The sequence below is a fragment of the Eucyclogobius newberryi genome, unplaced genomic scaffold, assembly GCF_026437365.1.
Source record: "Eucyclogobius newberryi isolate DKJ021-1_F unplaced genomic scaffold, fEucNew1.0.hap1 SCAF_4, whole genome shotgun sequence".
Lineage (NCBI taxonomy): Eukaryota > Metazoa > Chordata > Actinopteri > Gobiiformes > Gobiidae > Eucyclogobius > Eucyclogobius newberryi.
The window spans coordinates 32,512,308-32,654,577 of record NW_027316056.1 but is presented as its reverse complement, the minus strand read 5'-3'; the positions used below and the strand labels follow the sequence as shown (position 1 = coordinate 32,654,577).

At 43.6% G+C, this 142,270-nt stretch overlaps 7 protein-coding genes across 11 annotated transcripts in view; 6 read left to right on the top strand and 1 right to left on the bottom strand.

Annotated features, from left to right (window-relative positions):
* Positions 1-53,075: 53,075 nt before the first annotated feature.
* Positions 53,076-66,251, top strand: frg1 (FSHD region gene 1). The gene is made up of 9 exons (XM_072462707.1): positions 53,076-53,207; positions 53,532-53,599; positions 53,804-53,926; positions 57,118-57,175; positions 57,377-57,491; positions 59,134-59,238; positions 59,330-59,421; positions 65,844-65,954; positions 66,052-66,251. The coding sequence occupies exons 1-9, from the start codon at positions 53,149-53,151 to the stop codon at positions 66,086-66,088; spliced, it is 768 nt and encodes a 255-aa protein (XP_072318808.1). The 5' UTR covers positions 53,076-53,148; the 3' UTR covers positions 66,089-66,251.
* Positions 66,252-66,973: 722 nt separating this feature from the next.
* On the top strand, positions 66,974-77,896 carry asah1b (N-acylsphingosine amidohydrolase (acid ceramidase) 1b). The gene is made up of 14 exons (XM_072462577.1): positions 66,974-67,096; positions 67,207-67,253; positions 68,611-68,701; positions 68,791-68,877; positions 68,956-69,034; positions 69,122-69,196; positions 70,012-70,057; positions 70,131-70,275; positions 71,404-71,458; positions 71,990-72,071; positions 74,539-74,670; positions 75,915-76,038; positions 77,333-77,389; positions 77,474-77,896. Exons 1-14 carry the CDS (start codon positions 67,028-67,030, stop codon positions 77,561-77,563), a joined length of 1,179 nt encoding a protein of 392 aa, XP_072318678.1. The 5' UTR covers positions 66,974-67,027; the 3' UTR covers positions 77,564-77,896.
* A 1,054-nt stretch (positions 77,897-78,950) lies between these two features.
* On the bottom strand, positions 78,951-106,639 carry pcm1 (pericentriolar material 1). 3 transcript variants are annotated; one of them, XM_072462528.1, is made up of 40 exons: positions 106,476-106,639; positions 105,267-105,376; positions 104,790-105,038; positions 101,690-102,013; positions 100,763-100,933; positions 100,502-100,621; positions 99,943-100,129; positions 99,704-99,813; positions 99,360-99,621; positions 99,008-99,167; positions 98,662-98,853; positions 98,379-98,539; positions 98,008-98,213; positions 97,702-97,829; positions 97,487-97,616; positions 97,227-97,391; positions 96,963-97,153; positions 96,711-96,890; positions 96,342-96,606; positions 95,703-95,848; positions 95,437-95,630; positions 94,721-94,901; positions 93,890-94,212; positions 92,618-92,776; positions 91,937-91,993; positions 91,649-91,821; positions 91,178-91,294; positions 90,296-90,419; positions 88,527-88,691; positions 87,350-87,447; positions 85,886-86,020; positions 85,302-85,496; positions 84,798-84,857; positions 82,660-82,831; positions 82,433-82,581; positions 82,006-82,072; positions 81,703-81,923; positions 80,408-80,500; positions 80,176-80,308; positions 78,951-79,048 (listed from the first exon to the last, which is right to left on the bottom strand). In XM_072462528.1, the coding sequence occupies exons 2-40, from the start codon at positions 105,354-105,356 to the stop codon at positions 79,023-79,025; spliced, it is 6,279 nt and encodes a 2,092-aa protein (XP_072318629.1). In that variant the 5' UTR covers positions 105,357-105,376; positions 106,476-106,639; the 3' UTR covers positions 78,951-79,022. The 3 variants fall into 3 exon arrangements, with proteins under 3 accessions (XP_072318629.1, XP_072318628.1, XP_072318630.1); XM_072462527.1 differs by having other exon boundaries at positions 78,952-79,048; positions 101,690-102,016; XM_072462529.1 differs by lacking the exon at positions 88,527-88,691 and having other exon boundaries at positions 78,952-79,048; positions 101,690-102,016.
* An 85-nt stretch (positions 106,640-106,724) lies between these two features.
* On the top strand, positions 106,725-109,445 carry sart1 (spliceosome associated factor 1, recruiter of U4/U6.U5 tri-snRNP). Its single transcript, XM_072462531.1, has one exon. It carries the CDS (start codon positions 107,009-107,011, stop codon positions 109,316-109,318), a length of 2,310 nt encoding a protein of 769 aa, XP_072318632.1. The 5' UTR covers positions 106,725-107,008; the 3' UTR covers positions 109,319-109,445.
* A 747-nt stretch (positions 109,446-110,192) lies between these two features.
* LOC140377201 (oxysterol-binding protein 1-like) lies at positions 110,193-119,644 on the top strand. 3 transcript variants are annotated; one of them, XM_072462534.1, is made up of 17 exons: positions 110,193-110,306; positions 111,865-112,028; positions 112,116-112,324; positions 112,396-112,558; positions 112,628-112,739; positions 113,480-113,678; positions 113,759-113,864; positions 113,949-114,012; positions 114,102-114,269; positions 114,343-114,588; positions 114,662-114,782; positions 114,919-115,022; positions 115,091-115,186; positions 115,262-115,446; positions 115,701-115,930; positions 117,346-117,508; positions 118,216-119,644. In XM_072462534.1, exons 2-16 carry the CDS (start codon positions 111,895-111,897, stop codon positions 117,486-117,488), a joined length of 2,280 nt encoding a protein of 759 aa, XP_072318635.1. In that variant the 5' UTR covers positions 110,193-110,306; positions 111,865-111,894; the 3' UTR covers positions 117,489-117,508; positions 118,216-119,644. The 3 variants fall into 3 exon arrangements, with proteins under 3 accessions (XP_072318635.1, XP_072318634.1, XP_072318633.1); XM_072462533.1 differs by lacking the exons at positions 117,346-117,508; positions 118,216-119,644 and adding an exon at positions 116,462-116,622; XM_072462532.1 differs by lacking the exons at positions 117,346-117,508; positions 118,216-119,644 and adding an exon at positions 116,462-116,622 and having other exon boundaries at positions 115,701-115,939.
* A 124-nt stretch (positions 119,645-119,768) lies between these two features.
* Positions 119,769-132,934, top strand: casp3a (caspase 3, apoptosis-related cysteine peptidase a). The gene is made up of 6 exons (XM_072463279.1): positions 119,769-119,948; positions 120,117-120,262; positions 128,562-128,690; positions 129,419-129,594; positions 129,681-129,792; positions 132,634-132,934. The coding sequence occupies exons 1-6, from the start codon at positions 119,890-119,892 to the stop codon at positions 132,861-132,863; spliced, it is 852 nt and encodes a 283-aa protein (XP_072319380.1). The 5' UTR covers positions 119,769-119,889; the 3' UTR covers positions 132,864-132,934.
* A 1,883-nt stretch (positions 132,935-134,817) lies between these two features.
* stox2a (storkhead box 2a) overlaps positions 134,818-142,270 on the top strand; it is a 22,154-nt gene continuing 14,701 nt past the window's right edge. Inside the window, exon 1 of the mRNA XM_072462286.1 lies at positions 134,818-135,157. Within this exon, the coding sequence (XP_072318387.1) occupies positions 134,818-135,157 (340 nt within the window). The remainder of the gene's footprint in view (positions 135,158-142,270) is intronic.

Sequence of the window (142,270 nt, the reverse complement as noted above, 5' to 3'; positions counted from 1 at the left end):
TATTCCTTTGATTTTAGAGTACTTGGTCTGGAGTACAGTCAATCTAAATGAGTATTCTGAATACACATTCAGATGGGATTTTAGTGTCTTGCACATGGACATAAAAACATTATACACTCTCATGACATAAGAACCAGTTACCCTCCAGTTGGTGGGTAAACAATATTCCACTTAACCTCTGTACGCAAGTGATATATTGTCCATGTACTCCACATAAAAAAACAACTAGCAAACACTTCTGACGTTTAAACATACATTGCTTGTGTTCAGACTTGCACAGGTACATTTCATTTATTTAATCAACATTTTCCAATGCAATGGAAGTTTTATTTTAGTTTGATAGAGCCTGACATAAAGTCAGAGAACAGAGAATGGGTGGATGAGTTCATATTTTGCACAAGATCCTATACCAGACGCCTTGACCATGAGAGAGGGACGTGGCTCGGATCGATTTGGAGTGTTTGTCCCACTCACTCTCTCTGATTTTGAAATAGAGGAACAACTCTACAGACTTCTAAACAAATCACTGGCAAGGACCAGGACCCCAGCTACGATGCAAAGTGTTTATTGGCGTACAAGAAACATGAATAACACAAATGTACAGAAATGGATGCCGTTTTGGGGCTTCTGGCGATGAGGGGGCCTTGATACCCCCATCTAGGACATGAATTAGAAGAATTAGAATGATTAGAATGAGGGTCGGATGGAGGGGCACGAAGTCACAAACGCTGGTGTGTGTGACCTGGATGCTTGAATATTGAAGCTGCAGGAAAGGCCGTAAAAGGGGTATAGTCCTGCTCCCGAACTTTATATAACAAACTTATCTTCATATAGATGTTTTAGAGTTTCTTGGTTGTTTGTCCGTTGTTGCAGGTGCCAGTGGTAGAGCTAACTTACATTTTACTCATATTATTAATTCAACATTTAAACCGTTGCAACAAAGCCACCCTATTGCCACCCTCCACATACACAAGTTTGATCAGGCGTTAAAGCATTGGACGGACAACAAAAATACAAAACATATCCGTAGTTGCTGCAGATGGCGCAGAAATATGTTTCCACACTGTCCATGGCACGTTCTACGCACAGCGGTGACATGAAGAACGAGTCATCATCAGCCATCATCCCAGACGGACGAGAAGCTTAGGTACATTGGTAATCCTACGCTGGTTTACTGAACATAGCTATACTCAAGGAAACTAAACTCAAAAAATTAAAGGTATCAAATTAAAGGCGCGATCGAGTTTGAGGACCGAAAACGTGCGCAAAAGATCACGTCATGTCAAGAGAGCTGTAAAATGATAAGGAGGTTACGAATAAACCTACAGTAGTAACGCGTCGTCCTGCCTGCGTCTCCATCTGCGTGGAAACAAATGCTCTGCGAGAAACTGGGCAATTCCCTCGTGGATCTATTCAAATGTGTGTCTTTGGGCTCCTTTGCCTCTCTCAGCCCGACCTCACGTGATCGTATGATTAATGCATGAAGAGTAAAGCCCCACTTCTCTCCAACGACACTCTGATCAATAGTTTACATTCAGAGGGAATCAAAAGTGCGTGTCACTGGTAGCACAGTCGGAACACGGGGGATGTTTTAGAAGTCAAAGACATTTTGTGAAGGCAACACATTCGGCACGTCGGCTCCTCAAGTTGAGCTCCCGCGGTTCTTTTGATGTGACGCGTCATTTGTCGCACTTTACCAACTGCAGTGGCCCGGTTTGGATCATTTACTGTGTGCTTAAAGCTACTGTATGAAATGGTTTTGTTTTTTTTTGCTTGCAGCCGCGTTTGAATGTCGTGATGACCGCGAGGCGTCAGCTTACGATGCGTGATTGTTAGAACCGTTCTCATCTTCTGGTGCGAGGCTCGTTTTCGATGACTGGCGTGCCAAGATTTCGCGCTGTTCAAAGGTGCGTTGTCTCCCGGGAGTGTAGATTGACAGGCGGGTTAATACATGGTCAGCCTGTATCAAAATAAACGTGTCTACCTTTGATAGAGCTGAGAAACATTGCAGACTTTTGCAAAGACCAGAACTGAACTCTGTCAGTCAGATGGAAGGCAGCCTAAACGAATATTGTCAAAATTCAGATTTTTTTTGTTGTTGACAGTTGAAGAAATGATCAGATTGAACATTTACCTTTTTAATATTTCATAGCAAAGTGCAACGTGATCATTAGGTTGTTTTCACGCTCTAGAACTTGAAAGAGATGGTGGACAAGGGCCTGTGTAACTCTGTGGGAGATTGACTGTTTTTGAAGGAAATACCCTAAATAGAAATCCACAAATGTTGAACTTTTGTCTCCACAAACCTGCAATGTCAATATGCGAAGTTTAATATTGGCACCACTTTTTGAGGCGAGTGGGAAAAACATATTTGAACAGAGAAGACGTTGAGCCCGTTTTTGTTTTGTATGAATAGGCCCGGTGATCACAGAGATATGAACCATAAACCAGGTCAACAAATCTGACGGTTAAATACCTAATCATACTTAAAACATTCTTAACTGTCACGTGACTTACTTGTCGTCAGCGCCATGTTGAAGACGTCACACGTGCTGTTGCCTCTCCGCTGTGAGATCATCAGGAACAACGGCACATACAGTTGAAAATGAAAAGGGTTGATACTTTAAGAAGACAGAACTTATGGATTTTGATACTTATGTACAGCGGCGAGTCACAGACACTTAAAAGCAGACATTTCCATTTGCTCCTCCTCTTCCTCGTCCACAAGCCTCTGCTCTGGACACGCCCCCAAAGCTTCAAAGAGCACGGACTTGATCTGATCTTAAAATATAACACCCGGACAGTTGGAAATTAGGCTTTTTAAAACTGTCTGCAAGTAGCCTAACATTTATTAGCATAACCACACAATAATCCTACATCAATGGCGGCACCCCATAGGCCCGACCCACCACCCCATAGGCCCTGCCCACCACACCATAGGCCCTGCCCACCACACCATAGGCCCTGCCCACCACACCATAGGCCCGACTCACCACCCCATAGGCCCTGCCCACCACACCATAGGCCCGGCCCATCACCCCATAGGCCCGGCCCATCACCCCATAGGCCTGGCCCACTACCAGGACCACTACCCTGATGTCCTGCGCTGTAGCTCCGGACACATCTGATGCTTAATTTACAGAGCTGGCCTTCACAATAAACTGAATATCTCCAACACACATAAGGTCTTAAAAATATATGCTTCAAATTTAAGACCAAAGCTTCAAATCTCGATTTCCAATATCAAGACTTTTCAGGTTATCAGGTCTTTGGGGATGTTACAGAAGAGGAATCCTTTGTTTTGGGACTTTTTGCAGCTTTCGTCCTCCAGATAAGCAGTAGCAACGTGTGACGTCACTTCAGACCCATGTATAGGTGTTCTAGAATGAACACCACCAGCATTTGGGATTATGACATCATTATGTTGTAGAATTCCCTTGCCGAGAAGGAGGGGCTTAGGACCGAGGATGCTCTGGGACATTGATCCATTTACTAGTTCCTGTGACTGTAGGTTGAACAGCTCTCTATTATTGACCAATGACTGTTTCATAGTTTTAGGTTTTCTAACTTTCTGCTTGTAAAATCAACTATTTCCAACACGACTGCTGTTGTGATTTTGGGCTTTACACAAATTAATTGAACTGAATTGAAACAGAATCTGAAAACCACCTATGAACTCCTTAATTTCCCATGCGTCACTGGGTGCTTTCACTTCGCCGGTAACACAATAGTAAGAGCTGATCTTTGGCACTTGTTTACACGCACAAAATAAACCTCATAATAACCTCTGGCAACATGCTCCAATTAATAAATAGATTTTTAAAAGTAACTAACTGTATTTGCAAGACAAAGTACAAGGAATTTGAAAAGAATTGTTTATTTTTTTAACCTTTTGCCCTTTTTTTGTTACGTTTTTACAGATTTTTCCTTGTCAAAAACAAAGTGTTAAAAAAAGAAATAAATTTAAATACATCGGATCACTCCCATCGGATGCAATCATTCACGTGGCATGTCGATAATCTGATAACTCTATAAATCATCAGTATGGACTGCAAAAAATGTGTTCTGATCGCTGTTGTCGGGAGAGTTCGAAAGATGACCTTTTTCACTGTTACGGATTGAAAAACGTAACAACAAAGACGTGTGAATGCACTCGAAGATGTTCTAATTCCACAAATATGACGTCTTTATTGGATCAAATTGTCACTAAATTCCACATATTGTCTGGGCAATGTTTGACTAGATGTCGGGTAAATTCCGTCCTGACCGAATAAACTACGACCATGTAAAATGACAAATACAAGACAGTGATCATCGTATAAATCATTGTGCGAGTTCCACGTAGACACACTGCCTGTTTGTTTCTCCCAGTGCTTTTACATCCAGTCGTATCTCAGCCGCGACATCCCCAGTGCCGCTCCGCTCCCGGCTAATATAGTCCTACACCGCGGTAATGACGATCGGGCCGCTCTTGTCCGTGTTACTTTCACTTGCATCAGATCAAATGTCACTCCGAGTTTTCCGACCAATACATCAGCGAGTAGCCCACTTGTTTTTCGGGTTTCTTTTTCGTTAACAAGCCCCGCTGCAAGCTAATTGTTACGTTGCGGTATTGTTACACGTCGTACACGAGTTTTCTGTGGACGTTGTACAGTCAAATTTCGTCAGTAATGTCAAATTTTATGGATGTGTTTGTTACTTTAACTATTACCAGGTATCTATCAAGTACCTACATTGAAGTTCCTGCAGAGCTCCTGCATCCACTTGACTGAATGCCTAGTCACTTGGGAAGAAACTGCGCTAACGAACGACAGCGACAGACCTGAGATGTTGGCTTTTTGAGTTTCTATTTGCGACGAATGAAGCCGTGAATAACAATTCATCTTAAAATTGGTTGGGATTAAACGTTGGCAACATTTCCCCCGATCCGAGTGTGCGTTTAAAGAGTTTAGATAGCGTGGATTGGTGCGGATGCAGCACAGAGATCTCGACTTTGCAAGTCTCAGAAATTCGGAAACATAGTTAGTTAGTTAGTTAGTTAGAAGGTTTAGTTAGTTTAGTCTTTATTTGTACATAAATCATTAATCTTCAAGAGAAAAGATGATCTGCACCAGATTCAGCTACTGCTACTTTCAATCTGCAGTCCCTGGTACAGGTGAATACACATCAACGGTAATAAAAGTACATATTTCATCACAATCACAACACGTTAAATTTCATTATTAACAATGTTAGCTAAAATACACTATAAAACAAATCCATTTCAGTATTTATGTGTTGATCATGCGTGAGAGAACTTAACCTAAACAGGATTCGTCCAACAGGTGTAAACGAAGCATTTCGACTCTCGTCCAAGAGTCAATGTAGCACAATATTAACCTCAATCGATCAATCTTTATTTATAGAGCCCTTTACAACACTCAGTGACCAAAGTGCTTCACAATAAAATCAAGGCAATACAAAGATAAAACTAAGTAAAAACAAACTGTACAAAATAAAGTGGCATTACATTACAGAGCGTTAAAAGCCAGTCTGAATAAATAAGTTTTAAGCCACAATTTAAAAACGTTTGTTCCAGAGTCTGCGAGCCAATATGTGTCCTTGAAAATGTCCATGAAAAAGACAAACCATTATGACACCAGTAGTAGTAGTAGTAGAACAAAGCAGACTTTGCGTTTACTTGGATTCATTAGACGCTGCCTGTTCTGAGCCCAGTCATAAAAAGGCATTTGTGTTTGGGTGTCACGGGGGGCCCTCACGACGACACGCCCACGCTCCCCCCCACACGCCTCCGATCCAAATGAATGCATCTGATCTGGTGTTTGAGCGCAGGCAGAGCCAATGCTGAGGTTCATAATTAAAAAATGGAACATCTGGGTCTGCTTCCAAACACAGCGCAGATGAAATGATGCAACTTGGCATGAGACGACGAGAGGAGACGACGAGACGGCGAGAGGAGACGGCGAGAGGAGACGGCGAGAGGAGACGGCGAGAGGAGACGACGAGAGGAGACGGCGAGAGGAGACGACGAGGCGGCGCGAGGAGACGCGAGAGGAGACGACGAGACGGCGAGAGGAGACGGCGAGAGGAGACAGCGAGACGAGACGGCGAGAGGAGACGGCGAGAGGAGACGGCGAGAGGAGACGACGAGACGGCGAGAGGAGACGACGAGAGGAGACGGCGAGAAGAGACAACGAGAGGAGACGACGAGAGGAGACGGCGAGAGGAGACGACGAGACGGCGAGAGGAGACGCGAGAGGAGACGGCGAGACGAGACGGCGAGAGGAGACGGCGAGAGGAGACGACGAGAGGAGACGACGAGACGGCGAGAGGAGACGACGAGACGGCGAGAGGAGACGACGAGAGGAGACGGCGAGAAGAGACAACGAGAGGAGACGACGAGAGGAGACGACGAGAGGAGACGGCAAGAGGAGACGGCAAGAGGAGACGGCGAGAGGAGACGCCGAGACGGCGAGAGGAGACGACGAGACGGCGAGAGGAGACAACGAGAGGAGACAACGAGAGGAGACGGCGAGAGGAGACGGCGAGAGGAGACGCGAGAGGAGACGGCGAGAGGAGATGACGAGAGGAGACGGCGAGAGGAGACGGCGAGAGGAGACGACGAGAGGAGACGGCGAGAGGATACGGCGAGAGGAGACGGCGAGAGGAGACGGCGAGAGGAGACGACGTGTGGATACTCGTGTGTGGGGCCCGGTTGTATTACGGGGTCTGCTAATCCCACAAACGGAAATGAGCCTCTAAGTTGTGCTGTTTAGTCTCATCCAAACAAGAGTTGTACTGGACAAGGACTTTGAAAGAACAACAGAGCAATATCCGTTACTTACAGAAATCTAATCAAATATACTAGATGTTGAGCTAGGTTTTGGGTCATTGCAACATCATTTGGACAGTTTTGGATGATTGAGGACATGACACAAAGCACTGGTCCTTTCTTTTTTATTATTGACTAAAAACAGAAAGAATTTAACTATAATTGTCAGATAAAACCAAGAAAAACACCAAATGCAGAGACACTTATTTCATCAAGTACATAGTAGAAAAAGCTTCAGTTGTAGTCATCTGGACTCAGTTTGAAAAAATAGACGTTTCGACTCTCATCCAAGAGTCATTGTCAATAAAAGAATTTAGATCGAGAACTCCGATATTAATACTGTTCTGTGGTAAGACCCACCCATTGGGCGGAGCCTTCCTGAAGTAGAAAGAGTTGTTTGTTTCAACAGAAACTCCCCCCTTGTATCTACCGAGCTAGCCTATTCAGAATTTTAATGGGCTGTTAAAACCTCTTTGTCTTAGTGAGACCCTGGCTCAACCACCCTGAGTACCTGATTAGCATCTAAATGTCCTGGTCCTGGTCCTCTACCTTTCCAGGGGTTCAGTAACCCATTATAAATAACAGGAAGATTAAACCTTAGCCCTCCATTTCTGTTTAAAGAAGGTCTTTCTTTTTTAACAAAAATAGCTTCCTTGACTCCTCTTTCAAACCATCTTTTCTCCCTGCTTAAAACCTTCACATCACCGTCTTCAAACGAGTGATTAGAGGCTTCAAGATGGAGATGCACAGCACTCTGAGGTCCTGAACTTGTATTTCTTCTGTGCTGATAAAGCCTCTTGTGTAAAGGCTGTTTTGTCTCACCTATGTAACGTTCTTTACAACTTTCTTCACTGCATTGGATCGAATAAACTACATTGCTCTGTTTTTGAGTCGGCAACTTGTCCTTAGGGTGAACCAGTTTTTGTCTTAAAGTGTTTCCTGGTTTAAAATAAACAGGGACTTCGTGTTGTCTAAAAATTCTCTGCAGTTTTTCCGACAGGCCAGACACATAAGGAATAGAAACACCCTTCCTTCTCTGTTCAGTTTACCTTTTGTCCTGCTTTTTTGGTTCTCTTCACTCTGTTGAGGGCCCAAGCGGGGTAACCACAGGCTGAGAGGGCATTTCGGACATGTTTTTCCTCTTTCTTCTTGCCCTCTGAGCTGGTGGGCACACCTTGAGCTCTGTGTTGTAAGGTTCTGATCACACCCAGCTTGTGCTGTAGTGGGTGGTTGGAACCAAAGAGCAGATACTGGTCCGTCTGTGTAGGTTTCCTGTATACCTCTATTTGGAGTTTCCCGTCCTCTCCTCTGATCGTGGAACAATCAAGAAAGGCCAAGCGATTCTCCTTAGCGTCTTCTCTTGTAAACCTGATATGTGGGTCCACAGCATTGATGTGATCAGAGAAGGTTTCCAGCTCTTGTTTCTTAATTGTTACAAAAGTATCATCGACATAGCGGAGCCACAGTTTTGGGGCTATGCCTGAGAATGAGGACAGTGCCTTCTTCTCAAAGTGCTCCATGTACAGGTTGGCCACTATGGGAGAGACGGGCGAGCCCATGGCACAGCCATGAATCTGTCTGTAAAATTGTCCCCGGAATTGAAAGTAAGTGGTGTTCAGACAGATGTCCAACAGTTTACATATGTGTTCAGGTGTCAGTTTGGTCCTTTCCTGTAGGGTGGTGTCTTCCTGCAGTCTGATCCTCACTGCTGCTACTGCATCAGAGGTCGGGATGCAGGTGAACAGGGACACAACATCATATGAAACCATGAGGTCATCTGGGTCCAGTTGGAGATGTTTCACTTTATCCACAAAGTTGTGCGTGTTATCCACATGATGTACCGAATTCCCCACAAGCGGAGCCAATATAGTTGTTAAATGCTTGGCCACATTGTAAGTGATGGAATCTGTGCTGCACACTATGGGTCTGAGTGGAACCTCCTTTTTGTGTATTTTTGGAAGGCCATAAATGCAAGGCATGGCTTCACCAGGATACAGTCTGTAATACAGAGGCCGGTCTATCGCTTCCTCTTTTTCCAGCCTTTGTAAACAGTCTATCACTTTCTTCTTGTAGCCACTGGTCGGAGCGCTTGAAAAGAGATCCGACCAGTGGCTACAAGAAGAAAGTGATAGACTGTTCTTGAAGCCTCTAATCACTCGTTTGAAGACGGTGAGGTGAAGGTTTTAAGCAGGGAGAAAAGATGGTTTGAAAGAGGAGTCAAGGAAGCTATTTTTGTTAAAAAAGAAAGACCTTCTTTAAACAGAAATGGAGGGCTAAGGTTTAATCTTCCTGTTATTTATAATGGGTTACTGAACCCCTGGAAAGGTAGAGGACCAGGACAAGGACATTCAGATGCTAATCAGGTACTCAGGGTGGTTGAGCCAGGGTCTCACAAAGACAAAGAGGATTCTAATAGCCCATTAAGATTCTGAATAGGCTAGCTCGGTAGATACAAGGGGGGAGTTTCTGTTGAAACAAACAACTCTTTCTACTTCAGGAAGGCTCCTCCCAATGGGCGGGTCTTACCACAGAACAGTATTAATATCGGAGTTCTCGATCTAAATTCTTTTATTGACAATGACTCTTGGATGAGAGTCGAAACGTCAATTTTTTCAAACTGAGTCCAGATGACTACAACTGAAGCTTTTTCTACTATGGAACACGCCTGGACGAATGAGGGATTACACCGACATCAAGTACATGGACAAATACTTCACCAAGTACATGGACAAATACTTCACCAAGTACATGGACAAATACTTCACCAAGTACATGGACAAATACTTCACCAAGTACATGAACAAATACTTCACCAAGTACATGGACAAATACTTCAACAAGTACATGAACAAATACTTCACCAAGTACATGGACAAATACTTCAACAAGTACATGGACAAATACTTCACCAAGTACATGGACAATTACTTCACCAAGTACATGGACAATTACTTCACCAAGTACATGGACAATTACTTCACCAAGTACATGGACAATTACTTCACCAAGTACATGGACAATTACTTCACCAAGTACATGGACAATTACTTCACCAAGTACATGGACAATTACTTCACCAAGTACATGGACAATTACTTCACCAAGTACATGGACAATTACTTCACCAAGTACATGGACAATTACTTCACCAAGTACATGGACAATTACTTCACCAAGTACATGGACAAATACTTCACCAAGTACATGGACAATTACTTCACCAAGTACATGGACAATTACTTCACCAAGTACATGGACTGGTTGTTACAAGAACATTAGGAAAAGCTGATATTTTAAAAACTAAATAACGGAGTATTCAAATGAAGTACCGCCCACACAGGCTCGTTGGTTGATGACTAAATGTTTTGCAAATTGTGCTGCAAATTTTACACAGCAGATTTTGCCCAGGTCAATCTTGAAAAAGAGGTCTCGAATTCAATGGTTTCTTACCTGGTTTTTGGTAATAAATAAGTAATAAACATATAATCCTATGTTATACATATAATCCAGTCTGAGTGTGCCTTACATGTTGAACACAAAAATAAACTCCCAGCTATGTATTTCTCTACAAATTTTAGTGTCGAGTGGATTTTTTGAGCATAAGAAAACTGCTCTAAAACCTCAAACTCGAATGCACATTATTTTGGCAGAACCTCTTTTGGTGGGAACAAAGTATTTAAATTTGGTAAACTGTGACTAAATCTTTCCTGATTTCCCCCCTGAGTGTGAGCTCAGTTTGATTGCCACTGATTTCCATGACCTGCTCCTGTCAATACTTCCATCACCCTAAACATGCAACAGTCGGTATCGGACAATCAACGTTACAAACTAATGGACAAGATGATAGTGTTCTCTGTTTAAAGGTAAATAGTACTCCGAGCAGAGGTCTACCGTGCAGTATTTATACAGTATATCTGGTATCTCTCTCAAAACAATCAGCAAAAGGCGTTCCACATTTCACTGGAATACTTCAAGCTTCGAGGTAAAAGCGTAACAGCAGCAAGAAACTTTGGACGGCTCTCTAAGTCTTGCGTGAAGTCGTCTAATTTTTAAGTTGAAAGCAAAAATGGCTGATTATAAATGGTTTATTATGGTGAATTCTTGTGTAGCCCGATATCAGAACGGCGTTGATGGTTGAAGTGACACTGGTTTAACTCGATGCTTTCGTACCTTCTGGAGTTTAAACTTTGCCTGAGAGCCGATGGGGCCCCGAAGTGACCTTTGGGTCCCTCCGCATAAGGGGACTCTCCCAACTGAATGGCGTACGTCCTAAAACAGACTGCGGTGGCGTGTTCCGCGGATCGCCGCCGGCTCCGCACTCACTACAGCGCTACTGCCCCAGGACAGGCCCGGAGCAGGCGCCAACCATCAGGAGTAGCTCTCTCTACGCGACTGATCAACGCTGATAGTGATGTTGAAGGTAATCGCGAGTATGCTTTGTTTTGGTTTTTGGTGCGTATAACTCTTCAGGCCTATAGTTGTGCTTAAAGCGCTGAGGACACGTTTTTAGCCCGATTTTCCTCTGATTTTCGGTCGTGCCTGGTCAGTCCCAGTCATCTCTAGTTGAAAACAGTCGTAGCTGGTTCAGTCTCTTGGCGTGTTTCAAATGGACTTGCATCTTAATCATAAAGTGCCCAATAGCAGAGATTTAAACATGTGAAAAAGCCGATTTTGGCTGTGTTTCGGTACAGCAGACTGTTCACTGACACTTCCACAAACACGGAGCACAGCGACCAAAGAAAATGAAATGACACATGAAACAGCATCAGAGCTAAAACTTTCTATTTTCATCTTTTCATAAGGATACAATGCTCAAACTTAGGACACATTGTGATATTTCTGTCTAAACACCAAATATATAACGTAATATCAGTCGTCTTCCACTTTTCCTTCTGCTTGTGACTCCAAATGACAGTTTTTCTTCTAATTATTCCATGGGTCAAACTTTTTTACCTCCGTCGCCACTTTCAAGGCCCATTCAAGAGGCTCCCGCGTGAGTTAGCATCACAGCTAGCATAGCGCCGTGGCTGCCTCCTTTCGGGTCGCAAAGAGACCGCATGGCGCTGTTTAACCAACGAAAGGTCAGGAAACGCCGCCTCGCCTGTTTGCCCTCGTCTGTCAACAGTCGCACTTCACCAGATGAAGTTTCGGGGGGAATAAGTGACCTTTAGCAGCCGAGCGGACGCGGCTGTAGCTGTAGCGCTTTTGCCATGCGCGAAAGGTACTTAAGTGCACGTCACGGAATCAGTGAAAAGGGATGAAAACGATGAAGAATACTTACAATAACTTCCCTTGTAGATCTATCACGTTTGTCTCATTGAAACGACCTTAAATTTGCTCCTGGTCTGAATTATGTCACTTGGTTTTGGTGATTTGCGACCGGGGCTGTATCGCGGTGCGTCATGGCAAAGCCTGTTAATGTAAATGTGTTTTCGGGGGAGCTTTATTGCTACGTGCTAAAACAGGGAAGAGAGATTTGATGGCACCCGGACTTAAAGTAGTATAAAGTATAAAAACTGCAGCATCGTAGCATCATTAACACGAAAGCACCTGAAATTAAATCGTTCACATTTCAAGAACGATTTATTGCGTGTTTTTCTAATGTACATACTTGTCATTCTGCAGTTAGCGCTGACTTTGTATCACAGTAATAATGATCAGGCATTTTTGTAACACACTTTAAATTTCAACAATGCTGCGATACACGTTAAAAAGAGCTAAAATTAATAACACAATTTAATCAACGAGCAATGTTACGTAAAGCAATGACCTAAATTAAGTCAAATGAATAAACGTAACTTTCTCAAATGCTCAGAATTGAACGTAAACTTGATCCATCTCCATGGAGACGAGCAGGTAACGCCAGCCTCTCTGCATCACATCGGACTTGCTTTCGTCTTCCCGCTCAGAGAAATGAACTTCAACCTGCTGTGGAGGAAATGACTGTTTGCTAAACTGACTCCCTAATGTGCACGCGCTGAAACATTCAAGTCGTACATTCCAATCTCTCTGCATTATGAATATAAGTTTAAAAATACACAAGAACGTGAATAATTCACGCCCGAGCTCCTCCTCTTCAGCGCCGGGTTAGTTTGCAGGAGAAAACTGGGTCCATCACTGATACGAGGACACCATATTGGAAATTAAATATTTCATGCGCAAACTGTGAACAAGGGAGAGAACGCGAGGTAATTAAAAAGAGGCATGATTAAAGTTGGGATAGTGCCAAAGCTGCTCAGAGGTTCTGTGGAGACAAGCAGGTGGTGGGCCCTTCACCGGAAAATTTACACGGTGCACCTTTAAATGAGTTGTCTTGGGTTATAAAAGATTCTGTTGCTTCTAACTACCATTTCTGAGACAAAATCCATGCAAAAAATGCCGCTGCCATCCCACTGTTGGTAAAATCTTGTGCCTCACCAAAACTGAGCGCGTTCGGGCCAAAAACAAGCTACAGTCGGCTTTTCTCATCAATTATTTGCATAGATTGAGAAACTTAAAGTCAGAAAATAGTTTGAATTTGGTGGGAAAGCCAGACGAGGGAAGTCGACTGGACATTAGTGTTATATGCCCAAATTATGTTTACCAAGTATACCATGTTTAAATATTAAAAGAGAATTAAGTTTCATTTTTACCTCACTAAACATCTTTGTCCCTGTAATGGTTAAATATGTATTTGTGGGGCCTGAGCAATGATCCATAGCAGTAAATAACATAAAAATGCATGTTAGAGATTCTTTGACCCAAGTTGTTGATGCATGAAATAAATAGGAGCGGCCCCAAAACTGAGCCCTGTGTCACTCCCTTGTGGGCAACAACAAAATCAGAACAAAAACCCTCATATTTAACGCATTGAGTTCTGTCATTCAGACAATTTGAGTACAATGCGACTGCACGCTCTGACAATCCTGAGCAAAGAAGTCTGTTTTTTAAGTCTATAAAAAGTGATTCACAGTACTGTTTCTTAACTCCATAGTAGCAGTGTTAGTACGGTGCTTTTTTCATGTAAGGAGTGATGGGTAAACAAGAAGATTTGAAACAACTGCAGCAGAATAAAGATTCCTCTAACACACATGACTCTTTTTCAACACAATTTTGCGTGTGTAAAGGCAAAACAAATGTAACCTGGTTAAAAGCCCTTCAAAGCCATCATAGTGCATCACCATTAAATTGCAATCTCTGTAATTATTTAATCACACGTTTAGAACCTCCCGTGCCTCCGGGTGTTCAGATACTCCGGCGTCAGGCTCACAGCGGTATGACCGTGGTGTAACTACTCTGTGAGCAATGTAATCATAAAAGGGAGGAGAAAACCACCCACGGAGAGTGTAAACCGGCCTATTTATTTAGCACATGCTGACTGGCCTCCCCGCGTGTCTCTGCGCGGCGATATCAGCGTGCGGCACTGGCAGCTTATGCAAATGTTTAATAACAATCATTAGGAAGGCTTTTCTAACAAGCAGACGGGAGGAGAGGGTCGAGGAGTCGAGGGCTGCTCCATGGGCTGTTTCAATCTTGTTTTTAATACGGTTTATTTTTGAATGATGCTCCAGTCATAGTTTGATCAGAAACACAATAATAAGGAGTATATGCTATAAGAGCTGCTTTGAGGGTCAAAAGGAGACTGCTGAGTGTGTTCTGCGTATAATTGTAGAGCGTCTTATTCGCCGAAAACCATGAAGTGCGCCGTTAGCATGCTAGTTGTGGTTAGCTGTTTGTTTGTTTGTTTGTTTACCAGGACGCCAAAAACTCGCTCTGGTCTCTGAAAGTTGCGACGTCCACTTACAAACACGTCACAGTGAGAAATTAAGATCCTTCGAACGGTTTTGGAAACGTTTGGCCGAGACCCAACGCCTGAAACGTTCACACTTCGTACACAGTGCAGCTTTAATGCGTATTCTTAAATTACGTAATTTTAATGATGGAGGATATGCCACCTTTGTCCTCATCTGTGCATACACCACGGCCATGCGCACTGTCGGGGAGGTGAAGTGTCTTGCCCGAGGACACAACAGCTTGATTTGGTCATATTAGTTCGTTCAGGCTACTTAACCTTGACACACCTGAGCACGTGCAAAACCGCTCACATGGGCCTCTTCGTGCGGACACAATCCCATTATTGTCGCAGATTGTGGGATGCTTTCTAGTGTTATTCTGGCACTCAAAGTCCCATACACTAGAGGTCCCCAACCACCGGGCCGCGGACCATCTGCTACCGGCCCCCAGAGGCAAATGTAACCTATGTATTATCATTTTTGTTTTATATTCTGCTGCTATGTCCCAATATTCTATACGGGTTTTACCATGAAAAGATAGAGACATTTAGTCTAATTAACAGCAAACATAAGGAATAAGCTATTTTAGAAGTTATAGTAGCGCTTGCATGTGCTGCTCGGTGGTGGAGCGGTTAAGTTGGCGCACGTATGCCAGCTTCCAAGTGCTACCAGCCGCAGCGTCGTGAGTTTGATTCCTGACAATTTACTGTATGTCCTCCCTTCTCTCGCATCCCACATTTCACTCTGTACTTTCCTGTCGATGAAGCCTACAAGCCACAAAATCATGAAAAAAAAGAAGGGTTTGTACACATTTTACGCTTTTGTTATTGGCTCCGCCCCCTTCAACCAGGCCCTGAAAAAAAAAGAACATCTTGTGACGCGAGGAAAAGGGTTGATGATCGCTGCTGTACACCATCGAAGCATCAAAACTCATTAAAAAAGTCAGTTCAGGTGCCTTGCCAAAGAACACAACAGCAGTACGCACTGATGCACCCGCTGTACCTTCTTCTCTCACAAAAACTGAACTCTATTAATGGAAAAAAGTCTTCCAGAATCGTCCCTTAAAGCTGTTTGCGTTGAAAACTTTTTGAATCGTCCCACGGATCAATTTGAATTCAGACTTATCTATCCAGACATCTCGTGCGTAGATACCCTTAAGAATCTACTCGATTTATAATAGAACGTTACCAGAAAGTCTCCCGGAGTGTGGAGAGCTGTGATTGGACTGGCTTGGTCGTGTGTGTCCACTGCCCTCTACTGGCGCCGTGTGTCACTGCAGCCTGGTATGAGTCACGCGAGGATGTATTAGCCTCTTTTAACATTCAAGCCGTGATGGACAGAAGTCACAGCAGCGGTGACGAGATGGGAGAAGGAACCAGGAAGAAAAAATACTTTCTCATTGCAGAGATTGTGATTATGTTTGACTAACGTTGCACATTTTACACATGTTCAGTAGCGTTCATAATTAATACAGAGGGAAGTCTGAAATACTGACTGCTTAACAAATCAAAGAATTACATGCATTTTTGAACATATTTACAGAGGTCGGAACTAAACTAACTGACGTGAGTGGATATTATGAGTCATTTTAACTGTTTAATTGTATATTTTGTGATGTTATTGGAATGTTCCACAGTGTGACATTAATGTGTGATGTCTGTCAATGTATTTTTGTGCAGTAAAAACACCCGTAATTATATAAGCCCGCAGTAACTCAAGGTCAGTCAGTCAGTTTACAAGTTGGATAAACTTGTAAAATCGTCACATATTCATCTATATTTAATAATGCTTTTCTACTTTGCAATATAACAGGATGTATTATATGTTTATTTAGTTTTTTTAGTTGATAATACGTGCTTAAAAAATCAAACACAATTCAATTCTTAAACTATGTGTAGTTTATAGAGGACATTTTTGTGCACGTTTTTTTTTGGAAGAAGAAAAACATTAATCAGAAAACCATTTAAATTAGACCCAAAAAAGTTGCCAACAGGATTCAAATATGATTCAAATAAGCAAATCATACTTTAGAACTGCTGCAACACAATATCTAAATCTGACACACTGAAGATCTGTGTGAGGAACAATGACACACTGAAGATCTGTGTGAGGAACAATGACACACTGAAGATCTGTGTGAGGAACAATGACACACTGAAGATCTGTGTGAGGAACAATGACACACTGAAGATCTGTGTGAGGAACAATGACACACTGAATATATGTGTGAGGAACAATGACACACTGAAGATCTGTGTCAGGAACAATGACACGCTGAAGATCTGTGTGAGGAATAATGACACACTGAAGATCTGTGTGAGGAACAATGACACACTGAAGATCTGTGTGAGGAATAATGACACACTGAAGATCTGTGTGAGGAACAATGACACACTGAAGATCTGTGTGAGGAACAATGACACGCTGAAGATATGTGTGAGGAATAATGACACACTGAAGATCTGTGTGAGGAACAATGACACACTGAAGATCTGTGTGAGGAACAATGACACACTGAAGATCTGTGTGAGGAACAATGACACACTGAAGATCTGTGTGAGGAACAATGACACACTGAAGATCTGTGTGAGGAACAATGACACACTGAATATATGTGTGAGGAACAATGACACACTGAAGATCTGTGTGAGGAACAATGACACACTGAATATATGTGTGAGGAACAATGACACACTGAAGATCTGTGTCAGGAACAATGACACGCTGAAGATCTGTGTGAGGAATAATGACACACTGAAGATCTGTGTGAGGAACAATGACACACTGAAGATCTGTGTGAGGAATAATGACACACTGAAGATCTGTGTGAGGAACAATGACACACTGAAGATCTGTGTGAGGAACAATGACACGCTGAAGATATGTGTGAGGAATAATGACACACTGAAGATCTGTGTGAGGAACAATGACACACTGAAGATCTGTGTGAGGAACAATGACACACTGAAGATCTGTGTGAGGAACAATGACACACTGAAGATCTGTGTGAGGAACAATGACACACTGAAGATCTGTGTGAGGAACAATGACACACTGAAGATCTGTGTGAGAAACAATGACACACTGAAGATATGTGTGAGGAACAATGACACACTAAAGATCTGTGTGAGGAACAATGACACACTGAAGATCTGTGTGAGGAACAATGACACGCTGAAGATCTGTGTGAGGAATAATGACACACTGAAGATCTGTGTGAGGAACAATGACACACTGAAGGTCTGTGTGAGGAACAATGACACACTGAAGATCTGTGTGAGGAACAATGACACACTGAATATATGTGTGAGGAACAATGACACACTGAAGATCTGTGTGAGGAACAATGACACAGTGAAGATCTGTGTGAGGAACAATGACACGCTGAAGATCTGTGTGAGGAACAATGACACACTGAAGATCTGTGTGAGGAATAATGACACACTGAAGATCTGTGTGAGGAACAATGACACGCTGAAGATCTGTGTGACGAATAATGACACACTGAAGATCTGTGTGAGGAACAATGACACGCTGAAGATATGTGTGAGGAACAATGACACACTGTAGATCTGTGTGAGGAACAATGACACACTGAAGATCTGTGTGAGGAACAATGACACACTGAAGATCTGTTTGAGGAACAATGACACACTGAAGATCTGTGTGAGGAACAATGACACACTGAAGATCTGTGTGAGGAATAATGACACACTGAAGATCTGTGTGAGGAACAATGACACACTGAAGGTCTGTGTGAGGAACAATGACACACTGAAGATCTGTGTGAGGAACAATGACACACTGAATATATGTGTGAGGAACAATGACACACTGAAGATCTGTGTGAGGAACAATGACACAGTGAAGATCTGTGTGAGGAACAATGACACACTGAAGATCTGTGTGAGGAATAATGACACACTGAAGATCTGTGTGAGGAACAATGACACACTGAAGATCTGTGTGAGGAACAATGACACGCTGAATATATGTGTGAGGAACAATGACGCACTGTAGATCTGTGTGAGGAACAATGACACACTGAAGATCTGTGTGAGGAACAATGACACACTGAAGATCTGTGTGAGGAACAATGACACACTGAAGATCTGTGTGAGGAACAATGACACACTGAAGATCTGTGTGAGGAACAATGGCTGGATATAAACCTTTTAATATTGCAGAAAATGCTTATTAGCTCAATTGACAAAATATTAGCGCATGTCGGTGAGGCAAGCTTAGTATAATGTCTACTTTAACCGTCCAAAGCGCTTCTTACTTCCGTAAACGCACACTTCGCCGTCTGACATTTACGTTCTTGTATTGGGAGGTCCGAGCGGGCGAAAGCGGCAGACGGGTCCACAAACGCCAGAGGAAGCGAGGCGACTGCTCCGAAAACCAAATGTCAGCTCTGTTTTTCCACACACTCCTCTCCGTCCCCCAACGCAAAGACTCCGGACGGCAGGCAATTTCCCGAGCCACAGCTCCATGACCGGCGCCACAACAGTCCGGTACAAACGCGCCCTCCACAGAAACTTTTCGTTTAATCAAAGGTTTATCGTGAGGAGCATTTTGGTTCGGGTTTAAAGAAGACAAAGTAGGAGCTGAAACAAACCGTCCCACCACCGTGTCGATTGCGGCTCAGAGAAACTACTTACAGTTTCGATACATTGACAAATACACGTCTACCGCCATCTGCTGGTGCGTTTTCATAACTACATTTCACAATTGACTGAGGCTGGCCGTTTGAGTTTTCTTTTTAAACAGAAATGTTGTTGCTTATTCGCTAATCTCAAATTAAATTGAACATTTTCTGTGTTTTGGCAAGTATTACACAGAAGAAAAGAAAGAAAACAATTGAAAAAAAAACTTTAAATGATCCTGTTTGCTGGAGTGTCTCTATCAATTGGAAAGAGAATATTCCGAACACATTTCCCACTAGTTATTCAAAGTTCTAAACACGAAATGAACATCTCTGAAGAACCAGAACGAAACATGAAACACGTGACGACGGTAATAAGACAGGTAACGCGCGTCCCTCTCCGCGCAGCTGTTTCCTCACTGATTACTCTGTTTTCAATCAGAAGTCCGCGCCGGGTGTTCCATCATGTAATTACAGTGTGACAGGTGGGATTAGTCCTGTCGAGGGTGAATGCATTGCCCCAATACGCTCGATATTATTAAGCCTTCAATCTGCGATGATAAACAACGCGTAATAACCGGTGGCGTGGGTCACGTAAACACAAAGTTCTATAAGAAGTTGATGATAGTTGCAAGTTGTTGTGGTTTTTTTGGAAAGTTATTCTGTCACGTGTAAAGAGTTGTAAACTAAATACTAAATATGCACTGTATCTTTAAGAATGATACACTAATGACAAGGAATGTCACAAATATGATCGTATAGTTGTGTATATTATTTATTGTAACACAATATCTTTATATCTTTCAATCTTGTAAAAGTCAAGTGACATTTTCCTGACTGTCAGCGCTTGGTTCACATCAAAACTGGTGCTAAACCGGGACTAAACCTAAAACTAGGTCAGAACTAAACTTTGACTAGAACAGGATCAAACCAAGTCCAGATAAGGATTAAAATGGGCTCAATTTAGGACCAAATACATGTGAACGTAATAAAAATAAAAGGTTGATTTTATGTTTAAAACTGTCCTTTTTTTATTTATTTATATATCTTTTATATTTTTATTATCCCTTTTGTGTGGAACGTGCTCAGTTCGTTAGGAAAAACTAAATTTGCTTTTGTTTTTAGTTCAAAAGACTTCAATCAACCGTTTTGTGCTGCTTTAAGAGTTTGTAGATTTGTGGCAACTCATTTATGTTAAAATGTACCGTAATAAATACATTATACACGTCCAGTCGAGTTTTGAAGTGATTCATAATTTGAATAATTCCCCGTTGAGTCCGTTTATCCCTGTTTATCCCCTCTGCACGTTGCATTGGGTTTTACAGCACGTGCTACATTTGTTCAGCTACATTTACTTTTTAAAGAAATTGTAGTTGCAGTTTTCTGACACCATACTTTTACTACTTCAATTGGTGTAATAGTCCAGAAGCCATTCCCCTCCTACGTAATTATTTAGTTTTTCTACCTTTTTTCTTATTATTTTTCGAGTCTTTTGTCTCAACTCGACTCCTGTTTCTGGACCAAGCCTCAGATGGAATTGTGTGACAAAGTATGAAGTGGTGCTACTGTCAATACTGCACTATAGGGCTTTATGCATATATAGCTTTCCAATTATTAGACTATTTATTTAAAGATTATAAATTAAATGGCATTCACAGAGACAAATCAGTGACATTGTGGCTGTATCTCATTCAAATATTGTGTAGATTGCTATATTTTCCGCAGTATAAGTCGCACCGGAGTATAAGTCGCACCAGCCCAAAAATGCATAATAGAGACGAAAAAAACATATATAAGTTGCACTGGAGTATGAACAAAGGTTGAAGGCAAGTGTGAAAATAACAAATAATATCACATATAAGTAGCTCCGGAGTAGAAGTAGAAGTATATAAGTATAAATATAAGTCAAACCCTGGCCAAAACTATGAAAAAAGGTGCAACTTATAGTCCGGAAAATACGGTATATCTTTTTTGGGGGGAAATATCTGTTTGAATGCATTACCTCAGAAATCATACCGGATATATACATCAGATATTTATATTTTTACATCATAATTCCTTGAGTAATTATGAAGGTCACTCATTTTCACTTGTATTTGAGTATTACAGACTCTTACAGCAGTCTATACGTTTTGGCTATTCTACCCAGCTCTTGATAGTATTAAAGACGCACTATGCAACTTTTCTGGAGGAACCTACACAGACCAGACCCCGTTACCAGTTAGATCTGTGGAGAGGTGACCCTACTTACGGTGAGAATTTTTGTTTTTTGCTGTATTTCCGGTGAAGGGAGAGAGTTACGAGGTATTTGAAATGTCCACGTCTGAGTTTAAGTGGCTCAGGTTTAGGCGGATATCATCTTTTGGCTGAAGTTACATGTAAACATGGATTTAAATAGAAGTCATTATCGCATCCTCATCGCTGCAGTCAAAGTGTCAGGATAAATCCAGTATGCTCACGCGCTCAAACATGTGTCGAAACCAGCTCAACCTCTGGGGGATTACTGTCTTTAACAAAAAATAACACGAAGATTTGACTAAAGGATTTGCATAATTTACTTTAATATCAAACTTCAGCAGAACCAGACCGGTGAAACGAGAAGGCGCTTCAGGTTAAATGTGTAAACTATAGACATTCAGAGGAAATCTCCACAGACTTTTTCCACAGGCTAGAAATATTTTAAAATTGGAAACACACTGAATTAAAATGTAAATGCAGCACTTTTGTTTTGCATGAGGTGAATACATCTTCTAATGTGCGCAAAAGATCCAATTCTCTCAAATATTGGTCACAAATCTGTCCAAATCCGTGTTATTCAGCACTTCTCGTCATGTGTGAAGAAAACGCCTCTCCGACGTGCCGGACGCCATGGATTGCGAGCATTTGCGCGCTCAAGTCGGAGATGAACGCGCTGGAATGTGGAGGTCCTGTGTGGTTACCCGTGGTCTGTGTTTGTGATTAGATTATTAGTCTCTGAAACGCCTTTGGAGACGGCTCACGGCAGAGGAATGGACACTCAATGCACGGTTACCCCCCACGAGTCCGAAGGTTCACTAGTCCGAAGGTTCACTAGTCCGAAAGTTCCTCATAGGCTTAAGTGAAGGTGCATAGACGGCATCGGGACGTAGTCAGTCTGTAAAATGCGCACGAAGCACGAAGACACGCACTGGGGCTCGTCACAACATTTAGTGCACCAGCTGCTCACAGGTGGCACCCCAAGTTGTGCTGTGTAAATGAAAATAACAAGGGAACATCTCGAATCCTCCGCTTTATGCCTTCATTTGATCATAAGAAATATGCGTGATCAGAATATTCCACTCTATGCCTTCATTTGATCATAAGTATAGAAACGCGTGATCCGATCACCGTAGGATTGGTAGTCAAAAAGGAAATTCATCTAGCCAAGACGGGAGTGTCTACAGAGCCGCGGTGCGCGGCCGAAACTGCTGTTATTTTGTGCCGCGGCTCCTGAAACTGTGGGGCTATTTGACCGCGCCGCGGCTACTGGAAAATAGTTTAATCCCGGAGTTAATTAATTCATTAATAATACCATAAGGAGCAGGCTATGCACAGAAACAAGTCGGTTATGGAAAATACGTGAGTTTAATCATAAAAAATGCATCATCACTAGAAAAGTCTTAAAAGCCAGTGTGTAGGGCAAAGGGAGGCGAGGAGAGCCTGCTGCGCGGACTCACATCTTCGGATTTGTGAACCTTAAAATTTCTGAATTTTCGGACTAGTGAACCTTCGAAACAGTGAACCTTCGGACTCGTGGGCAGCCACCCAATGGACGGGCAACGGCTGAACACTATCTGCCTTTACTGTGGGTGCTACAGTTTCCCCCGTCAGCCAAAAACGTCAACAGTATCAGTATCCTCCGGCTAGTTTCTCCGGACCATAAAATGTATTATTTAACCCTTTGACTCTTTCAGTTATGTTTGGTATGTCTTTAGGCTGCTTTTTGCTTTTCCAGCCCTTTTTGCTGTGAAAAGTTCTCTGACCCTAAAGGACAAACTGCAAAACTTCAAAGACTCCACGGGCCAAAGAGAGTTCATCTGTCAACATTATGCTAACAACTGTGGATGCTTTTTTTACGTTGGGCTGACAAAAAGGAGGTCAAAGGACATGTTCTCAGAGCACAGATTTGCCATCAGGACGCAACATCCAAACACTTGCAGTCATTGTAATATCAACCAACTAAAAGTTATGGTCATTGAGGTCAGAGGTGATCCCTAAAACTATCAGAGGGGTAACAGAGCTCGGACACTAGCGCAGAGATAATCGTACTGGATACAGACCCTCAAAGCCCTGATCCCGGACCTAATGAGGATGTAGACTTCTCTGTTTTTCTACAATATTTTACTGTGTTTCTGATTATTGTGCTCCCACGTCTCTTTTAATGTTGTCTATAGAAGTGGTCCGGATTTCCAGGTTGTTAATTTTCTATTTCTTAAATTATTTTTAAATGTGAATAACCTTCCAAGTTTGTTAATCTTGTTCAATGACATTATTATTATTATTCTAGTTTATTTATTTACTGGTCATATCTAAACTGCTGTTTCCCCTCCACCCTGGTTCTGAGTCTCTCCTATGGACGCCCTGGTTCTGAGTCTCTCCTGTAGACGTCCTGGTTCTGCGTCTTTCCTGTGGATGTCCTGGTTCTGCGTCTTTCCTGTTGACTCCCTGGTTCTGAGTCTCTCCTGTGGACGCCCTGGTTCTGCGTCCCTCCGGTGGACATCCTGGTTCTGAGTCTCTCCTGTGGACATCCTGGTTCTGAGTCTCTCCTGTGGACGCCCTGGTTCTGAGTCTCTACTGTGGACGCCCTGGTTCTGAGTCTCTCCTGTGGACGTCCTGGTTCTGCGTCTTTCCTGTGGACTTCCTGGTTCTGCGTCTTTCCTGTGGACGCCCTGGTTCTGAGTCTCTCCTATGGACGCCCTGGTTCTGAGTTTCTCCTGTAGACGTCCTGGTTCTGCTTCTTTCCTGTGGACGCCCTGGTTCTGAGTCTCTCCTGTGGACGCCCTGGTTCTGAGTCTCTCCTGTGGACGCACTGGTTCTGAGTCTCTCCTGTGGACGCCCTGGTTCTGAGTCTCTCCTGTGGACGCCCTGGTTCTGAGTCTCTACTGTGGACGCCCTGGTTCTGAGTCTCTCCTGTAGACGTCCTGGTTCTGCGTCTTTCCTGTGGACGTCCTGGTTCTGCGTCTTTCCTGTGGACGCCCTGGTTCTGAGTCTCTCCTGTAGACGTCCTGGTTCCTGTTGACTCCCTGGTTCTGAGTCTCTCCTGTGGACGCCCTGGTTCTGAGTCTCTCCTGTAGACGTCCTGGTTCCTGTTGACTCCCTGGTTCTGAGTCTATCCTGTGGACGCCCTGGTTCTGAGTCTCTCCTGTAGACGTCCTGGTTCCTGTTGACTCCCTGGTTCTGAGTCTCTCCTGTGGATGCCCTGGCTTTAGAGTTGCTTACAGGAACACTACTATCGGCTTTGAGCTTGAGGAGAACTAAACGACCTGATTTTGTCACAAAGTGCTGCTTGAACAATCTACTTTGGTGGAAAACAAAAACATGACTCAATTACAAAAACAAAATTCCCGTAGCTTACAAGTTTCATCTTCACTTTCCTGTTTTCTTGTTTAATAACAACATTTTTAACAGACTGTAATTATGTGTTTATTATGAGATCTGATCTCAAAGGTTTTGGTACTTGGTTTGTACTAAATGTGGTCGCTTCAGCATTTGCACAACTGGTGCAGTTCATCTTTTCTCTTGAAGATGCATGATTTACATGGTCCCAGATATATTCAGGGTCAGGGTTAAAATGGCAAATGTGTCTCTTTAAAATCCTGAATACACTTCTACAATTGCAAAACCGGTTAGGATCAAACTAAGATTACTCACCTTTAACTGCCTTTTTATGGACCAGCAGCTTTAGTTCTTGAAGGATTTTCTATTTCTTGGGTTACTTCCTTGTCAGTTCCCTCACTTGCAGCGTATCTAAAGGATGATGAATGTGCATTTTCACAGTCTGAAAGCAGCTAATGGAGCAGCGAAAGTTCCCTGACAAAAGCCACTTGAACTAGGACAGACAAAGAGGACAGTGGAGAGTGAATGAACTCATCCATCACAAGATGACACAAAAGCATGGTACGCATTTGTGGCATGTTATTGTAGTTACTATGCACATTGCTTCATGTTGAATACTATGTGAATATGAAGGGCTGGTGTGTTGCTTTTGGAGTGAGAGATTTTATTGTAGATAATGTTGTGCATCTGCTCCGCTAACATGACAGATGACCCACAACACGCATAAGTGTGTACGTAACACATGAACATTGAAACTTTGTTATAATGTTGTGGTCTAAATAAATTTTAAACTGGTTAGGCCTGGACCGCGAAAAATAAGCATGCAACTGACTCAGGACCCTTTAAGTAAAGATACAAACCTTCATGGAGATCAGCAGATGACGCTCCAACTACAACGCTAGAGTCCCTGGTTCATGGAGCAGCTTCACGACAGGGTTCTGTTAAACTACTAATAAGACCTTCAGAAACCAAATGAAAGAGTGAAATGGAGGCTGGACGTTTTCATTCTGCCGTGGGACAAAATTACATTTAGAAAGTAAAACCTAAACTCACTTCACCAGTTCTGAAAGTGCATTTACAGAGAGAATGTAAAGAAATGCACACATTTTTATTTTTTTATTTTCTGTTTCACCTAACCCTCATCTGCAACATTCTTCAAGATTAACTGAAATGATTTGCAGAAGAATTATCTCCCGACAAGCAACACAATTTAGTTTTTAATACACAATTATCTGTTTAGGCCGAATGGGTCAAGATGAACTAATTATCTGTTTTGTGGAAAAAAATAAGAAAAAACATGTGATTACCAAACAAGACAAATAGATATATTTGTACATATTCATTCTACATACAGTTGAATCAGAGTATATTGACAAATGTTTGGTTTTAGTTTTGGCTGTAGTGAAAAATGCAGCTTCATCTTCAAACAAAATGAATAGAAACATGTTCAAAGTGAACAGTGCATTATTAATCAGGCGTCGCCAGGTGTTATTTGATACCTGGTATAAAACCCAGGTATCAAATACCTGGTTTTTATATGATCAACTTCTTAAGACTTGTTGGTGATACTGATTATTAATGCACTCTTAACTTTGAACATTTTTCTAACCATTTTGTTTGAAAATGAATCATCTAAAGGGAATCTGTATCTTTGACTCAGCAGAACAAAGCACTGACTTGTATCTGTTGTTTAGAACACTCAGATTCTACTGTAAATATGTAGAAGTCTGTTTGTCTTGTTGTTAGTCATGTGATTCTCATCCGGTCACATGACTCCTTTAAATAGAGCCACACTGTGATCACCAGCGCTGATGAAGACTCGTTAGTCGTCCAAACGTGTTGAGATAGATACAGTGTTGTCCATGAAGGTCTGGAGTTAGATTTATGACTCAGAGGACAAGAAGGTCCTGAGGGGCCCAGGAGGGATTCTATTCTTCTTGAACATCTTAAAGAGTCCTGAAAAGAAGCATCCTCTTCTTATCTTGCCAGGATGTCTCCTGAACACGTGGAGCTGGTTGTTCAGATGTTTGATTATGGTCTCCAGGAACTCTTGGTCGCGCAGTGTGAAGACTATGGAGATGGAGCCATACTCTTGCAGCAGGCTTTCAGCGGCCGCTTTCCCCAGTGCTTTGAGCTCTTTGTCTGTCAGCTTAGGGAGCTCCGGTGACCACCACTGTCTCTCCACATTGTGGAGTCTGGCCACCAGAAACATCTGATGGAGACTATCCAGGGGATTGTGGTAATTTTGGAGCAGTTTTTTTACCATAGCTGAGAGCATGCGGTGTGCGGCTCTGGTGCTGTTCACATTCTGCTGTTTATGGCTGAGGGCTGCTGCTGTGAGTTTCTCATTTGCTGTCAGGGTCTCAGCTGCTGTGAGGGTCTCTGCTGCGTTGAGGGACTCTGCTGTGAGGGACTCAGCTGCTGTGAGGTTCTCAGCTGCTGTGAGGTTCTCATTTGCTGTCAGGGTCTCAGCTGCTGTGAGGGTCTCAGCTGCTGTGAGGGTCTCTGCTGCGTTGAGGGACTCTGCTGTGAGGGACTCAGCTGCTGTGAGGTTCTCAGCTGCTGTGAGGTTCTCATTTGCTGTCAGGGTCTCAGCTGCTGTGAGGGTCTCAGCTGCTGTGAGGGTCTCTGCTGCGTTGAGGGACTCTGCTGTGAGGGACTCAGCTGCTGTGAGGTTCTCAGCTGCTGTGAGGTTCTCATTTGCTGTCAGGGTCTCAGCTGCTGTGAGGGTCTCTGCTGCGTTGAGGGACTCAGCTGTGAGGGACTCAGCTGCTGTGAGGGTCTCTGCTGCTGTGAGGGTCTCTGCTGCATTGAGGGTCTCTGCTGCGTTGAGGGGCTCAGCTGTGAGGGACTCAGCTGCTGTGAGGGTCTCTGCTGCGTTGAGGGACTCAGCTGTGAGGGACTCAGCTGCTGTGAGGGTCTCAGCTGCTGTGAGGGTCTCTGCTGCGTTGAGGGACTCTGCTGCTGTGAGGGACTCAGCTGCTGTGAGGTTCTCAGCTGCTGTGAGGTTCTCATTTGCTGTCAGGGTCTCAGCTGCTGTGAGGGTCTCTGCTGCGTTGAGGGACTCAGCTGTGAGGGACTCAGCTGCTGTGAGGGTCTCTGCTGCTGTGAGGGTCTCTGCTGCGTTGAGGGTCTCTGCTGCGTTGAGGGGCTCAGCTGTGAGGGACTCAGCTGCTGTGAGGGTCTCTGCTGCGTTGAGGGACTCAGCTGTGAGGGACTCAGCTGCTGTGAGGGTCTCAGCTGCTGTGAGGTTCTCATTTGCTGTCAGGGTCTCAGCTGCTGTGAGGGTCTCTGCTGCGTTGAGGGACTCAGCTGTGAGGGACTCAGCTGCTGTGAGGGTCTCTGCTGCTGTGAGGGTCTCTGCTGCGTTGAGGGTCTCTGCTGCGTTGAGGGGCTTAGCTGTGAGGGACTCAGCTGCTGTGAGGGTCTCTGCTGCGTTGAGGGACTCAGCTGTGAGGGACTCAGCTGCTGTGAGGGTCTCAGCTGCTGTGAGGGTCTCTGCTGCGTTGAGGGGCTCAGCTGTGAGGGACTCAGCTGCTGTGAGGGTCTCTGCTGCGTTGAGGGACTCAGCTGTGAGGGACTCAGCTGCTGTGAGGGTCTCAGCTGCTGTGAGGGACTCAGCTGCTGTGAGGGTCTCTGCTGCGTTGAGGGACTCAGCTGTGAGGGACTCAGCTGCTGTGAGGGTCTCTGCTGCTGTGAGGGTCTCTGCTGCGTTGAGGGGCTCTGCTGCGTTGAGGGGCTCAGCTGTGAGGGGCTCAGCTGCTGTGAGGGACTCTGCTGCGTTGAGGGTCTCTGCTGCTGTGAGGGTCTCTGCTGCTGTGAGGGTCTCCGCTGTTGTGAGGGTCTCCGCTGCTGTGAGGGTCTCCGCTGTTGTGAGGGTCTCTGCTGCTGTGAGGGTCTCTGCTGTTGCGAGGGTCTCCTCTGGTGCGGGGGTCTCATATGGTGTGGGGGTCTCATGTGGTGTGGGGTTCTCATGTGGTGCGGGGGTCTCATGTGGTGCGGGGGTCTCATGTGGTGTGGGGGTCTCCTCTGGTGCGGGGGTCTCATGTGGTGCGGGGGTCTCATGTCTTGTGGGGGTTTCCTCTGGTGCGGGGGTCTCATGTGGTGTGGGGGTCTCCTCTGGTGCGGGGGTCTCCTCTGGTGCGGGGGTCTCCTCTAGTGCGGGGGTCTCCTCTGGTGTGGGGGTCTCCTCTGGTGCGGGGGTCTCCTCTAGTGCGGGGGTCTCCTCTGGTGCGGGGGTCTCCTCTGGTGTGGGGGTCTCCTCTGGTGTGGGGGTCTCCTCTAGTGCGGGGGTCTCCTCTGGTGCGGGGGTCTCCTCTAGTGTGGGGGTCTCCTCTGGTGTGGGGGTCTCCTCTGGTGCGTGGGTCTCCTCTGGTGCCGGGGTCTTCTGTGGAGCTGCAGCTTGTTCTGCAGTGAGGGTATGTGCTTCTGTGATGTCTGCTGGACCAGAGGCCTCAATAGGACTGCTGACTATGTCCTGTTCAGGGCTGAGGACCACTGCTGGACAAACAGATTCAGAACGACTGCAGACTATGTCTTTGTAAGACACAGGGAGTTTGGCGGTGGGGACCAGTGGTTCTATGAACTCTTGTAGAGTAAGATTGAAGTCCTCTATTGGACTAATCAGGTCGTGTATAGGGCTGGGGACCTCTCGTTGGATGATCTCTGGTCGTATAGGATCTTGTGATTGACTGACAGGCTCAGAAGAACTGCTGACGTCAGGCCGTGGGTTTGAGGCCCGTTCATGTCTAGAGGCCGTTAGTTCCTCTGGGTGGATGGAGTATTCTGCTGGAGCCACAGGCTCAGGACTGCTTTGAGCAGGTAAAGGCTCTGCTGGATTCAGCACCTGTGGAACTTCTGCTGACTTCATGGAGCAGCTTATGGTCTCACATGGGTTTGTCTGGACATCTTGTGTCATGTTCTCTGGCCTGGATTCCCCGTCTGATCTCAAAGTAGCTTTAAATGCCTGTTGGCGTCTGAGCTTGTGCATTTCCTGCTCCTGGAACACCTTCTGCTGGAACTGCTGCTCCTCAAAAGGCCGCAATGGCGGGTTGTGCAAATCCATTAGCTCTTTAAATCCCATCATATGCAACATTCTCTCCGCTGCCATGGTCTTAGCCTCCTGCTTTTTGGGAGCTTTAGCTTGGCAGTTCATCTGGCCCACTCTTACCTCCACACTGAAATTCTTGTGTTCAACCCGGACCACCCTAAACTCAGCTGCTCTTTGCCTTCTTGTTTTCAGGATCTCTGTAAGGGCAGTGATTGGGTTTTTCTTGTAGAAATAGTATGGACGCTCTGTTGGGTCCACGAGCTCCTTGTGGGCCTTGGACCAGTATGGAGTCGCGCCCTTTGGCACTGGAAGCTTTTTCAGCTCCTCTACTACTTTCGTAGCTGCAGCTATCTTGGCCTTTTGTTTGGAGGAACCACTGCCAAAGCGAACCAAGTCCCCCACTTGCAGCTCCATTGTGAAGTTTGGTGCATGTTGTGGGCCCTCCTGTCCCAGGAACACAAACTTGACATGTAGATTGTGTAATTCGGCCAGTTCATGCAAAACTGTCAAGTCTGTCTTGTAAATGTCATCGGGGATTTGACTGTCCATTGTCAAATCCACATTTAAAGGCACTTGGCTCATTGTATTTGCTGTTGTATTGAACATATATATTATGTTGAACCTGTGTTGTTGTTGTGTTACTTTTAATAGCGTTTGGTCCGCCAACTGAAAAGGTGCATTTACCGCCACCAACTGTAGTTGTACGTCTTCAAAGTATGTGTTTTAAGCTCTACCGTTTAAAAAAATTTAAATAAAAGTAGAGGGAGAAAGAGAAAGAGAAAGAGAGAGAAAAAGAAGGAACAAGAGAGACGTTGTTGTCTTTAATAAATTTGATGACATCATACAGACAGCTGGGCTGATGACGTAGAAGAAGTGTCAAGTGGTTTCCATGACAACAATATTCCCACACGTGCGGTGGGCTATCCTCCTAGTTTGAATGTACTGTCAAATTGTATTTTTTTTAATTAAAACAAAATCGTCTCATCTCACAATCAAGATATTTATTTATTTATTATATTTATCCAGAAATATATACATTTACAGACAGATCATTCCTCTTTTGGACAACATAGTCTGCAAACAGCAGAGATGAGATTCTGTGGTACTGTTGCTCAGCCCTGAGCAAAGGGCCCCAGACACCGTACTCACGGAGCACCCTTCAAAGGACACCCCGAGGGACACGGTCAAAAGCCTTCTCCAGATCCACAAAGCACATGTGGACTGGTTGGGCAAACTCCCATGAACCCTCGAGCACCCGATGGAGGGTATAGAGCTGGTCCAGTGTTCCACGACCGGGACGAAAACCACTCTGCTCCTCCTGAATCCGAGGTTCGACTATCGGTCGGATTCTCCTCTCCAGCACCTTGGAATAGACCTTACCCGGGAGGCTGAGGAGTGTGATCCCTCTGTAGTTGGAACACACCCTCCCGTTCCTCTTCTTGAAAAGAGTGGAGTGGAGCTGGACCCACTCAGGAGGAGAACCAGTTCTTTAGGAGGAGAACCAGCTCTTGAGGAGGAGAACCAGATCTTCCAGGCAGATGAAGGACCATCCATACGGGGTAGAGACCGCTTCACCAGGAGAGGAGCATCTGGGTCCACAGGTCCTCGGGAGTGAGGAAAAGAAAAGCCAATGAACAGTTTGTAAGTGGAAATAAATATTAAATATTGTTTGATAGGATAAGTAGTCAGAAGCAGAGGATAGAGCTCAAGCTGCCATACTTCCCCCAGCATAGTTGCTCCTAGGGCAGCGTAGCTGAAACTGTAGCTTTATATTTCAGTTCCTAACTGGCCTGACCATAAGCCATTTCAAAGAGGAACGTTGAAAACCGGGTGAACCTTAAATGAAGAGACTGTTTCGGCCTCTTTAACATGGACAGGAGCTGATTCCATAACACAGGCGTTTGGTGGCTAAACGCTCTACCTCCTACTGTGCTTTTAGAGACTCTTGGGACCACCAGAAGGCTCTACCTCCTACTGTGCTTTTAGAGACTCTTGGGACCACCAGAAGGCCAGCATTCTGAGAGCGAAGAGCTCTGTTTGGATGATATCGTCAGTGTTGGGAAAGTTCACTTTCTACATGAATTAGTTCAGTTCATAGATCATAATTCAACATTTTGAACTAAGTTTACAGTTCACAACTAGTTCAGTTCTTTTTTTTCAATATTATGCTATTTTTCAAAATTATTTCCACAGCCCATAAACAACCACAGGCAGCAATCATTTTATTAGTTTAATGCTGAAAATGTGTCAGATTTCATCTTCACACTAGCAGCAGTTGCAGTAGCAGTAGTAGTAGTAGCAGTAGTAGCAGTAGTAGCAGTAGTAGCAGTAGTAGCAGTAGTAGCAGTAGTAGCAGTAGTAGCAGTAGTAGCAGCAGTAGTAGTAGCAGTAGTAGTAGCAGTAGCAGTAGCAGTAGCAGTAGCAGTAGTAGTAGTAGTAGTAGTAGTAGTAGTAGTAGTAGTAGTAGTAGTAGTAGTAGTAGTAGTAGTAGTAGTAGTAGTAGTAGTAGTAGTAGTAGTACTAGCAGCAGTTGCAGCTTCCAACCCCACAGTATATTCTCAAAAACATGAGGGAAAACTTGCTGGGTAAAATTTGCACAGAAAGTTAGATTGTTCCCTTCCTCACCGACCTTATCATAAAACTCACGTAACTTGCTGCTCCGTTGCTGTCGCGTCCATGCTGCTTTTTGTTTTGACGCACATGCGCAGTGTGGTGTGACACTTGAAATCTCTGTCCATCTGTAATAGGGCTATCGGCCTCTACAACTTCGGAGCTCTCACACTTGCCAGGCATAGGCTCTGGTTGGGCAACTGTGGCGAGGGTCCGCCAACAAAAACAGGCTGAGTCGGCGATAAAGGGTTTCCAGTGTTTTAATCGTGCTCTCCAGTGGTGAAATCCAAGTGCAAAACAGTGCTCTAACAATATTCCCAGTGATCAAAAAACGTTGAGGCAAAAACCACATGAATATATATAACTTTTCAGACTTCTTCGTTAAGTCTCAGAGTCTCACAGACGTTACCTCCACTGTAACTTTCCACAGACTGAGGCAGAGCTGAGGAGCTCTGCCTTTAAACCCCCATTAGCCCCTCCCACATTATAAACAGACATATGAAAAATAATATTTACCCCACTTCTACAAATAAATGGCTATATTTTCCTAGTCTAACAAACACAAAACTATAATCTTTATCTTACAAAAATATCAAACTAAACAACAACCTTGCAATATGGACAAAACAAAGATAATTGTGTGTGTTAAGTGTTTGTGGCTCACATGACCACCTAAACCCGCGTGACTGACGCATTTAAACCCAAACGCGGATGTGCCCGGGTTGGCCAGAACGCACAATGGGAGGAGAGTGAGGAGACGCAGCGCGCAGCTACGTGTGTGAGTGATTTGGCGTGTTTTGCATTCGTAAACTGACGCGGCTAAGTGTGCACTCTTAGACGTGGCAAACGCGCTGCAGGAAGTGTAGAAAACAGGTTCATAAATGTGTATTTGTGATGATTTGGCGTGGCGCGCATAACAGGGAAACGGGCGCGCGCATCTTCACATGCTCTCCTCCGGGACCACGCAGTTAGGGACGAAGTCGCTCCGTCACAGCAACATAACGGTGTGTTTTTCGCCTGGAAGTCTCTAGAAATCTGACACCTTATTGAACGAAATTAAAAAGAAGGAACGTGCCGTTCACAGACACCAGAAAGAACGCGTTCAGTTTCGTTCGTCTGCAGTGATACAGTACGTTCAATGAACACGTTCAGGCACAATACTGGATATGGTACTATAGCATCTTTGAGGTAGGATGCGGCCATGTCATTTATGGCTTTGTAGGTCAGGAGTAGAATTTTAATTAATTTTTAGTCCAGAGGCACTGTCTCCGGCCGCCACGCAATGTTGCAGATAAATGTCAGGCAAGACAGTCCTACAACATCAGGTGAATGAGCTCTGCCCTGATAGGTACTCAGGACAGAGCTCATTCACCCCCGGAGCCCTGCCACTGAGGAGTTTGCCAACAACCTCAGTAACTTCAGGTTGGGTGATGGACGAGTCAGCATCCGAGTCCCCAGTCTCTGCTTCCTCTTCAGAAGACGTGACAGTGGGAATAAGGAGGTCCCTAAGTATTCCTTCAGCAGGTCTCCACCCGCACCGTAAACAATGTTGGTGAAGCACTGCTTCCCCCTCCTGAGGCACTGGACGTTTTGCCAGAATTTCTTTGGGGCTGACCGATATTCCTTCTCCATGGTCTCCCCAAACTGCTCCCAGCCCCGTTTTTTTTTTCTCTGCGACAGCACAAGCGGTCTCAGGAGTCCTACAAGCCAAAGAGGTCTGATAGGCCTCCTTCTTCAACCTGATGACATCACTTACTTCTGGTGTCCACCACCGAGTTCGGGGGGTTGCCGCCACGACAGGCACCGGAGACTTTGCGACCACAGCTCCGAGCAGCCCTATTGACAATGGAGGTTGAGAACATGGTCCTCGGACTCAATGTCCCCAGCCTCCCCGGAGGTGTGAGTTGAAGACACTACTGACAGAGGTCTCTGCAAGATGTTTCCAACAGACCCTCACTTTGGCTTGGGTCTGCCAAGTCTGTACGGCTTCCTCCTCCGCCAGCGACTCCAACTCTCCACCAGGTGGTGATCGGTTGACAGCTCTGCCCCTTTCTTCACCCAAGGGTCCAAGACACGCGGCCGGAGATCAGATGACACGACAACAAACACCCTTGTGCTTGAACATGGTGTTCGTTATGGAGAATCCTTGGTTAGCACAGAAGTCCAATAACTGAACACCGCTCGGGTTCAGATTGGGGGAAGCCATCACTGTCATTGTTGTCATTGTCATTGATACGCTGCACTGCTGTTCAGCCCGTAGACCGACATAACAGTGAGAGACTTGTCCCCAACCCGAAGGCGTAGGGATGCGACAATCTCGTTCACTGGGGTGAACTCCAACACTGAGCTGAGGGGCTTTAAGCAAGCCCACATCAGCCTGCTGCCTCTCCCCGCGGGCAACACCAGAGAAGTGGAGTGTCCAGCCCCTCTCGAGGAGATGGGTTCCAAAGACCAAACTGCGTGGAGGTGAGGCCGACTATAGCTAATCAATACCGCTCAACCTCCCGCACAAGCTCAGGTTCTTTCCCCCCCAGCGAGGTGACATTCCATGTCCCCAGAGTTAGTTTCTGTGTCCGGAGATCTGGTCGTCGAGGCCCCTGCCGTCGATTGCCGCCCAGATCTCTCTGCAGCCGCCCCTTACAGATCCTTCTGTAGGTGGTGGGTCCACAGGAGGACAGCCCCACGACACTCATTCGGGCTGTGCCCGGCCAGGCCCCATGGGGAAAGACGCCACCAGACACTCGCCGTTGAGCACCCACCCCAGGCCTGGCTCCAGGATCGGGCCCCGGTAACGCCAATCCTGGCGACGTAACTGGCGTTGATATTGAGCCCATCATAAAGGGCTTCTGAACCTTTCTTGGTCTGAACCGTCACCTAGGACCTGTATGCCTTGGGGGACCCTACCAGGGGCTTAAATCCCCCGACAACATAGCTCCTGGGATCATTCGGGCGCTCAAACCCCTCCACCACGTTAAGGTGTCGGTTCAAGGTTTATGGAGTATTAAATATTAAGCGATTAAATTAAAGTTTAAAAATGTACATGAAGTTAAAAATGTACATAAGCTGCTGGCAAACAACTACCTTTAGTAACTCAATCAATCACCTCTCAAGCCCGTCATATAAATGCACTCTCTCTCCTCAGTCCATGGGTTCCATGGGTTTCAAAATGAGAAATGAGACTCTTACCAGCGGCGGCTGGTCCATTAAGGGCGATGAAGCCATCATTGAGTCCATCCTCACCTCCTCCATCACCGTGTGGTACATTGGAGCCACAGCCAGGGACAAACAGAGACTACAGCTCAGCTGAAAAGGTGATCTGCAGACTTCCATCTCTGCAGGACCTGTATGTCTCCAGGGCTCTGGGATGAGCAGGTCGGATCACAGCCGACCCTTCTCACCCTGGACATGGACTATTTGAGCCACTCCCCTAAGGCAGGAGGCCACTCCCCTCAGACAGGAGACCAGAACCTCCTGCCACAAGAAGTTTCTTTCCCTCTGCCGTTGGACTCATGAACACTTGTTAAACACTGTCACTTTAACTATTAACTTAATCACTCACTGCACTGTTCACTTTCTGCACTACATATGTAAATTCAACTGTAAATTTGTGCACATATTAAGCCTATTTTTTATTTGTATTGTTTTTTTATCCATTGCAGATTTAAATTCTTTCTCTTTTTGACTTATTCATTGTTTTATGTTGCACCGAATCACCAAGACAAGTTCCTATATTTGTGAATTCTGTTCATGCACAATGGCAATAAAACCTTTCTGATTCTGATTCTGATTCTGATTCTTCTTCTAAACAGGAAGCTGCTTTCCATCCCACTGCAGTAACAAAACCTTCATCCAGTTCAGACTCTCCATCTCCTCTTCATCACCAGATTTTCTCCATTTAATAAACTAATAATCCCAATTCACTTATTATTGTCCATCTAAATAATAATCTTTGCAGCATCAAATGTTGAACATGGGCAATAACATTACTTTTCAAGAAACTACAAGTCAATTTGTAAGATTGTATCTATATGTAATAAATTTGCTCTGCCTGAAGTGGATGTTATTACTTTAGCTGAAAATTTCACATGTTTCACAGTAAAGCATTAAGCCAGGTACACATTGTGGCGCTTTGGACGCGCATCCGAGGCGTCGTGAGCGTCCAAAGCGTCCGACGCCGAGATTTTCAGCTTTGTCCAACTTTCTGTGGCAGATGCGCTTGCAGCAGCTGTCGAAGTTTAGTCTATTCAGACTGCAAGAGGCGAGGATCGTTCTCAATGTCTTTATTTGATGAAAACAGGGAAAAACAGGCAAAACAGTAGCATGTTGTTCGTCTTGCAACTGAGATCCAACTCTCCACAAGATTTAGCTGTGTTTTATATTGCTGTTGCTTAGGTCTGATAAAATGGCCTGACGTTCGCTTTAAGATTGTTTAGACTAGTCCACAGATAATCAGAAAATACACAGAAAGTTCATTGTGACCCATATGCAGTAAGATCGTCGTGACGCATGATAAATAAGACACAGACATGACAATAATTTGATCAATATCCACACAGCCAATCAGAGATGACGCTCCAGTGACGTGCTACACACGACCCAGAAGAAAACCCAAAACAAACCCCTCAAGATAAAAAAAAAATCCTTAAGACGCAGTTCTTGGATCAAATAATGATATTGACTAAACTCTGCTCAGCTCTGAAGTATCTGCGGGTCCCAGACGGGCCCCGGAGCCCTTCGCCTCCGCTTTTGGACTTTGTAAAGTTAATAGACCAAAGCCATGGTCCAACATTAAACTCTATTTACACCACGAGAAAAGCGACACAGCACAACTCCTCCACTGAGCATGTGCAGGACGACTCGGACGTCGAGAACGCGCGTCCGAGGCGTCTGTCTTCAAAAGTACAGGCGTCCAACTTCTGCGTCGGGTGCGAATTTGACGCCGCGGTGTGTACCTGGCTTTAAACCATATCCATCTGGAGACAAGTAGGTGGCGCAGGAACAGGTCAGATTTGTGGAAAGGTGACCCTACTCACATGCATGTTCAAAGTATACTTTTGAACAATAACATCTACTGTAATTGAATTAATGCAAAATATACAAGTTTGTGGAACATTTCTTTTTCTTTCTTTATTTTAGAACATAAAACGACTAAAACAGAACCGGGCAGGACCAGAATGGACACACGCAAATTAAAGGATACAGGAGTGGCATCTACAGCATGGCTAAAGCATATTAAGTTCAAAACATAATAACGTCCATTGTTTATTGAATTTGTCCATATTCAAATTGAGTCCAGGTGTAATTTTTTCCATTGTGCATATGTCGGTTATGATGTGAGTACTTAATCATTGCAGCAGTTTGTGTCGTCAATTGTTTTGTGACGGCCTTCTTCCCAGCTGCCAGGAGTATGTTGCAAATATATCTGATCGCTGTGTCCATGGCAGGAGCTTTGAGGGCCAAATACATTCTTCCAAAACGGGTGGTATCGAAAATAGTCTGCAGTGCCTTGTTCATTTTTGTCCAGTATTCTTGTGCAACAGGACAGTCCCAAAACGCATGGTAGTGGTTCACCTCCTGGCAACTACAGTTTCTCCAACATTCAGCCCCTCCCTGTGTAAATGAGCACTTAACGGGTCACATTCTGCCTACAAAATCCCCTCCTGTGATGTACATATGTGACTGGCCACTGTAAAAACCGCCACAAGTCGGCCAAACTGAGATACAGTGATCCCTCGCTATAACGCGGTCTCGCTGCTTCGCGGATTTGCATCATGCATTGTGTTCTGCATTCTGATTGGCTAAACAGTCTCTCCGCGTCTTCTCTACCTGTGTGTCAATAACGTTATGGATTAATATGTACACGTACGTAAAACAGCTTGCCAAATTGAAGTTTGCGAGGCCGGTGAGAGCGCGCGTGTGAGAGGCCGGTGAGAGTGGCGCGTGTGAGCTGCGGGAGACGCCGGTGAGAGCGGCGCGTGTGAGCTGCGGGAGATGCCGGTGAGAGCGGCGCGCGTGAGCTTCAATGTTTTATGGAGTATTTCATTGTATAATAACTGTAAAAAAATAAAGGTTTCTACTTCACGGATTTCGCCTATCGCGGGTTTTTTTTGGAACGTAACCCCCGCGATAAACAAGGGTTCACTGTAAAGCCAAAATAAGATCTTCTTTTTTTCAGATGTGTGATTTTAGTTTTTTTGCAGAATCTGCAAGTTGAAGTTATGAATGAGCCCCTCTGTGCTTCTTAGACATATACATTAAGCTGTTAAAAATGTGTAGTTTTCCAGCGCTCCTCGGGGGCGTCACCTTTTTCTAGCCAACGCATTGTTGATATTTTTCGGCCAATCAACTGCTAGCCACATGGCTACTTAAAACATCGTCATACTCCGTGGTGTTACGGAGTAAAAAGACGAAAAAGAAAAAAGATCCACAAAAAGAAAGTGCATGGCGTAAGTGCTTACACGATCCCTGCATGCATGCATGCATACATGCTGAAATTATATGCACATCGAAAACTAGCTCAGAAGGTGTTGTTTGTTCCTGTGTTAGCTGCGGGCTAAGTTGGAAGCTAAGCTATCACCATGTTATTGGCTTATTTTTCAGCGTTGTTCTGTATAAATGATATAATTATGTAGTATTTATTGACCCGTGGGTTGTGTAGGTTGTGCTTTATGTGTGTTTTATGGTGCTTTGTGTTAGTTTTCGTGGCTAAACCAACTTTTGTCTGCGGGCTCCGGAGCTCCGGGCCGTGGGCTCAGTTAGAAGCTAAGCTAGGCTAGCGCCATATTATCGGCTTATTTTTCAGCGTTGTTCTGTACAAATGATATAATTATGTAGTATTTCTTGACCCGTGGGTTGTGTGGGTCGTGCTTTATGTGTGTTTTATGGTGCTTTGCGGAGCTTGGAGCTTTGCCGTTAGTTTTCGTGGCTAAATCGGCTTTTGTTTAGCCGGTTTAGTGTTGTTGTTTAGTTTTCGTGAAATCAAAAGTTGGCTAATCCCCCCGGTGCTGAATCAAAAGTAAATATTTAAATTCAACTTCTGGATGGTAGAGATGTGATTTGTTAATGTGAAAATAACTTTCACATTCTTGGATTAATACATTTTTATTATGCACTGAATCACCTGTGAATTCTGTTTATTGACAAATGGCAATAAATCCTATTCTGATTCTGATTCTTTGATGCTATTCAGGGCCTTTTATAATCCAAGTATTTCCATTTTGATATGGTAACTTCTAATTCTGATTCAGGTCCAGTTCAAGTCCTGATGAAAATAACACTACACCAATAACAACACAGCTGTAGGGGGAGGTGGTGTCAGTGTGACAGGGGGGAGGGCTTATTTCAATGAGATACAAATGAGCCCCCCTGTGACTCTGGGCTCACTCGGGTGAAAAACTTTGAGCCCTGTTTTCTCAGTGAAAGGTTTTGAGAGTTTTATACATTCAAATGACCACATGACCTGCATGCCAGAGGGCCGACAGTATTTGACTTCGTCTTTGTGATTACATGAAACAGAAATCACATTTTAGGAGTAGAATTGTTTTTTTGGTTTAAGACTTAAGAATTCATGGCACTCTTCTTGGCACTAGCAGCTCACATATTTACTGCTGTTTTAACAATGCCAGGTCCAAAATACTTTCCATTCTAAAATTTAATGAGTCTGTTTTTATGTAGATTCATATCAAATTGTTAGAGTATTATTAACCAACAGGGTTATTTAATCTAATGTCAACTATAACAGTGATTCTGGTTAATCTGTTGAACAAACACACATTTGAATAAAATGTAATGAATATAGGCCTATTATTTTTGACCCTCAACCAGAATGTTATGTTGTCAAGTCTGATGTGTTGATTTGTTGTTGCAATCCCTTCCTTTCTCGCACGCTGTGGGTTGATCTTCACATCCGCTGCTGCTGAAGGACAAGCTGGGCCGGTCCAGAGCAATGATGAGTCACAACAATGACATTTTAAGACTGCCTCTCTTGATGGACATGAAATCATAAAATAATAACCCTTTCTAATCCAATGGATGTATGTGTTGCACTAAACAAGACTGCAGCACAACAAAGGGAGTAAGGTAATACCTTATGACTGATATTATCAATGTTGATGAATATTTTACATTTATTAATTTACAGGAACACACTGCAAATATCACCAAGGAGACTTCTGTGCTCTGGCTGTGAAGAAGAAGGATCTGTCCAAGTGAAGTGTCTCTGCTGCTGTGACCTTTACATGTGCACCATTGAGTGTGCCCCAGACAAACAATACAGTGTTAAAAATGCCACTATTTAGAAGGACTGAGCTTGTAAGTTGTTACTTCTACATGTATGAGACAAGTTGTATTTGTAATGGAGTCATTTTGTTTAGGTTGTTTGTGACTGCCATTATGCTTACTCTAATACGTACTGTGATAAGATAAGATATGCCTTTATTGTCCACACATGGGGACATTTCGTTGTTGCAACGCAGGTAGATACAGAGGAAAAGGACAGATAACTTCACTCTTAATAGAAGAACTCTTATAAACAAAAACTCTTACAAACAAAAACTCCTATAGACAGAACCTCTCATTCCTTAATAAGGAATGGAGGGGGAAAATAAAGATAAAATAATAATAATAATAATGGTAAAATAAACACTCTATTTACATCAGTTATATGCACATGAACATGACAGTCCATTTCAGATGTATTATGTTTATGTTATGTTATTCAGGCTGAGAAATAGATTTTCAAAGTTAGGAGCCAGGGGGACCCCCTATCTAAAAAAGTTAGGGGCCCCCCAGCAATTTCAGGGGCCCACAAGCGCGTGCGGCATCGCGGCGTCATAAGAACAAGATAAATTTCTTGTTTTAAACCTCGTTATTGGCATGCAAAACAATTTAAAGTACTTTTATCTTTTATTTGATATGAAGGAAGAGCACAAATACTGAATTCCTATAAACCAGAGATCTTTCAATACTGTTTACTTCAATATAATAATGTTTCTTGGATACAAAATAAATACTGTGTACAGCATTTGACACAAGGAGATCTTATATGTTCTGCAGCAGGAATAGATACAATCACAGTCTACTAAATAACCTGAGTACAGACACAGCGAGGAGATCTTATATGTTTTATAATGAATATTCTGAATCATAATCTTCTTGTCAGGGAACAAATCAAGTATCAATATTGTTAAAATAGTAGCTTGTAAGAGTTCTGTGAAATACCAAAGCTTGTCAGATAAATACCTGTGGCTTGTATCCCTGACAAACACACGGTGCAGTACAATAATCCTGCTCCTGTCAGACTGATGCAGGGGAAAGGTGTGTCCCAAGACTCCATATACTGCCTGTCCCTATCATTCTTCTCATCATCTATTTGTTTTTATTTTTTCTTTTCATTGGTCACTTTTAGTTTTTTTATGGTGGGGCTTTTCCCCCTTCCAGATACTTCCGCATTGACATTGTCCCTAATGTGCAAAACTACAGCTTTTGTTGCAAAAAACTTTAAAAAGACTGAATAGTTGAGGACTGAGTAGATTGCCGCCCGCCAACCTAGATTTCACTTTTGGCGCAAAATTAGACCGGGCATTTCCGAGTACCAGTGTTGAGAAAGTTCCCTTTCTACATGAACTAGTTCAGTTCATAGTTCATAATTCAAATTTTTTAACTAAGTTCACAGCTCCAAAAAATGAACTAGTTCAGTTATTTTTTTTCAATATTATGCTATAATGTTTCTAAATTATTTCCACAACCCAAATACAACCACAGGCAGCAATTATTGTATTAGTTTAATGCTGAAACTATGTGTCAGATTTCATCTTCATATGCAATTTTGAATCCTTACCCAGGAATTACATTCACATGGAAGAGACAGCTTTCCCCAGAGGCAAAGTTTGCACAATGTAGATTGTTTCCATCCTCACGACCTTATCATAAAACTCACGTAACTGCTCGTAGAGCGACTCTTGCTGTTCTGTTGCTGTCGCGTCCGTGCTGCTTTTTGTTTTGATGCGCAGCACTTGAAATCTCTATCTGTTTGCAATAGCGCTATCGGCCTCTACAACTTCGGAGCTCTCACACTTGCCAGACACAGGCTCTTTTTGGGCAACATAACGGTGTGTTTTTCGCCTGGAAGTCTCTAAAAATCTCACACCTTATTGAACGAAATTAAAAAGAATGAACGTGCCGTTCACAGACACCAGAAAGAACGCGTTCACAGTTTAGTTCGTCTGCAGTTCAAGTTCACCAAAATTATGAACGCGTTCATGAACTTTCGTTCAATGAACATGTTCAGGCACAACGCTGCCACGGCCACTGCTCGGCCAATGAGAAGTGAGAATACTGCGAAATAGCATGTCTGTCAAACTGAAATGTAAACGATGAAAATGCCCCAAATTTGGCCAAATTACTAGTTAAATCTTGATTTTTTTCGAGGAATTTCGATACAGGGGCACAAGTGGCCCCCTCCAAATTTAAACACCGTGCCTGCCGGCGATTTGAGGGGCCACCGGCCCCGGGCCCCCATCTATTTCGCACCCTGTTATTATGTTATGTTTATTTCATGATACTTTGCTCTTTTAACCCTCACATACTTCTCGTGTCTCGCTGAAGTCCATGTTTAGTCCTGACTCTGGCACCAGCAGGAGGCCACTCCCCTCAGGCAGGAGGCCACTCCCCTCAGGCAGGAGGCCACTCCCCTCAAGCAGGAGGCCACTCCCCTCAGGCAGGAGGCCACTTCCTTCACTTCCTGCACTATATATATATATATATATATATATATATATATATATATGTACAACTGTAAATTTGTGTACATATCAAGCCTATTTTAACTTTATTTTTTTATCCGATAGCTTATTGTTGTGACCTATTTATTGTTCATTGTTTTATTGTCATGTTCATGTGCAATTACTGTCGTGATTCATGTGCAATTACTGTGCAATTCATGTGCAATTACTGTCGTGACACATTCATTTGCAATTACTGTCGTGATCACATGTAATGGTATTTATTTATTTTTATCTTTAATATTTTTCCCCTCCATCCCTTGTTGGGAAATGGGAGGTTTTGTCTATAGGAGTTTTTGTTTATAGGAGATCTTCTACTGAGAGTGTTTTTCAAACTTCCTATAAGTGATCTGTTCTTTTCCTCTGTATCTACCTCTGTATCTACCTGCGTTGCAACAATGAAATTTCCCCAATAAAAGATTATCTTATCTTATCTTATTGTTATGTGTTGCATTGAATCACCAAGACAAGTTCCTATGTTTGTGAATTTTGTTCATTGACAATGGCAATATACCTTTTTTTGATTCTGATTCTGGAGTGTGTACTTGTGTACTTGTGTACTTGTGTGGGTGTCGTCATTGGAGCAGTAAATGGGCATCTGTGGCTAACGGGGCTAAAGTGGGCCACCGTCACCAGCTATGCCCACCTCTGTCCGGGACGTCCACTCCTGTCTCACCTTTGTGATTATTGTGCAGTATTTAGTGCAGTATTTTAAGTATTTAAAGCACGGAGTTCCCCAACTCTTCAACTTTCCCAAAATAACCCTGAAATGGAATAGATGTCAACAATGTAATTTAATTTGGCTTTTGTTGTAATGTATTTATTTTAGTATTTTATTGTTTTCGGACCCAATTTCACAGAAACTGAAAACATCTCGCGACCCCCACTTTGGGAACCACAACCCTTTATTTAGGATTTAACAAAAACGTAATTATTTTTCCACGTTTCACAATTTTGTTGAAGTTTATAACGTTACTTCCTGGTTGGACATGAACACACAGCTGTTACCTAGCAACTACACTGTAAACAAGGATCAAAACCATACAAATCACACAACAGTTATGATTTGACTAAAAAACGTAAAAACCCCTTTGTTTTGTTGGTCAGAATAACGTGTCAGTCGTGAGTCGTCTCTGCGACTGTCGCTCACTGATGACATCACAGAGGGATTCTGCTTTACAACTCAGTGCAGGTTTTGTACTTTTATTTTCCCATTCTGCTTAGCAAACTGTAAATCCGTGATCACCATTTCGCACGGATTCAGTTCCACCGAAACAAAGTCGTCATTAGAAAAACACCAGACCCATACGCAATTTAAAATCTGAAAACAAACAAACAAACAAATAACGAAGGCGGAGTTGAATTCAGTTTTTGATGTTTTTATTAAATTGATTAAAAAACATGAAACAAACACACAATAACTTGAAGACGGCAAACCACGATGTTAGAATGTCATCTCACTCCCAAAGCGTACGACGACGCCTCAGGAGCGATAGAGCCTTAAGCCCTTCCACTACCTCCACCACCTGCACCACCTCCTCTTCTTCCTGCTCTTTTTCTCCATCAGCTTTTGGACTTCGGCTCGCTCGTCTTTCAGCTTCTTCTCCAGCTCCTGAGCGTTGTTCTGTGCCTCTGAAAGCATCTGCTTCTGAACGCTGAGGGAGTCTTCAAGGGCGGAGAGCTCTTTCTGGGGGGCCCGTTTGTCTTCCTCTGCATTTTGAAGCTTGGTGGTGGTGGAGGTCAGAAGTCTTTCCCTCCCTGCAGCTTTCTCAAGGGCCTCGTGAAGCCGAATGTTCAGGGCCATGTTCTCCTCCTCGTACGTTTCCATTGTCCTTGTCACGTATTCCAAAGGAGTCTCGTGCTCTTCTTTTCTTCTGCTTTGAGACACCTTGTGGATGTATTGAAGACAAAGTTCTAGAGTCCTTCCCTCTTCTTCTAACATTTCTATGATCTTGCTCCTTTCATCCCGAGCAATCTGCTCTTCAGCGGTTCGGACGGCCAAATCCAACTCTTCAGTCAAAGGCTCGTGTTCGCGTTGGTTGACTTCAGAGAGATGGTCTACCAGATATTCCATGTTCTTCACATCCTCCTCTTTTAGGGGAGGTCTGCCACTTTTTGTTGATATATTTCTCGAAATCTGGATTGATCTTTCAAAGCTCTCCAACGTAATCATCAATCCTTTGTTGTCCCTCTTGTATATGTTTAGGGAAGATATATTTCTCCTCATCCTGTTTCTCTTGGAGTTCCTTGCCAAACTTGTTCAGCTTGTTCTTGTCCTTCTTGTTCAGCTCTTTCTTTAAGTCCTGCTTCTCCAGCTGCACTTCCTGAAGAACGGAGGTTGCTTTGGTCAAAAACTTCTCCGGGGTGTTTCGAAGCCAAACGTTTAGAGCATTTTTCTCCTCCAACATCTGCACATGCATTTGCTGCATGACATGGTGCATCTGCTCCACCTTCGCCTGTTGGTTGTGGTAGGTGGCCTTCTTCTGTACCTGGTCTCCCTGAGATTTAAACTTGATCCATAAAACTTGATGCAGGTCTTTGTTTCCGTGGATCTGCTCTTGGTGCTCTCTCAGGATTTCCTGGTACTTCTGCACCTGAGGATTCTCTTTCATCCATGCATGAACAGGTGTTTGGGCGGTGGTCCCTGCTGCTCGAGTCTTCATGTTGCTCCTGGTATATTCTTTTCTCCGTGCTAGTTGAAGGATCTCAAAGTTTTCGTCTCTCCAAAGGTTTGCACGTAGTGTAGATAGTTTAGTCTCTCTCCAAACAATCTCTCAAAGCGTATGGCCCTTATATACCCTGGCTTTGTGATGTCATAAAGCCAATTGGCGGGCTTTGTGATGTCATAAAGCCAATGGGCGAGATAGAGCATCGGGCAACGTAGCACTATATTGTAGTACTTCTAGTAATCCTAGGACTTGCAGTATATTCAGTAATTTTAGTACTATGTTGTAGTAGTACTACTACATTTTAGTACTTTGTAATACTTTTTGAATTCTAGTAATTGTAAGTTTCCAGGGTTTTTTCAGCTTTTCTTTCAGGTTAGTTGTTTTGTAGATATTTTTCCGTACTTTTAGAGTTCCAGTAGTTCTAGTACTTTTAGCCTAAGCAGTATTTTGTAGTACAAGCAGTATTTCCGATATTGTAGTACTATGTTGCAGTACTACGTTGTAGTATATTTTTGTACTTTTAGAATTCTAGTAATCCTAGTACTTGCAGTGTGTTCAGTATTTTCAATACTATGTTGTAGTACCATGTTGTAGTACTATGCTGCAGTACTACATTGTGAGTTTCCGGGTGGTGTTTTTTTTAGGTTTTCTTTCTCAGGTTTGTTGTTTTGTAGATTTGTTTTTGTACTTTTAGAATTTTAGTAATCCTAGTACTTGCAGTGTATTCAGTACTTTTAGTGCTATATCGTAATTTGTAGTACAACGTTGTAGTACTTATTGTAGTACTAGTACTATGTATGTTCTAGTAATCCTAGTACCAAGTCCAAAAGTAGTCTAGACCAGAGACCCTGGTCTCAGGACATAAGTAATGCAGTAGAAGTACACCAAGTACTAAAGTAATAAAAGCATTGTAAAACAATTAATGTGGGGTTTACACAATAAAAGCACTGTAAATCTAGGTTTTTGGGTTCCAGTGATTCTCATTGCTACTGTTGGCTATTGCAGTAATGAAGAAGAACTGCATCGAGTACTACCTTCAAAATAAAAGCACTCTAAAGCAACATATTTAGTTTTTTACAAAATAAAAGCATAGAAAAACAACAGTTTGGAGATTTGTACAATTAAAGCTTTGTGAAACAATGCTTTGGGTATTTTCCACAATAAAAGGATTGTAAAACTATGTTCTGGGATGTTCACAATAAAAGCGCTGTAAATCTAGTTTTGGGAATTTTCACAATAAAAGTACTGTAAATCACAGTTTTGAGGATTTTCACAATAAAAACACTGCAAAACTATGTTTGGGGATTTTCAAAATTAAAGCACAGAAACTCAACAGTGGGGATTTTTACAATTAAAGTACTGTAAAACAATGTTTCGGGTATTTTCACAATAAAAGTGCTGTAAATCTTATTTTTGGGATTTTCACAATAAAAGCGCTTTAAAACCATGTTTGGGGGAATTTTCACAATAAAAGATTAGATAAGATATTCCTTTATTGTCCACACATGGGGAAATTTCATTGTTGCAACGCAGGTAGATACAGAGGAAAAGGACAGATAACTTATAGGAAGTTTCAAAAACACTCAAACAAAACTCTTGTAAAAACACTCTTAATAGAAGAACTCTCATAAACAAAAACTCCTATAGACAAAACCTCTCATTTCTTTAAAAGGAAAATAAAAATAAATATAAAATAAAATAAAAACAGCTAGCGTAAAACAAGATAATACTAATAATAATAATAAATATAGCCGCAAGCGGCAATGATCGGCCCTCGCCACGCCGCCGCCACACCGCCGCCACGCCGCAAGAGGAGGGGGCGCTAACGCGCCCCAATTGTCCTTTTATTACGCCTACTGCTGAATCTGTGACGCTGTCACATCTTCTCCCCTTTGTTTTACCATCAAAAAGCTATTTTATTTTGAATTCTTGGCAAAATGTGCAGCTTTGCCGCACAGACACCGTGACTCTTTGAATGAAAATGTGGATAACTTTTGATGGTCCTGAAGATGAGTCTCACCAAATTTCAGGTTAATAGGGCTGACGCCCTGGGAGGAGTTTGTGAAAGTCTAAAGTGTAAACATGTTCTGGCGATTTCCCCATTGGAATAACATGAAAGGTTTCGGTCATCGTTACGGCAACGCCATAACAATTATGACATGGGTCTCATTGACTTTTTTGATGGGGATGCTAAAATTGAGTTGTGTGTCAAATTTCATATAATTTCGCAAAACTAAACATTTAACCTCCATATAAAATCTGTAGGGGGCGCTGTGGCGCCAAATGAATTTATTTCACTTCAAGTAGGTTTAGGGCAAAGAGTTTAACAACTGATTCTAATTTGACGCAATTCGGACTTTATCTGCGCAAACGGCAGAAATTTTAAATATGGGAGATTTCTGAAATTCTAGCTACAGTTTGCGGCTTCGCCGCACCGAGACCGTGAGAGGTATCAATGTAATTTGGATAACTTTTGATGTCCCACTCCTCAGTAGCATTTTCACCAAATTTCAGCTTTTTAGGGCCAACGCCCTGGGAGGAGTTCGTAAAAGTACGACGTTTGGAAAAACTCCGAAGTCATGTTTAGCCATTTTTGAAGCAATATGGCCGACATTTGGTTGGGCGGACGGCGTTGCCGTAATAATATTTTTTACTTCTCTTGTCACCATCTACCTCTGCGCCAAATTTCATGATTCTACGATCAGATTTTTTTTGGGTCATTTCCCATCTCTCAATGCATTTTTGGTACATTTGGGGGCGCTGACGCGCCAATTTTTTTTATTTTAGAAAAGGGAAATAGCCAGAATGTAGAGAGGCACGATTTTTAGAGGTGTGCAAATTTTTGTGACTTTTCGTCAGTGTTCACTGGGTGAAAAATAGGGGGGTTGGTCCCGAGAAGAAAGAAAGAAAGAATAATATTCCGATGCGAAAACAATGTTTCCCATTTTTCAAATGTCATAAACTATACATTTTCGGAAAGCGCTCGCGCTTTCCTACCTCATGGTGTGGGTCCCTGGTCACTGACGGGTACTTTCGTTAATTTTGAGTGGGCTCCGCCCACTTTGTGTTTTTGGCCCTCTATACAGTAATAATGTTCAATTTTTGCATTACATGCTTATATGCACGGAACATGCAAGAGATGGGGAACGTATTCGTGAGCTACTTAGCGCAAATGAGTGCTTTATATGGGGATGACGACCGCTTCGCGGTCGTCATCTCAATGTAAAGTGCTCGTTTAGTGCGCACTTTTGCACGGGCTTCGCCCGTTTACAACGGTAATGTTCCATTTTCCTACTACTAATTAGTATGCACGGGGCGTGCATGAGTGAAGGAGTGCGTTAGTGAGTGTTTGGAAGTGGGCGAGCGCTTCGCGCTCGATTTCGTGCGCACTACGTGCGCACTTTCGCAGCCGTGCTTCGCACGGCCTTACGAGATTAATAGGCCTCTCGCCAGCTTGTGGCGCTCGGGCCTAATAATGGTAAAAATATAGCCGCAAGCGGCAATGATCGGCCCTCGCTACGCCGCCGCCACGCCGCAAGAGGAGGGGGCGCTAACGCGCCCCAATTGTCCTTTTATTACGCCTACTGCTGAATCTGTGACGCTGTCACATCTTCTCCCCTTTGTTTTACCATCAAAAAGCAATTTTATTTTGAATTCTTGGCAAAATGTGCGGCTTTGCCGCACAGACACCGTGACTCTTTGAATAAAAATGTGGATAACTTTTGATGGTCCACCCCTGAAGATGAGTCTCACCAAATTTCAGGTTAATAGGGCTGACGCCCTAAGAGGAGTTTGTGAAAGTCTAAAGTGTACACATGTTCTGGCGATTTCCCCATTGGAATAACATGGAAGGTTTCGGTCATCGTTACGGCAACGCCATAACAATTATGACATGGGTCTCATTGACTTTTTTGATGGGGATTCTAAAATTGAGTTGTGTGTCAAATTTCATATAATTTCGCAAAACTAAACATTTAACCTCCATATAAAATCTGTAGGGGGCGCTGTGGCTCCAAATTAATTTATTTCACTTCAAGTAGGTTTAGGGCAAAGAGTTTAACAACTGATTCTAATTTGACGCAATTCGGACTTTATCTGCGCAAACGGCAGAAATGTAAAATTTGGGAGATTTCTGAAATTCTTGCTACAGTTTGCGGCTTCGCCGCACAGAGACCGTGACAGGTATCAATGTAATTTGGATAACTTTTGATGTCCCACTCCTCAGTAGCATTTTCACCAAATTTCAGCTTTTTAGGGCCAACGCCCTGGGAGGAGTTCGTAAAAGTACGACGTTTGGAAAAACTCCGAAGTCATGTTTAGCCATTTTTGAAGCAATATGGCCGACATTTGGTTTGGCGGACGGCGTTGCCGTAATAATACTTCTCTTTTCACCATTTACCTCTGCGCCAAATTTCATGATTCTACGATCAGATTTTTTTTGGGTCATTTCCCATCTCTCAATGCATTTTTGGTACATTTGGGGGCGCTGACGTGCCAATTTTTTTTTATTTTAGAAAAGGGAAATAGCCAGAATGTAGAGAGGCATGATTTTTAGAGGTGTGCAAATTTTTGTGACTTTTCGTCAATGTTCACTGGGTGAAAAATAGGGGGGTTGGTCCCGAGAAGAAAGAAAGAAAGAAAGAATAATATTCCGATGCGAAAACAATGTTTCCCATTTTTCAAATATCATAAACTATACATTTTCGGAAAGCGCTCGCGCTTTCCTACCTCATGGTGTGGGTCCCTGGTCACTGACGGGTACTTTCGTTAATTTTGAGTGGGCTCCGCCCACTTTGTGTTTTTGGCCCTCTATACAGTAATAATGTTCAATTTTTGCATTACATGCTTATATGCACGGAACATGCAAGAGATGGGGAACGTATTCGTGAGGTACTTAGCGCAAATGAGTGCTTTATATGGGGATCGGTCGTCATCTCAATGTGAAGTGCTCGTTTAGTGCGCACTTTTGCACGGGCTTTGCCCGTTTACAACGGTAATGTTCCATTTTCCTACTACTAATTAGTATGCACGGGGCGTGCATGAGTGAAGGAGTGCGTTAGTGAGTGTTTGGAAGTGGGCGAGCGCTTCGCGCTCGATTTCGTGCGCACTACGTGCGCACTTTCGCAGCCGTGCTTCGCACGGCCTTACAAGATTAATAGGCCTCTCGCCAGCTTGTGGCGCTCGGGCCTAATAAACACTCTATTTACATCAGTTATATAAAAGCACTGTACTTGCGAGCTTGTGGTTTGTATTTTCACTTTTCTTTACTTTTTTAGATTTTTTTTATTATTTCTGTGTTCTCTTTACAGTTAAACAGTATTTCTAAAAATGTTTTGGTACTTTTTTGCAGTGTTTGTATTTGTTTTTCTAGTTGTACTATGCTGTAGTACATTTTTGTCCTTATAGAATTCTAGTAATCCTAGGACTTGCAGTCAATTCAGTATTTTCATTACTATGTTGTAGTACTTGTTGTAGTACTATGTTGCAGTACTACTTTGTAATACTATATTGTAATACTTGTTTGTACTTTAACAATTCTAGTATTCCCATTCCTCATCCGTCAAAGCAAAATTATCCTTTTTTTCCCCATTTAATTTTAATATATTTAGTATACTGGCTGTTCAGGTCTCCAGGTCATAATAACCCCTTTCCGTAAATACCTATTAAAGTCCTGTTTCTCCAAGCCAAAGGACTCAGCTTCATCTGATATGTTTTACAACCTGGTAAAAAAAACTCTTATGCCTTTTATCATCCAAACCTTAATATGGGACATTTCCAGTGGACTAGTCGACGGCTGTGTCTTAGTAACGAAAACTTGTACCCAGCTCCTCCGGACATGTTTTTGATGATAAATAGTCTACAGTAAAGACCTCTTACATAAGTCAACATGTCCTCGTCCGTGCAGCTTCATTAGAAAGTTGCATTAGATCATAAAACCCTGGGGTCTATGTGACGCCTGCCTCCACAGAGAACCTCCGCCGCACAGGTACTTGTCACATTATTTCTTTGCACTTCTTTATACCGACTTAACGGCTTAGCCACTCCGCTCTCTCAGAAACAACTTATGACTTGCCTAATCCCATCAACACTCTGGCTTGCTGTCGGAGTTCCGCTAGCTCTGACAAACGACAGGAAGCACAAGTGGGGACTCGCGTGAAATGTTGATTCACGACTTGTGCTTAAGTTTGCCGCCGAACTTTGCAAACTAAATGACTCTGCTCGCACATAAATCACCCCTCCACGGGGACTTCCGCAGAAGGACCAGCGAACAAGTGTTTCCCGGTTTGAATTCAGGCAGTTATTAGTCGTCGTCCTGTCGGCACGGTGCGCTTTGAGTGCGGTGTCGGTGATAATGTAGGCTACATGTGTAATTTATGGCACTCCTTGACACCGGCCGTAAATGATTTATACAATGCTGTCAGGGGCCTGTGATAGGACCGCTGGAATTTAATGAGGAGACATTATTAGTTAAACAGTGAAATGAGGACACGGCGCAGTCGAGTGGTTTCTTGCAGCTTCAAATGTTTTCTTCAAATGGCATTAAACCACCAAGCCAGGTTATAAGTCATATCTGTGGGGAGGCAAGCCCAGTCGCAGTAAAAAGGCATATTTTGAATGTTTATAATTAATAAAACACCTGTATGGCTTTAATGTTTTTATTCTTTATAAATCTATTTAGGAGTTTTATTTTTGAATGACATAATTTTAATTAAAAGAAGTGAAATGCAGTTGAATACAATTATGTAACAATAGAAATGATTTTAGATGTCATTTTAGCGGATTTTGATATGGATTATGGTAATGATTAATTACACTATAGCGATTCCAATAGTGTTACATTACATACTGCTATGGTAAGACGCCATGATTAGTAGATTTCCCGGATTGCATTGTCAAGTAAAGAAATAAAGAAAAAAGGAATATACAAATAGACAAAAAATAAAATAAAATAACATCAGTTATCATGGCTGTTGTATCTGTTTAGTAGTTGGATTTTTAATGGCATAACATAAATTTAGTCAAAAGTAAAATGCCATCAATTTCTTTACTTTGAGATGCCGTCAAACATTAAAAACATTAAAACGGAAAATTTCCAGCTGTGAAAAAGTTTATCCGGAACGCGCAATGTTGTTATTGGTTGCCTTTTGTCCCCTTGCGGCTTCCGTAGTCTTCGGAGCAGTTAGCATAGCCACGTTCGACTAGCAGGTCTCAAACATGGATGAATATTCTCGTGTCAAATCTACAAAGCTTGTTTTAAAAGGACAAGGCAAGGGGTGAGTTGTGGTGCAGTTCTGCTTGTTTGACCTTTTTTCAACGTGAAATCTGGCGCTTATTTGACTTTGTGGACGTAATGCTAACCCAAGCCGCTAACTAGCATGTAGCATATCATACGCGGTAGGAGTTTTATTCCGTTTTAGCTCTCTATCAAAACATTGTGTGACGTTACTTCATCGTGAAATTGTAATTAATGCATGTTTAAAATACGTCTGGAAGGAATGATTATTAAGTTCTTGGGTTTTTTCTTTGCTAATTTATGGAGACAATGAGTTAAATTATGTCTCATTCACAATACCATTTTGTGTATTTATTTTTTTCAGAAAGAAGAAAAAGGACAAAGATAGGAAGAGAAAAGCAGACGACGGTGCAGACAAACCGGACATTGTTGGTATGTATGTTTGGAGTGGAAAAAAACTGTAAATCGAGCTGTAGCACTTGTTTTTAGGGGTATTTAGTCTGAATAATACTAAATTAACTTTTTCCTCTGTAAATCCAATGGTGTTAATCTACATACTCAATTTAATTAAGATGCTACGATTAGTGCAATTCTGTGGTCCAGACTGACTTTAAACACATTATTTTCACTCTGTAGATGGCTGGTGGACGGTCAAGAGATTTGGAGAAATCACAGGCACGGTTGCCATAGAGATGGAGAATAATGCTTATGTTCACGCACTGGACACTGGACTCTTCACACTCGGAGCTCCACATCCAGGTAAAAAAAAAAATCATAAATGTCTTAATCTTGTGGATATAGAAAGATGAAACCAACGAGACAGAAAGTCAGCATGAGATTTCTGGAAATTGCACTTTCAATCTGGGGTAAATGAGTAAATTATGTGTTTTCCTATCAAAACAATACTGTGTGACAAAAAAGAGGCCGTTGCACACTGTCTTCATCCAATTATAGGTGCTTTATTTCCTGTCAACCTAGAGGTAAGAGCCAAACGCAGCACTCTGATTGGTCATGCTTGGAGCAGTGTGTCCGAGTTTCACTTTGCTGTTTGAAAGAAGCTGTTCCAAACCCATGTATGAGCCCAAAATGCTCATGCGTGTGGATATTTACGGTGCACCAAAGGGTTTGTGCGAGCTATAGGAGAGTTTTAGTTTTCTACTTCCACTTTTGTGATGAGAAAAGATAAGATACCCCAGCTTTAATCCTTAAATACACATTATATTATTGGCGGTTGAGGGCTTTTCTGTGCTGTTCTGTGCATGTTGTCCTCGCCCCTGCGCAGGTTTCTCATGGTGCTTTGCTTTCCCCCACTACTCTGGAGACAGAACTCCTCTGAAAATTAGATTAAATAGGTTTTTGCTTGTTTACTACATGTAAATAAAAGGTATTTAAGTTTTTAAAATGGCACATTGTATTTGTCTGATGTCTCAATATTAGTAAGTCTTCTTCTTTGGTGTTTCATGGTGTTTGGTATCCAAGTGTTACATTACCGCCACCTACTGTACTTGTACGTCTTAAAAGTATGTGTTTTATGCTAAACTGGGGTGTGAAGAGAGAAAGAAAGAAAGAGCAGTATTTGTAAGTCATACACTCTGCCGGAGGCTCTAGGAAACCAATCTATTGCTTTATTATAACATGATTGTAAACGTATGTGCAAAACTGTTGTCGCTTATTAGTCTTTTAATCTATTAGTCTGTTCAGCATTTGAAGAGCGCTGTAAAATAACATATGTATCACGTCTAAACCTTGAAGAATCCATTCCAGTGGACAAACATGCGCTAAACGTGTCCAGAGCGTTAAATACACAAATGGTCAGAATCCTCCAGGCAGAAGCTTTTAATCAATAATATATATAAAAGAGAGATATAATCCTGTTGCTCCACACGTACATGTTGTCAAATGACTGTGAGTAACAACATTGAGCAGATGGCGGCTGCAGTAGCTCAAAATCTGATTATTATATTATCAGATATTTTGGGAGTTAAAGCTTGTTATTGTAAACGGCAGGATCTGATTACGCGCCGTAGATTTTGACCTTTACGTGTCATTTAAATAACTTTTACGCACATTAGATTTTGACCTTTGTGTGTCATTTTAATAACTTTAAAGGTCCAGAAATCGGTTTGTTGTTGTTGATTATGTTTTATTTGGTTTAACGTTTATACATAGGGCACTGATCTGGCACATTGATATACTGACCATTTCTTCCATAAACTGTATTGCTGTGTCTAGTATTAAATGTCTTTTATTAAGTATTTTTCAGTATTTATTGTAGTCTTATGTTCTGAGAAAATCCCTTGCTCTGACTTCAAGAAAATTGCTGAAAACGGCCCTCTTAACTAAGGAAACAAACGGCGGATTAAAACACTATTTGTGTTGTAGAAATGAATGCGCACAGCCGTTTTCAAATCCTTTGTCAAGTCGATCCGTTTAGAATGCGTGCAGTTGAGGAAAAGGACAAGTGAGCGTGATTTAATTCAGTCGGCGTCCGGTCGGAGGCGGCTGAAACGTCTGGGAGTTTTAAACGTCCCAATTCCCCGCTCAAGTGCCCGTCTCGAACACACGAAAGCGCAGCGAGTTCGCCGTGTAGCGAGGAGGCGATTAGGGATTCCATACGCTTTTCTGAAATTAAGTTAGTTGAGCAACCTTTTCCCGGTCACCTGCAGGTCAGAGGGAACATGATTTTAGGCTTTTCGCAGGAACACTGTCTGACACAGATCGTCAGGCTTTCAAACGCGAAAAGAAATCCTGCTCGGAATGCTCGGACGTGAAGTGGTTTTTGAAGGAAAATGTACAGTCGGCGCACCAGCCAAAAAATGCATAATAGAGAAGAAAAAACATATAAGTTGCACTGGAGTATGAAATGCGGTTGCAAGTGTGAAAATAACAAATAATATCACATATAAGTCGCTCTGTTTATAAGTATAAATATAAGTATTTGTCGCACCCCGGCTAAAACTATGAAAAAAGGTGCGACCGAAAAATATGGTACTCGCTTAAAGTTAGACATAAGATTTATACAACTATCCCTAATAATAAACGTGCAGTCACTGACTTCCTCTCCAAATACTGCATACTTGTACTCGAACATTTACACTTTTTAGACCAAGCATGAGGATAGGCTTTTAGATAGGATTTTGAAAATTTAGTCTGAAAAAAGTACTTTAGAAATTTGCGTGCACGCCGAATATGGAAAGCCAAAATTATGATCACACTCCGCCACTTGGGAGCGGCGTATTGTGCCGTGTTTTCCGACGCTTTTACTAAATAGCGTCTGACGTTACGCCGTGCACTCGGTACCGTGCGAGCGCCGCGGTGGCCGTCCCTGCACTCAAATGCCCCCAAAATACGGGAAGACGGGTCTCTATCTAAAAGCCTGCTGGGGTTATCCTGCTTTTGGGAAATTGAAGAATGGGTTAATGGTTTCGATATTGTGTTGTTGTTTTTTTTATTGAATTTCTTGTCTAACGTTCAATTACACTTTGAAATGAGTTATCTTCTTCTTCTTTGGTGTTTTATGGCGGTTCTCACGGCGCCTCTTTAGTTGTATGTCTTCAACACACATCGTCAAAAAATGTAATAAATAAATATAATAAATAAAGAGAAGGAGAGAGGTCCTGACAGGCCCATTGGGAACACAATTATAACATGGTTAAAAGCTCATAAAAGGTTATTTTTGTGACGTATATCCCCTTTAATGTTGATAAATTATAAGGCCTATATTATGCATTTCTTTGTTTCTTCAAATGTACTTAGTCCTGGTGTTTCCTGTTGTTTTTTACTTACGATAATGTAAAGTATTAACGGAGAAATACGTTAAACTGTTGTGTTTGTGAAGCACTTTGCGTGTCACCAAAGAAATGTGTGCTATAAAGACATTTTATATACAAAAATATATAAAACCCCGGACGGCTTGAATATAAATGACTCATGACGTTTGGATGTTTCAGATGACGAAGGGCCCGATCCTCCTGAGCAGTTCACCGCCATTAAACTCTCCGACACAAGGTGAGTTTCAGAGCCGCTCCCACAAATCAACGCTCTCCATTTCGCCATCGCAACATCGTTTGTATTGTTCAGCAGACGCCTCGACATAATGTAGATTCCGCCCCGACTCTTCATCACGTCGCACATTATCTGTCCCGGAGACAAATACGTTGCCTTCAGCCTGGCGCGTCGTGAGTAATCGTGTCTTTTCTGGGTTTCCAGGATCGCGCTGAAGTCTGGATACGGGAAGTATTTGGGGATCAACTCAGAGGGTTTGGTGGTGGGACGCTCGGACGCCATCGGAGCGCGAGAGCAGTGGGAGCCGGTGTTTCAGGACGTGAGTCGCACTCTTCAGAACAAATCATTTATGTTCTCATTGTGTGTTTTATTGATCACTGTGTAAGAGCTGTTTATCTGGGTTAGTCCTGGTTCAGGCCTGGTTTGGTTCTAGGTTAGTCCTGGTTCAGGCCTGGTTTGGTTCTGGGTTTGTCCTGGTTCAGACCTGGTTTGGTTCTGGGTTTGTCCTGGTTCAGACCTGGTTTTGTTCTGGGTTAGTCCTGGTTTGGTTCTGGGATAGTCCTGGTTCAGACCTGGTTTGGTTCTGGGTTAGTCCTGGTTCAGACCTGGTTTGGTTCTGGGTTAGTCCTGGTTCAGACCTGGTTCAGACCTGGTTTAGTCCTGGTTTAGTCCTGGTTTAGTCCTGGTTTGGACCTGGTTCAGACCTGGTTCAGACCTGGTTTAGTCCTGGTTTAGTCCTGGTTTAGTCCTGGTTTGGACCTGGTTTAGACCTGGTTTGGTCCTGGTTTAGTTCTGGTTTAGTCCTGGTTTGGACCTGGGTTAGTCCTGGTTTGGTTCTGGGTTAGTCCTGGTTTGGTTCTGGGTTAGTTCTGGTTTAGTCCTGGTTTAGTCCTGGTTTAGTCCTGGTTTGGTCCTGGTTTGGTCCTGGTTTAGTCCTGGTTTAGTCCTGGTTTAGACCTGGTTTGATTCTGGGTTAGTCCTGGTTTGGTTCTGGGTTAGTCCTGGGTTAGTCCTGGTTCAGACCTGGATGGGCAATGTTGGTGAAGCATTTTGTATATTACTTAACATTTATTAGTAGTTATTTTATTGTATGAACTACTTTTATTGAAACGGTGTGGATGACCTAATATGCTGTTACAGTAGCGTAAATAAATAAATAAAATGAAGAAATTAAATTTGAATAGCCCTGTTGTAAGCTAACACTGGCCACAAGGGGTCAGTAAAGGAACAACATTTCACTGAACCCAATTTTATTTAATGTAATATCCTCTAAATATTGTTAGATTCCAATTTAAATACTGTTTAAACTGTATATTTACAAATAAGACGATCAGCTATAAACTCACAGGCACAACAGGTGAAAATGAAAACTTCACACTATTAATGCTAAAACTTTCTCTAAAGTTTTTTTTTTAGCTCATTTAATAGTAAATGTCCTCTTACTTCATTGAAATGCCTCCAATCCTTTGTGTTTCTAAAAGGGAAACTCCTACTTTAGGAATAAAACTGATTACACGACATTGAAAGGTATTTAACTTATATCTAGGCTTGTTTGGAGTAGAAATCTTCTTTTCATCTTAAAATAACCCAATAAATGTGAATTGCATCATACGTATATTTCTAAATGATTCAACTCTTTACAGCTCATGTTCTGATGTGACTGAAAAAATATTGCTTAGTAATAATAAAACAATATACTAATAATGTTAAATAAAATAATATATAATCTTCAAAAAGTGGTGCCGTTATTCAACTCCAAAGATGTGATTGTTGTCAGTTTAAAGACTTTAAGATCATAATGAGATCTTTGTGGACCTGATCTCTACAAATAATGACAAAGTTCAACATTTGAGGATCATAACTTTGGATATTTCTGTAAAAAAAAAAACGTGAATTTCCCTCACTCTGAAACGCGACCTGGTTCTGTGTAATCTACCGTCTCCTCTTTGATTTCCCTTCAGGGTAAAATGGCGTTGCTGGGCTCCAATAGCTGCTTCATCTCCTACAGCGACGGCGGGGACATCGCGGCCAAGAACAAAACGGCGTCAGACAGCGAGATGGTGAAGGTGACGTGCGCGCGCCGTTTCACCGTGAGCTTCGGTGTTCAGTCCTCTTTTGTTTTCAAGTGAAGAACGTGTGTTTTTGACCCGTGAATAGATCCGGTCCAACACGGACAGAGACGTGAAGCAGAAGGACGACCTGCTGGAGGAAGACCGCGGGAACGTCAAGAACTGCGAGGTCAACTACGTGTACGTATCCCGCGCACTCAACCACGGTTTAGTGTCACGCAGGAGGGAACGTCTACTTCTGATGTTTGGAATACGACAGTATCTCTCTTTCCTCATTACAATACCTCAATGATAAGAAAAGCGCTCTTTGTTTTAGATAACTGACTGACATTTTCAGATAATTTCTTTATTTAACACCGTGGTCTCGTCGTAGTTCTGTTAAAGCTCAAATGGGGTTGTCAAAAGTATCGAAAATCGGATACAAATCGATACTGAACGGGACAAAACGTGACCTTCTCTGAACAGTTTTCATCAGAACTAGTGTCAGAGCACAAAGTATAAACTAATATTATGTTTTTTGTTTTGTCGTAAAACATCATCACGCTATCGAAATGGGGTTTGAAATGTTATCGTGACGACACAAGCTCAAGATCAATTAAATGGGTTACAAAAGGTCAAATTTAGTCTTGTTAATGTGTTTTGTTTTAAGATACTTACTCCAGTATGTAGTTTCAGTATCAATTAGTATCTCTTTTTCAATACTTTTCACAACCCTCGTCTTAATGCAAGACACGTGAATGAAGAATGCATAAAGTGTCTTAATATCTGGAAGAAAATTCCCTATAAAAGACAAATTATTATACATTTTATATATTGTAAATATTTTGTTCCATTATTTATTTGATTTGATTCAAGGTGATACATGTATTTTTTTCTTCAGTCATAACTCAAACAGGACTAATTACAGGACATTTTCTGTGCTGTAATGACAGCCTATTCTTTCAAATTTCATATGACTGTTATTATAAAATCTCAGAAATTGTGTAATAAAATCATGATTATTAAAGGTGGAATGGACGATTTTTTTCAGCAATTTTTTTTATCATATTTCCTCGTGGCGTGGATAAATCATTTGTCCTGCCACGTATCAATCATAAAACGCACCTATCGCTCACCTGCAGCAGCTTGCGGTTCTTCCCCACGTTTCCGCGTGTCTAAGCGCATTGATCTATCATAATATAGTTCCCTCAGTGTACGGGGCAAAATGAAAACGGAGAAAGACAGTTCGAGCTGACGCAGAAGTGGACAGAAATCTACGCGAGACGAGAGATGCGATGCGCTCCGTCGCGCTAATAAACAAACGCACGTGTGTGTTGTATCAGACCGCACGGGGGAGTGGCATGCGCACTTCCGCCTGCGTTCTCAAATCGCCGAAAAATCGTCCATTGCGCCTTTAAATATACATATTCTTTCAGCTGCTCCAAAATGTCTCCAAAACTTTGATTAAAAAAAATAGAAAATGTCATCTGAACATATAGTGAATATTGGCGTACTAGAATTATTTGTACAGCTTCAAAAATGGCCAAATATATAAAAATTAAACTTAAACCAGGGGTCCCCAACCTCTTTTGCACCACGGACCGGAATAATGTAGGTTTTATTTTCACGGACCGGTGTGCCAGTTTATGTGCGAAAGTGGGCGGGGCTTGGGCTTCCATTCGATTCAGCTCGGAAGGCGAAATGTTCTCAAAAGACGCGTTTGTACATTATTAAGTGTTCTATTCCAAAATATACGAATTGGAGTAACATAATGTACAGTTACACGTGTCCTCACTGTTCTTCTGACTGGTGGAAGCTCATCAGATAAATATGGCAGTCAGCAGAGTTGTTCCCTCAAATATACGTTTAAGATCACCGTCATTTTCAAACAGCTGATCCTCTTGTTGCACATGCTCGATTCGCCCGGTTTAATGGGTCGTGGATCCGTTCACGTGCAGTTCATGGATCTTTTGCGCACGGGAAGTAGCGCTCAAACTCTTGTAAAAGTAAAAACAGGTGATCGCGTAGCAGTGGCAAAATTCTGGCCCAGGTGACGTGTCCAAAATCCTCGCTGGCTCCTCGTCTGCTCCTCACTTGGCCTTTTCCCCTTTGCAAAAATGTTCTCCAAAGACTTTTTTACTCATTTTCGCAGCTTGTGGATCTACTTTTGGGCAGCGTGTTTGATGTGACGCGTCCACGATGACGCATCACGTATAATGCACATATCAGTTATGTCCTCACGCAGGACAAGAGCAGAGACATAATATACTTTCCATTATATTTAATGGATTTCATTGGCAATTTCCTATCAGGCTTTTCATTATACATCCACAGACGAGCTTATTAGTGTCATGAGGAACAGGCCAAAGTTACGTTGGAGAAGATGCGTCATCAGAGATTATTTCCAAACGCTTTGCTGACCGGTACCGGTCCCCGGCCCGGTGTTTGGGGACCCCTGACTTAAACTGTATATGTACGATGCATTATGTTAAATGTCACGACTTTCATTTCACCCGCGCTTAGAACAAAATTCTACAAAGCGATATCTCCATTATTAAAGGGGACGTATTATACAAAATCATCATTGACGAGCTTTTAACCATGTGACAGCGGCGTTTCCTCGTCAGTAATGTGCTCACCGTTGTGTTGCGATTGATTCATTTGTGTTTGAGTTAATCCTGTATTGTCCTTCCACTTTTCAAAAAATAACGGAAATGACAAATGCTTAATACAGTGAAATGTCATTTGTCAGTTCTGCAGATTTGAACCCGTTTCTATGACAAAGCCTTTTTAAAATGTTAAAAGTATCATTTTTAAGCGGAACTAAGTCACTTTGGCGATAGAGCTCCCCCTGCAGCTCCCTTGTGAAAATACATTGTCCTTTTTATTTCTTTCTTTACCATAATAAGTCAGTATAATCACATACAAAAATATTTTACATGACCAAATATTAGAGGAAAAAAAAGAAAAAGAGCCAGGGTTTCTCAGGAGAGTTATCTTCTGGTTTTCCACTCGCAGACAGCAGGGGGCGACGACGGATGCTTCAAACACCCCAAAAATACATATTTAACCGTCACGGCGACTCCCAAAGACGTTCAGTGAGGTGAAAATGTGACTTAGTTCAGCTTTAAGCCCTCATTCCATACCAAAAGCATAATGTCTCCTGTAAAACCTTGAAAATAGAGTATATTATGAATAGTGCTGCACCATAACACCTTGCACCTTTCTCAGATGTAATCACGCTTTATTATTCACACAAAAAGCCCCGTTCCAAAGTGAGAGGTGACTTTGACTCGTCCCGTCTCCCCGCGTCCTCGTCCTGTCATTAATCAGAGCTGCTCGCGCGACGGGCCCGAGCCGCGCGCCTCTTTAACCTTGCCTCTAATACGCACTTTAAACACTTTATTTGTAGAAAAACGACAACCCGCGCGATCATTTCCCCCCCATTACATCCGTCCTGCGCTGACAGCATTCTGACAGCCAAATCGCCTCGTTCGAGCTCATCGATCTCTCGCCCGTGAAGTCGAGATTGATGCGAGCGCGTGGCGACCGCACCGCGCGCTCCAGTCGTCCGCCGCCACCGCTGCTAGTGTTTTATACAGAGCATCTGCAGCCCATTAAGAGCGAGGCAATACGTCTGTCCTGGCGTTTGTTTTGCCACGAACTGCGGGGAAATGGACTCGTCGCGGCGACACGTTGATAATGGCTGCCCTTGAGCGGCCGCCGTGATGTAGAGTTAAGTGTCCCGAGCGCCTCTCGCGACGCAGCGCGGCCGGAGCGTCGTAAAACACTCGGGAGAGAGCGGGGAAAATGTTCAAATCTGTGTGGAAATGTTTTAGTTTTCATCAGGTTAATTATGTGTGTGTGCAGGGCGTGTTTTTGTGACGTTTGTTTTAGTTTCCAAAGACTCCATCAGTCGACTTAAGCTGAACCGTTTTGGAAAAGTGGTTAATTGAGGTTTTTTACCGTTTAACATGGAAGATTTTTCAATAGAACATAAATCTGTTTTCAGTACAAAGGTCTAAACTACAAGGACGGGTGATGTTTGATCTGCAGAGGAGATTCATCATCGTTTGACCTTTTGTGATTCAAACTGTTAAATAGTTAATAATTAGTAATAGTAAGAGTTGTTACTTCAAAATAATGAGTAGAAATGCAAAGTATTAAGATAAGATTAAAGATAAGGAAATTTCGGTGTTGAAATTCAAGTAGTTACAGAAGAAAATAACATAACTTATCGAAAGTTTAAAAAAAAAACACTCTTAATAGAAAAACTCTAACAAGTGCAGTGAAAAGAATTTGAGAGCGTTAAGAGTACTTAAGTAAGAGAAACTGTTGATGCAGTTTGTCCACATCAAGCGTTTGTCACTTGTAGACTTACTGTGGACAGAGTAACCAAACCTATTAGTAAAAGTGTACAGTATTAGTAAAAGTATCTGTGTACTTGAGTGCGACACCTCTTCACCTTGTACAGACACAGGGCTATTTTACATTTGGGAGTGTCTACAGAGCCGCGGCGCGCGACCGAAACTGCATGGGTTTTTTGTGCCGCGGCTCCTGAAACTGCTGGGCTATTTGACCGCTCCGGGTTAGGGTTAAGGTTAGGGTTAAGGTTAGGGTTAGGGTTAAGGCTGGGGTAAAGGTTAGGGTTAAGGTTAAGGTTAGGGTTAAGGTTAAGGCTGGGGTTAAGGTTGGGGTAAAGGTTAAGGTTAAGGTTAGGGTTAAGGTTGGGGTAAAGGTTAAGGTTAAGGTTAGGGTTAAGGTTGGGGTAAAGGTTAAGGTTAAGGCTGGGGTTAAGGTTGGGGTAAAGGTTAAGGTTAAGGTTAGGGTTAAGGTTGGGGTAAAGGTTGGGGTTAAGGTTAGGGTTAAGGCTGGGGTTAAGGTTAAGGTTAGGGTTAGGGTTAGGGTTAAGGTTAGGGTTAGGGTTAAGGTTAAGGTTAAGGTTGGGGTTAAGGTTGGGGTTAAGGTTGGGGTTAAGGTTGGGGTTAAGGTTGGGGTAAAGGTTGGGGTTAAGTTTAGGGTTAAGGTTAGGGTTAGGGTTAGGGTTAAGGCTGGGGTTAAGGTTAAGGTTAGGGTTAGGGTTAAGGCTGGGGTAAAGGTTAGGGTTAAGGTTAGGGTTAAGGTTAAGGCTGGGGTTAAGGTTGGGGTAAAGGTTAAGGTTAAGGTTAGGGTTAAGGCTGGGGTTAAGGTTAAGGTTAGGGTTAGGGTTAAGGTTGGGGTTAAGGTTGGGGTTAAGGTTGGGGTTAAGGTTGGGGTTACGGTTAAGGTTAGGGTTAAGGCTGGGGTAAAGGTTGGGGTTAAGTTTAGGGTTAAGGTTAGGGTTAGGGTTAAGGTTAAGGTTAGGGTTAAGGCTGGGGTTAAGGTTAAGGTTAGGGTTAGGGTTAAGGCTGGGGTAAAGGTTAGGGTTAAGGTTAGGGTTAAGGTTAAGGCTGGGGTTAAGGTTGGGGTAAAGGTTAAGGTTAAGGTTAGGGTTAAGGTTGGGGTTAAGGTTGGGGTTAAGGTTAGGGTTAAGGCTGGGGTTAAGGTTAAGGTTAGGGTTAAGGTTAGGGTTAAGGTTAGGGTTAAGGCTGGGGTAAAGGTTAGGGTTAAGGTTAGGGTTAAAGTTAAGGCTGGGGTTAAGGTTGGGGTTAAGGTTGGGGTTAAGGTTGGGGTTAAGGTTGGGGTTAAGGTTGGGGTTAAGGTTGGGGTTAAGGTTAGGGTTAAGGTTAGGGTTAAGGTTGGGGTTAAGGTTGGGGTTAAGGTTGGGGTTAAGGTTGGGGTTAAGGTTGGGGTTAAGGTTGGGGTTAAGGTTGGGGTTAAGGTTAGGGTTAGGGTTAAGGTTGGGGTTACGGTTAGGGTTAAGGTTGGGGTTAAGGTTAGGGTTAAGGTTATGGTTAGGGTTATGGTTAGGGTTAAGGTTGGGGTTAAGGTTAGGGTTAAGGTTGGGGTTAAGGTTAGGGTTAAGGTTGGGGTTAAGGTTAGGGTTAAGGTTGGGGTTAAGGTTAGGGTTAGGGTTAAGGTTAGGGTTAAGGTTGGGGTTAAGGTTAGGGTTAAGGTTGGGGTTAAGGTTAGGGTTAAGGTTGGGGTTAAGGTTAGGGTTAGGGTTAAGGTTGGGGTTAAGGTTAGGGTTAAGGTTATGGTTAGGGTTATGGTTAGGGTTAAGGTTGGGGTTAAGGTTAGGGTTAAGGTTGGGGTTAAGGTTAGGGTTAGGGTTAAGGTTGGGGTTAAGGTTAGGGTTAAGGTTATGGTTAGGGTTATGGTTAGGGTTAAGGTTGGGGTTAAGGTTAGGGTTAGCCATGAGGCTATATGGCCGTGCCGCGGCTCCTGAAACAGCTGGGTTATTTGACCACGCCGCGTCTGCAGCCACGGCCTTTACAATTACTGTAATTCAGTTTCATCACAACGAAGTAAATGTTAGAAAATATCCGTACTGTACAATGCTAAGCCACATGAAATCTGCCTTTGAAACAACACTAATTGTTCAGTTGTAATTAATTTGTCTTGGTTCCTAAATATCCGTAAATGCTTATCTTTTTAATGGTAGAAAAAATTCAGTTGTATCGTCTGGACTCTTTTAGAAAAACTCTCATCCAATGAATGAGGGATTACACCCACTTATGTTTCTGATATTTGTGCATTTACAGGAAGAAGTTCCAGAGTTTCCAGGATCGTCGACTCAGAGTCAACGAGGAAGACTCCACTAAATTAAAGAAAGCCAGAGGAGACGGGAAGTTCCACGAGGCTCTGCTGGACAGGTATGAAGATGATGAGGAGGATGAGGATGATGAGAGGAGGGTCATAAGCATAACAAAACCATACATATTATAAACTTACTTGTGTTGTGTTTTCCAGGAGAAGTAAAATGAAAGCAGACCGGTACTGCAAGTGAAGAAGACGTTTTAATATTTTTTGTTTTTATTTGTGGAACTTATGGTTTTAATAAACAACACATTGTCAAAGTTATTTTGTATTTTTATGTTGACTATTTTTATAGCTGTGGATGAAAATGGCTTGAGCTGACCTGTATAAAGTTATTACTGTACATTTTAAAATATGGTACTGTTGTATTTATTTATTTTCAAACAACATTTAGAACATTCATCTAAATTTCCTGCAAACTTTAACATCAGAAGTGAAGCCTGGAGTATTTATATAACTATTTAGTCTATATACATGACATAATCCATAATGAAGTGTTCTTTTAACTTAACACTATTAAACCAAGGTGTGGTTTTAATGTCTCTGTTAAAGAATAACAAGACCTGGAATAAGGAAACAATTTCACCTTTTTTCACAAAAGTCTGAAATATACTACTTTAAAACGATTGATGCTGTTGAGAAATCACATGAAATCAGATTTTAAAAAAATGTAATCTTCAATATGATTAACTGTTGATTTGAACACCTGTGTCTTCCCTGTATAAAAAGTTAATAAATACAATAAATTGAGCCTGTTTCATTAATAAACAGCAGATTCACGAGAGCCATCTGTTTGTTTTACTTCCGCGTGGAACAAACCAATGCGTTGCTCTTTTAGGGGTGGTTTCCAGAAATATTCTAATCTTTCTCCCATTTCTTCAACATTACAGACCGCAAACATGTACTTACGTCGGTATTTACTGACTAAAACAATTAGATATCTTTTGAAAAGCAAAATATATAGTGTAGAAATACGTTTTGTATCGAATGTGCCGCTACGCGCACACCTCTGTGGTAAAGGTGAGCGCGCCCTCACGAGGTAAACACGGACACTTCCGCAACAACACACCGAGGACACCGAGGACACCGAGCCCCGGAGCAGCCGCGTTTGGGGACGTTTTACCTCGAAATGTCTCGCTTCAATGTACTGCTTTTCACCGCGTTCGTGTCGGCGACGTGCGCGCAGTTCATCCCGCCGGTACGTGAGGCTCCGGCGCGCGGGTTTAACGCTCGGGCGGCGGTCCGAACATCGCGATCCCGTCGTGAAAACCGTGCGTAAATGATGATTATGTGTGTGTTTGTCCGCAGTTCACGGAGGAGTGCCGCACGGACATGTACCCGCCGAACGGACCCACGTAAGTTTGGACGTTTAGAACCGTCAGAAGTGAACCGAGGCGGGCCGAGTCACCGGTGTGATGCCCCGGGTTGTCATCTGTCAAGAACCGGTTGTGTTTTGTATGACAACATGTGGGAAATGCGATTAAATGGTTAAATTAAAGCAAGTAAAGTCAAATGAACAGCACTCACAATGTCCATGTGGTTTAAGTTTCATAAACCAACCACCATGCAATTAAAAAAGGCCAGTTAAAGTCGATGTAAAACGATAAACTGCTAATTAAAATCAATGTTGAGATAAAAAGTTGTTAGTTTGCAGATGTTTGACTCGGTCTATGGTTCACGTCGAACAACAACAGGCACAAAGTTCAACGTCTTCTCTGTCAAATCAACAAAAGTGAAATTGTTATTTTTTTCATCCCACAATGGAAAGAAATTTGTGTTGTTATTATACTCCAATAAAGGCGAGTTTAGCAGCCAAATACCAAATTAATAATTATGTTTAATGTTTGTGGATTTCTGTTACGTAGAGTTCTTTCAAAAGCTGAAAATATCCCAGAGTTACACGTGTTTTTAAAGTTTTAATCTCTTAATAATTGGTTAAAGTGCCAATTCTGACTTTATTTGCTGTATTTATCCCTGTTGTACGTATAAATGATAGTTTTACACCAATTGAGCAGGTATTTGTGGAGAAAACTTTGAAAAATCTGTAGACAACGGCAGGAGACAATCAAAGTTAATGCTAATGAAGACAAATAAACCACTTTTTTGAGTCTCTAAACATTAATTCAACAAAATAAAGTCAATCACATATATTTTTACTTGTCAAATAAAGAATTGTAATGTTAGATAAAGAACATAACACATAAAGAATTGTGACATGAGTTTCCCCCGTGTTTGCTGTGTAATTTCCTAGTGCCATGTCATCAATTACAAACAGGAAGTGAAATTATAAACCTTAAAAAATGTGCTATTCTGTGACAAAATTGTTATATATTGACTGCGTTTTAGTTCAACGAGTCATCCCACCCGTAGGGGGCGCTTTAATGTTAATGCGACAGGTGAACTACATTATTTAATTCATCATTTTCACGCCAAAGAGTTAAAATAATTAAAAACATGATTCATTCAGCGGGGGAAAGAGTCGAGACTAAAAATTGTACACTTAAATATTTGCAAGGTTCACTGCCCGCGTTCTTTGTTGAAATAAAACAAAAACTTTAATCAATTTTCAACATAAAAGCAGCAACGCGCCGCTCTCACACTGCTATATGTATCTATAACATCGCAAATAAATACTACAAATCAAAGTACGGCTTCGTTTAGCGAACATTTGGCCGTGTAAAAGAGTATTTCCTCTAACGATGCGGTTCTCAGGTTCAAAGGCGGCGTCGGCTGGTACACGGTGGACCTGGACCTGCCGCCTCACCGCAGATGGACGCCCCTGATCACCGACAAGAAGAACGATGTGAGAGCGTCGATTTCTGCTTTCCACACTCCGCCATTTTGTCCGCTTCCTGTATATGTACATTTTGATTGTTACGTTTGTTCTTTCAGTTGGTCAGCATGATTCAGGTCATCCGAGACCTGGCCACAGCGTTTGTGCCCAGCGGGAGACTTATCGAGCTGGTGGACCTGACCCTGGTGATCGTCTTTTCAAAATAAAAGCAGAATAACTGACGGTAATTGACGGCGTTTTGACCTCTGCTTGTTATTGGCCAGCCGTTGATGGTGGACACGCTGCCCGACCCGTTCAAGGACGAGATCAAGGGAATCGCTTTGGACTCTGGGATTCCGCTCGGTAAGAGAAGCGGGCGTTAAAGTGTCCGCTCTGTTCGGGAGGAGCGTTTGATAAACCGAGCGTTCTTTTGTTCCTCGTGTCTCGCAGGGGAGATCGCTCTGTTCAACATCTTCTACGAGGTCTTCACCGTGTGCACCTCGGTCGTGGCAGAAGATGCTGCAGGTGAGTGAACGGTCGGGTTGTTGTTGTTGTTGTCTTTTTGGACTCTCAAAGTTTGTGGTAAATGAGAATCTGTTCGAACCAGCTTAAAGCTCCTGAGCTGCAGTGTGTGTGATTGGCCAGTAGGGGGACAAATACTGAAAAATTGATATCGGAATTGTTTTGGAGCGATGCAAACATAGTAAGTATATTGTCTATATTTGTAAAAAGTTGCAGACCAGTTGCATAACCAGTTTAAGAATAAATATATAACAAATTTGCGGTGTAATCTTGAATAATGTGTTATTTCTTATTTTTTTAATTAATTTCCCAGTCTTGTGAACCCTAAAGCTATATTTATGGCACTTTTTAGCACATTGCTGATGGATTTTTACAAGGAAAATATCATCATTGAGATAATCCCAAATAAATCACTGTAGTTTTTTGAGGAAATTAAAGGCTTTTTGGTGCGGAAAAATACGGTAACTAAAAACTAGAACACAGCGCCGAAAATCCGCCGTTTTGAACAGGAAGTTAATGGACCCGGTTCTATTTTAAGCCGTTTTAGATCAATATTGCAATTTACGGCGAACAACATGTCAAATAATGAGCTACGTATGTTATAGTTTAATACTAATACGTCTCCTTTTAAACGATAAAACGTATAAGAGAATTTTGCACCACTTTTGAAAAGTTTTGAAGCAGGATTTGTCTTCTCTTCCTGTCAGAGAAAAAGCAAAAAGCCACAGATCTATTTCCCCCAGAAGCTCCGTTAGTGATTAAAGACTCGTGGACGGATTTGTCAGGTTACGTAACGTCTCGCACTCTGTCTTCTCCAGGGAATCTCCTTCACGGCAGGAATCTGGATTTTGGATTATTCATGGGGTAAGAACATCCCGTCATAAAGTGTCCGCTTGAAAATAAGCCGCCGTGTAAAAGCCCCGACGTTTCTCCTCAGCTGGGACACCAAGAACAAGTCCTGGATCGTCAGCGAGAAGCTCAAGCCGCTGGTGGTCAACCTGGACTTCAGGAGGAACAACAAAACGGTCTTCAAGTCCACCAACTTCGTCGGATACGTGGGCATGCTCACGGGCATCAGGCCGGTAGGGGGCGCTGCAGAGCAACGGGGCAGTTTGTAGATGTGGAGCTGGTGGAGAAGAAGGTCAAAGAGTAAAAGAAACATTTGTAGGAGTTATTATGGTTAAAGAGCTCACATAAATGTCACAGAAGGAAAAATGATAAAAATGGTGAATAAATAGTGACTGTTTAATGCATTACACAGTCACTCAAGTCACTACGATCTAAAAGGAAGAGACGTTTTCAAAAAGTCCAGCTTCAGATCCAAAGTAAAGGAACAAAGTGTTTCTGTGAAAGGAGTGAATTTATGGAACGATGTTGACAAAGAAATGAAAGAATCAGGAACAATAACTGCATTTAAGAAAGTCATGAAACTTATAAGTAGGAAAAAGAAAATTCAGTTAAGAGAAAGATAAGATATTCCTTTATTGTCCCACATGGGAAATTTCATTGTTGCAACGCAGGTAGATACAGAGGAAGATACAGAGGAAAAGAACAGATCACTTATAGGAAGTTTGAAAAACACTCTCAGTAGAAGATCTCTTATAAAAATCTTAGGATGTCCGCCGGGATAACGTGACGATCTCCGGGTAAGACGACTGTTCTCCGCAGTTTCATGAGTTCCTCCTTTGTGTAAACGCGGTACGGCGCCAGCTGGGGGGGCGCGGGGGGGCCGGGGGGGCTCGGAGCCAGGGCACATCGCGACGACACAACGAAAACACTCAATAATCCAGCCGAACAAAGTCAAGTCAAGTTCCTCTTTTATATAAACGTGTACCGGCGGCATACTGTACGTCAGCGGAGGCCGGAGGGCGCGGGGGGGACCGGAAATCATTTTGCAATGTTTTTTTGTGTGTTATTTTATAGCAATATTTATTGTAATGTGTTTTAAAATAGAACAAGTTGAAAAAGGGGCAGAAAGCACAGCTCGTCTTCGTGCTCTTTTTATTCATTCTTTGTGTAACTGTCACTGATAATGTGTTTTATATGATATGAATAAAATAAAATAAATAGAATACAAATAAATAAATAAAATTAATTAAGATGAATAAATACATAAATGAAAATTAAAAATAGAATTATGAATACAATTTTAAATTAATTTAAAAATACAATTAAAATGATTATAAAATGTTGACACTTCTTGTCCTCAGCACTTGTTCAGCCTGACCATGAATGAGCGCTTCAGTCTGGACGGAGGATATATTGGTGAGTACGAATAACAGTGTAGAAAACAACATAACTCCATTACCTGCAGAAAGACGATCAACATTTTTAGAGGATTTTTCAATAGTTCATAAACCTTTTCTATCCGTCTGTATAATATATTCACGATCAGAAACTTGATTCATCCTCCAGGGGGCAATTCATTTGAGCAGCGTCAGACGATAAAAAAAAAACAGTTTTAGCAAAGCAATCGCACAACAAACACCGTGGAACCCGTTCATAAATACACACGGTACAATAAAAAGCCTCGTAACACTTATACAGATTACTGAGCGGGCGCTGCAAAGAGCTTAGCAGCGGAACATCGGTTGGAGTAAAGGATTTTTAAGCGGTGGTTAGTTTTTACACAGAGATAAAACGTAATGTCCTCCAGATGGCGGCAAGGAAAACTCATCTCTCAGGTCTGTGGTGCTGTTGTGACTCGTCGTTTAATTGCATTGTGATCTTAATCTAGCATGTCCTATGTAGAGGATGCATTAGCCCCATATACGGTACTTGTGCTCTCGTTTGCAGGCATCCTGGAGTGGATTCTGGGTCAGAGAGACGGCATGTGGATGAGCTTCCTCACGCGATCCGTGCTGGAAAACGCCACCAGGTTTTTTGTCCATATTAGCCTTTTGTATTGTGTAAAAGGGGCTTCGTATCATGTAAAAGGGGCTTCGTATCGTGTAAAAGGGGCTTTGTATCATGTAAAAGGGGCTTCGTATCGTGTAAAAGGGGCTTCGTATCGTGTAAAAGGGGCTTCGTATCGTGTAAAAGGGGCTTCGTATTGCGTAAAACTGGCTTCGTATTGTGTAAAACGGGCTTTGTGTCGCATAAAACGGGCTTTGTGTCGTGTAAAACAGGCTTTGTGTAGTGTAAAACGGGCTTTGTGTCGTGTAAAACTGGCTTTGTGTCGTGTAAAACGGGCTTCGTGTTGTGTAAAACGGGCTTCGTGTCGCGTAAAACGGGCTTCGTGTCGCGTAAAACGGGCTCCGTGCCGTGTAAAACGGGCTCCGTGTCGTGTAAAACGGGCTCCGTGTTGTGTAAAACTGGCTCCGTGTCGTGTAAAACGGGCTTTGTGTCGTGTAAAACGGGCTCCGTGCCGTGTAAAACGGGCTCCGTGTCGTGTAAAACGGGCTCCGTGTTGTGTAAAACGGGCTCCGTGTCGTGTAAAACGGGCTTTGTGTCGTGTAAAACGGGCTTTGTGTCGTATAAAACGGGCTTCGTGTTGTGTAAAACGGGCTTTGTGTCGTGTAAAACGGGCTTTGTGTCGTGTAAAACGGGCTTTGTGTCGTGTAAAACGGGCTTCGTGTTGTGTAAAACGGGCTTCGTGTCGCGTAAAACGGGCTCCGTGTCGCGTAAAACGGGCTCCGTGCCGTGTAAAACGGGCTCCGTGTCGTGTAAAACGGGCTCCGTGTCGTGTAAAACGGGCTCCGTGTCGTGTAAAACTGGCTCCGTGTCGTGTAAAACGGGCTTTGTGTCGTGTAAAACGGGCTCCGTGTCGTGTAAAACGGGCTCCGTGTCGTGTAAAACGGGCTCCGTGTTGTGTAAAACGGGCTCCGTGTCGTGTAAAACGGGCTCCGTGTCGTGTAAAACGGGCTCCGTGTCGTGTAAAACGGGCTTTGTGTCGTGTAAAACGGGCTCCGTGCCGTGTGAAACGGGCTCCGTGTCGTGTAAAACGGGCTCCGTGTCGTGTAAAACGGGCTCTGTGTCGTGTAAAACGGGCTTTGTGTCGTGTAAAACGGGCTTTGTGTCGTGTAAAACGGGCTTCGTGTCGTGTAAAACGGGCTCCGTGCCGTGTAAAACGGGCTCCGTGCCGTGTAAAACGGGCTCCGTGTCGTGTAAAACGGGCTCCGTGTCGTGTAAAACGGGCTCCGTGTCGTGTAAAACGGGCTCCGTGTCGTGTAAAACTGGCTCCGTGTCGTGTAAAACGGGCTTTGTGTCGTGTAAAACGGGCTCCGTGTCGTGTAAAACGGGCTCCGTGTCGTGTAAAACGGGCTCCGTGTCGTGTAAAACGGGCTCCGTGTCGTGTAAAACGGGCTCCGTGTTGTGTAAAACGGGCTCCGTGTTGTGTAAAACTGGCTCCGTGTCGTGTAAAACGGGCTCCGTGTCGTGTAAAACGGGCTCCGTGTCGTGTAAAACGGGCTCCGTGTCGTGTAAAACGGGCTCCGTGTCGTGTAAAACGGGCTCCGTGTCGTGTAAAACGGGCTTTGTGTTGTGTAAAACGGGCTTTGTGTCGTGTAAAACGGGCTCCGTGTTGTGTAAAACTGGCTCCGTGTCGTTTAAAACTGGCTCCGTGTCGTGTAAAACGGGCTCCGTGTCGTGTAAAACGGGCTCCGTGTTGTGTAAAACGGGCTCCGTGTCGTGTAAAACGGGCTCCGTGTCGTGTAAAACGGGCTCCGTGTCGTGTAAAACGGGCTTTGTGTCGTGTAAAACGGGCTTTGTGTCGTGTAAAACGGGCTTTGTGTCGTGTAAAACGGGCTTTGTGTCGTGTAAAACGGGCTTCGTGTCGTGTAAAACGGGCTTCGTGTCGCGTAAAACGGGCTTCGTGTCGCGTAAAACGGGCTCCGTGCCGTGTAAAACGGGCTCCGTGCCGTGTAAAACGGGCTCCGTGCCGTGTAAAACGGGCTCCGTGTCGTGTAAAACGGGCTCCGTGTCGTGTAAAACTGGCTCCGTGTCGTGTAAAACGGGCTTTGTGTCGTGTAAAACGGGCTTTGTGTCGTGTAAAACGGGCTTTGTGTCGTGTAAAACGGGCTTTGTGTCGTGTAAAACGGGCTTCGTGTTGTGTAAAACGGGCTTCGTGTCGTGTAAAACGGGCTTCGTGTCGCTTAAAACGGGCTCCGTGTCGCGTAAAACGGGCTCCGTGTCGTGTAAAACGGGCTCCGTGTCGCTTAAAACGGGCTTCGTGTCGCTTAAAACGGGCTCCGTGTCGTGTAAAACGGGCTCCGTGTCGTGTAAAACGGGCTCCGTGTCGTGTAAAACGGGCTCCGTGTCGTGTAAAACGGGCTCCGTGTCGTGTAAAACGGGCTCCGTGTCGTGTAAAACGTGACTGGTGCTAACGTGCCGTGCGTCTGCCGCAGCTACGACGATGCCAGAAAGCTCCTGGCTCAGACCAAGCTGCTGGCCCCTGCTTACTTCATCCTGGGCGGGCAGCAGAGCGGTCAGGGATGCATCATCACCCGCTCCAGAGAGCTCAGCCTGGACCTGCTGGAGTGAGTATCTGCACTGGACACAATCGAGCGTGAGCGAGCGAGCGTGCTTAATTAGTCCCAGGAAAGTCCCATTGAGTTCTGAGATCTTGAATATTTTTCTACGTCTAGAGAAAAACATCAACTTGTGTTTTTTTTTGCATTAAGAGAACATTAAAATTCAAAAAGCTGTGGCAAACGCTTCAAAGCATTAAAAAATTGTCTGTGGCAAAAGAATTCATGTAAATCATGTCATCAGCATAAAAAAATACCACATGCACTTTTACATTCTGTCCCACATCATTTATATTAATAGTGAAAAGAAGTGGGCCTAGTTTTGACCCTTGTGGCACGCCTCGAGTAATAGAGGATCTGAACACACATTTAACCCTTTGTTGTACTTCAAATCATCTTTGTGACAGAAACGGTTTGTTCTGAACGTCCAAAGTATTAGTCTTTGCTTTAACGTCTGATTTACTGAATCAACAGATCAATGACAATAACATACTTTTGTTTTTTTATCAAGAGCCAAACAGATATTGAAATCGGGATAGAATTGTGCAAGTCTCCAAATAAGTTTTAGAATGCTTTGAGTTAAACTTATACCGTATATATACCATATTTTCCGGACTATAAGTCACACCTTTTTCATAGTTTTGGCCGGGGTGCGACTCATACTTATATTTATACTCCGGAGCGACTTATATGTGATATTATTTGTTTTTTTCTCACTTGCAACTGCATTTCATACTCCAGTGCGACTTGTATATGTTTTTTTCCTCTCTATTATGCATTTTTTGGCTGCTGCGACTTATACTCCGGTGCGACTTATAGTCCAGAAAATACGGTATATGGGATATAATTTTTTTAATTTTTTTTTTAAACATTTGCCAAATAGTGAACCCTCTTATCACTGATGCCGTCCTTCATTTGACCTGTAAATGTTTGGTTTTACCCCTGGACCATTGTGGACCGCCCTGGAAGCAGAACATGTAACAAACAGGCCGTCTCGGTTAGTTTCTCCTTGAAAAGAACTCTTAATACTTTTCATAATCGTGGGGACAGAAGTACAATATTGAAATACAGAGATTACGTTACTATCAGTGCCGTGTAAATAACCATTACAACAATATTTGGGTTTTGAGCTTGTGGTTTTGAGCTCGTGGTTTGACTGCTGCTTATCACGCGCTCGTCTTGTGCAACCGCTCGCTCGAACAGAACGTGTCGCTCCAGCCGCACGTCTAAAGATGTTTTACCGGTTTCTGCAGCTTGAACGTGAAGCTCGGGCGCTGGTACGTCCTGCAGACCAACTACGACCACTGGGAGGAGCCCTTCTTCCTGGACGACAGAAGAACTCCCGGCATGACGTGCATGAACAAGACCACGCAGAACGTAAGCACCGTTTGTATTTTCATTCGTTCATACAAAGTACTGCGGTTTGTTTTGGCGCTGGGTCGTACTCGCCGTCGTCATGGTTCTGGAATCAAATACCACAGTCTCCTTTTTGCAGTTTCAGTGTTTTAATCGTACAAATAATTAGGCGATTTATGTTGTTTTCCCCCAGTATCAGCTTTATCTAGTTTCTCAATGTTTACCGTATTTTCCGGACTATAAGTTGCACCTTTTTTCATAGTTTTGGCCGGAGTGCGACTTATACTTATATCTATACTTATATACTTAGACTCCGGAGCGACTTATATGTGATATTATTTGTTATTTTCACACTTGCAACTGCATTTCATACTCCAGTGCGACTTAAATATGTTTTTTTCCTTCTGTTATGCATTTTTTTGGCTGGTGCAACTTATACTAGTGACTTATAGTCCGGAAAATACGGTATATCGAACACAAAACGGAAACATTTATTCATCCCAGCTGTGCCAATTTTCAAATTAAGTGGACCATTCTTCAAAGGGTGTATATAACAGGTTTTTACAATGTTCTAATTTTGACTTTATTTGGTGTATTTATACCTGTCGTACATATAAAGAATAATTTTAGACAAATCGAGCAAGTATTAGTGGAGAAAATGTTGAAAAACTTGTAGAAAATGACAGGAAGTGACATCACACCAGGAACATGACTCATTCCTGTCAAAGTTTGTGCGTAAATTACACAAGGAAACAACTTTTTTGACTCTTTAAACATTAATTCAATAAAATAAAGTTGCTCTGATATATTTCTATTCGTCGAAATAAAAATAATTGCGACTTTAGATGGCTGCTGAGTCATTTCATAGTGTGACGTCATCAATTACAAAGAGGAAGTGAAATAGAAAACATAACAAAATGGCTTTTCTGGGATGATTTAAAATGGCAGCTCTAGTTTGACGCTTCCCAGATATGATATAAAGTAATGCTGATCAACGACCTCTAGATGGCGTATTCTTGCAGACAAAATCGTGTTTTTTCCTTCAGAAACACGAATTGTACACGTGATTCTGAAGTTTTTCTTGCTTTGTCTGCGCCATAAAACGTTTAACAGCGCATTTGACATTTGTGCGTAAACCAGGTAGCGATTATTTGATGACTAAATTAGCATGTTTTAGCTATGTTTAGTGAATTAACTGTTTATAGACCTGGTGTGGAGCTCAGAAAGTCAAACGTTTTGTATTTTTTAGGCGGAACTTTATGTAAAAAACTTGAATCATTGAATTGAGACACACTTTTTTGATTTCTTTTTGCAGAATATCTCAATAAAAACACTGTACAACGTGCTCTCGACAAAGCCCGTTCTAAACAAGGTGAGTTTTTGGTCTTTTAGTGTGATAATCCAGTTCGTAAAAAGAGTAAAATGGTTCATGTGAAATATTTGCGGTGTTTTTCAGTTGACCACGTACACGACACTGATGCGAGTGTCAGACGGCACGCTGGAGTCCTACATCCGCGACTGTCCAAACCCGTGCATGCCGTGGTAACACCTTCACCGCATGAATCGCAATCCTAAATACGCACTTTTTACAGCCTGTCGTCGCCTAAACCAAACTATGGTCCAGTCGTCGTAATTGTGACTTTTCCGCGTTTGTATCAGTTCAGGGATTACGATGATTTTTGTTTTGCTTTCTAAACAATCCTTTCGACTAGTGCAATTTGCTAAAACGAATCCAGATGTAAATGTGTTTTTCTAATGATGCGATGTAGTGGAAATTGTGAGTACTTTAAACCAAACTGTAAAGACGCCGCGTTGTGCCTGTGAACTGTGACCGGATCCCACAGACTGTGCCATAATAAAACTGGAGATTTTGAGTAAATTTGTTAAGTGTTATTTCTTTTTTACTCATGTCAGAAATGTTTCAACACTTGGATTAGATTCAAGCTGCAGTGGCAGTGATGGAATATTCAGATGCACGTTTGAAGTTTGCAGTGCGACACGGACACATTCATACTTTGGCAAACAAAACTGTAGAGCAGGAACTATTTTGGTAGTCGACTTATTTCTAATGTACAATAGGACGTCACGTTTTAAATACATTATCAAACAAGTACAGGTCAAAATATGGCGAGTGAAAGCTTCAAGACAGAATATTTACAAATCAAGTGTATTATTGGAGCGGTTATTGTACTGTATTTTCTGGACTATGTTTTCCATAGTTTTGACCGGGGTACGACTTATACTTATATATATACTTATACTCCGGAGCGACTTGTGATATTTGTTATTTTCACACTGGCAACCGCATTTTATATTCCAGTGCAACTTATATATTTTTTGGCTGGTGCGACTTATAATTCGGAAAATACGTTACTTATTTGGTGATTTTGTCCTGGTATAGTCCCAATTTTAACATTGTTGTATAGCCCAGATAACGATTACAATAATTAACACATGTCCTATAAAACTGGACTTAAGACTAATTTATTACTTTTATCATGGCAAACAAAGTTTAATGGCTAAAACGGTAAATACATGACTCCAAAAATTGTTATTCCACTTCCAGAACAATAAAAAACAGATTTTAAAGATTTGACAGTTTATTTAAAATGCATTAGAGTTTAATTACATTGAACCTAAACAGAACTCAGTGTTTGAACTCAGGCTTAAGGGGATCAAATGTCAACTATAAAAGAACATGTCAATCAACCACGACCTCATGTTTGTCTAGTGTCTCTTCTACAGTATTTTCTAGTTTAGGAATGACGTGCAGAGACGTCCCGAGCAGCAGCAGCGGCGAAAACATCCAAACACATCAACTGAACAGTGATCCCAGCACCCGGGACGAGACCGAGGCTAAAGAGAAACAAAGAAACAAAAATGGACCCGATGAGCAGCAGAAAATACATTCAGGAATGAACCAAACTAAAAAGGTTGCGCTAAACGAACTACAATCAACAAGAATACAATGAAGTGTATCGTGGGCCGTAGTGTGGATAAAAGCCTCAGACGTCCGGGGCCTTGGCTGCTTCTGGAAAACACAGAAAACACTTTAAATATACACGTATACCTTTATTTACTACTGCAGACAGATGTACAGCGGTTGTATACAGTCGTAGTCAACTTTGATCGATGAAATAACTAATATATTACTAATCAAATACAGGTAATAGTTTTCTGGATTTTAATCTCGATTGGATTTGTAAATAAATGAATTAAATGACAGAAGGAATGTGCACAGTGGATAAAATAAACCTGTTTTAAATATAAAGTTGTCCTCAAACAACACTTATCATGGGTCTAATTTTGCAACATTCATGGATCTTTTGCAATCTAAACTAATTGATTAGTCCTTCAATTACCGTATTTTCACCAGCCAAAAAATGCATAATAGAGAAGAAAAAAACGTGTGTAAAGTCGCACTGGAGTATGAAATGCGGTTGAAAGTGTGGTAAAAAACAAATAATATCACATAAGTCGCTCTGGAGTAGAAGTATATAAGTACAAGTCGCACCCCGGCCAAAACTATGAAAAAATGTGCAGCTTATAGTCCGGAAAATACGGTAATCGTTTCCCATCATTAGTCGCAGCCCTACAATGTCCACATAGCAACACGGAAAAAAGAGAAGTAAAAAGAATGAGGATAAAAGCACAGACTGTATTTGTCAGTGGACACGGAGACGCTATAACTGTTAGCGGATCGCGGCTAGCAGTCATAGCGGCTACTACAGAGCCAATCAGGAGCGCGGTTGTAGACACCCCTTCCCAGCGCTTGGCAATGAGCCGCGCTAGCTGTCAATCGAGCCTCTTGCTAACGCGAGCTGAACAGGGCGTGGGAGGAGGGTGCACCACCTGCTTGTGTCCATAGAGATGTCATGCCAAAGTACTGGTCAGATCTGTGGACAGGTGACCCTGCAGACATTTTTCAAGGGATTTTGAAGCAATAACAACTGTAAATGAATAAATGCAAGATATAAAAGTTGAATTCATGCTAAAGCAATAAGATCTCTATGGAGACAAGCAGGTTTTGTAAAGTTCCATAGTGCACCTTTAAAATGACAGAACATACGACAGTCCGGCCCCTAAAATAACAGATTAGAATGGTTTTAACAAGTGACGCCCCCTACAGGAAGTGCGAAAACATACATGAGAGCTTACCAGGTTCTTTGAGCGCGTGATCGTTGCCCACCAGCCCGCTCAGCCCGTTCAGCCCCTCTGCGTTCCCGTTCAGAATCTCTGCAGACAGGTTGTTGTTCTGCTGCTCCTCCACGATCCTCTTCTGAAGCTCCTCCTGCGCCAAAGGGTCGCTCGTATCAAAACCTCCATGTGTCATTGGGTCGGGACAGGAAGCGAGATGGGTCGGGACAGGAAGGGATGAAAGGGTCCGTACCTCGCACATGACGGTGAGCTGCAGGGGCAGGTCGTCCACCTTCACAAAGTCATCTTCATCGGACTTCTGACTGGTGCTGCCGCTGCCCACCTCCTGCCACCAGAAAACACACACTATCTGCCACAAATGTACTGTATATGTCACTTATTCTTATGTGTCAGTGTGTAAGAGCCAGTTTCTTCCTCACGGACAGACTAATTACACAGATATTACAACTCCGTTAAATGTGCCGTACTTATTTGAGTAAAGGTTTATTACATTTCCCGCTGTGTGCAAGTCTATAGTGACAAAACATTAAATTATTTGAAAATTGTGTTTTTTTGTTTCCTTTTAAATTTATTTAATCATCAAGGGGAATTTTAAGCGAGCAGTTAAAATACACAAATTAAACTGAATCAAGGCCTCACCTCCACTCACTTTTACTTTAAAATGATACTGGCATACTAAAATAAATTATTTATGTATTTAATTTACATTTCATTCTATTTGTAATTATATTTTATCCATCCATCCATTTTCTGCCGCTTTATCCGGGGCCAGGTCGCGGGGGCAGCAGTCTAACCAGGGACTCCCAGACTTCCTCTCCCCAGACACTTCCTCTAACTCCTCCGGGGGGATCCCGAGGCGTTCCCAGGCCAGCCGAGAGACGTAGTCTCTCCAGCGTGTCCTGGGTCTTCCACGGGGCCTCTTCCCGGTGGGACATGCCTGAAACACCTTCCGAGGGAGGCGCCCAGGAGGCATCCGGAACAGATGCCCGAGCCACCTCAGCTGGCTCCTCTCAACGTGGAGGAGCAGCGGCTCTACTCCGAGCTCCCCCCGTGTGGCCGAGCTCCTCACCTTATCTCTAAGGGAGCGCCCAGCCACACGGCGGAGGAAACTCATTTCGACCGCTTGTATCCGCGATCTTGTTCTTTCGGTCACTACCCAAAGCTCATGACCATAGGTGAGGGCAGGAACGTAGACCGACCGGTAAATAGAGAGCTTTGCCTTTCGGCTCAGCTCCCTCTTCACCACAACGGTCCGATGCAGCGACTGCATCACTGCAGCCGCTGCACCGATCCGCCTGTCGATCTCACGCTCCATCCTTCCCTCACTCGTGAACTAGACCCCGAGATACTTGAACTCCTCCACTTGGGGCAAGGACTCCCCACCCACCTGGAGAGGGCAAGCCACCTTTTTCCGATTTTATTTATATTTTATTTATTGTTATATTTACCTTCAGATCTGGTTTAGTTTATGCGTTATTGTGCCTTTTCTTTGGAAATACCAGAATCTGAGTCTGAACACAAACTCACGTCGGCGTTGATCATGACGGGGGAGTCTGTGTCGGGGCTGGAGCTCGTGGGGTCTTTGTACATGAGGCTCTCGGAGGCGTTTTCCTCCGGCGCGGCGCCCGTTCCCGACCGACGTCCTTTTCCTTGAGCTCGGTCCTCCTCCGGCGCCGCCTCCTCACTCGACTCCTCCTCCCGCGCCGCCTCCTCGCTCGACTCCTCGGGCGATACGCTGCGGGCCTCGGCTACGGAGGGAAAAAGGACGGAAAATGATGAAGTTTATGATGTTATTTAATTGCTCATAAATCAAATAAAGAGCGTGCTCACCTTCTCGCTCCAGGTTTGACTGACTCTGGTCTGTTTTGGCGTCTGGAGTTTCACTCGTGCTCATCGTCTGAAAAAGAAAACAACAAAGACTGTACTCAATAACTAAATAATGACTAAAAAGGATAAACATTTAAAATATTCTCTGGCTTTTTACAACAGGGAAAGTGTTAAGATCGCTCTGCTTTTTGCTCCTTTTCATTCATTCTTTGTGTAACTGTGTCAATGATAATGTATTTTATATGTTAAGAAATAAATGGGGGGGAAGTAATAGTGAAATAAATTTAATAAATAATAATAATAATAAAATAAAGAGTTGCTTAATTGGTATTATAAAAAAGCTATCTGTAGCTTTAATACATTTGACAGGAATAGGTAGTTAAACCAGGTATTGCAGCGTGTAGTGTTGCGTGTGCTCATCCGGACCGACCTCTGGGTCCGCGTGTCCGGCAGCAGACGCCTGCAGCGAGGTCTGCACGTCCACAGGGCCGGCCTCGAACTCCTCCGCTTCCTCCTCGTCGTTCTCGTCCTCACCGCTGCCGCAGTCCGTCAGGGCCTGGGTCTCGGCTTTGGAGAGACCTTCGGCGAGACGTGAACGAGTCAAATCGAGCTTCCAAATGCGCGGTAAGAAAAACAATGGTGCAAACGCGAGCTCACTGATGGACATGGGCGCGGCCGCTCTCGCCTCCTCGGCCTCTGAAGCCTCACTGCTCCTGACCATGTGGGCGTGGTGGTGGTGGTGGAGGTTGTTGTTGAGCTCAGTTATAAAGTACGCCTCCTGCATGTTGAGCACAGAGGAGTTTCCTTCCTGCTCGGCCTCATCATAATCCTGTAACAACATAATAATAATAATAATAAATAATAGTAATAATAATAAGAGTACATCATGTTAGAGGACGCATTATTCTGTATTATCTATATTGTTATTGGTCTTAAAACGTGTTCTTTAGTAGCTTTAGATTTTTTAAATACTGTCTTTAATATGAAGTAATGTAGGCTTTTAGTAGTCAGGTGTTTCGCACGTCAAGAATTGAGTTAGCGCTCCATCTACTGGCAGCAAAGTGGCTAATACGAACCCTCGATTTGACAGCAGAAGCTCAGAATGAGTCTGGTGAAAGTCTCTGAGCTCTACTGTGAGTGTTTTTTGAGGCTCCGAGGGTGAGGACTTACCAAACGGACACGAGTGAAGCTAAATACAACTCCGGGTACGTTTGTGTCAAGAAATTACACATGAATCAATGCTATTACTTAACAGTCAGAGAACATAATTCAACTTAGAATATTAAACGACACAGAAACGTCAGTCTTTTGTGTGGCTTGCAAGGGAGAGGAAGGCTTAGCCGAGTCAAGATGTTGTAAGCAACCTGAACGACTTTCCAAAATCACTCTCAGCGGTCCTCCCTCTTACAAGTCATTTTAATAAAATCACACATAAAAAGGAGGCGGGTCACATTTCTCATTGGTCAGCTTCACATCAAGGCACTTGTCTTTTACGACTCTTTGGTATTATCTTTAGAGATAAAAACCTTGGTGAATGTTCTACCCATCTGGTCCCCAGGATGGGAGGAACATTCCTCACGGCTGCTTCTACAACATCTTCACACATGTTATGAGAAATACATGCCTTTCCCTCCCCCCAGGCTAATGATGCAGATAACTTTTAACACACAAATATAATCATATATTTACATTTTATCACAGTTTGTGATAAGGGAACGTTATCAGAACAAGGTCAAAGGCCACTGAAAACGGTTAACTTTGCAGAACGTGTGTCCTTTAAGTACGTGTACAGGGTTCAGAATAAGCGGTATCGCATCGCAAAATGCAACGCAGTTTCTCTCAAATGCGATGCATTCGTCAGAAAAAAGTGTTTTTGTATCGCAGCTTTTGCGATACAAAAATGTGTGTTCAATTGTATCACCAAAGCGCCTAAAAGTACTGATCACTCGTCAATCGATCGTCAATAACGTCATGACACATGTAGGACGCTGTGTTGTCATGACGAGTCCCGCTGCTGTCTCAGACCACGAGTCTGAAAGTGGGAGGAGCCACGTGCGGTAAAGTTAGCGTCACAGATTTAGACTTCCGAGGTCAATAGCTCCTAAACGCAAAAGTCTTTGCAGATCATTCACAGCCAAAATACTCATATTTACACTGCCAAGTGACACAACCTCGTTTTTAACAATCAGATGCGTATTTTGGCGCAGCGAATTACACTGATCCGAATGTGCAGCTCGAGACGAGTGCTTAGGGGCCGTCATCAAATAGCAAAATGGAATGGAACGTCAAATAGATAATAACACAATAAATACACCATGATGGACACCACACTAACCTTTATTTCTCCATCAGAAGCTTAATACATATTTTTTGTGAGTGTAATGACAATTAATATGTAAATGAGACTCCTGCAAATAGTCATCTGATTGATGATGATATGGAAGAAAGTTCTAAATAAGGCCATATGACTTTGTGTTGATTAATTTGTTCAACAACTAATTTTATTTGCGTTTTTTTTTTTTTTAATGTTAAAAAAGTGTTAAAAAGTTAATTTTAAAGTTTTAAAAAAAAAAAATGGAATGTTTACAAATACATTTTAAATGAATAATCGTGTTATATCAATGAAAAATATTGATTATTAGTCACTTGTCGTTAGTCGTGTTTTGCTATGCAATTATCAAATTGCTATACATATTTGAAAAAATTTACGGATTGTTTAACCGCACCGCTATACAAGTGAAAATCCTTAATCTGAGCCCTGGTGTTTATATGAGAAGATTATTAAAATTAAGTACCTTGTCTTCATCAGAGTAGTTCAGAGCTGCTGCTTTGTCCACACCGACGTTTGCATTTTCCTAAAAGAAACGACAGAATAACAAGGGTGAAACTGTGATCCAGCTTTGTGATTCCTCATCTTTCTGAAGCCGCTGGAGCTGTTACACTGCAGTTCACATTGGAAAATATGTGCAAAACCTCAAGAGTAAAGCGCTTCACGGAAAATTGATAAAGAGACCGAAAAGGCAAGAATCGCGTGCCTTTTGTGAGCGTTTTTTTATGCAGAAAAGAGGAAGAAAATACATTTAAAAATCACAGCCTTTGTGTTCAGTTAAATTACAGTTTGGACTGGACTGTGATGACTCTTGCAGCACTGCCCGGCTCTCATCGGACAATAAATAAATGCCACAATAGGACTCAGGAACAGGCTCTTCTATGTCCTTTCATCACCCACTCATAAGCTAATAGATGGAACCGTCTCGCAGCGGCTGGCGCGGCGGCACAGATCTGAGCGTGGGCCTGACCTTGTTGCCGTGTTTGTCTTTGTTGCCATGCTCCTCCCTCTTCCTGTTCTTGTGTTTGGCCGCGGGGTCGGTGCTGTCCAGGTTCTGCATGAGTTTGAAGAAGGCCAGCTCGTTGAAGAGGACCTCGGAGATCTCCACCAGGAGGTCCTCCCCGCACTCCTTCAGGGTGCGGCCCACAAACTTGTTCAGAGAGTCCTGGGGAACAGCAAAGATTTCACTCATGGTATTGAAATGGAAATAAATAATGATGAATCAAGTATCCGTAGCAGGAAGTCAAACGTTTTCTGCAACTAACATTGGAAAAACGTGTTGTAGAGCGGTGGCCGTGTGCGGTGGCCGTGTGCGGTGGCCGTGTGCGGTGGCCGTGTGCGGTGGCCGTGTGCGGTGGCCGTGTGCGGTGGACATGTATCGCAGAGCGGCTGAAGTGTATCGCAGAACGGCGGACGTGTATCGTGGAGCGGTGGTGGGCGTGTATCGTAGAGCGGTGGTGGGCGTGTATCGTAGAGCGGTGGTGGGCGTGTATCGTAGAGCGGTGGTGGGCGTGTATCGCAGACCATGGGGGTGTACGGGCCGCGCCTCCTCACCTGCAGGAGTCCTCCCAGCTGGCGGTGGAAGAAGCGGACAAACTCTTTGCTCTCGTCGTTCTCCTGGGTGAGCGCGAGGACCATACGTCGCACGGAGGTCAGCAGCTGTGAGGAGCACACCTCGTCCATGTTCTCCTGGTGGAGACAAAGAGGAAGTGAATATGCAGAATGAGTGGAAGTGACTGCGTGTTAGTGGCAGTCAGTGGAAGTGACTGTGTGTCAGTGGCAGTCGGTGGGAGTGGAGTGACTGTGTCTGTGGGAGTGACTGTGTGTCTGTGGGAGTGACTGTGTGTCTGTGGGAGTGACTGTGTGTCTGTGGGAGTGACTGTGTGTCTGTGGGAGTCGGTGGGAGTGGAGTGACTGTGTGTCTGTGGGAGTCGGTGGAAGTGACTTGTGTGTGTGTCTGTGGCAGTCGGTGGAAGTGACTGTGTCTGTGGCAGTCGGTGGAAGTGACTGTGTGTCTGTGGCAGTCGGTGGAAGTGACTGTGTGTCTGTGGGAGTCGGTGGAAGTGACTGTGTGTCTGTGGGAGTCGGTGGGAGTGGAGTGACTGTGTGTCTGTGGGAGTCGGTGGAAGTGACTTGTGTGTCTGTGGCAGTCGGTGGAAGTGACTGTCTGTGGCAGTCGGTGGAAGTGACTGTGTGTCTGTGGCAGTCGGTGGAAGTGACTGTGTGTCTGTGGCAGTCGGTGGAAGTGACTGCGTGTCGGTGGAAGTGACTGCGTGTCGGTGGAAGTGACTGCGTGTCGGTGGAAGTGACTGCGTGTCGGTGGAAGTGACTGCGTGTCGGTGGCAGTGACTGCGTGTCGGTGGCAGTGACTGTGTGTCTGTGGGAGTCGGTGGAAGTGACTGCGTGTCGGTGGAAGTGACTGCGTGTCGGTGGAAGTGACTGCGTGTCGGTGGAAGTGACTGCGTGTCGGTGGAAGTGACTGCGTGTCGGTGGCAGTGACTGCGTGTCGGTGGCAGTGACTGCGTGTCGGTGGCAGTGACTGCGTGTGCGTGTCGGTGGCAGTGACTGCGTGTCGGTGGAAGTGACTGCGTGTGCGTGTCGTGGCAGTGACTGCGTGTGCGTGTCGGTGGCAGTGACTGCGTGTCGGTGGAAGTGACTGCGTGTGCGTGTCGGTGGAAGTGACTGCGTGTGCGTGTCGGTGGAAGTGACTGCGTGTCGGTGGAAGTGACTGCGTGTCGTGGATGTGACTGCGTGTCGGTGGAAGTGACTGCGTGTCGGTGGAAGTGACTGCGTGTCGGTGGCAGTGACTGCGTGTCGGTGGCAGTGACTGCGTGTCGGTGGCAGTGACTGCGTGTGCGTGTCGGTGGCAGTGACTGCGTGTCGGTGGAAGTGACTGCGTGTGCGTGTCGGTGGCAGTGACTGCGTGTCGGTGGCAGTGACTGCGTGTCGGTGGCAGTGACTGCGTGTCGTGGCAGTGACTGCGTGTCGGTGGCAGTGACTGCGTGTGTGGTGGCTCGCCTTGAGGAAGGGGATCACTTCTGTCATGATGGCTTTGATCTGACGGTCCAGAGGCTGCGTGTCGATCTGGGGGCAGGTCAGCACAGCAGCTGCAGCGCCTGAGCACAAACAACACACACGGTTACTCCACATCGAGAAGAGACGACAAAAACGTGAGCTCGAGAAAACAAGAGCATTTGTTACTTAAAGTGCACGTGACAGGGTTTCATGCTTTTATACTTATGAATTAAGTTTGGCAAGACTGGTTTAAGGGATCGCTCCGCAGATGTTTAGGCACAAAGTACACTATGTAACTTTTCTGGTTTAGGGTCCGTCATGGAGATTCTGCTTTTGTTCTGGTACATAGTGAGATAATCATTTTACTTTGTGTTATTCAATGGTTTCAGATTACTACAGCGATAATGAACACAAACAGATCCATCCACCTTCCTGTTAAGGTGTGATTGACAGTTGGAAAAAAGGAACTGAAAACCACACGGACTGAGAAACGGCTCCGTCAACAAGCGACGCACTAAACTCTATAAAAAGGTCAATTACATGATATATTAAGTTCTGAATGTTGCGAGGAGACATATTCTGCATTTGAGACTGGGAGGGTCCGGCTGACGTCACAGCAATAGGCAACAGACTTTCATTTACATGTTTTTATATTTTCAAATATGACAGGGTGATATTTTGAAGCCTACGGTCATAAGTACAGTGATGTGGGGGGAGACAGCAATACTCAAACAGAAATGTCAAAATACACCTTTGTGTACATAATGATGAAGAAACTCGTTATAACAATTTTAAAGCTAATTCATGTGTCCCTTTAAACATATTTATCTCCATGGAAACAAGCAGGTGACAGTACTAGGCCAAGTTACGTGTCAGCTCTGTGGAAAGATGATAAGAGGATAGATTCGTTCTAGAACTCACTGTGAAACATTAAAGAAAATGCATTTTAAGGAGCTAAGCAGGCGGCAGACCCTCCACCAGGAAGCGCAACTTTGAGTTTAAAACATATTGAGACGAGTTTTGGGCCTCATTTACAGTACGGTTGCTAGGTAACAGCTATGGAATTACCTCTGTGTATCTCATCTATGGCCCATGTTCTGGTATAATCACGTTAACAGAGCCGAGCAGCCTTAACCTGTCATATGCACTTTAAGCTAAGCATGTTGCCGTCGTGTTGTACCTTCCACTTGATCACGGCGAGCGAGCTGCAGCTCAGTGTGTGGAGCGCCATTGCCCCCTAGAGCTGCGGCAGCGCCATGGCAGGGGTTAAACTCAGCCTTAAGCTTCATGCGCTCATACTCTCTAATCCGGGCCAGAGCTTTGTCTAAATGAATCACAGTGTTGCCTATTGGAGCAGCAGAAGAGTAAAGAACAAGCCGTGAAGCAACAGGTTATGGTCAGTATCGAGTTACGCCGAGGAATCCATGCTTCAAATTATTAGAGCGCATTTTAGATTCAACGGTGTAAGAAAAAGGGACAGAGCAGCTTGGTTCAGTAAGACATGGATGTGTGAATGATGCTAGAGAGTGACTGATAAACATGATAAATCTCCAGCAATCTCAGGATAAAAATGACGAGACTACATAGACAAAAAACATGACACTAGTGGATCTTAAAGGCGCAATGGGCGATTTTTTGGCGATTTGAGAACTCAGGTGGAAGTGCGCATGCGCACTCCCCCGTACGGACTGATACGACACACACTTGCGTTTGTTTATTAGCGCGACGGATCGCATCGCTCGTCTCCCATAGATTTCAGTCTACCTCTGAGTCAGCTCGAACTGTCTTTCTCTGTCTTCATTTTGCCCCGTACACTGAGGGAACTATATTATGATAGATCAATGCGCTTAGACATGCGGAAATGTGGGACGATCCGCACGCGGCTGCAGGTGAGCGGTAGGTGCGTTTTATGATTGATACGTGGCAGGACTAAGCGGCAGTCCACGCCACGAGGAAATAAGACTCAAATTTATGCCAAAAAAATCGTCCATTCAACCTTTAACGCTATACAGTAGGCATTAATCTGGCTATTGAACCATTTTTTTGTGTTGATACCTTAAAATAATGTAAATTAATATAAATACTGGAATCACAACAATAATGGAAATAAAAGTCTTGCTCCGTTTACAAAATCTGGCATTAAAAGGCACTGTATTGTGTATTTTATAGTCTCAAAATAGAATTAGTTCATTATAAACTGTTGATAAACTCATTGCGGTGAATAATTAGGTTAAAGCATGTGTCACAAGGCTTTTCCATCACAGTAAAGCTAACGTCAACTAGCATGGTAACAGCGCACAAAAGGTTTCTTCCTGGTTCGACGATGCAGACAGCACACGGCGCTCTCATTTTGACACGCCGCTTTTCGTACTAGGGGAAAACTCATATGATTTGACTTTATGAAAAAAAAAAAAAAAAAATCATAAAATTGGGTACAGCTCCTTTAAACGACTGAAAAAATGTAAAAGTTCAGACTGAATGTGCTGCATCATTTTCCAATTCGAGTCATTTTTGAAAAGTGAGTCCACCGTGTTAGTCATTGGCTTGAATATATTTTTCCTTATTTAAATAGTAAGAAATGGTTAAACATGTTAGCTGAAAGTTGTAGCCTTCGTCATTTGCAATAACTAGAGTTTGTTTAATGATGTTTCCTAATATTTATTTATGATAAAGACACGAGAAATAGCACAAACGCCATAATCTCAAGAAGATATTTTACTTGAGTCAGTCGCCTTAATGTTTGTGTTTGCTCGGGTTTATTGGCAGTTGAAAAATGACTGAATTACATAATCTCTTAGCATAATGGCCTTTGTGTTTCCTTAGTCAGATACCAACATTTGTGCAGACGCATCTGGGCACCTGCAGAGGGAATTCTGACGCAAACTGGGGAATCACAGCACGTTCTATATCTGTTACAGGTGATGCTACAAGAGCGCGTCGCTAACATACCCAGGTCGTCGTTGGCAAAAGGCTCCAGGTTTGACGAGGTGGACATGACGCTGTCGTTGCCCACCGACTCCGTGTCGTCCCTCTTCCTGTTCTGTGCCGGCCTCAAGTTCTTCTCCACCACCTCCTGAAACGCACGCGCATCCAGAAAAAAAAAAGTGAGAAGTCTTGCTCCTTCCCATCTGCAAACATGAAAAATTACACCGAGCGTTTGTCGCGGGAGAACAAAAGCATTACTCCGACAGACGAAAAGGCCGGGTTCCAATTAGCGGAACCCGGGGGACTCGTGCCAAGAACAAAGACTGAGAGGGAGAGAGACAGATAGGGTCATTTTGTAACAGACGGGCCTCGGAAAAAGTCTAATTCAAAAGACAATGAAGAGAGAGGGAGGAATAATTTAAATCAAAGAATAAAGCGCAACAAGGACGGATGAAAAGGAGACATGGCAACGGAAGATAAAAGGAGGCGAGGCAAAGGGAACGACTGATGAAAGATGGAGGTGGAAGTGAGGGAGAGCGACAGAAGCGCACAAGGGATGACAAGGACTTCTAATGGAGGAGTGCCAAGCGAGTGCAGAGGTGGAAAGCAACTAATTAAATACTTGTTGTAAATGAGTCGACTTTTTTGGGGGGAATAAATGTAATTTTTTTGGAGATTTAAACGTGTACAAGAGCTTGAGTACAATTTCTCTGCACTGCCTCCTCTTCTCTCACACAAAACTACTTCAGAGCTCAAAGAATAAGCAAATGGTGTTTTACTTTACTCAGTATTTCAGCTTTAACGGTTTAGTTAATCCAGACTGAACTAGAAATTAGAGCGGCGTTCTTATTGCATTATTGCACAATTGGATCAATGTAACTAACTGTGTGGTGCGCTTTGTCTTACGGCGTCACTGGTGGCCACACTCTCGCTGGGCGTGAGCTCCGACTGAGAGCCGGCAGTCCACGTTGACGGGACGGACTCCAGCGCGCTCTTCTCCGTCAGGTGTCGAGACACTATGTCCTGCGAGACACAAGGGGATTTCATTAGTAAAAACTCACATAAAACCACTACTGGCTTCGCAAACATCCCGTATTCATCTCATGGTTTAAAGTTCTTCCAACGGACTTTGGAGTTGAATAATCGCACCAATTTCTGAAGCCAATAATGAAAAAATAAATGCATTGTGTTGATTTATGTTGACAGAGAAGATTATTAATACAGAGATATTAACTAGACTGATATATCCGATTGCACTTGGAGAAATGTTGGCTATTGAGGCAGCGCTAGATTAAAATACTCTGAACCCCTCAACAATAAAAGTTTACGTCTTTACACGTATATTTTCATCAAACCTACAAACCGACGGTCCCTCACCTGGAGCGAGTACAGCGCCCTCTGTCGCAAGTAGTCGGTGTTGAGCAGTTGCAGCTCGTGGAACAGCTCGATGAGGAAGTGCGGCCTGGACTCGTTCTGAGAGATCAGCGCCGCCACCACCGAGTAGATGGTTTCCCTCAGTGCCTCGAACAAGGAGAAGTCGCTGCTGGCGTCTGGGAGCACAACTCGCATGTTAATAAGGCGGTTTATTCATCACACGTGTCCAAAATGATGATGCAAATAAAGGTTGGGAGAGAGTGAAGAATAATAACGCTGGGAGGGATTTACCTGGTGCTTCAGTGCATGCAATTCTGTTAGAGAGGAAGGGGGTTCTCCAAGCATAGGCTGTGAGCGGGATAAATTATAAAAAACATGATGAATTAAATCATGTGAATGCACAAAAGAGACACTGTATTTTCCGGACTATAAGCAGCACCTTTTTTCTGCTTATGAAGTGCAGTTGTGGTTGTCAGTGGGGAAATAACTAACAAGAGGGCGCTCTAGGCTCTAAGCGACGCAGAAGAAGAATCGGCACTTCCTCTACCTCTGGAGTTTGTAGAGTTGTTTAGAAGTGACACAGAGGAAGAAGAATTCAATGGATTTAGTGATTTGGGGTAAAACTGATGCTTTGGTAAACTTGTTAGCATGTTCTTTATGCTATAGTGATTTGAATAACTGTTAATATGTTACGTTAACATACCAGACACTTAGCACAGTTCTGTCTGTGCGTCATGTAGCTGAAGGTGTTAGCGTTAGCATACGTACACCTATTCATCATGTTCTTTCATCTGTTATTATTTTAAATTGCATTTCAAGATGAGCGACTTTAACTTCAGTGCAACTTATATATGTTTTGCATTTTTTGGCTTGTGCGAATTATACTCCGGAAAATACAGTAAAAACAAATATTTGAAGCAGAACACAGTGACAAATGGGCGTGGATGCGGGGGCGGGTTCGGGTGGTTGTACCTGAGGAGAGGTCGTTGGGTTTGTTCTGCTTGGTTTTGCTGTCCAGCTTCTCCTGGGTCAGCTTCTCCAGTAAACCCTGGTTGTGGATCTTCTGCCGGGACAGGACTGCCGTCTCCTGGACGACGGGGGCGCTGCTGCTGGCACTGTCGCTGTCCAGGCCTGAAAGTAAACCAATATTGCAGGATTGTGTTGACACAGCCTAACTAACTACACCGTGGCCCTCTGCGGTTCTACTCGGTTAAATTAAGAGACTACTTTTGTCCTTTATCGTCGTCCTCATTTAGAACCACTTGAGGCACGTTTCAGTCTTACTTTAGTCCTCTTTTTATCTATTTCGACACTAAGCTGCTTATCTTATTTTTTTTTAGATAATAGACAGCAAGTTTCAACACAAAATAATAGTACTTTTTTATGTTTCTATGTTGTATTTTACTAGATCAGATAAAGCTCAAAACAGTTCAGGAAAGGTCACATTTTGTCCTGTTTTGAGTTATTTCAGTATCAAATTCTTGCTGTTTTGATACTAGTTTTAGTGTCGATTAGTATCCGATTTATGATACTTTTAATACGACTACTTTGACAAACAAAAAAATAAATGAAAATGATGAAATAATAAATACTAAAATGGATCATGTCAGATCTTAAAAGGTGGTATGGACGATTTTTTTCAGCAATTTTTTTTTATCATATTTCCTCGTGGCGTGGATAAATCATTTGTCCTGCCACGTATCAATCATAAAACGCACCTACCGCTCACCTGCAGCCTCGTCAGGCTCGTCCCCACGTTTCTGCGTGCCTAAGCGCATGGATCTATCATAATATAGTTCCCTCAGTGTACGGGGCAAAATGAAGACGGAGAAAGACTGTTCGAGTTGACGCAGAAGTGGACAGAAATCTACAGGAGACGAGAGATGCGATGCGCTCCGTTGCGCTAATAAACAAACGCACGTGTGTGTTGTATCAGACCGCACGGGGGAGTGGCATGCGCACTTCCGCCTGCGTTCTCAAATCGCCGAAAAATCGTCCATACCGCCTTTAACGGGATAGTTTTAGAATCTTGAATCATTTAGTTTTTAAATCATTACTGGTACATTATATTATTTCTAAGTGTTTTTATCATTGTAGTAACTTGGTATTGCGTATTGGGTATTTTCCTCAGTAAATGAATAGAGTTTGGTGTGAAATTACTACGATACATGTCAAGTTCAATCACATACTTAAATAAATTGCTTAAATATGAGTGTTAAACGATGCCGTAGAGTCTTGCTTTACCTTCGCTGTTCTTATTGAGCACTTTGCTCCTTCTGCGGCACCTCTTCTGATTGGGCGTTTTGCTTCTGGCGGCCAGGTTTGCCTGAGCACACGCCTTTCGCCCCGTTTTGAAAGTCTTTATGACGGTGGTGGGGTCCGCGAGGTCGGGCACGCTGCTGAAGCTGTCCCGGGATGCCCGCTCCACGTCCCGGTGCTGTGAGCGGCAGTGGACCGGGACGGAAGAGGACGAGTGCGACTCTCCCAGACCGGCGTCGCTCTCCGGTTTGGGAGAGCGACGCTGGGCGCAGTTGTTTGTGAACGAAGTGTTGAGCCAACCCGACGCCCTGAGGAGAACACGGTCGATGCATGTGTGTTTTTAAAGAGCAACCAACAATAGAGCAATAAGAGCAAACATTTCCCGCTTCATTTGGTAAAAATAGTTTAGACCGCTACAAAAATGTAAAAATGTTCTGTTCTGAATACATGTGATATCTGTATTAACTTTAGCATTCATAGGACAATGTTAATGGGGTTTCAAATTTGCACAGCTAATGAAATCCTAAGCAAAATTTTAAAACCCAATTAGGAATGTCAAGGTAATTAGATAAATCAATAATTGTTCTGTAATAAATGTGAACTACTTTTGTACTGGCACATATGTCACATTAACATTACCTGAGGATTAGGAGTGTGTTAGACAATGAAAGAACATGAGAGAAAACTGTTCTTTGGTCATGTTCTCAGTCATCGTGAATAAATATAGTTAAATTGTGTTGGTGACATTCCTAATCCCAATCTGAAGAAACATTTTAACACTCCTAGATTGTGCAGCCCACAATCAGCCTTGTTTACCCTCGGTCTGTGGAGGTGTTGAGCGTGGGCCGCTGCAGAGGTGGAGGGAAACTCATGTACTCGGTCTTCATTGACAAGTTGGGGTCTATGAGGGTGTTCTGGTGCTCAGACCCCTGATGCCCCGAAGCACCCTGTGCAAGATCTCCTGTTTGAGGAGGGAACAGGGGGTACAAGTTAAAACCTGTGGAATAGAGCAAAGAGAATTGTATTAGAGGGTATTGTGTCTTGGCAGGGGACTTTGTGTGGTTAAGTGGTGAATGAGGGGACCGTTTCACAGCTTAAAGATTATATAAAGTAGATTTGTGTAATCAATATTCATGTGCGCCAACAAGTCAACAATGTTCTGATTCTCTGGGCACTTTGAAAATGGTTTATTGTCTGTGTAGAACTTATTTGCAATTCAGATCTGCAGTTCTATGTCAAATAATGCAACCGAAAGATGAATCTAGATCTAACAGAATGTGCTTGTTCTGCCATTAAAATTCCACAAGGTGATTCCAGTTCAATAAGAGCGTGGGCCCAGGTGATGTTTGATGTCGTCTGAATATTATCATTTTAGAAATATAAATTATAGTCGAATTATGATCCTGCATTACATTTAATTTGGTATTTTTCCATTATAACAAACTTAACCCTTTTAACTAACGAGAATCAATCAAACGCACACATCACAACACATTAAAATCATGCAGATGAAGTGAATGATTCAGTCGTACCAGGAGTAAACGGGGACAGAGACGCAGCCGGCATGTTGTTAGTCGTGGGCGGGAGGCTGGAAGAGAAAGGAGGAAAGAGCCCGGGAGAAGCAGAGCATGAATCCTGAGATGAGCCCTGCTTCTGAGTCCAGCCCGCTGCAGAAGACGACGCCTGCATTTGCTGGTGCAAAAGATCGTTCAGCACTTGTTTTAACCTGACAACGATAAAAACACAGTGGTAAATAAGCCTTCAGAGATTATACAGATATTCCAGTGAAGTTCCTGACCGTTGCATGTTGTTCTGCTGCCATGCCAACTGCGTGTAGCACTGATTAAGCTGATGCATGATCAGATGGACCTGGGGTGAGGACACGTTGTTGGGAACAACACTGTACTGTCCAGTCATCAAGGTCTGGAGCATGTAGGACAGAGTCTATGTGGGGAGACGAGAGAGAGGAGAAAACACTGCATCACTTTGAATAATAAATATATATCCAAGAGTTTCAGAGTAATGAGAAAGGAAGACCACTGCTTTGACATTAAAACAAAATATGTCAAATGAAAAGTCCTCAATGTGTTGTCAAAAACAGGAAACTGTTGTGAGTTGTGCAAGTCTTACAGACAAATACCACAGCTCCAAAGCTCCTGAAAAAGGTCAAGACCATTTATTATAATACCAATAGCTTTTTTCATCATGTAATAAAGTACAGTTCCTTTTTTCTAGTACAGATTGTAAACCCAGCTCTTAGTCAAAATGAGATGTGCGCCATCTACCTCCAGTTACAGAGCGTTTTATCCTTTACATAGATAACTGCTCCATTGGTGAATCACGATGTGTCAACAGAGGAGAGAAAAGAGATCGTGTTTCCAGCCTGACGGTGAGCGGTGCATGAGGTTGGACCAGTTCAAATGTGATGTGGAACTACCTGTTGGTCCTGCAGGAGAGTCTGGCACATGCTGGTGCTAAAGTCCAGCTGTCTCTGCAGCTGAGTGACCTGCTCCTGCCAGTGAGACGAGCCCTCGGCAAAGGACAGGTCCGAGGCCCAGCGCAGGTTCTCCTGACGCCGCGTGCTGCTCTGCTGCCCCGACGACTGGTTCAGGTTTCGACCCTGTTGCTGCTCTGTGTTGTCTTTAGAGTTGGATGAATGTCCGTTTGCTCCATTCGAAAAGTTTGACGGAGGTTTCAAGTTGCTAGAAAAAGATGTTTTTATAAAATTAGAAGAAGGTAAAGAACTATATTACTGCAATCATTTAAGAGCTTTGGAAGAATTGCTCTTGTATAAAGTGACACCGACCACCCTTGATTGTTTCTGTTGCTGTAAGAGTGCTGGTTTCTGTTTGAGTAGATGTGGAAGTCGTCGTCTGAGCTGTCGTCTGGGGAACCGTCCTGATCCTCCTCCTCCTCTGCACCCATCCCATGATACACAGCCTCCTCATCAAGGTTGCAGGGGCTTGAACCCCAAGTCGCCATTGTTCTGAAGTAGAATAGTAGTATCGATGTATGCTCAGAAGAAAAATGTAATATCCACTCTCTCCAAAAAGCTAACCTCTCATCTCTGCTTATGGGCAGCGAGGTGGAGGTGGTGGTGGTGGTGATGTCCTCCTGGTCCTCGGTTCTGTGGGTGGAGTCACTGTTGCCGCTGCGTCTCTGGTGTTCAGCCATTAGACACTCCAGATGCTTCCTGCGCTGCCTCAGCTCCTCGCGCAGGATCTGGTGCCGACGCATCTCAGACCAAAGCTACAAGCATTTTACACATGTGAAAACACAGCTTGGGTTTCAACTGTTTATTTGTGTAACTGAGTTTATTCACCTCATTGTCAGTGACTGTCGCCGCTTCTTGAGGAGTGGGTTTGAGTCCAGAAGAATTGCTTTTGGTTCCAGAACATGGAGAAACCTGCACAGCAGCAGGAGTGGACATGGATATTGGGGCCTTTCTTAGAAGGCCCTGCTGACTCGCTGTGCTGGACAAAGAGGACTAAAAGGCAAGCAGAGGGAGAGTACTTGTCACCAAAGCGTTTAAGAATGTATAAAATGCAGAAACAGAAAAATAGGAAGGTGCGATATGCTTACTTGAAGATCAGGGCAAGCCCACTGCAGATCCTGGATTTTGTCCTGGATTTCCATCAGCCTCTGGCGCTCCTCGTGGAGCTGCTTCAGCTCCTCTTTCTGCTGACGCAGTTTCTCCTCGTACAGTTTCTCTCTGTGTGAACAAGAGCATTAATGAGTCGAGTAAATGGAAAGAGAACAAACTGGATAAAGTCAGACTCATCTGTAGGCCACAGTACCTGGCCTGACTGGACAGAACCATGTCTCTGGGGTTCTGTTTGGCTCCGGCCCCAGTGGACCTGATGTTGTTGGGCTGCTGATGTATCGTCTCATCCTCGTTTGCTGTCGTCCCATCTGTGTCATCGCTCTGAAAAAGGAGGAAAGTTTGTTTGTTACTTCATGATTTTGCATCATGGGGAAAAAACAATCATTCTAAACATGTCAAAAACATGATCAATTATAGCAATATAAAAATGACAAATACATATGGTGCTACTACCTCCATTGAATCCAACTATCACTTTTCTACAGACACTTTTCCTCACCTGAACCATGGCCACCAGCTCCTGCAGCTGCCGCAGCTTCTGTTTGGCCGTTTGGTGCTCAGCAAACACTCCATCATCGCCCAGACTGCTTCTGCGACTGGACCCTGAGGCCTCGCTCTCCCCCCCAGCAGCCTGCGCCACATCATCAAGACCATCCTCGTCATCCTTTATGTGGTTGAACGAGCTGTCCCTGTTGTACTGGCAAGCTGAATAATAAAAACATATTTAAGGTTTTATAGCTTCATATCTTCTATTATTTATTGATTTATTCTTATAAATGCCTGTTTATGGACAGATTCAATCTCATAATCTCTACGTTACAATTCTCATATTACTCTTAACTATACAAACAAACTTGCGTGGTAGCGTACCTATAGCTGATGGGATGTTGAGGCTGCGCAGGTTGCCAGCTGACCGGTTGTTGATCTCACATTCTGTATTTAGTCTCCCGTCGCGGTTGTTTGCCCTCCTCACACTGCGGCTGTTAGTCAGGCTGTTCAGGTCCGTCCAGTTCCCTCCGCGCTGAGGGTTTCTGTGCAGATCAGTCCATGGAAACATCTCAAATGCATTGCAAAAGCCTTCTGCGGGCGTCATGCTGTAACTTGAGCCATCGTGCTGTAATTTGAGCCTTAGCTCTATGTAAATGCACTGTACCGTATGTTAGTGACAGGCTGGCGGTTCTCCTGCTCAGAGTCAAACATGGTGTCGAACATAGAGCCATCCTCGGTCTCATCCTCCTCTTCCTCTTTCACGTTGACCGCATCCACCATCATGTCGGACGTCTGCTCGTAGTACTGAACCAGCTCCCGTAACTCGTTCAAACGCTTGTGCACCTCCTTTAGCTTCCTGTAGCAGATCAGTCACATAAAAGAATGAAATCAACCGTCTTTCGGACAAAATCTAAAGTGTGGGACTATACAAGGACTGGCAGGATGTTTACACCGGTCGCGTGTAAGCCGATAGCTGAGCCGTCTACTCAAACATGCGTGACGCTTTGTACCTGAGCTTGTCCGTTGAATTTGAGCCGTCTTGGTGCTGTTGGTGCTGTTGGTGCTGTGTGAGCGTCGGATGGAACGAAGTGGAGGCTGAAGCCCCATTAGAGCATAAGGCAGAGGCACAATCTGAAGATCTTGCCACACACTGGGACGATAATCCCCGGCCTGAAACAAAAAACAAAACAAAAAAAATCATTATTTTGATTATTAAGCATTTCATCTACATGGGGAGTATGAGGAATACTGTGTCGAGCATGATACACCTACTTGTGCTTGTGTAGAATATGTTGACGTTAGTTTACCATGGTGACATTAAGCTAAATATCTTGTATATGAATGTAAGTTGAGTTTTCTTACACGAGCTGTTGTTGAGAGTCTGATCTCGGAGAGAGTGCAGCTCCTGCAGGATCTTGTCCATGGTTTGTTTCTTGTCTTGCAGTTGTTGGATCTTTGTGAGTTTGGAACAGGCTCCGGCCTCCAGTCCGGAGTGGGGCCCAGAGCCAGAGTGAAGGAGGGGCCTGTGAGGTGGGCCTGCGGTCTGAGGGGAGCGTGACCAGCTCACCTCTCTGGACAAGGACAGGCTCTCCGCTTGATGACGGTTGTCCGGTACCGTTTTGGACTGAATAAATACATAGTGGTTTTCATATACCGCAGTGTTTAAATTGTATCATTGTAGACAGAGCTAAAGCAGATTATGTCACCTGTGAGTCCTTTAGCTGGTTGTGGAAACGCTGAATCAAGTCATTCAACTCATCATTTAGTTCTGAAGTGATGCTTATACCAGAGACGCTGCCTGTGGTTTCAGTCACAACTGTAAAAACAGACAAACAAAAGCTCATCAAACACATAAAAAACTAGTTTACACATGGAAACTTAAATACAGATGTATGTGGACATTATATACACTCCCACTCTGTGTAAGTAGTAGTGCATCTCTCACCAGTGTCCTCGATGACGGCCAGTGCTTGCTCTGCACTGTGCTGCATTGCCATAAGTGCTTCCTGCCGACCCTGCAGGGCCCGGAGCTGCTCCTGCTGCTCCAGCATCTTCTTCAGCAGTTCATGCTGCTTACGCAAGTTCTCCAGCTCTTCTTTCTGGTCAGCTGGCGACGCCTCTGCTCTGCCGCCCTGCAAAATCAAAAGGCTCACCATTAAGAACATCTGAATTTTGTTTGTTTGTTCGATAGTCACAACACTGAAACTTTATGCTCATATGCAGCTGGATTACCACAACAATGACAGTTAGCACCTGATTTGTATTCCAAGCTTTGAGGAAGAAGAACAAGAGTTGTTTTTGACATTACACAGTGATTGCAAACAGTTTAGGTGATCTTATGATGGTAGTGATATTTTCCACATACACTTTGTTTTCCCAAGCCTTTTTCATAAATAATCATAGAATGAATTATTATATTTTACATTTGTTTCTGTTCAGTAACAAATGAATAACACTAAAGCAAAAGCAGGTTTTAGGATGATTGCCTAACACTTCATACATACCACGGCATTGGAGGCGTCTGTGGCTCTCACTTCGATGTTTAGGGACATGCTCTCTGCCAAAGACCCCGAGCCCACAGCAGAGTCCTGGGTGCCCACCTCGTCATCATCGTTCTCCCGGGCCTTCACACACAATAAGCAGACTGATTCATCTGAACATACATCGCCACGGTCAAGGATACATACCATGCCCTAGTTTTACAGAATAAAACATCTTCTAAACTGTACTTTAAGGTTTGAATGATATAAAAGTGTAAAACTGACCAGCATCTTCTGCAGGAAGCGTAAATAGGACCCCTCTTGCTCTTTAAGGTCTTCGATGAGAAGCGAGAGGCGCTCCACATTCGCTGGGACATCGTTCTTCTTTACCAGGTCGTCCAACATGGAGTTCGCTTTGCTGATGCCCTCTCGTATCTGGACCAGTTTACTCACCACCTGAAGCCACAACCGAAAGAGCCGGTCAGTCCAGGACGCACCGAGGGGGAGCGAGCAGACGCGACTACTGCTCTAACTAGTCATTGGAAGCTCAGGAAACTCATCCAGAAACAAGGGTAGCATATTTATAAATTGGCCTATATACAGCGCCACATTTCAGCTGCACCGACTCTCCCTCTCTTCATCCTAGTTTAGATGTCCCCGGGTAGAAGAGTGCAGCGGAACACTTTACACACACCATCTTCCGTTATTTAATCAGTACGTGTTGATGTTTATCTATAATTTAACTAATGACACGTTGAATGTCCAAAATGTGTGTGTTAATTTTCAACTACAGATGCTGAGAGTGTGAGTCTGAGGGAACTGGCAGCAGGTGGATTATTTTTGACGGCGTGGCCACATGTGGGCCGTGTAGGAAAGATTCAAGGTCAGCGTTTTAGAATTGTCATATGTGGAATAAGAAATATTTTTTCATATCAAACGTAAAATCTAAACAGCACAATTGTTTTCTTCTTTATCTAAGTGAAGTTTCCACACAAGACTGGACCGTATTTTCCGGAATATAAGTCGCCAGCCAAAAAAGGCATTATAGAGAAGAAAAAAAACATACATAAGTCGCACTGGAGTAGAAGTCACACCCCGGCCAAAATTATTTAAAAAAAGGTGCAACTTATAGTCCGGAAAATACGGTATTTATTTTACTATCAAAGAACGGTAAGATCATGATCAGATATCCAGCAGAAACGAGATACCGACCTGGCTGCGGTCGATTCGCGGCGCCTCTCGTTCATAATCCCTTTGTGTTGTCGTTTCCCGGTCTGAGCTCCTGCGCCTGGGCCGCGGCGTGTCTTTAGTCGGGAGCAGCAAGGCCAGAGTATCCCGGTGTCCTAGGCTCTGTTTCTTGGTCGCCTTGGTGATAGCTGGGGTGGCTGGGGCAGAGGAGGAGGGTGGGGGCAGCTCCTTTTTGTTGGTGTTAACGTGCAGAGGTAAGAAGTTATAGGGTTTCTTGTTCTCGCAGGCCAACTGCCGCTGATTGTTGGCGGCCGTCACGCGACCTTGAGAGTCACTGCCGACGCTTCGCTGCTGGGGAAAACAGGTTACAATGAGGGTTGTTTTAATGACTGAGACTGGCCAATGTGCTTTGATATTGGCGGTCTTTTCCAAGGCTTTCATCTTTTATTTACACATATTTAAAACAGTATACAGAGAAGTACGAGTTAACAACAGAATCAAATTAGTCGGTCCTGTCACTCCAAAATCTCCAACTCACTCACTTTCTCCTTTCCCCTGTCGCCCAAATAAAATCTTAAATAATATTAAATTAAATGTATTAAATAAATTTATAATTGAAATAAGAATGTATCAAATAAAGCATGCAGCCAAAAAAATCCTTAAAAAACAACAATAATAATAATAAATATAGCCGCAAGCGGCAATGATCGGCCCTCGCCACGCCGCAAGAGGAGGGGGCGCTAATGCGCCCCAATTGTCCTTTTAGTACGCCTACTGCTGAATCTGTGACGCTGTCACATCTTCTCCCCTTTGTTTTACCATTCAAAAAGCAATTTTATTTTGAATTCTTGGCAAAATGTGCGGTGTCTGTGCTTTGCCGCACAGACATCGTGACTCTTTGAATAAAAATGTGGATAACTTTTGATGGTCCACCCCTGAAAATGAGTCTCAGCAAATTTCAGGTTAATAGGGCTGACGCCCTGGGAGGGGTTCGTGAAAGTCTAAAGTGTAAACATGTTCTGGCGATTTCCCCATTGGAATAACGTGGGAGGTTTTGGTCATCGCTCAGGAAACGACATAACAATTATGACATGGGTCTCATTGACTTTTTTGATGGGGATGCCAAAATTTAGTTGTGTGTCAAATTTCATATAATTTCGCAAAACTAAACATTTAACCTCCATATAAAATCTGTAGGGGGCGCTGTGGCGCCAAATTAATTTATTTCACTTCAAGTAGGTTTAGGGCAAAGAGTTTAACAACTGATTCTAATTTGACGCAATTAGGACTTTATCGGCGCAAACGGCAGAAATGTTAAATTTGGGAGATTTCTGAAATTCTAGCTACAGTTTGCGGCTTCGCCGCACAGAGACCGTGACAGGTATCAATGTAATTTGGATAACTTTTGATGTCCCACTCCTCAGTACCATTTTCAGGTTTTTAGGGCCATTGCTCTGGGAGGAGTTCGTAAAAACTCCCGAGTTGCCGTAATAATATTTTTTACTTCTCTTGTCACATCTACCTCTGCGCCAAATTTCATGATTCTACGATCAGGTTTTTTTGGGTCATTTCCTATCTCTCAATGCATTTTTGGTACATTTGGGGGCGCTGATGCGCCATTTTTCTATTTTAGAAAAGGGAAATAGCCAGACTGTAGAGAGGCACGAGTAGTAATAATAATAGTAATAATAATAGTAATAATAATAGTAATAATATAATAATAATAATAATAATAGTAATAGTAGTAGTAGTAATAGTAGTAGTAGTAATAGTAGTAGTAGTAATAGTAGTAATAGTAATAGTAGTAATAGTAATAGTAGTAATAGTAATAGTAGTAATAGTAATAGTAGTAATAGTAATAGTAGTAATAGTAATAGTAGTAATAGTAATAGTAGTAATAGTAGTAATAGTAGTAATAGTAGTAATAGTAGTAATAGTAGTAATAGTAGTAATAGTAGTAATAGTAGTAATAGTAATAGTAGTAATAGTAGTAATAGTAGTAGTAGTAAGTAATAGTAGTAATAGTAGTAATAGTAATAGTAATAGTAATAGTAGTAGTAATAGTAGTAGTAATAGTAATAGTAATAGTAATAGTAATAGTAATAGTAATAGTAATAGTAGTAGTAGTAGTAGTAGTAGTAGTAGTAGTAGTAGTAGTAGTAGTAGTAGTAGTAGTAGTAGTAGTAGTAGTAGTAGAAGAAGAAGAAGAAGAAGAAGAAGAAGAAGAAGAAGAAGAAGAAGAAGAAGAAGAAGAAGAAGAAGAAGAAGAAGAAGAAGAAGAAGAAGAAGAAACAACAACAACAACAACAACAACAACAACAACAACAACAACAACAACAACAACAACAACGTTTCCCATTTTTCAAATATCATAAACTATACATCGCTTTCCTACCTCATGGTGTGGGTCCCTGGTCACTGACGGGTACTTTCGTTAATTTTGAGTGGGCTCCGCCCACTTTGTGTTTTTGGCCCTCTAAACAGTAATAATGTTCAATTTTTGCATTACATGTTTATATGCACGGAACATGCAAGAGATGGGGAACGAATTCGTGAGCTACTTAGCGCAAATGAGTGCTTTATATGGGGATGACGACCGCGACAATGTAAAGTGCTCGTTTAGTGCGCACTTTTGCACGGGCTTCGCCCGTTTACAACGGTAATGTTCCATTTTCCTACTACTAATTAGTATGCACGGGGCGTGCATGAGTGAAGGAGTGCGTTAGTGAGTGTTTGGAAGTGGGCGAGCGCTTCGCGCTCGATTTCGTGCGCACTACGTGCGCACTTTCGCAGCTGTGCTTCGCACGGCCTTACGAGATTAATAGGCCTCTCGCCAGCTTGTGGCGCTCGGGCCTAATAAAAAACATTAAAAAACATGTTCAGTTTCATTATTTTGCTATGAAACCATCCTGGACAAAGGAGGGATTTCAGAAACAACTAAAGAACTAATATTTACATGTTTAAATCCTGTTTTAAGCCAATACACACAACTGCAATATCAACGGTCTATAAAAATAAGAGTCAAAACACAATATCTAATAAAGCTTCCAAACTAAGCTGCATTTCTGCACCCATGTTCGGTGCCAAGCGTGTCTGATAGAGTTAATTAAGAGTGACGAAATACCTCATCCAGATCGGTGAAATTGATCCTCTGCCGCAGCTTGTCTAGTTCTGCCTGATCTGGAACTGACATTTGCGTCGTGTACTTGATGTGCGGGAAGGAATGAGGAGTGCGCGCTCTCCTGCGGCCGGCCCCGGGAGTCGACTCAGGGGAAATGTCGTTGGTCAATCGGCTCTCCACCACAGTGGCGGACAGCTTCTTCTTGTTTTTCTCCGAGGAGCGGTTCGCTTTCTTTTGCTGAACGCCCCAATCCTGCAAGAGAGCAACAAAACACATTTATTTTGGTGGAATATTGCAAAATTAAACGGTAAAGAAAGTGATATGTTTTTGTTACTGTCTGTTGTTGTCTGATGTTTGAATTATCTTTTAATCTCTGTCTTTTTCATTGTGAAGCACTTTGGATTTTAAATGTGCTATACAAATAGAAATGACTTACTAATTACTTACTAGATGAATGCTGCGGGGAGCTGGCATACTCACCATGTTGTTGAGGCATTCCAAACTGCCATTTGTTACTGTCCAGTTGTGCAGGTCATCAGTAGTGCCATTTAAAGATTCTCCAGTCGCCATCTTTTACAACGTCAAGGAAACTGAAAGGAAAAAACAGAATGAAACAGCCACAAGTGACGTTAAAGCTCTAAATTATATGTAATCTAATTTGCAGCTATTGTTTTCTTGCGATCCCTAATGTAGTATCCCACGGTGACGGTTTCATAGCAACAGCGTATCCCATTGTGGTGTTACGTGACATGTCCATAGTTTAAAAGGAAAGTCTCCATAATTTTAGACTGTTTCTGTTTTTGTTTAGTTTGAATTTTCTTATTATAAAGAAATGTGACAAGACCAGAAAAGACTGAAATCAAAAAGAAATCGAGTAGCTCAAAAGAATGAACTAGAAAATAAGAACTATGTCAAGCTGAATTTTTCTATTTTGTAAAATATACAAAGTCATTTGATAGTTGGCTCCGTCATCCATTTTCTCTCTTTTTGCTGCAGCCTAAACTAATATTCCACAAGTATCTACTAATTTGTAGATGCTTGTTTAAATACACTAAACTAAATAGAAAGTCAGTATTGCAGACCGTTTGTAGTGTCACATAAATCTCAGTCCAATATTTATGCACACTGGGGCAATCCAAAAACACATGATAGTGTAAACATCAAAATGAAAAATGTGATTTTCTCAAATTGATTGTCCTCAAACACACGCCAAGTTTTATAAACGACAGTGAAAATACACACTTGGTTTGGCATTTTAGAATTAGAAAATCTGCAATGACAACATATTATAACACGAACAATAATAAAGCCAATGGTAAAGCTAATGGTAAGCTATGAACATCAACATTCTATTTCTTTGTTATGTTACGTCATTACGCATAGCAATGAAAGTTATGAGTTGAGCTTGTTTGACTAACGTTAGCTTACCGATGCTACACAAGTTAGCTTCAGCTCACCCGAAGCTAAAACTGCCTCGACAGAGTTGCAAATAGAAAAATACCTTGCCGACCGCTAACGTCCCGCAAAATCACTAAATCGTTCGTTTGAGTTTACTAAAACGTACAGAATATGTAAATAAAACGACAGTCGCAACCAGCTAGGTTAGCAAGACATTCTAGTTGATGCGTTTTTTTTTGGTTTTGTGAAAGCAAGTTGTGATGCCAGAGCTAACGTTAAGTTGAACATTACCTGCAGCACCGCAAATAATTCTTGTCCAGTTAAACGATTCCGTACAACCGTTAAACTAACTAGACGTACGTTTTGTTCCTCGACTATAGCCTCATAGTTGAAAAATAAATCCACTTGCTGCCCAACTACTGCAGCTTTTCTTCGCATGAATTAGCTTGTGTCTGCTGTACCAGCCGCCGCCGCTACACATTCCACGGCGCTGTGGGCTCGTCTTTAGGAAGCAGTTTCGCCGGAAGTCGTTCTCCAGTGAACGGTCGTTCGTTTGTCATTCGTTTGTTTCGCTAAAAGCTGCTGAAGATCGCTTCAAACGACATGTAAGAAACGAATGAACGCTTCCAATTTCGTCATCCGTGATTTTTTGCCCGTAAACTCCGCTTTTCAAGTCATTCGGAAGCAACGTCAGACGCGTTGTTTCTCGTTTAGCCCGAGAGCTAACGCGAGTGAGCTAACGTGGCGTCATTAAGCGTAAACATCAGTGCGCTGTAGTTGTTTTTTGCTTCAGATACTGCTTTTTTAAACTCAAAACAACAACAATGGGATCGTCAAAGAAGCACAAGGAAAAGAGCCGTGACAAGGACGCGGAAGAACGCCGCAGAGAGCACAAAAAGCACCGGCACAAGGACCGTGAGGAGCGGGACACTGGCCGGGAGAAGGACAAACGCAAGCGCTCCAGGTCCCGGGAGCGAGGTGGCCGCGAGAGCCGCAAAGGTGAGCGCAGCGCCGGGGGAGAACCTCGTGTCAAAAAGGAGAAGGTCGACGTGGGCTATGCGGAGAGTCACGCAGAACATCAACCCAAGTCCGCGGGCGGAGATGCGTCTCTTAGCATCGAGGAGACGAACAAACTCCGAGCCAAACTTGGCCTCAAGCCGCTGGACTTCGGCGAAAGTAAGAAAGAAATCGGGACCAAGGAGGACCCGGTCGTGGCGGAGACCATTAACCCCGTTATCATCGCGCAGCAGAAGGAAATGAGAGAGAAGCTGGCGGCTCTGAAAGAAAAACGTATTCAAAATAAAAAGTTGGGAAAGGTCAAGTCCTTAGCCGGTGAGGACTGGCTGGAAGACACCGCGGCCTGGGTTGCACAAACGCGAAAGATGGAGAAAGAAAAGGAATTGGCCGAAAAGCGTGCCAAGCTCCTGGAAGAGATGGACCAGGAGTTCGGTGTCAGCGATCTTGTCGAAGAGGAATTTGGACACGGCAGGAAGACGTCGTATTCCTCCCGGGACTTGAAAGGGCTCAAAGTGCAGCACAAAACCGAATCATTTGCAGAGGGCCAGACCGTCATCCTGACCTTGGAGGATAAAGGGGTTCTCGAGGAAGAGGAGGACGTGCTCGTAAACGTGGGACTGATCGACAAGGAGAAAGCCGACAAAAACGTGGAGCTGAAAAAGAAGAAGCCCGACTACAAGCCGTACGATGAGGAGGAGAATGTGGACGACATGATCACGTTCAAGGACCGCTCCGTGCTGTCCAAGTACGACGAGGAGATAGACGGCGAAAAGAAGAAGAGCTTCCGTCTGGGCACGGGCGGTTATACCGGCGGCGAGCGGGAGCGGGAGATCCAAGCCATGAGGGAAACGCTCCGGAGTCAGGCCCAGACTCTGGAGATGCCCGCGCTCACCATCGCGTCTGAATACTACACCGAACAGGAGATGGTGGGCTTCAAAAAGACCAAACGTCGTGTGAGGAAGATCAGGAAGAAGGAGAAGGACGTGGTGGACATCCTCCCGGACGACACACGCACCACCGACTTTGGCTCCAGGGCGCGCGGTAAAGGGCGCAAGGAGCTGGATGAAGAGGGCGGCGGCGGGGAGGTGAAAGCGGAGGAGAGCAGAGTGACGCTCGGCCTCCCTCCGATGTCCGACGACGTGAGGACGGCCGAGATGGACATAAGCGACGACGAGGACTTCACGCCCCCCGAGCCGACGGTGATCGAGGAGGACGAGGCCGAGGAGGAGCTGCACAAACAGCTGGAGAAGCAGAGGAAGCTCCGGCAAAAGCAGCTCCTCAAAGACTCCGGGGAGAAGGTGGCGCTGCAGCTCGTCAAGATGGAGAAAGCAGACGGCGATAACGATCCGGACAAAAAGAACAACATCGTGTTCAACGCCACGTCCGAGTTCTGCAGAACGCTCGGCGATATTCCCACATACGGCCTCTCCGGCAACCGGGAGGACCAGGAGGATATCATGGACTTTGAACAGGAGGAGGAGAAGGAGGAGGGCGTTGACTCGGACGCCGAGATGGACGAGAACGTGGGCTGGAGCACAGTGAACTTGGACGAAGAACAAAAGCCGCCCGATTACGTGACTACCTCCTCCACCATTCTGGACGAGGAGCCGATCGTCAACTCGGGCCTTGCCGCCGCTTTGCTCCTGTGTAAAAACAAAGGCCTTCTGGACACTCAGATGCAGAAAGTGGCCCGCGTCAAACCGACCAAGCCCGCCCTGCCCAACGAAAACTACTGCATCGAGGACAAAATGGGCTTCGACGACAAGTACAGCCGCAGGGAGGAATACAGAGGCTTCACGCAGGATTTCAAGGACAAAGACAGCTATAAACCAGACGTGAAGATCGAGTACGTGGACGAGTCGGGGCGCAAGCTCACGCCAAAAGAGGCCTTCCGGCAACTCTCCCACCGCTTCCACGGCAAAGGCTCTGGGAAGATGAAGACCGAGAGGAGGATGAAAAAGTTGGAGGAGGAGGTGCTGCTGAAGAAGATGAGCAGCAGTGACACTCCTCTCGGAACCGTGGCCCTGCTTCAAGAGAAACAGAAGTCGCAGAAAACGCCGTACATCGTGCTCAGCGGCAGTGGAAAGAGCATGAACGCAAACAACATAACCAAATGAACTGTAAAAATGCACCATCCTATTATGGCATACAGTGATTTTAGCTGTTCAGTGATTTAAGTTTCCAGTGTAATAAAAAGCTTGTGGTATATTGTCCAATAAATTAGTAAAATCTATTTGTTGAATATCTTTTCTTTCTTTTTTTTCATCTTGTCACATCATATAAAAGCTTTAGCAGTTTGTTTGATCATTAATAACATCATTCTCTATAGACTTGAAGTTGTTTAAATGATTAATTGGTAAAAAAAAAAAAAAATAGTCGACCAATCTTAATGTAATTGTTATTAAAAAGTATGGATTTATTTGGACCCTAGAAGAAAGAAGAAAGTTGGACTGGAGAGTTTAATCTGCCTTTTCACTTATGAAGATGGTGTTTACTTGTGTTACTTTTAATGGCGGTTTCAGCCAAAGTGCATTTACTGGCCACTACTGTAGTTTTACATTTTCTAAGTATGTGTTTTACAGATTTTTCTATTGATTACATTGTGCTTTGTCATGAAATATTAATTCACAAATACATCATAATAGAAAACTGCCTATTAACTATATTGACTGTAGTAACTCTCAGTATTGAATACTGGCCTATAGAATGATGTCATGTCACGCAATCCTAATAAGAGTTAAGAGGTTTGCCAGCATCACACTATTTAGTTTACTAATCGATGCACACGGTTTGTGTTTATTCAACACAGAATTTCCTTAGAATCACTTACAGCTATTAGAGCACTAATTCAATTAAAATGCAAATTACATATACTATTGTTTTTAATTATCTAGTTTGCAATTGAAAAATAAAACATTTCAAACACCGATTTAGAAGTAATTTAGTTCCGAGTGCAATAAAATTCCACAGAGTGGAACCAATGTAGACGAGCCCATTTATCTGTTACACTACCTGTTGGAAGATGCTAGCTAAGCTAATGCTAACAAGTAAACATCCTTTGGAAGCAGTGAATGGCATTTATGGCAGGAGTTTCACGTAAAAACGGTAAGTCCTTATCAAATGCAACATATTCTTTACCTTTATGAGTCACATTACAGAAGCTGTGTGGTTTGTACGTGTAGTTTATCCTCATCTTTGACGTGACAGCCCGTTTGACAGCTTCCTGTCAAGCTAAACTAGGTTAGCATTGCGCTTAATCACGGGACGCTGTTATAAGTAGCTTTAATGTTTTCACCCTTATGTGTCTTCACTAAACCAAAAGTATTTAACCTTACGACGTTCATAAAAACAGCGTCACATCGTCGTGTGACGTGTGGAAATCACGTAGAACGCAGATGTTTTGGCTAACGAATTAACAGTATTTATTTATTTATTTGTTTCTCTTGTGAAAAAAAATGTGACATACACCTATTAATAAACATCCCCACGATTGGAAAGGAGTGAATAAGAAAACTAAACCGTTTGTATTTGTCTGTGCCTGTTTAACGTATTTGTCCATTTATATTGACCACGCAACACATACAATGTGAAAGGTCACATTGTATGTGTTGCACTTCTGGAGGAAAGATTCTGGCTCAGTCTAATTTAAACATCAGTTCTGGCCTTCTCACTTTGACTGGACGCTACACTCCCCTTTTCCAGTCTAACTTTTGTACTTGCTTCTTCTTCTTCTTCTTCTTCTTTGGTGGTTTATGGTGGTTGTTATCCAAGCGTTGCATTACAGCCTCCCACTGCAGTTGTCCGTCTTAGACATTAGACTTTATTCTTTAGATTTTTCATTTTGTTGTTGTTGTTGTTGTTGTTGTTGTTGTTTTATGGCGGTTGGCATCCAATTGTTGCATTACCGCCAGACTTTATTCCTCAGACTTTTCGTAGTCCTCAGACTGTCGTAGTCCGTAAAAGTACTCCTTCCGCTTTGGTGTTACAAAGCCCATGAGGTCATGATATGTCTTTGTGACTAGAATAGTTGTTGTTGTTTCAGAGACCAACCGGCTTTATTCCAGGGAGACTCTTCTTCATCTTCCTCTCCTTCTTTGACGTTCGGTGCTTCATTTTGAACTTGCTCTTCTTATGTGACATAAAGCATATGTGAAAAGAATGCGTGTGGCGTGCATTCCATTTCTTTCCACTTTGACCCCATGGGCTTTCAACACAATGAAGCATAAACGCAGCGGTACGAGTCATGAAATCTACAGAATAATGTCTAATATGTACAACTACAGTAGGTAGCGGTAATGTAACACTTGGATTCCAACCGCCATAAAACACCAAAGAAGAAGAAGAGGTACGATTCAGCTCTGTTTGTGTCTGTCCTGGACCCGCTGTGGTAAAAGTGATCCACAGTGACGAGAAGTAACGCAAGTGTGTCTTCTCCTTGAAACGCTGTATTTACAGCTGTGAAGCTCAAATTGGGACAGCGCAGAATTAAATAAAATCTTAATATTTAGCGCGCCCGAAAAAGTTTGGTGCTAACCAAATAAAATCCACAATAATCAAACTAGATGTACATAGAATATAAGACACTGCTAACATGTGTACTGGCTGTGTCCTCTTGGTGTAAACATGTGAAAACCTAAAGATTTTAATGGTTTCATTAACCCAGGTTTCTACTACAACAACTGACAACAGAGCGATGTCAGAGTCTAAGCCCCCCACCCCGACCCCAGGGGACATGTACAAAGGCTGGCTCTTCAAATGGACTAATTATATCAAAGGTTATCAGCGACGCTGGTTTGTCCTCAGCAATGGCCTCTTGTCTTATTACCGGTAAGTCTGAAGTCATAACAAAGTTACAAAATTAACGCGTGCATACATGTTTTGATAATCCATGTTCCCTTTACTTTTCTCATTCAGGACACAGGCAGAGATGGGCCACACCTGCCGGGGCACCATCAACTTGGCCACAGCGAACATCGCCGTGGAAGACTCGTGTAACTTTGTCATCTCTAACGGCGGTGCACAGACGTACCACTTGAAGGCCAGCTCCGAGATCGAGCGGCAGCGCTGGATCACGGCGCTGGAGCTGGCCAAAGCCAAAGCCGTGGGCATGCAGGCGGATTCAGGTGAGGAGAAGGAAACGTGCACAGCCGCCTCACGAGTATGTGCACTGAAATGCGTTCGTATCGTCCCGCAGATGACTCGGGCGACGACTTCTCAATAGTGGCGCCCTCCCCTGAGCAGACGGGCTTAGGGCGTAACACAGAAATCCAGACCACGCTTCGAACACTCAACAGCAAAGTGGAGGACCTGGCAACTTGCAACGACCTTATTGTCAAGCACGGCACCGCGCTTCAGAGGTATGACATGGGCCGGGGAGAAATGAAAGCGCGGCGCATTTGACGTTGACTTTTTATTTAAAAACGCAGGTCTCTGTCTGAGCTCGAGGCCGTCCGAGTTAGCGGAGACTCGACGGAAAAGTTCAAGCAGGTCACGGAGCGGGCAACGTTGTTCAGAATCACCTCGAACGCTATGATCAATGTAAGTTTGGATTAAATGTATCACTTGGAGCATTTGTTTTATGTTATATTCATTTTCCTTTCTCATTTACCTCCTCGCTGTTGTATTTAGAGTGATTTATGTTTTTTAAAATGTCTGTTTTCACCTACCCCCAGTACACGCCCGCTGCTCTGTAATTGCGTTGTTCTATTTTTTTTTCACCTTTAACAATGTTACACCTAGAATTCAGTTTTTTTCAATTCAAAAATATTTAAGTGCATATGACCGGTTTTCATGTGTTTTCTGAGTGGGACATGCCTGTGGTGAACATTTATCATAGTTTTATATGAGTTATGTGGCAGTTTGTGAAAAGTTTAAAAGTAGAGAACATCAATAAACAACATTATATCCAAAATGCATGGAATATTCACATGCAACTGACACATTTTTCAGACAGTTTAAACAACAATTTCACATTATAAAGGTAATATCAAGTGTGCACTTTATAACTATTGTGTAATATCTATGGATTTTGGCCCTTGTTTAAAGTATGGTAGCTAGGTAACTGTCATGGAATTACCTCTACCTATGTGCTGCCCATATCCAGTCAAGTATTACTGTTATAAACGTGTTCACTGCGCTTCAGTCCAACCTGTCACGCGCACTTTAACTGAATCGTGCACTCTTTTCTTATTCACCAAAATACGCACCTTTTGCCGTGTAATCGAACAGAACCGTTGCTAGGTCACGCCACATTCACCCTCTCTCGCTCTCCCCTGCAGGCGTGCCGGGACTTCCTATCGCTGGCCCAGACCCACAGCCGGCGCTGGCAGAAAGCAATCCAGACAGAGCGGGAGCAGAAGATCCGGTTGGAGGAGACCCTGGAGCAGCTCGCCAAGCAGCACAACCACCTGGAGAGGGCCTTCCGAGGCGCCACGGTCCTGCCCAACTCCTGCAGCAACCCCTCTCTAACCGCCAAAAGTAAGCGCCGGACCGCCCGATTTTTCACAACATGCACTGTGGCAAATGCTTGAAAACCTCTCTCTCTCGCTGGGTCGCAGGCACGTCGTCCGGAAAAGCCGACGCCAGCGACGAAGAAGACGACAATGAGTTTTTCGACGCGATGGAAGAGTTCATTACCGTTCCGGCCGACCCCAAATATCACAAGTCAATATGCCAGATTCACGCACTAAACCTGATGCTTGTCCTAGATGTTCTTTGTTTTGTTTAATCTACTCACTTTTTACTCAGGAGGTCTAGCAGCAATGTCAGCGCCCTCAGCTGTGACACCGGGATGGATGACCAGTCGGTAAATGTAAGTGTCGAGTCGTTACATAATAAACGTACAAACCCCGAGCGCTCCCGTGTTGTGATTTTCATACAGTTTTTTTGTTTTTGGTCCAGTTTGACGAGCTGTCTCTGGCGTCGAATCCAGACTCTCCACAATCTCAGGAGCTGGAGCCCGTTCGACACAGGCGCACTCGTATCCCCGACAAGCCAAATTATTACCTGAATTTGTGGAGCATCATGAAGAACTGTATTGGGAAGGAGCTGTCTAAGATCCCAATGCCTGTAAGGAATACTAGTGTAAATGATGATACTGGATATGATTCCATTGTGTTTCATCTGTCACTCATGTTTGCAGGTCAATTTTAATGAACCCCTGTCTATGCTGCAACGTCTGTCTGAAGACTTGGAGTATTATGAGCTGTTGGATAAAGCAGCAAAGTGCCACAGCTCTTTGGAGCAGATGTGTTACGTAGCTGCTTTCACTGTGTCGTCCTACTCCACCACTGTCCTCCGCACAGGGAAACCTTTCAATCCACTTCTAGGAGAGACGTTTGAGCTGGACAGGCTCAAAGAGGGCGGCTACCGCTCCCTGTGTGAACAAGTACGACAAAGCACTGCACATCTATGCTTGTATATAAAACATGAGTCAAATACTGTGGTCTACTTTTACTCAGGTGAGTCACCATCCTCCAGCTGCAGCTCACCACGCTTTCTCTGAAAAGGGCTGGAGCCTGAGACAAGAAATTACTTTAGCAAGCAAGTTTAGAGGGAAATATCTGTCCATCATGCCTTTAGGTGAGTGCATCCTACACATACCAGGCTTTTTTACTTTTTAACTGTTCCCCAAAATGCATTGCTCCAATGCTGCTGGAGTCTGTGGAACATGAACTGAAATTCATAAATAATTATTTTTTTATTTTTCTATCTCTAGGTGCAATAGAGTGTTTATTTGATAAAAGTAAAAATCATTACTCCTGGAAGAAAGTGACCACAACAGTACACAACATTATTGTTGGAAAATTATGGATTGACCAGGTAAGTATTTACTTGTACGATCCTCCTACAGCCTACACCTGCCCTCAACATGTCTGTGTGTATTCAAGTCTGGAGAGATCGATGTGGTGAACCACAAGACAGGAGACCGCTGCCATCTCAAGTTCACTCCTTACAGTTACTTCTCCAGAGACCTGCCCAGAAAAGTACTTTTACCTCACATTAAAGATACTGAGATTATTTACTGGGCAAAGCAATTACACTATACTGTTTTGTTCCAGGTTTCAGGAGTAGTGATGGATAAAGATGGGAAAGCTCACTATGTGCTGTCCGGAACCTGGGATGAGAAGATGGAGCTGAGTAAGGTGATGCAGAGCAGCATAGGTGAGAATGGAACAGAAGGCAAACAGAGGCCCGTTTATCAAACACTCAAACCCAAAGAGATCTGGAGAAAGAACCCATTACCGTAAGTGCTACAGTTTACATTGTTATTACCATAAGTGCTACAGTTTACATTGTTCTTACCATAAGTGCTACAGTTTACATTGTTATTACCATAAGTGCTACAGTTTACATTGTTCTTACCATAAGTGCTACAGTTTACATTGTTCTTACCATAAGTGCTACAGTTTACATTGTTATTACCATAAGTGCTACAGTTTAGATAGTTACACCCTGAAGCCACTTCTGAGTCATTGGTTTGCTCTTGTGTGTTGACAGTGAGGGAGCTGAGAACATGTATTACTTCTCATCACTTGCACTAACACTGAATGAGCCAGAGGAGGGCGTGGCACCCACAGACAGCCGGCGACGCCCAGACCAGAGGCTCATGGAGGAGGGCCAATGGGACGAGGCCAACGCAGAGAAGCAGAGGCTGGAGGAGAAACAACGCACGGCTCGCAAGGAGAGGGAGAGGGAGGCTGTTAAGGCCGCAATCACTCCAGAGGAAGGTGAGGAAGGTGAGGAAGGTAAGGAAGGTAAGGAAGGTAAGGAAGGTAAGGAAGGTAAGGAAGGTAAGGAAGGTGAAGAGGGAGAGGAAGGTGAGGGAGGAGAGGAATGTGAGGAAGGAGAGGGGGAGAGAGAGGCTGTGAAGGCTGCAAACACTCCCGAGGAGGGTGAGGAGGGTGAGGAGCGTGAGGAGGGTGAGGAGCGTGAGGAGCGTGAGGAGCGTGAGGAAGGTGAGGAAGGTGAGGAAGGTGAGGAAGGTGAGGAAGGTGAGGGACGAGCCCCAGTGAAGTGTTCCTCCTCCTTTACACCATAGATACGTCTGCTTCATCACGGTCCATAAAGACCTCCAAAGTTGGCACACACATTCTCCTAGTACTTGAATGTGCAATTGTAGTAAATACAGTAGTAGTATGTAGTAGTATGTAGTAGTCGTAGTAGCAGTAGTATATACACAATCTAGTGTAATGTGTGATAACTATGACCGATGTGTTGCTTCATCTTTTCTCACTGCTTCATTGCTCTGCTTCATTTAGCTGCTGCAGAGGAGCCAGGAGCTCAGCCAAGTGTGGTTTCTGATGAAAGCAAGTATCATTCCCTCATTCTGTCTATTCAAACTGGCACGTTGTGTAGCTTTGTGACAGTAAGTAAATCCTCACCAGTGTCAGCTGACATACACTAATGAGGAATAATAACTGAACATGTTTACATTAGAGTGTTGCCCTTTGGCACACAAAGCTACACTGGTGCGCACAAAGCTACACTGGTGCGCACAAAGCTACACTGGTGCGCACAAAGCTACACTGGTGCGCACAAAGCTACACTGGTGCGCACAAAGCTACACTGGTGCACTTGTTTCTTGGTGGAGGCTTGACCCTGTTTGTGCTGCTGTGCAGCTGACGCGGAGGACACGCCCCCTCTCTCTCCTGTTGCATGCAAGTAGCTCCTCACATTTCACACTCACATCAATCATGTAGCTGTAGATCCTGTTAAAACAGGAGATTAATCCTTCATTTCTCCCTCAGCCCCACTCGGACCGGCCTCTTTGTCTTGCCTAAGCAAGTATCTTAATACACCTCATACTCACACTTTAGACTCTTTTTAAATACTTACTCTATCTTTTCTCTATCATTTTAACATTCTCTCGCAGTGGAAGGAAATGAAGGTCTGCCTGGAGCCCATGTTAAAAGCAAGTACAGTAGGACCAACAGTGAACTAGAGTAGAGCTTAGAGAAGTGGCCCCTGGTCCATGTCTCCTTAGAGAGAGGATGCTTTGAGTCTGGTGAGACTCCTTCCTTCTAGTGTGTATGTGCTTAAAGATGTACATCTTTAAGCTCGATGTTGTTGGTGTTGCTTTATCTTCGTGGGGATTTAGCTTTGAACGTGTTGTAGAAACTTATGATGGTTTTAACCCTTGTAGGTGCCCACCTAGATAACCACCAGGCCCTGTGGTTTGAGAAGATAACGGACCCTGTGTCTGGAGAGACCCTGCACGTCTACAAAGGAGGCTACTGGGAAACCAAGGAGCAGAGCGCCTGGGACATGTGCCCGGACATCTTCTAACAGTCTGCTCTGTGGAACAGGTGAAAGGAGCACTCCTGCTCACAAATACAACTGTCTCACTCCTCACACTCTGTCCTGTCTCACTCTTCACACTCTGTCTCACTCTTCACACTCTGAGGAGTGAGACCGAACGTGAAGAGTGAGACACTCTGTCCTGTCTCACTCTTCCCACGCTGTCTCACTCCTCACACTCTGTCTCACTCCTCACACTCTGTCCTGTCTCACTCCTCACACTCTGTCCTGTCTCACTCCTCACACTCTGTCCTGTCTCACTCTTCCCACGCTGTCTCACTCTTCACGTTCGGTCTCACTCTTCACACTCTGTCTCACTCTGTCTCACTCTTCTCACTCTTCACACTCCGTCTCACTCCTCACACTCTGTCCTGTCTCACTCCTCACACTCTGTCCTGTCTCACTCCTCACACTCTGTCCTGTCTCACTCTTCACACTCTGTCCTGTCTCACTCTTCACACTCTGTCTCACTCCTCACACTCTGTCTCACTCTTCACACTCTGTCCTGTCTCACTCTTCACACTCTGTCCTGTCTCACTCTTCACACTCTGTCCTGTCTCACTCTTCACACTCTGTCTCACTCCTCACACTCTGTCTCACTCTTCACACTATGTTCTGTCTAACTCTTCACTCTCTCTTCTGCCTCACTCCTCACACTCTGTCTCACTCCTCACACTCTGTCTCACTCCTCACACTCTGTTCTGTTGTTTTCCAGCTGTCAGAGACTCGAGGCACTTCCTGGATATGGAATCTGGGCCACACCCTCAACACAACAAATTATGTCACTTCACATTTCAGTCCAATATTCACAGCACAATCTTTAATTCACGTTCAAATATGATCTATTTTAAACTCAAGATGAAGCCGTTGTAACCGAGATGAGCCAGATCGGAGCCCCCCCCCCAAAAAAGTTTTAAAGACTTAATCTCCATAGCGACGAGCAGTCATCCGCACAACAAAGTACACCTGACTGTTCATATTTGACCGTTGCTATGTGAGGTTGGTATTTCCACACGCTAAGCTCCATGAACCGTGTGGCGCTCGTGTTTGAGAGCGTGTCACTCTCAGACTTTGGAGCGTGTCACTCTCAGACTTTGGAGCGTGTCACTCTCAGACTTTGGAGCGTGTCACTCTCAGACTTTGGAGCGTGTCACTCTCAGACTTTGGAGCGTGTCACTCTCAGACTTTGGAGCGTGTCACTCTCAGACTTTGGAGCGTGTCACTCTCAGACTTTGGAGCGTGTCACTCTCAGACTTTGGAGCGTGTCACTCTCAGACTTTGGAGCGTGTCACTCTCAGACTTTGGATGGGAGGAGCCTGTGACGTAGATGTTCTTTAGTGAAGGTCCATAAGCCGTGAGGAGACGTCTTCCTGGTTTTTCGTGAACATTTCAACTTTAGCTTTAATCGACACCTTTTCCTTTTGTGCTGCACTTGTACTTTTTTCTGATAGCAATAAGAGTGCCTCTGTGATCACACGTGGCATAGTGTGAAACCATGTGATGTGCTAGTGTCCATCTCACCTTCTGTCCTCTGCTACCAACGCCTGAATGGCATTTTAAAATCTATCAAATTTTATTTGACATTCTCAAGTGTACTTAAAAGAACACTGACGCAAAATGTTACAACATATTTGCACAAAAATGTGACATAGTATTGAATTTGAACAGGGTGAGAGAGACGTTTGCTATTTTCTTTGTTTACTAATATTAATATAATCATTAAAAGTAGGCTTGTCCTGTGTGTTTAATTTAAATAGTTACGTTTAAATTATTTAGGTCTTCTGTTGACATGACTCTAATTCTGTTCAGTTGGTCTCTGATTTGTCGTTGTTTAGTTAAGTTTTTCTGTGTGACTTGTGTATCTTGTGAACTGCTCTTGTGTTCTGTGTGTATGAAGTGTGTGCTGATAGAAGCAGTTCTTTCCCTGACCAGGAGCACTGGTCAGTGCATCACTGCGGGCCAGTGCAGCTGGAGTGCAGAGGAGGCCTTTACACTAATGTACATGATTGAATGATTCTATAAAACCATAGGTGTCGGTCAGGGTCAACATATGAATGTGAATGTGCACAGTGTCATTCCTCCAGTCTGTCTTTTTAATGCGGTGTTTTAGCAGTGTTCTAGAGAAATAAAGTATGTGAAAAACACTTCCTCTTTGTGTCATCTTTAAACGCGGTTGTAATACAGCGTGTGTGCGGGAGGAGGCGCTGTTGAGTTGAAGCGCATCCTTGAGCACGCTGTGACGTCACGCGCATCTTTGTTTACCTCGTGCGTGCGCGGAGCGGTCACTGCAGCTGCTAGCTCCGCATCGCACCGCGCCTGTCGTTTGCCTTTTGGACGTGTGTTTGAGGTTAAACTTGTACGTGTAGCGGCTCATACCTCGAACTCAATCATGTCGGCTCATGGACGAGGAGACGATCGCACTGACGCGAGGAAAGAGGACACAAAAGAGTGAGTGATACGTGAAGCTAACGCTCCATTGTCTTGAGACACAGGAGCTGCAGCTTATTTACCTCTTATGTGTCTCAGATGAGATAAACACGTGACGTGCGAGTTTGGTTGTTTAACATTACAGTAACATGATGTTATCTGGAGCTAAAGAGCAGTGTGTGTTTGTAGGTCCCCTGAGGGCCCTGCTTCACCAGGCTCTGGCCCCTCAGAGGTGGACGCTAAGGCCGTGTCCTACAGCTTCAGGTACAGCCTGGACTATCCCAGCATGGGCCAGTGTATCATCATCAACAACAAGAACTTTGACAGGGGGACAGGTGAGGGACATAACTCAGAGGTCATTCTATCTGATCAGATTATATACAATACAGCACAAAAACATAATCCATCCATAATATCACATGTATACAATGGTGATCACACATTCAAATACAAACTGTAAAGTATAATGGAGTGTTCTGGGAGGAATGTCTTTGTCCCTCCTAACACATGACTCCATAAGTGTTCCTCTTACTTCTGATGAACAAGTCCTGGTTACATGACTCTAAATGTACTCTATTACAAGTACTGCTGATAATTAGCACTTAAGTGAAAAACAACATCACAAAGTACTAGTTACAGTCTTCGTATATCGTTTAGATAAAACTTCTGTACAAGACATGATTCATTACACTGTTTAGCCAAATGACTTTTCACTGTTTAAAGCCAATCAGAGCAGCCGATGCAGTGTTGTGCGTTTGTGCAGAAAAGAGCTTTGGGACAATTGAGACTCCCATGATTTTAAATACAACTTATTACAATGACATGGCTAGAATTAAACTCCATTACAAGTACAGACACATGTTTAAAAAACGGCTCAATTACAGCTAAGTATTTATAGTTAGTTACTTTCCACCTCAAGAATGTACACTATAAATAAGTAGACTTTGCAATAAAGTACGGCTGTAACAACACGTCAAAAAAAAGTCCCAAACTCGTTGTGTAATTCACAGCATAAACAAATCCAGATGGAGATTGTGACAAGTGACATCTGACATGTTCTGTGAGGTAGAAAACATGTCGGGCGTTTCCAATTCTTATTTTTAAACCAAGTCAATTCTTATTCCAATAGTGTGTGCGTGTATTTGTGTTTTCCTGTTTTCCAAGGCTCAAACGTGGCTATTTGTTGATGTCGAGATCATTCGGTTAATCGATAGTCATGATTTTTCAGGTCACAATATCGTACGAGGTAAAAAAAAAAAAAAAAAAAAGACAATTAAGCACAGTTAAGTCTTTTCGATTCAAACTTTACTCCAAGAATGAGTACTGTATTTTCTGGACTATAAGTGGCACCGGAGTGTAAGGCGCAGCAGCCAAAAAATGCATAATAAAGAAGAAAAAAACATATATAAGTTGCACTGGAGTATGAAATGCGGTTGCAAGTGTGAAAATAACAAATAATATCACATACAAGTCGCTCCGGAGTATAAGTATATAAGTAAAAATACAAGTATAAGTCGCACCCTGGCTAAAACTAAGAAAAAAGGTGTGACTTATAGTCCGGAAAGTACGGTACTTTAAGCAGCTCTTTTTGTAGCATGTTTTACTATAAAAGATATATCTACTCGATAGAAACATCTTCAAAACAACGGTCAATGTATTATCTACCCCAGTTACGTCATTGAATTGTCCCTTGTTTATAATCTGGTTGCTAAGTAACAATTGTGGCATTACCTCTGCCTATGTCAAACCAGGAAGTGACATTACAAACATCGCCAAAAGTGGCCAAATCGGAGAAAAACGGGCAAAATGTTTGGTCAAATCGTAAATATAATCATAATCCTTTTGTTTTCTTTCTTAAAAGTGTAGCCTAATGTGTCACGTGGAGTTTAAACTCACAGAAATGTTTTAGTTTATCTCTTTAGCGGTTGTAACGTGTCACGCTTGGTTTCAATACTACATGCTTCATACGCTTTACCAATTTCAATACCGCAATGATAATTTAAAAAAACAACACCAGTTTCTTAGACGATAGAATGTAATTTTCAGCTCAAAATAATAGTACTGTCTTTATGTTACGTTTATGTGGTTTTGTATCAGATATAGCCAAAGATACTTTAAAAAACTGTTCAGGAAAGTCAAATTCTGTCCTGTTAAAACTTGATTCGTGGTTAAATTAATATCTAGTTCAGACACCAGTAGTTAAAGTATTGCTTACGATCTGATTTTCAATACTTTTCACAGTCTTTGTCGAAGTCCTGAGATGAACAAATGGCGCTTGACGTGGCTGTAGCTAATTCTGTCGCACCTGTTGGCTCTAAACAACTGTAAATGTCACTATTTATTCCTTTGTGCTGCGAAAACGCGTGACCCGACACGTGACTTCACCAGCGCGAAGGAATCGGCGTGTGACTTTAAGTACGTCTTCGACCACAAGTTCCTCCCGAGCTCCGAGGTAGAAGTCAAGTGACATCCTTCAGTTGGACGCGGGGACGGTCTTTGTGTTTGTGCAGTGACGGGCGTGTACCTCTGCAGGGTTGGAGCGTACTGTTATGTCACCTCGCACGACAGCCCGCGGGGAATTTAGTGCTTTTTGTCGTGCGCTTTGAAAGAGCGGCTAGAATAAGGATGAGGACACGAGCGGTCGCCAGAAGCTAACGTAGTTCCCGCTAGCGTTGTATTTAGCTTAGTTCGCGCAAGTCCTCTCGCACTTTGCCCCAAAAAACACACACTTTAAAAATCCGTAAAGCGACACGTTCTGAGCATTTCTGCCGTCAAATCGTGTTCGGGACAACTGTGTGTCGTCGGGGGCAAGCTAGGTTTGTTTAGCTTCCCTTTTTCAATTCCTTCTGCTGCCAGTAAATCGAGTAATAACACAATTCCTAACGCGGAAAAAGATCACATTACTCGATATAACCCATTTTTAATTTCTTTTTTCAAACCAGCATTGTTATTGTGAGCAGGGTCGCCGCCGCTCCACAGATTTGACTTGTAACTCTTGACTTGGTGGCGTCATCGACTTAAGTTAAAAGCTATACTGCGGAACATTTCAAGCAAAGCGATCCGCCAGAAACATGGTGCGCCTTCAGGTTAAACATATGCAATTAATATATTTTTACCTCACTGACCCGTGCTCTAGAGTGATAATAGAGTGTTAATAGTGATAATAGAGTGTTAATAGTGATAATAGAGTGTTAATAGTGATAATCAAATCAAATCAATTTATTTTTGTAAGGCCCAAAATCACAACAACAGTTGCCTCTGAGGGCCACAGGGAGAAATGAATCAACAATGTCTGTGGTGGCGATGAAGTCAGACAATGTCTGTGGTGGCGAGGGACGATGTCCCAGGGTCCTCTGTCCTTAGACTCTCCTTCTCGGCCAGGAAAAACTACAAAAAAAAACCTCTTTGGGAAAAAAGCGTAGAAACCTGGAGGAGTTCCAGTGAAGGAGAGATCCGACTCTCACAGACGGACACGACGAGACTGGAGCTGGACCCACTCTTCAGGCAGATGAGGGACCGACTGAGGCGAGCTGGACCCACTCTTCAGGCAGATGAGGGACCGACTGAGGCGAGCTGGACCCACTCTTCAGGCAGATGAGGGACCGACTGAGGCGAACTGGACCCACTCTTCAGGCAGATGAGGGACCGTCTGAGTCGAGCTGGACCCACTCTTCAGGCAGATGAGGGACCGTCGGGGGCGAGCTGGACCCACTCCTCAGGCAGATGAGGGACCGTCCACACAGGGCAGGGACCACTTCACCAGGGGAGGGGCATCTGGGTCCACAGGTCCTCAGGAGTGAGAGAAAGAAAAGAAGGCGGTGAACAGTTTGCAAGTGGAATCAAAAAATAAATATTGTTTGATAGCATAAGTAGTCAGAAGAAGAAGAGGATAGTGCTCAAGCTGCCATACTTCCCCCAGCATAGTTACTCCTAGGGCAGCGTAGCTAAAGCTGTGGGTTTATGTTTCTGTTCCTAACTAGTCTGACCATAAGCGATTTCGAAGAGGAACGTTTTAAGCCTGGACTTAAATGAAGAGACTGTGTCAGCATATTTAACATGGGTCGGGAGCTGATTCCATAACACAGGAGCTTGGTAGCTAAACGCTCTACCTCCTACAGTACTTTTAGAGACTCTTGGCACCACCAGAAGGCCAGCATTCTGAGAGCGAAGAGCTCTGTTTGGATGATATGGTTCTATAGCATCTTTGAGGTAGGATGGGGCCATGTCATTTATGGCTTTGTAGGTCAAGAGTAGAATTTTGAATTTGATTCTAGACTCGACGGGGAGCCAGTGAAGAGACTTCAGCACTGGCGTAATGTGCTCTCTTCTTTTTGTTCCTGTTAGTAATCTTGCTGCTGCATTTTGAACCAGTTGAAAGCTTTTTATGGAGCTTTTAGGACACGCTGCAAGCAGGGAGTTACAGTAGTCTAACTACTACTAAGTAGTAGTTGTTACAAATGCATGGATAAGTTTTTCGGCATCACTTTTAGGCAGGATTCTTCTGATTTTGGCTATGTTGCGCAAATGGAAATAGGCTGTTTTACAAGCTTGATTTATATGAGCTTTAAATGAGAGCTCCTGGTCAAATAAGACTCCAAGGTTTATTACAGTAGAACTGGAGGCTACACTGACATTGTCCAGTGTGACTATCTGCTCAGATAGAGTCTCGTAGATGCTTAGGGCCAAGCACAATGACCTCGGTTTTTTCAGGGTTAAGAAGCAGGTAGTTTAGTGTCATCCAGGTTTTTATCTCCTTCACACAAGTACTAAGTCTGTCTACTTGATCGCTCTGATCAGGTTTCATTGATAAATACAGCTGAGTGTCGTCTGCATAGCAGTGGAAGTTAATGCCATGCTTTCTGATAATGTTGCCTAATGGCAGCATATAAAGAGTAAACAGAATTGGACCGAGTACCGAACCCTGTGGCACACCGTAAATTACTTTAGAGCTTGGTGAGGAGCTCTGGTTTACATTAACAAATTGGAACCTATCAGATAGATAGGATTTAAACCAGCTGAGGGCTGTTCCTCCAACACCTACATCACATTCTAACCTCTGCAGTAGAATGTTGTGGTCGATGGTGTCAAACGCTGCGCTGAGGTCCAACAGGACCAGGATTGAGACCAGTCCATCGTCAGCGGCTAATAACAAATCATTTGTGACTTTAACTAGTGCAGTTTCAGTGCTGTGGTGGGCTCTGAACCCTGACTGGAAAACTTCAAATAAGTTATTGTCCTGCAGGTGGCGACAAAGCTGTTTTACTACAACTTTTTCAAGGATTTTAGAGACGAAGGGAAGATTTGAAATAGGTCTGTAGTTTACCAATAGGTCGGGATCTAGATTAGGCTTTTTCAGAAGAGGTTTAATGACTGCATGTTTGAAGGACTGTGGAACATAGCCACTTTCGAGTGAAGTATTTATTATATTAAGAATAGGGTCTATAATTAGGGGGAGAATGTCTTTGAGGAGTCTGCTTGGAATGGGGTCTAGGACACAAGTTGAGCTTTTAGAGGACATAATGGCTGAAGTTATCTCTGCTTGATCAACAGCTGTGAACCTTTCTAAGTTTACAGGTGGATTTATATGGGACGTTAGATTTACAGCTTGGGCTAGTTCAGGGCTAATAGCGGGGGTAATTTCATCTAATTTATCTCTGATTGTTTTTATTTTATTGTTAAAAAATAGGAGGAAATCATCAGAGCTAAGTGTAGCTGGGATTGAGGGCTCTACTGCACTGTGACAGTTTGTTAGCCTAGCTACAGTGCTGAAAAGGAATTTAGTGTTACTTTTGTTGACTTCTATTAGATTTGAATAATATCTGGTTTGGGCCTTACGCAGAGCCTGCTTATAGGACAGCAGGCAACTTTTACATGCTTTTAGGGATTCTTCGGTGTGAGAGCGACGAAATAATCCCTCTAACTTTCTAACTCTTTGTTTATGTGAACGCAGTTCTTGGTTGTACCATGGGGAGGCGCGCTTTGGCCTAATGACCGTCTGTTTTAACGGCGCGACAACGTCTAGAGCAGACTTCAGAGAATTCATGGTCAAGTCGACACATTGATCACTTATACTGGGACTAAAACTATTCTCAGCAGGATCACATGACATGTCACTGAATATTGGCTCTATTATTTCTTTGAATTTTGAGATAGATTTTTCAGATATTGTCCTTTTCATTATAACTTTATTTTGTGGGACTGGATGATCTTTAAGAATAAACTGAAAGGTAATTAGGAAATGATCTGACAATATAGGGTTTTGAGGGAGGACAATGAGGTCACTAATCTCTGTTCCATACGTTAGGACAAGATCCAGAGTGTTCTTGTGAGTCGGTTTATTTACATTCTGAGTGAAACCAATGCTGTCTAACAAGGCGCTGAAGCCATTACTGAGAGCGTCATCACTCATATTCACGTGGATATTAAAGTCTCCAACTATAACTATTTTATCCCAGGCTAACACTAAGTTTGATATAAAGTCAGAAAACTCTGTTAAAAACTCTGAATAGGGACCAGGAGGTCGGTAGATAACTATGAACAAAACTCCTTTTTGGTTTTTCATATTTGGACATGTGATCGACAGCATAAGGCTTTCAAATGAGTGAAATGCATTGTTAGTTTTAGGGCTCATGAGTAGGCTTGAGTGTGAGATCACTGCCACACCACCACCTCGGCCTGTGCTCCTGGCGGTCTGAAAGTTAACATGGGTGGGTGGGGTGGACTCATTTAGTCTGACGTAGTCGTCTTGTTGAAGCCACGTTTCAGTTAGAGCTAGAAGATCTATGTTATAGTCACTAATTAATTCATTAACTAAGAGCGATTTGGAGGAAATTGCTCTAATGTTTAGCAGTCCACATTTTACGTGTTTATTCATTTGTATATTTGTGTCATTTGTGATTGTTATTTTCCTTAAGTTATTTGGTCTGACGCCTGAAATATTTTTTCTGAGATGTGACTTTTTGGCATTATTTGTACGAGGAAAACGAGGGACACACACAGTCTCTATCTGTCTTGAATCTGAACACTTCACATGTAACAGAACGGGCGAGAGTTCAGCGACAGAGGAGCGTCTTGAACTGCTGCTCTGCACCTGGGGCTCATCCCTAGATGGTCACTTAACACGACTAAGACTATCGGTCAAATTCCGAACTAATAGGGATGTACCCTCCGAAGTCGGATGGATGCCATCCCTGCGTATGAGCCCGGGCTTTCCCCAAAACGCACTCCAGTTATCAATAAAGACAACGTTGTTTTGAGGGCACCTAATAGAGTTGTAATAGTGATAATAGAGTGGTAATAGTGGTAATAGTGGTAATAGAGTTGTAATAGTGATAATACAGTGGTAATAGTGATAATACAGTGGTAATAGTGGTAATAGAGTAATAGTGATAATAGAGTTGTAATAGTGATAATACAGTGGTAATAGAGTTGTAATAGTGATAATAGAGTTGTAATAGTGATAGAGTGGTAATAGTGATAATACAGTGGTAATAGAGTTGTAATAGTGATAATAGAGTTGTAATAGAGTGGTAATAGTGATAGTACAGTGGTAATAGTGATAGTACAGTGGTAATAGTGATAGTACAGTGGTAATAGTGATAGTACAGTGGTAATAGTGATAATAGAGTGGTCATAGTGATAAAAGAGTTGTAATAGTGAGAGTGGTAATAGTGATAGAGTTGTAATAGTGATAATATAGTGGTAATAGTGATAATAGCGTGATAATAGAGTTGTAATAGTGATAATATAGTGATAATAGTGATAATAGAGTGGTAATAGTGATAATAGAGTTGTAATAGTGATAATAGTGGTAATGGTGATAATAGAGTTGTAATAGTGATAATATAGTGGTAATAGTAATAGTGGTAATAGTGATAATAGAGTGGTAATACAAGGGTAATACAGTGATAATTGAGTGATACTAGACTCTAGTATCACTCAATTATCACTGTATTACCCTCTAGTAACTAGAGTAATAATTGATTGGTTCTGGAGTGGTAATGGTACTAGAGTTGTGCTAGAGTGATAATGGAGTGATGATAGAATGGTACTAGAGTGGTACTAGAGTGGTACTAGAGTGGTACTAGAGTGGTACTAGAGTGATACTAGAGTGGCACTAGAGGTGGCACTAGAGGTGGCACTAGAGTGGCACTAGAGTGGCACTAGAGTGGCACTAGAGTAATACAGTAGTAATACAGTAGTAATACAGTGGTAATATAGTGGTAATACAGTGATAAACCGTGAGATAAACAGTAGCACAGCGAGGAAAAAGCCTCCTCACTGCCTCTGTTTTCTCCATGTAGTGTGTTGATTGTATGTTTTATATGTGTTGGGAGGGCAGCACCTTTTTATTTATTTTATTTTGTTTATTCTTATTCCATTGATTTTAGTGTGTTTGTTTGATTTAATTTTCTATTTGATTTTGTTTTTATATCTTATTTTATTACTTTTATCCTATTTATGCCTCTGTATCTTTTACCTTGCTGTGAAGCACTTTGGAACCCTCTGGTTGTATAAATCGTGCTATATAAATAAAGTGGATTGGATTGGAGGCCTTGCAGATTCACGGCGGATCACGCCCCTATTTCCATGTTATTTCCATGTTCATAGTGATGTTTTGCCTCCTCGTTTTAGGCATGAACCAGCGGAACGGCACGGACGTGGACGCCGCCAACGCAATGAACGTCTTTGTCAAGTTGGGCTACAAAGTGAAGGTTTACAATGATCAGTCAGTGGAGCAAATGAAGCAGGTGTTAACAGCTGGTAAGTCAAAGGTCGGCCATTTTTTTTCACATTTCTGTTGTTTAACTTGATGAGTATAATGGTTTTATTTTTCACATTGGGCCAAAACATTAAATATAGTCTGTAGTTCCTTGTCCTGTAAATTTTTCCTTTAATACTACTGTGACCGATAATACATGGCAATGCCCCCAATAGTTAGAGTAAAGTTAGTTCACATTTTAACTTAGGGCCATGTTTTTAGCTTAATTAAAATATTGGCGCTAAATAACCGAAACATTTTGAATATAGGACTGATACCGATATCTGGGAAGACCTCCGATATCACCGATACTGATGCCCATCCCTAAAATGGCATCAGTTTCTAAAAAACATCTAATAAAAAATAACTATACACTATAAAAACACTATAAAAATAATCATAGTTCTATTTTGATCATTGCAAATGTTATCTGATCCATACCGACTTTAAACACATACAAAAATACTTTATGTAACAAAAACATGGACTTTATTCAATCCAAATATAAAAAAAATAATAAACCATTTCAGTTTTTAATCAGTATTGCACTTTATTTGTAAGTATTCTCTATCTAAAAGCCTTCACGAAGCACATTTCATCCTTTGTTTGGTTAAAAATGATTGAAAAATGTACAATAAAAAAGAATCACAAGTGACAGCCCTACTTTCGCCTGCTAAAATTGGACCTCTACATATAAGTGAGGAGTGTAAAATGATGGCGTTTTCCCCAGTCTCGAAGGAGGACCACAGCGGCGCCGCCTCGTTCGTCTGCGTGCTCTTGAGTCACGGCGACGAGGGCGTGTTCTTCGGCACGGACGGCTCTGTGGAGCTGAAATACCTCACGTCACTGTTCAGAGGAGATCGCTGCAGGTCTCTGGTGGGAAAGCCCAAGCTCTTCTTCATCCAGGTGCCAACAACATTTAGCATACGTAGGAGTCGGGACTGGCACTTATTGTTGTTTTATGTTTTTTTTTATGTTTTTTTACTGCGCAGGCCTGCAGGGGGACGGATCTGGACTCGGGCATTGAAACCGACAGCGCGGACGATGAAACCACTCGCATCCCGGTGGAGGCAGACTTCCTGTACGCCTTCTCCACAGCTCCTGGTCAGTATCTCGGGTCAGAAACAGGAAAGATTTATTTGTCATTGAACACAGTTTGCAAACATAGGAACTTGAGGTGCAACATGAAACAATGAATGATAAAATAATAATAGCAACGTCTATAGGGTCAAATATGGCATGCATAAATTAAGAATGTTTGCATTTGTGCATTAATCTAACGTTCAGTTGGATTAAAACAAATATAATTGCCTTATTATGAAAATTAACCATGTTCTAACTTTGTTCCCTCGTCAAAAACACACCTGGATTAGCATTGAGCTTCATTCACGCTTGTGTGATGAATCCTGGATAGAAAGTCCTCTCCCCTCCGAGCATCAAAAACACTCCGTTCTGAATTTCCCCAATGTGTGATGTAATAATCTGCCTGTGATGTGGCGCTGAGATCGTCTGCACTGTTTTTAAGTCCATAAACCATTGGCAGACTCTTAAATCACGATAATTTCAACTGCATGGCTGCATTAGCATGGCTGAGCAAGCTAGCATTTGTTTTGTTTTTAAGATTACTAGAATCTTTTAAGAAAATCTCACACATGTAATTCACTCCACAGCCAGGAGATGGAAATAAAAAGCTTGTTTTTTTTTTTTTTAAATTCTAAAATATGAGATGCCAAAGGTAGTTAAGAGTATGTTTAAATGCTTATGACAATATAAATAATGCATCATATTTGTCCTTTAAATTCCTAGTCAAACTAAATTTCAATTCAACGAAAACTAAACCAAGCCCCAAAACATGACTCAATTAAAACTTATTAAAATGTGTCTGTGGCTCATGATCAGACCTGGACAATATGGCAGTTTTTTCACCTTGTAAACACAAACAAAAATTCAATAATAGTTTTACAGATTTAAATTGTCCAGTATATTACTCTGCGCCATTTATTTCAAAAATAGTCTGTTGAAATTATGGGATATTAGTTTGATTAAAGTGTGACTGATTCCCAGCTCCGCTTATGATCCAGTTTCACGACACTCTGTAGTGTTCACTCCTGTAGTGTTCACTCCTGTAGTGGTCACTCCTGTAGTGGTCACTCCTGTAGTGTTCACTCCTGTAGTGTCACTCATGTAGTGTCACTCATGTAGTGTTCACTCCTGTAGTGTCACTCCTGTAGTGTTCACTCCTGTAGTGTTCACTCCTGTAGTGTCACTCCTGTAGTGTTCACTCCTGTAGTGTTCACTCCTGTAGTGTTCACTCCTGTAGTGTCAGTCCTGTAGTGTTCACTCCTGTAGTGTCAAATCAAATCAAATCAATTTATTTTTGTAAGGCCCAAAATCACAACAACAGTTGCCTCTGAGGGCCACAGGGAGAAGTGAATCAACAATGTCTGTGGTGGCGATGGAGTCAGACAATGTCTGTGGTGGCGAGGGACGATGTCCCAGGGTCCTCTGTCCTTAGACTCTCCTTCTCGGCCAGGAAAAACTACAAAAAAAAAAAAAAAAAGTGTCACTCCTGTAGTGTCACTCCTGTAGTGTTCACTCCTGTAGTGTCAGTCCTGTAGTGTTCACTCCTGTAGTGTCACTCATGTAGTGTTCACTCCTGTAGTGTCACTCCTGTAGTGTCACTCCTGTAGTGTCACTCCTGTAGTGTTCACTCCTGTAGTGTCATTCCTGTAGTGTTCACTCCTGTAGTGTTCACTCCTGTAGTGTTCACTCCTGTAGTGTTCACTCCTGTAGTGTTCACTCCTGTAGTGTTCACTCCTGTAGTGTCACTCATGTAGTGTTCACTCCTGTAGTGTCACTCATGTAGTGTTCACTCCTGTAGTGTTCACTCCTGTAGTGTTCACTCATGTAGTGTTCACTCCTGTAGTGTTCACTCCTGTAGTGTTCACTCATGTAGTGTTCACTCCTGTAGTGTCACTCCTGTAGTGTTCACTCATGTAGTGTTCACTCCTGTAGTGTTCACTCATGTAGTGTTCACTCATGTAGTGTTCACTCCTGTAGTGTCACTCCTGTAGTGTCACTCATGTAGTGTTCACTCCTGTAGTGTTCACTCCTGTAGTGTTCACTCCTGTAGTGTTCACTCATGTAGTGTCACTCCTGTAGTGTTCACTCCTGTAGTGTTCACTCCTGTAGTGTCACTCATATAGTGTTCACTCCTGTAGTGTCACTCCTGTAGTGGTCACTCCTGTAGTGTCACTCCTGTAGTGTTCACTCATGTCGCGTTCACTCCTGTAGTGTCACTCCTGTAGTGTCAGTCCTGTAGTGTCACTCCTGTAGTGTCACTCCTGTAGTGTTCACTCCTGTAGTGTCACTCCTGTAGTGTTCACTCCTGTAGTGTTCACTCCTGTAGTGTCACTCCTGTAGTGTCACTCCTGTAGTGTTCACCCCTGTAGTGGTCACTCATGTAGTGGTCACTCATGTAGTGTTCACTCCTGTAGTGTCACTCCTGTAGTGTTCACCCCTGTAGTGGTCACCCCTGTAGTGGTCACTCATGTAGTGGTCACTCATGTAGTGGTCACTCATGTAGTGTTCACTCCTGTAGTGTTCACTCCTGTCGCGTTCACTCCTGTAGTGTTCACTCCTGTCGCGTCACTCCTGTAGTGTCACTCCTGTCGCGTCACTCCTGTCGCGTTCACTCCTACTCCTGTCGCGTTCACTGTCGCGTTCACTCCTGTCGCGTTCACTCCTGTCGCGTTCACTCCTGTCGCGTTCACTCCTGTCGCGTTCACTCCTGTCGCGTTCACTCCTGTCGCGTTCACTCCTGTCGCGTTCACTCCTGTCGCGTTCACTCCTGTCGCGTTCACTCCTGTCGCGTTCACTCCTGTCGCGTTCACTCCTGTCGCGTTCACTCCTGTCGCGTTCACTCCTGTGTCTTTTCGCCGGCAGGATACTACTCCTGGAGGAACACCATGACGGGCTCCTGGTTCATGCAGTCCCTGTGCGAAATGGTCGGTAAATACGGGAAGGAGCTGGAGCTTCTGCACATCATGACGCGCGTCAACCACAAGGTGGCGGTGGAGTTCGAGTCCATTTCCAACTCTCCGGGCTTCAACTTGAAGAAGCAGATCCCGTGCATTGTGTCGATGCTGACCAAAGAGATGTACTTTACTGCTTGATACATGCAACAACAAAGGTCATGTGTTTCTGAGCCATTTGAAGCCTTTGTGGGGTCGAAGTTTCATTGTGCCCAAGGGGAACGCAACAAAAATGTGTATTGTGTTTTAAAGGCGCATTATGTAACTTTCCTGCTCGACTTGATTTGAATGCCCCACAGTGTGGCATTAAGCTCATCTAATATAAGCATGGGACGTCACCAGGTCAGATCTGTGGAGACGATTTGTTTTTTGTTTTGGTTCTTTAGCTCTTCATCTTTTTTGTCGTTGTTTTTTTATATATATAAATCATTTAAAAAACAGAACTAGACACACATTGGAGCAGTCCAGTCGGCTCCATCCCCGTCTTCCATCTTCTCGTCTTTGCGTTATTTCCTGCTGCCAAAAGTACATTCCACCGGTATCCACAAATGAAGTAAATGCTCAATAGCTAGGTTCAATGCCGCACTGTGGATCGTCGTAGGCAAAGCGTTAACGTCGCCGTGGAGACGAGCATGGGGTGGAGAGGTTACGTGGTGCACCTTTAAGGCTCATTTTGACTTACGACGTGCGCGCTGTTTTTAGATTTGCGTTAAAGTGCGTAAAACAAGGAGAATACTACCACTCTGAAAGTCATGAATATTTGAAATTATGTCGCAGTTTGTTTCTTTTTTTAATTGTCCAACGTTCATTACAATACCAGGTCCAGCCGTTTACACGCAACAAACTTCAGGGATAAATACACACGCCAGCGTTATAGGAAACCACTGTTCCTCACTCTGTTCTGTGCCTCTGCTTTCAACTCTTAGATCTTGAAATGATTGACTATTTATTCGTTTGCGGTTTAATTCTCTGTCCGTGTTTTTTTAATTAAGCACACGTTCGACTTCAAGCTCAGGTTTTATTTGTGTTTATTTTGCTATCACGATGACTATTCTTGCTGAAAACTGCATTGCTGAGCGTTTCGTACTTTTTCTATCTTCACTTTTTGTATGGTACGTTGTCCATTTTGCACGTGTGTCGTTGCTGTGTCTGCGCTTTATAGTTGTGCAGACGAGAATAAACCATGAAGTCTGTTGATCTAATCAGCGTTTTTACAATTGCTACTTTTCAATCACTTTGTAGTCAGCTTTTTTTGGATTAATAAAGACCACTATTTACCAACTGTGTCGTCATACTGAGAGAAATGTGGTGTCCTTTATTTAAGTACAACAAATGCATGAATACCAAAAGATTTAACCCTAAAGACCTCATACTAATGACCGTGTAAAATAAATACATTCAAACCAGGTTTTTAGAATGATGGTTTGGTATTATTGTATTTTTTATTGTATATTTATATTTTAAATTGTGTTTTATTTTTTTGCCGGGAGCTTAACAAGTTTTAATTATTATATTATTAATACAATAGATGATGCGAACCTGTTTGTGTCCACGGGGAGGCGCCAAGCGTTTTTTAAATTTTCTTTCTATAAAATAGTCATCGTTTTTATTTTTGTATTTTATTTTATGTATGAATTTGTTTCCCATTTCACTTTTTTTGACAAATATTTTACAAAGCGCTACATTTTTATTGTGACTGTATTTGACTCGTTTACGGTAGTTTCAAAGTAAAGTTTTAAAACTCGTAGAAACCGAGCAGCGCCTGAACGCACCGCGCGCCAAGTCCGCCTCGCCTCGTTTCCTCCGCGGCCGCTGAAAATAGGCCCCCGGTTTAATGCGCTTTGACAGGGGCCAGTGCGCGCGCGGGGGCCAGTGCGCGCGCGGCGTGTCGGGTTGCTACACTTTTACCTTGTTTTTACCGCACACAAACACGCACAGACACGCACGGACACGCACACGCACCTGCTCCACGTCCCCATCATGCACCTCTCTCTCCGTTTGTCCCGCGCGCGCTCCAACTTCTGCCTTTGACGCGTTTAAAGGGGAAACGTCAACGCCAAACGCAGCAATCAATGAGCAAAGTGCGGCGCCGACCATGGACAAGTTCCTGCAGGTGGCCCCGCACTCCCTGGCGCTGGTCCTGGGACGGGACGAGCTGAGGAGCGCTGCGGAGGAGAAGGAGGTGGAGGAGGAGGAGGAGGAGAAGCATCACCACCGCAGCGGCTACGAGGTGTTCGCCAACTTTAAAGCCGTGAACGCGATGCACTTCTGGAACAAGGCGCTCACGCACGCCCTGTCCCAGGTCTTCTTCCTCGGCTGGATCCAGGACCGGGTGCTGCTCATCCAGGGCGACGAGGCCGACCTGGAGGTGCTGAGGAGCGGCTGGACGAGGAGGACCCTCAGACCTCCTCCAGGCTTTGACATCAAGTGCATAGGTGGGTTGGAATGTGACTTAAATGTCGTTATGTGTCTTCTGATTGTGTTCTTCAACCACTGAGGTTCCTAAATCATCTTTTGGTAATGTGTTGTCCTTCTATTGAGGCTCAGGAAATTCCTGTTTTCACCTGCCCCCTAGCCCCGCCCACATCCTTGTACTTGGGTGCGATGATTTGGTCCTGAAATGCCACATAGCTTTTCAAATAATAAAAACGGGTCAGTTTTGGACAGGAAGTCAAAGGAAATATGTCTATTTCTGAGTTATTTTAGATCAATATTGCAGTTTACAATGAACAAAGTGTAAAATGACGATATACTTATGTTAAAGTTAAATACAAAGTACCCAGGAAAATACTTAATACGTCTCCTTTAAGTGGTTCTGTATGCTGGGTTAAAACCTCCTAAAATACGTTTTAAATGAAAGAAAAACTAAAAACCAAGTTAAAAAGCCTCAAATTATTAATTAATTTATTTTTATGCAGCACTTCTTGTCATATTCTTTTTTTTTTACTGTATATTAAGATTTTTTTGTATGTTGCATGGGACGATATATCGTTTATCTTGTCTTACTAAACCAAACAATATTAAACTAAACCAGGTCCAAACCCAGATTCAAAGACTTGCTATTACCAACAGAAGCACTAATTGCGCTAGCACCACAACTTGAGAAACCCCGGTCTTAACCACGACCTCTTTACGGCGCTTGTGATGTTGATCCTTTCTGTCGCGTCTTTTTTCAAATGTCCAAAAACAGTCCGAACATTTGACTTGGAATAAATGTTGTGGGCGAGTCCGGCGTGTTTTTGGCAGTTGCGTGGTTTGCATACACCATGGCAACGCCCCGGTATCGGCTCGGCCAAACGGTAAACACAGCGTGGCGTTTCAAAGGAGTCGTGCTAATTCTGTTTTGGCCACGAAAAGTCGTCCACGTGTCCATAAAAACCTTAAAAACATATCCACACTTTAATGGAGAAAGATAGACACGCTTAATGCCCCTCTGTGGAACATTCCAGAAGAGGCATTAAAGGGGAGGGGCATTAAACGTGTCTATCTTTCTCCATAGAGACCGGAGTGCGTGTTATTTATACGAAACAAAGACACCGCTAATTGAATCAAATGCCAAAGTCGAACGCTGACCAACCCAGGCAGCGCAATAAAATCTCCATGGAGACGAGAAGGTGGCCAAAAAAGTGACGCACTGCTCCTTTAGCTCAACCCTTGGATAATGCACGCTTCTTGATTAAAAAACGCCAGTGTTTTAAGGGTTGGCGTTGGAATCTGTCTTGTCTTGTTCCAACTATTTTTCCACTTTGAGAAGAGTTTGCGTCGCGTCTTTTTTTAACCGCAGCCGGAGGTAATGATCGAGCAGGTCGTATTCCCCCCGCGCCGCTCGTCTGGGGCAAACGGGGGGCTGTAATTCACATCAGAGCCGGGCAGGTCGGGGCAACTACTCGGCGAGTCTTCCCGGAGCCACCGCCGTTACGCGCCCGCGGATCGTAAAATCGGCGAGAAATAGGTGGCGGAAAGGTGTCTGTGATTGTTGGATTGCCTTGTCTTTTTGTTGGGGTGTTTTCTTTTGTCGTTGTCAGCGAGCGTGTCATGAGGAGATGGAGGAGCTAAAGAAACGGCGATAAGCTCTGGAATGTTTAACCAACTGTTAATAACTCACCAGATGTTTCCATATGTCGCCTTTTTGGAGCAGTTGCAAAGTTGAAGAGAGTGCAAAAAAAAGGGGAAAGAGCTAGTTATACGTTTATTACAACACCACAAGTACCTCCAGTTTTTGTCGGGCCATTGAGTCTCTTCTATTACTGGGAGAAATCGACGGACTATATTTTACTTCTACCTCTCGCTGTATAGATACCGTATTTTCCGGAGTATAAGTCGCACCAGCCAAAAAATGCATAACAGAGAAGAAAAAAACATATATAAGTAGCATTTTTTGGGGAAATGTTTTGATAAAATCAGAACATGGTGAATAGTACGTATGCTAACGCTAACACCAGCTACATGATGCACAGACAGAACTGTGGTAAGTGTCTGGTATGTTAACGTAACATATTAACAGTTATTCAGATAACTATAGCATAAAGAACATGCTAACAAGTTTACCAAAGCATCAGTTTTACCCCAAATCACTAAATCCATTGAATTCTTCTTCCTCTGTGTCACTTCTAAACAACTCCAGAGGTAGAGGAAGTGCAGATTCTTCTTCTGCGTCGCTTAGAGAGTCTAGAGCGCCCTCTTGTGGTTGCCAGTGTGAAAATAACGAATTATATCACCTATAAGTCGCTCTGAAGTATAAGTCGCACCCCGGCCAAAACTATGAGAAAGGGTGCGACTTATAGTCCGGAAAATACAGTAGTTTTGTTATACATGATGAATGAATACTTTTGAGAGCTCGTCCGGTGCGGGGCATATCTTTAGACCAACATTAGTAACACTTTTAGCTCAACTAGCGCCTTTGTTTGGTTGGAATTACAAGGATTACACCGGCTCATTAAACTTGTCTAATCTCCATGGATACAAGCACCGGGCCACAGATCTGATTAGTGGAGAGGATAACGAGATTGTGGAACGTTCCAGGCAGTGCATCTGGAGAGAAGCAGATCACCAGAAAAGTTACGCAGTGCACCTTTAAAGAGTTAGTGGTCGCCCAAGCGGGAAAGTACGCCCTGCTGGACTCCACAACAACTCTTTTCAAAGTCTCTTGCACTGAGAATAGACTATAATCCGTGCATAATGAGGGCTTCAGATGCCATTGTCCTGTGTTTTTATGCCCAAAGAAAAGCGCCATTCACTGAACGGGCCATAAAATGAATGCTATAGTAACTGCACTTTCCCAGTTGCCATGATTTAACCCTGACAATTAAAAGTGAATAACTCAGGGCTTTGTGTCCATTAGCAGTTGAGCACAATGGGCTGAGGGAGTGGAGGAAGCAACAGTGTAGCCTCTCTCCCGTGGAAGGAAAAGCCAGAGAATGGAGGGAAATGCTGGCCTCTGTTCCTCTGCATCCAAATGTCAGGGAAGGAGGGGCCACACTGTAACCCCCTTTAGCACTTGAAAGGGTCCTATTAGAAATGTGCTTTCAATGCTGGTCCACTGGAGGGCAGTCCACAGCAAAATACTGCTGTTTGAGACCACCAGTACTTTACTAAGCAGTATTTACACTGTGGTTTTTGTAGTGCCGTGCAACAGGTGTCTGCTGGTAAAATATATATCAGCACATAACTGCAGGGTGCTAGATGCTGCAGGGACAGCATACATGGAGCGCCATCACCAGGTGGATGGCATAGTGTACAGAAACATCTGTGCAGAGTACGGGCTGGAGACCCCAAGGACAAGGTGGGAAACACCTCCAAAGGTGGTGAAGAACGACCGAGCCAAGGTCCTCTGGGACTTCCAGATACAGACAGACCGAATGGTAGTGGTGAACCAACCGGACATAGTGGTGGATAAACGGACGAGGAAAGCTTTTGTGATTGACGTGGCAACACCAAGTGATGGAAACATCAGGAAAAGAAACTGGAGAAATACCAAGAGCTCAGAGAAGAGCTGGAGAAGGCGCGGAAGGTGAAGGTGGTCATCAGAGCACTTGGGACCCCTAAACTGGAGGAGTGGCCCGTAAATTGGAGGTGTGGCCCGTAAATTGGAGGTGTGGCCCCTAAACTGGAGGTGTGGCCCGAAACTGGAGGAGTGGCCCCTAAGCTGGAGGAGTGGCCCCTAAACTGAAGGATTGGCCCGAAACTGGAGGAGTGGCCCCTAAACTGGAGGATTCGCCCGAAACTGGAGGAGTGGCCCCTAAACTGGAGGAGTGGCCCCGAAACTGGAGGATTGTTCCCGAAACTGGAGGAGTGGCCCCTAAGCTGGAGGAGTGGCCCCCAAACTGGAGGAGTGGCCCCTAAGCTGGAGGAGTGGCCCCCAAACTGGAGGAGTGGCTACAGCGGACCCCTGGAAAAACATCAGACGGTCCAGAAAAGTGCATTGCAGGAACAGTAAAGATCCTGAAGAACCCTCAAGCTCCCAGGGGCCTCTGGTAGAGGGCCGAAGCTCAGAAAAAGGGATGAGACCAACCGCGGAGGATGAGAAGGGAATATATATATATATATATATATATATATATATATATATGTATGTATATACACATACATACACATACACACACATTGGCAGGCCTGTATGTTTTCTATACCGGCCGATGTCAATAAGAGTCTCAGTCTTTATGTTGGACTGAGTTGTTAATGTGTCTTGTCTGCGCACGTGCGTCAGCCTCTTTTCACCTGTTACTGTCTCTTTAAGTGAGCAGACCTCAAAGGTAACAGCTATGAGATCATCGGCTTGCGTCGTCATGGCAACAAAGGCTGTTGCAGCATTACTGAGGAATAAAATGGCTGGTGTGGTGTCACTCACCCTCCCTCCCCCATCCTCCTGAGCTCTTGGTTCTTTTGGTGTCGTTGAACCGGATTGTGACATGTCCCCTCAGCCCGGGGCCCTGTCCCACTCTGCTCCTTTTTGTGTGAGGCAAAGGGCCACAACACCACAAACTTTACTGTGATTCACTGAAACACACTTTATCACACTCCACTTTGGAAGTACTCTTGGCAGTAACACTTTGTAATAACTACACTTTGAATAGTCTTAATAAAGCATGAACAGCAGACTTTATTCAGAATTAACAAATACTTTCATAACTCTAATTCAGGCTTTGTAACTACTTAACTAATACTTTCTTAAACCCTACTAAGCCTAAATAATTATTCATGTAGCAAGGATATTGAACTATTGGCTATTGGCATGAGGCCATATTATCTGCCCAGGGAGTTCTCACATGTGATTTTGATCGCAGTCTATGTGGCCCCGTCTGCCAATGCTGAAAATGCTTGTGAAGCACTGCTCTCCTGCACTTGTAGGCTGCAAACACAGCATCCACAGGCTCTCTTCCTCATCTCTGGTGACTTTAACCACGCTTCTCCCTCTTCTGTTCTACCAACATACACCCAGTATGTTACCTGCCCCACCAGGAACAATAGAACATTGGACTTGTTTTTGCCAACACCAAAGAGGCTTATTCTTCTTCCCCCCTCCCTCCCCTGGGCAGCTCGGACCACAACCTTGTACATCTGAGGCCTGTGTATGAACCCATCGTGCGCAGGCAGCCTGTGGTGTCCCGTGAGGTGAGGATGTGGTCTGCTGAGAGCGAGGAGGCTCTGAGGGACTGCTTCAGCACCACTGTCTGGACTGAGCTTTATGACCCACATGGGAAGGACATCAACACCATCACAGAGTGCATCGCGGACTACATCAACTTCTGTTTTGAGAACATTGTTCCCTCCCGGACGGTGCGGTGTTTTCCAAGCAACAAGCCATGGATTAACCGTGAACTGAAGGCTCTGCTGAAGGAGAAGAAGAGAGCCTTCAGGTCAGGGAACAAGGAGGAGCTGAGGACTGTGTAGAAGGAGCTGAGGAGGGAGATCAGGCAGGCTAAGGCCGGCTACAAGAGGAGGATGGAGGAGCAGCTGCAGCAAAAGAACATTCAGGGAGTGTGGAGGAGCCTGAAAACCATCTCGGGCTTCAAAATCCCCCCTGCCCAGACAGAGGGGGATCTACAGTGGGTGAATGATTTAAATGATCACTTCTTGAGGTTTGATCGGTCACCCGCCCCTCCCCCTGCACAGCTGCATGCTCCCTCTTCCACAGCTGGACAATGTCCTGCATCTGCTCCTCTTCGCTTATCTGCCCCGGACCATCAGCTCCCCACTTTGCCTGGACTCACCCATCCCCCCAGCACACGGTCCCCCTGCCAACCACTGACTGTCACAGCAGCACAGGTGAGGAGTGAGCTGAAGAGGATTAAAGTGAGGAAGGCAGCAGGACCTGACGGCATCAGCCCCAGGCTCCTTAAGTCCTGCGCAGATGAACTGTGTGGAGTTATGGAGCATGTCTTCAACATGAGCCTGAAGCTGAGGGTGGTACCACAGGTCTGGAAGACCTCCTGTCTGGTACCTGTGCCCAAGACACCGCGCCCCAAAGACCTCAACAGCTTCAGGCCAGTGGCTCTCACGTCCCGCCTGATGAAGACACTGGAGCGGCTGGTCCTGGGCCACCTCCGCTCCACCGTGAGCTCAGCCATGGACCCGCTGCAGTTTGCATATCGGTCTGGCATCGGAGAGGAGGACGCCGTCATCTCCCTGCTGCACCGCTCTCTCTCTCACCTGGAAAAGCCTGGCAGCTCTGTGAGGATTCTGTTCTTCGATCTTTCCAGCGCCTTCAACACCATCCAGCCGCTGCTCCTGAGGGACAAGCTGGAGACGGCTGGTGTGGAGTATGACCTGGCAGAGTGGATCCTGGACTACCTCACAGACCGACCCCAGTTTGTGAGAGCCCGGAACTGTGTGTCTGACACTCGGACCTGCAGTGTGGGGGCGCCCCAGGGCACTGTCCTCGCGCCCTTTCTCTTCACCCTTTACACTGCAGACTTCAGACATGACACGGACAGCTGTGTCCTGCAGAAGTTCTCTGACGACTCTGCCATCGTCGGACAGAGGACTGGCGCAGGACTTTGTGGACTGGTGTCAGCGGAACCACGTCCTCATCAACGCGGGGAAGACCAAGGAGATGGTGGTGGATTTCCGCAGACGCCACCCCACTGCCCCCTCACCAGTGAACATCCAGGGACGGGACATTGAGAGAGTGGACTCATACAAGTACCTGGGTGTTCATCTGAACCACAAACTGGACTGGACTCATAACACAGACGCACTGTACAGGAAGAGCCAGAGTCGGCTCTACCTCCTGAGGAGACTCAGGTCTTTTGGAGTGACAGGGCCACTCCTGAAGACCTTCTACGACTCTGTGGTGGCATCAGCCCTCCTGTACGGTGTGGCCTGCTGGAGCAGCAGCATCACAGAGAGGGAGAGGAAGAGGCTGGACAGAGTCATCAAGAAGTCCAGCTCCGTCCTGGGCTGTGCTCTGGACTCGGTGCAGGAGGTGGGGGACAGGAGGGTCCTGGCTAGATTCACATCTATGCTGGACCATGAGTGTCACCCCCTGCAGGACACTCTCTCCGCTCTGGAGAGCAGCTTCAGTGAGAGACTGATCCACCCTCGATGTG

Bases quoted from the DNA above. Each gene is read 5' to 3' on its own strand.
- frg1 (XM_072462707.1), top strand. From the start codon at position 53,149: ATGGATGAATATTCTCGTGTCAAATCTACAAAGCTTGTTTTAAAAGGA. The intron at 57,492-59,133 runs GTGAGTCGCACT...ATTTCCCTTCAG, and splicing joins GGGAGCCGGTGTTTCAGGAC to GGTAAAATGGCGTTGCTGGG. The intron at 59,239-59,329 runs GTGACGTGCGCG...ACCCGTGAATAG, and splicing joins CAGACAGCGAGATGGTGAAG to ATCCGGTCCAACACGGACAG.
- asah1b (XM_072462577.1), top strand. From the start codon at position 67,028: ATGTCTCGCTTCAATGTACTGCTTTTCACCGCGTTCGTGTCGGCGACG. The intron at 67,254-68,610 runs GTAAGTTTGGAC...TGCGGTTCTCAG, and splicing joins TACCCGCCGAACGGACCCAC to GTTCAAAGGCGGCGTCGGCT. The intron at 69,197-70,011 runs GTGAGTGAACGG...TGTCTTCTCCAG, and splicing joins CGTGGCAGAAGATGCTGCAG to GGAATCTCCTTCACGGCAGG.
- pcm1 (XM_072462527.1), bottom strand. From the start codon at position 105,356: ATGGCGACTGGAGAATCTTTAAATGGCACTACTGATGACCTGCACAAC. The intron at 98,540-98,661 runs GTACAGTGCATT...TGATCTGCACAG, and splicing joins CAGCCTGTCACTAACATACG to AAACCCTCAGCGCGGAGGGA. The intron at 80,501-81,702 runs GTGAGTTTGTGT...TTCTGGTGGCAG, and splicing joins CCGTCATGATCAACGCCGAC to GAGGTGGGCAGCGGCAGCAC.
- sart1 (XM_072462531.1), top strand. From the start codon at position 107,009: ATGGGATCGTCAAAGAAGCACAAGGAAAAGAGCCGTGACAAGGACGCG.
- LOC140377201 (XM_072462532.1), top strand. From the start codon at position 111,895: ATGTCAGAGTCTAAGCCCCCCACCCCGACCCCAGGGGACATGTACAAA. The intron at 113,679-113,758 runs GTAAGCGCCGGA...GCTGGGTCGCAG, and splicing joins CCCCTCTCTAACCGCCAAAA to GCACGTCGTCCGGAAAAGCC. The intron at 114,589-114,661 runs GTACGACAAAGC...ACTTTTACTCAG, and splicing joins ACCGCTCCCTGTGTGAACAA to GTGAGTCACCATCCTCCAGC.
- casp3a (XM_072463279.1), top strand. From the start codon at position 119,890: ATGTCGGCTCATGGACGAGGAGACGATCGCACTGACGCGAGGAAAGAG. The intron at 120,263-128,561 runs GTGAGGGACATA...TCCTCGTTTTAG, and splicing joins GAACTTTGACAGGGGGACAG to GCATGAACCAGCGGAACGGC. The intron at 129,793-132,633 runs GTCAGTATCTCG...TTTCGCCGGCAG, and splicing joins CGCCTTCTCCACAGCTCCTG to GATACTACTCCTGGAGGAAC.